Source organism: Diorhabda sublineata, chromosome 1 (genome assembly GCF_026230105.1).
Source record: "Diorhabda sublineata isolate icDioSubl1.1 chromosome 1, icDioSubl1.1, whole genome shotgun sequence".
Lineage (NCBI taxonomy): Eukaryota > Metazoa > Arthropoda > Insecta > Coleoptera > Chrysomelidae > Diorhabda > Diorhabda sublineata.
Genome location: NC_079474.1, coordinates 31,400,713 through 31,522,608, shown reverse-complemented (window position 1 = coordinate 31,522,608; position 121,896 = coordinate 31,400,713). Strand labels below are relative to the sequence as shown.

The 121,896-nt window shown below is 31.6% G+C and overlaps 9 protein-coding genes across 12 annotated transcripts; 5 read left to right on the top strand and 4 right to left on the bottom strand.

The window, feature by feature from the left end:
- Positions 1 to 7,894: 7,894 nt before the first annotated feature.
- On the top strand, positions 7,895 to 10,863 carry LOC130440706 (uncharacterized). The gene is made up of 2 exons (XM_056774034.1): positions 7,895 to 8,014; positions 9,869 to 10,863. The coding sequence occupies exons 1-2, from the start codon at positions 7,895 to 7,897 to the stop codon at positions 10,718 to 10,720; spliced, it is 972 nt and encodes a 323-aa protein (XP_056630012.1). The 3' UTR covers positions 10,721 to 10,863.
- Positions 10,864 to 14,147: 3,284 nt separating this feature from the next.
- Positions 14,148 to 25,174, top strand: LOC130448495 (uncharacterized). Its single transcript, XM_056785919.1, has 4 exons — positions 14,148 to 14,960; positions 18,713 to 18,865; positions 21,395 to 21,578; positions 23,894 to 25,174. The coding sequence occupies exons 1-4, from the start codon at positions 14,424 to 14,426 to the stop codon at positions 24,220 to 24,222; spliced, it is 1,203 nt and encodes a 400-aa protein (XP_056641897.1). The 5' UTR covers positions 14,148 to 14,423; the 3' UTR covers positions 24,223 to 25,174.
- A 3,382-nt stretch (positions 25,175 to 28,556) lies between these two features.
- On the top strand, positions 28,557 to 38,358 carry LOC130446960 (uncharacterized). Of its 2 annotated transcripts, XM_056783535.1 has the most exons (6): positions 28,557 to 28,665; positions 30,204 to 30,507; positions 35,304 to 35,420; positions 35,944 to 36,040; positions 37,009 to 37,150; positions 37,211 to 38,358. In XM_056783535.1, exons 3-6 carry the CDS (start codon positions 35,316 to 35,318, stop codon positions 37,407 to 37,409), a joined length of 543 nt encoding a protein of 180 aa, XP_056639513.1. In that variant the 5' UTR covers positions 28,557 to 28,665; positions 30,204 to 30,507; positions 35,304 to 35,315; the 3' UTR covers positions 37,410 to 38,358. The 2 variants fall into 2 exon arrangements, with proteins under 2 accessions (XP_056639513.1, XP_056639505.1); XM_056783527.1 differs by having other exon boundaries at positions 28,557 to 30,507.
- Positions 38,359 to 43,248: 4,890 nt separating this feature from the next.
- LOC130444202 (acylphosphatase-2) lies at positions 43,249 to 45,499 on the top strand. The gene is made up of 3 exons (XM_056779261.1): positions 43,249 to 43,410; positions 43,818 to 43,944; positions 45,149 to 45,499. Exons 1-3 carry the CDS (start codon positions 43,311 to 43,313, stop codon positions 45,261 to 45,263), a joined length of 342 nt encoding a protein of 113 aa, XP_056635239.1. The 5' UTR covers positions 43,249 to 43,310; the 3' UTR covers positions 45,264 to 45,499.
- Positions 45,500 to 48,849: 3,350 nt separating this feature from the next.
- On the bottom strand, positions 48,850 to 60,389 carry LOC130447166 (exportin-1). Its single transcript, XM_056783861.1, has 6 exons — positions 60,291 to 60,389; positions 56,915 to 58,941; positions 56,675 to 56,851; positions 55,948 to 56,238; positions 53,956 to 54,564; positions 48,850 to 52,072 (listed from the first exon to the last, which is right to left on the bottom strand). Exons 2-6 carry the CDS (start codon positions 58,874 to 58,876, stop codon positions 51,926 to 51,928), a joined length of 3,186 nt encoding a protein of 1,061 aa, XP_056639839.1. The 5' UTR covers positions 58,877 to 58,941; positions 60,291 to 60,389; the 3' UTR covers positions 48,850 to 51,925.
- Positions 60,390 to 61,323: 934 nt separating this feature from the next.
- On the top strand, positions 61,324 to 71,164 carry LOC130441350 (transmembrane protein 17-like). Of its 3 annotated transcripts, none has more exons than XM_056774994.1 (4): positions 61,324 to 61,498; positions 70,532 to 70,635; positions 70,695 to 70,808; positions 70,890 to 71,163. In XM_056774994.1, exons 2-4 carry the CDS (start codon positions 70,564 to 70,566, stop codon positions 71,136 to 71,138), a joined length of 435 nt encoding a protein of 144 aa, XP_056630972.1. In that variant the 5' UTR covers positions 61,324 to 61,498; positions 70,532 to 70,563; the 3' UTR covers positions 71,139 to 71,163. The 3 variants fall into 3 exon arrangements, with proteins under 3 accessions (XP_056630972.1, XP_056630981.1, XP_056630963.1); XM_056775003.1 differs by lacking the exon at positions 61,324 to 61,498 and adding an exon at positions 67,579 to 67,723 and having other exon boundaries at positions 70,890 to 71,164; XM_056774985.1 differs by lacking the exon at positions 61,324 to 61,498 and adding an exon at positions 69,344 to 69,549 and having other exon boundaries at positions 70,890 to 71,161.
- Positions 61,689 to 67,259, bottom strand: LOC130441341 (uncharacterized). Its single transcript, XM_056774971.1, has 6 exons — positions 67,113 to 67,259; positions 66,731 to 66,925; positions 66,468 to 66,633; positions 64,807 to 64,936; positions 62,187 to 62,334; positions 61,689 to 62,136 (listed from the first exon to the last, which is right to left on the bottom strand). The coding sequence occupies exons 1-6, from the start codon at positions 67,136 to 67,138 to the stop codon at positions 61,902 to 61,904; spliced, it is 900 nt and encodes a 299-aa protein (XP_056630949.1). The 5' UTR covers positions 67,139 to 67,259; the 3' UTR covers positions 61,689 to 61,901.
- On the bottom strand, positions 71,149 to 72,389 carry LOC130441366 (centrosomal protein 20-like). Its single transcript, XM_056775015.1, has 3 exons — positions 72,143 to 72,389; positions 71,808 to 72,011; positions 71,149 to 71,322 (listed from the first exon to the last, which is right to left on the bottom strand). Exons 1-3 carry the CDS (start codon positions 72,174 to 72,176, stop codon positions 71,192 to 71,194), a joined length of 369 nt encoding a protein of 122 aa, XP_056630993.1. The 5' UTR covers positions 72,177 to 72,389; the 3' UTR covers positions 71,149 to 71,191.
- A 1,274-nt stretch (positions 72,390 to 73,663) lies between these two features.
- LOC130452414 (uncharacterized) lies at positions 73,664 to 81,377 on the bottom strand. The gene is made up of 6 exons (XM_056791688.1): positions 81,259 to 81,377; positions 77,396 to 77,681; positions 76,921 to 77,199; positions 76,579 to 76,864; positions 75,148 to 75,486; positions 73,664 to 74,892 (listed from the first exon to the last, which is right to left on the bottom strand). Exons 2-6 carry the CDS (start codon positions 77,676 to 77,678, stop codon positions 74,622 to 74,624), a joined length of 1,458 nt encoding a protein of 485 aa, XP_056647666.1. The 5' UTR covers positions 77,679 to 77,681; positions 81,259 to 81,377; the 3' UTR covers positions 73,664 to 74,621.
- Between the last annotated feature and the right edge of the window lie 40,519 nt (positions 81,378 to 121,896).

Genomic DNA, 121,896 nt, shown 5'->3' with positions numbered 1-121,896 from the left:
AATAAAATTTTTTTATGAAAAAATTAAAATTTATTGAGCTTTTTAGAAGCAAATAACTCGATAGCCGATTGACTTACACGAATCAAAGAAGAGTAACTTTTTTTTGTAGAATTTAACGCTTTTTAATATTTTTTTATTATTTTATTTGTAAGTTTAGCCCAAAAAAAGTTTACTTTGATTTAATTAACACAAACAAGTATAACTACCGCCCTCTATTAGCAATGTTAAATTAGAGTGCAAATTATGATTCCTCATGCCAAAAAACATAAAATTGTCAATTTCCAAAGAGAAATTGTGAAAACATAAAAAATTATTGCGAAAATTTAAATTTAAATTTAAATTTTGAACACCCCGTATCCCGGAAACTAGCATTATTTGCATAAGGCATGTTGAGTAGAATCATCATATTTTGAGGTCTAGAATCTACAGTTCAGAGATTCAGACATTCTTAATGAATCAACCTGTATATAAAATTAATTGCTACTTTAATATTTCCCTGAAACCTTACGATTTGTGAAAATCTTTTCGTAAGCTTTGGTCCGTACACCGTACAACCGAATGTCCTTGAAAATTAAGTTGATGAGTCGATTGTCGGATGTGATAAAGACTAGTAGGGAGCTCAATGCCTACCAGATTATTACCGCTGTTTTGGAGAATAATGGTGAAGAAACTGTAACGAGGAATCGGATGGTGATAGAGCAGAATCAATCTCAACAACTATGACATTTTGTGAATCGAAAAGAAAAATCTATAGCTGACTTTTTTTCTAAATAATGTAAAATATAAGATTTTTCTAATATAATCTAAGTATGTAATGAGTATATTCTGATAATTCGCGTTTCGACCGCACCCCCAGCCCCAAAAGGGGCGGATTAGGGAGGTTCTACTGTAGTGACACTAATTTTAATCTCAAGCCAATACATATTTTTATTATTACTAAAAACCTTTTTTAGCTTTTTTTTAACTATAATTTTTGACATTTTAATTTCATCACTCGCAAGCTATAGTTCCAAATGTTGATTTTTATGGTTCCAAAAACAAAATTATGATTTTCTCTATGCATAACAACCTTTGTTGTCTCACAATAAAGTAAAAATCCATCTCATTAACCGATACACTGATTTTCTAACAATTAATTTGAGAAACTAGTAAAACTGTAGAAAATCTCATTTCAAGAACTTTGATCGCCTTACGGTAGGCAGTAATTGCTTGTATTTGTTTTGTAATCATTGTTAAACAAATTTGAAGTGTCAATAACGCGAGATACTAAAACTGGAATTATTCCATAGTTTCGTTAAGAGATCATCGATTGTTGGAATAACAAAAAATAGTTATTGTTAGATTCTGTTCAAAATTTAACAGTTTGTGTGAGTGATCTTCAATTATGGAACGAAAATTATATATCAGGTTACATATTTTATTATTTTAGCATGTATTTATCATATATCCACTTATTTTTATTGTTCTTAAGCCATATTTAGAATTTATTTATATATTTTTCAACTTTGAACCCTATATAATGATTTTGAGAATCAGATGTACATGCTGGTACGAAGTAAATGTTGATTTTAATACGATTGAATTTATAATGAATTATAGTTTTAAAAAACTGACCCGTTCACCAGACCAATGGCCGATAGGTCGCAGCTCTAGCCGATAGTTTACTTAAATAAAGAAAGCTCTAAAAAGCTGTATCATTCATCCATACAATTTCTTTTTCCTTTTTCCTTCCATTGTTTTAGTCGATACCACATTACTCTACTGAAATCTACCATAAACTCATTTTTGAAACCTTCACTTCCAATGTAAAAATGTCCCCACAACTCGTAAAAATAAACAAGTCTCTCTCTATGAATGATATTGATTAATAAAACACATGGGGATGAAGATATAGTAAAAGATCTATCAGATTTCTATGAATTTATCCAACCTCATCGAATGAACAAAGGCGATGTTTAGGAAATTCGAAGATATACGAGGATTGGCAAAGAAAGAAAACACAAAAATTTTGAAAAATTTTTCAACGCAATCTTTTTTTAGCTCTATACACGGTTTCATACCCTTTTTATAATAAGAATCGTCATCTCTTCAAAATAGCGATTAACTGCCGACATAATCTCTTCATTGTTGGAAAATTTTTGTCTCCCGAGCCATTTTTTCAAGACTGGAAACAGATCCGAAAGAGGCTAAATCTGGAGAATAGGGTGCATGAGGTAGAAGTTCAAACTTTGAATAATGGATATGTGAGGTGGTGCATTGTCTTGATAAAACCAAACTTTCTTTTCAGCCAAATGCGTTTTAGATTAATTTCTTCGCTCAAACGTTGCAATAATATATAGTTTTTTCTTTTTCAAAATAGTCACTGAAAATTATGCCATGCGCATCCCAAAAAACCGACGTTATGGCCTTGTCTGCAGATGTAACGGTCTTTGAAGCCGGTTCTCCCTTTTCAGTCCATTTTTTGACTGTTGTTTTGCTTCGTGAAGTGATGGGCCTATGGTTATGAAACGGCGCAAAAAATGGTTTTATTTCTGTGACACATTGGCAAAAATTTGATGAAAACATCTCCACGACGCTGTTTTTGTTTCATTGTGAGCAAACGTGGCGCCCATCTTGCCGACACAGCTTTCTCATGTCCGAATTTTCAGTTAATATACGATTTACCGCACTTTTTGAAATGTCTACTATGTCTGATAGTCAGTCGACGATCATCCAGTACCTCTTTATGGATTATTTTCAACATTTCTGGAGCCGTCACTTCATTTGGTCGATCACTGCGATTCTGATCTTCGCAGGTTGTAAGGCCTCATTTAAACTCACTAACCTATGTTTTACTGTTGATAACGAAGGAGTACTTACCCAGAGTAGAATCTAGTCCAGCTAAGGCATTTCAATTAGAAGTATTGTATTCCATGTTACATTAATAAACATAAATAATTAAAGCATAAGTTTTTTATAAATAGCTAAAAATTGTAAATAAAATTTTCGGATTCGAGTTCTTTTCCTTTTTTTTTTCGCATTTTCTGTATATTTTTCACTCCATCAGAAAGTAGAAAATTCAAAGAACAAAGAGCCCACCGACTATAAAAAAAATCAATATTTTGACGTTAGAATTTTCGATTGAAAATTATGGTGCTAGTCAATATAAGATTCAATAATAAATATTTTAAATCAAATCGAAAAAATTACAGTGTATTTGGGGGAGGGAAAGGTAAATTTCCATCTTAAAAAAATCAATCCAAAAACCGGGTTCTTTGTATTTTGCACATAATCTTTGAGGTCGGTGAAACAAAGGGTAAATACAAAAGTTGTAGAATTTTTTATTACCTGCAACTTTCGCATTCAACTTCTTTTCAGAGGCCTTTCAGTTTCAGCGCAAATAGAGATAAATCGTTTTTTTTTTACCCTAAAAAACTCTGCCCCTTCTACTTTCCAACCTTAGATCGAATAAAATTATTTTTCCTTCCATTTTTGTTCTATTCTCTTCCTTTCCCAATGAGTTTCATCCTACTACTATTTTTTCTGTTCCAAAAATTATTGTATATCTTGTACAATCGAATTGGAAATGAAAGCAATAATTACTTAGAATAATAATATTAGTAACAATTGACTTTGATATCTGGCTGGATCCAATTCGTCGCTCCGTCCGTTTTGTCAGACCCTGTGTAAAAGATATTCCTTTCCCATCCGGTTTCAATTTATTTTTGATACATATTTCACAACGAATGTATTAGGAACATCTTTTCATGAACAACATGGAAATTTACACCGACCGATTAGATAGTGAATAACATTGATTGATTAGATACATTTTTTACTTATTCTTAGAAAAAAACAATCGAAAAAAGTAATTTTGTTTTAAGTTTAAACTAGTTTTAAACAAGCAAAACCACAAACTTTCTGAAAATCAATTGGTTTAGTTTAAAATTAACGAATTGCTTTAGATATTATCCCCTCTTGTGTTTGAATCATTCTAGAAGACATATTGAACAAAGATTCACGCCAAAAATTCTATTTGTGTATTATCTTATCTTTTTCAATTACAGGTAGCGAAAAAACAATGAAACTAACATGAAAATGGCAGCTGGTCGTGATGTAGAAGCAGCAGAACCTCAAGACCCTCTTCTTGAATATTCAGTATCTTCGAGTCACGACGAAAATTTCAAATGGAAAATCTTGAAATACGTAGATATCTTTTTATCGAGTACTGTATTATGTTTTTTCATCGTCGCTTGTTGGACGGGCACGTGGACTCTTTTGGATATATACGGCGAATATTTTCCCATGTACGAAAGTTTCGCTTTATCGATATTTATACATTTCGTTTTCGCGATGAGTCAGAAGTTTTTCCACAATTTACTTGTTGAGAGACCATCGAAAAGTATTGCTACCAAGTGCGTTAATTGGTTGCTTCATAAAATATATTTTTTGATTTTTTACGTCGCCGGAATTATGAATTGGAGATCTGGATCTTTCATATTCGAACAAGCATTCGGAATCACGCCAGAAAGCACGATGTACGACTTTGGAGTTACGCTCTCTTTAATCGCTACTTTATTTTGTTGTACCATTTTAATGTGGCTCGGTGGAATGTGCAACGTTACATCAGCGCCGATGCAAGTTACCGTCGACTGTAAATCCGAGACGTTTCTTTTCAATTATAAATTCTTCAGGGTAAGTACATCATACTGTTTCTGATTCTACCAATTATAATTTTGTTGTTGTTTGTTCTTAATTTTAATTTTGAAGTACTCAAAAATCTCAAATCCTTTTCATACTTTAAACATATACTTAAAATGAGTTAATTTTTGGTTTCTGATATTTTATTTTGCGGTGTGTTTTTACATTTGACAATTCAATGTGTATCATAACACATCAATCAAAAAGTCGTGTGGCTAACTAAGAAAAATACATTTTTTTGACAAAAAAAAAGAGCAATACAATATTTCGAACATCTCGATGCCGTGCTTGTAGGATTTGTTTTTTACCTCATAATAGGCTTCAGTTTTAGCAATTGGTTCATCATTAGAGCTGAATTTCTTACCAGCGACCATTTTTTGAAATCAGCGAATAGCCAGTAGTCGTTGGGGGCCAAATCTGGACTATACGGTAGATGAAGAAGCAATTCGAAGTGCAATTTTGAATCATTTCATTGTCTTTGTGAAGCAGTGGTTTTTCTTCGACATATGAGGCCGTTTTGAGCAGCAAACATCAAGAAACAGTGATACATTAACACAAGAAATGGTTTTAAAAATAACAACTTCACCTAAATGACTGTCACTTTTTTCTGACTAATCAAAACGTCATGAAATTTATCCATGGTTTTGAAAGTTGGTACTTCATAAACGTCATATGGATTTGACAATGGCAGCGCCATCTGTGTGTCAGTCACACGACTTATTGAGTGATGTTATATGTTTGGGATTAATTTTGTTCAGATACCTTTGTTTTCGATGAAATCTATTTAGTTTTGACTACGATAGCATATAATGAAGCTTTTCCATGTTTTACTGCCAAAAAAGTCCTTGTTTCAGTTAATTCCAATATTTTCGGCTCAGTTTCTAGTAAACAACAATGAAAAAATTCCTGGTCAACATAATTTGATCGAGTAGAGGTGAATATTAGTATGATTAGTGAAAATTATTGTATATTTGTGCAAATCTAATAATACAGAATCAGAAATAAGTTTGTTAATTAATTGTTTATAGCTGTGTTGAGACTTGTTACAATTGTAGGTTTATAATTATGACATTCACAACGTTTTGTTCCTCAAAAAACGTCCTGAAGTTGAATTAATTTATTTCAAACTTAATAGTATTTTTTTAGCTTTATAGTTGAAAATGATCCCATTATTTCGTATTAAAATAACTGCATCTTGAATTTAATATCATGTCTCGTGATTCAAAGTCAACCATGATATCATTTCATATGAAAATCAAGCGGATTCAATTCGAGACTACGTGGTAGTCATGGTACAGTGATATTCGCTACAATTTCCAATTCAACCGTGACAGAATGTTTAAATCAGATAATAACTCATAGGAAGTAAAAAATCCGTTTTGCATAATTTTAGTTTTAATTGTAGAAGTTTATACCTAATTCCATGTAATTATTTTCTTATCGTGTAGCTACAATTTACTAATTATTAACCCTGTATAAATCTAAATAGAATGTAGAAAGAGATAATAGTTTGTTTTCACAACTCGTCATCAAATCGAAACTATGTTACGAGAAACCATATTTTCAAATCAACTTTCATAATATTCCCATAGTTGTTTGTTACAAATTTTCAGCGTTATAGATAAAAAGTTCTTTGTCGCAGTCTCATCCGTTACAGATTAATCGAAGGCACTGTTTATATCGATAAATACGTCATTATTGAAGAATATTATGGATTTATCATAAAAATAAATATTAATAATGAAATAAAAATATTTTATAATTAACTTGGAATGATGAAGTGTGTTGTGTTTGATATCAATACTGTCAGAGAAATACTAATAAATAAAAAAACTGAATAATATTGGACGTTTACAGTTTTATTTCGTATAGTATACAGGATGTTTCAAAAAAAGATCACATAAAAAACAACAGGCGTATTCAAGTTAAACAAAATTTATACGAATATATTTCGGAAGCTGATGCATCCCATGAATTTGTTTCTATATCTGACTCTCATACGTTACTTAAGCAAGAAAAATCTAGAATAAAATTCGATTAGAATTAGAATTATGTATAATTTTTCTCTCGATTTTATCTTGAATATAGATGGCGTTACGAAGATTTCTACTTAGCAAATCCCAATTATTTTAAAGTTTTTCAACCTGTCCTACAGACGGATTTACTTTTTTTTGGTTAGGTTAGGTATACTATTATTGCACAACCCTTTAATTTCGTAAATACTTACTAAAAATACGAATGTTTCATACAAAAATTTGAAAAAATCAAACATTTTCAACAATCTGACGCTTTCGAAATTTATTAACATAACTATTAAAAAAAAGTAACATTTGCAATATAACTGCATACAAAAAATATAGGACGCTACATCCAAATCGTTCGTTTCTATACAAAAATACGACGATTATTTAGGCATTGGACGATCCGTTTTTTGTTCGGATGCAGGAGAAATTTTTTGAAGAATTCACGATTAACAAAATGTCGTTTTCAAACACGAATAAAAGTTTTATATATTAAATAGTAAACTCACGTTTGAGGAACTGGAACAAAATTATTCAACCCGTTGAGCATCCCCGTAAAAAAGTCATTGCCGCTACTGCAGCATCTTCAAATTTCAGGCCTACAACTCCGTACTCCTTGCGCCCATAGGCCCGGGCCTATTGGGAAATCCGACTCTGACGTTGCGTTGGTTCAAAAAATTGTTGAAGATTTTTTGGGAAATGAAGCAAATGAAAATTAGGTAAAGTAAGAGTGATGAATAGGAAGGAAAGCGTTTTTATTGAAATTTGAGAAGTTTTAAAGAACATTTGGGGATAAAATAAGGATAATACTGTTGGTCTATAATAAGAGAAACTGATCCAAAAAACTTTTTTATTTTTCTTTGTAATTCCCACGTATCAAAACCGTGTAAACTAGTGAGATTAATCATATTATTATTATCATATTCTAATACTGCGTTATAAAACTTATTTACATTTTTTTCTAGAGAATATTTTAAATGTATTTTACGAGAATTTTGAGTTTATTTCTGTATTTATGAAAGCGTAAAAAATGAAAACACACGACATCATTTAAAACATCTCCGACAATTATCAATTATTAATAATACCACCGTACCATTTTACGGTACAAAAATTTTCAAGAACAGAAGCGCATTTTCACTTGCTATAATGTTTGTGACAAAACTCCACATTAAAATATAATAATAACAACAATGAAACGTAATCAAAGATCATCTGATTTGGGATTGTATAAAGACATAACAGTCAACCAGAAGAAGTGCCTTTTGATCGTTTGTGCTTGTGTTATTGTTGGATCTGCTCTAATTTTAACGGTATGTATTTGTCTCAAAATATTTGATATTCGAGCAGATTTACATCAATTTTTTCTCTTATCTTTGATAACACTTCAATCCTTATGTGATTGGAATCTAATGAAATAATTTTGGAAAAATATATTGTGTCATTTTTAACTTCATAGTTCCTAATATGTTATTTTGAATTATTTCTCAATATATTTTAATGTTTCTTCAATAAATTCACGTGAATTCATCTGAAATAAAGTTACAATTTGACTTAACTTTAATCATTATCAACAAACCATTATTATTCTTTACACTTCAGTCCTGTGGTTTCATCAAGCGTTTCCTGGGAATGGTGCAAAGATGAAGACAAACATCCATACATTATTAATCGGTCATTCGAAAATCTGTTAACTTTTTTCTTTGTTTTCATGCAAATACGATTTTACTAAAATTGCTTTCAAACTTCTCGTGACTTGTTTCAAATCACTAAGGTATGAGAAATACTAATCAAAATGCAGTGTAAGTGTAATAATTCGTTGACGGTATTTTTGGGCACTTATATAGTAAAATACGTCTTAAAATACCAACAAAATAGACGGAACAATCATATGAAGAAGAAAAAGTTATAATTAATACAAATATCTTCAAATTGCCAAATCTAATCGTGGATATGAAATCGGGCATTTCAATGGGACAATCTTTGGAAGCAATTGTCACAAGATACAGCTTCAATGACAAATCAAATATAGATATACCAGATTCAATCAACTTACTCTGTGGCCGATTCAACGACATTGAAAGGCACAAGAGCAGCAGTAGTGGCAATAAAACAAGGGATAGCTTTCTGTGTGAAGGAAATGAAAAAACAATAAAAGATACATCGTTCTTTTATCTTTGCAAATAGTCTGTCAGCGCTGTAGGTAATCGATTCTGTAGAGGTTAAAGTCCGCATTTAATTTAGGTCAGTACAGCCCACATTCATATATTTTGGCTTTTTTTATTGGCAAGTCAAGCTTAATTTTGACATAATCTTCTTATAACGTCAATAAATTCATTAATATTATTATTCATATTACATCAAAGACGACTCCGACTCATGATTCTCACTCAATGGATGAAAATATAGCTTCAATTGATTTGTTTGTTTGTCAACCTGCTTAAAAATATGAATATTTGCAAAGTAAGTGAGCCAAAAGTAGATCCCAATGTGTATCAATTGACAAGGTCTTTCATGGTTGTCTTATATAGCCGGACATTAGTCTCAATAGAATACGGCCTTAATTTCAAGCTATTATGAGACTATGTATACGTTCTAAGCATACTGGGTATCAAGAGAAGAGAATGGTAAGCTCAAAACAATAATTGCGACATCTGAAAAATTAGTAAAGTATTAATCGGTTACTATCGAATCAGTTCATATCAGATCAATCGCCAAAATTGAAGGCAGTACCAGTGAACTTGTATCAGAAGCAGATCGAAACTTATTTTGACCTGAAAAACAAGGAATTATGAGCTTAATAGACGTCTCAAATAGATACCTTCGACAGAAGGAGTCCATGTGCAGATTCTGCATAGCACATCAACGTTATTTTCATACTTTAACAAGCTTGCTATATTTAGGAAAGTTAATGTCTACTAAAGGTGATAAATCTGGAAAGGACCTTTCTAAAATTCTACCTTATAACTGGACACAGTTATAATATAAATAAACTTAGTAAGCTGTATATTAATGAGTGACTACTACAACTAGATCATACCCAAATTTTTCTTTCGGTGGCTTATACTTCTTTACATCCTTTCAATGTTTCGTGAAGAAATCTGCTCGAATATCAAAGATAAAAGCAAATTCACCCATTTCTGGATAACTATTTTCTTATATTGTAGGTTGCATATATACTATTATTTTTGAGTGAACCATTCGATGTTTCAACAACAGATGCACAAACTGTTATCGTAGAATCGATAAAAGAACCTGGAAGACCGTTTGAAGTGAACGTAGTAGGAGCACCACCTCAAGAGTTCACCACGGTTACACCAACTTCCCCTCCTACCACGAAGAAAAGTAGACAAATATCCCCCCGAATAAATTATTATAAACAGCATCAATATCCGAGAAATATCAAAGAAATAATATCTTACTTACCGAACAAACCTACGAAACCCGAGAATGGAATCAGCTATTTAATTGGTGAAGAAGAATCGAAGTCTGCCAGTACAAATTTCGTTTCCTATGCTTCACCTGGTCAACTTTATTCTTTCAAACCACGTGATATCAGCGAAGTTAATCTGTTAGCTAATGACCATGTTAGATTTTCGCCACCTGCTTGGAAGGACTTTCAAAAATTTAACAAACTTCCCATACCGATACATCAATATTACATAAATAATTCTGATAGGGAAACAGTTACGAGAGTACCTAAGTTGATGAAAAATGGCTACCAATCACAATTCATCAACTATCCTAATTTAAATCCTGCATTTGATCGGTATGTTCCAAATGTTGACAATCAAGCAAGACCAGAATCTGGAGATATTGTAGCTACAGTGCGGAAACCTTTATTGGTCAACATAAACATTGCTCCAATGACAGATAATGATAGGTATTCAAAGAATCCATATGAGCCTTATACAGACGAATCCATGAATTTACAGTTAAAAGTTTACCCAGATATGGCTTTATTCCCGGAATACCGCAAAGGGAATCCCCAAAAGCAGAATTTTGTCCCTTACAAATAATTGTTGAATAAAGTATTTAAATAATCATTAGTTTTAATTTATCTGCTTGCTTAAGTGAAGTGCTATTCTCAACTTGAAGATGTTAGAGCTAACCAATTTTCTTATTATGTTGATTTCTGGAAGAAACACGCATTCCAACAAACTAGTACCGATTTATTGAACCAGTTTCCCAACATGGACCATTCGAGAATCGATTCCTGATCATTCCGATACTTGAACATGTACTGTTTGGTTTGACTTGCGTATTAGATAGTTCGTTAACTCTCCTCTGAATTTTAGCTCATTTCTCGTCTTGTACGCGGAGATTTATTATGTCGCCAACTTCGTTTAACATTTTAATACATTGAGTAATGAAGAAAAAAGAGGATAAAAGGTCATAAATCAACTGGATCTTATTTGAAAAATTGGACGACATTGAATTCGTGGATGATATGGCGACATAATAGTCCAATACCAGTAGGACTAATATAAATAGCAAAAAAACAAAGTAAAACCTATATAAAAAGTGCCATCTATGTAGAAAGAATAGATTGAGTCGAGTAAGTTTGTACAAAGTACAAAAGGATTTACTAAAAATGACATCTAAAGAAGAATAGGCCCGGAGCAAAACCCTTCTAAGTCACTGTATATGATATGGTCTTCAACAAATATCTCAAGAACAACAAAACTATTTCAGTTCAATATATAATCAGTTTTGTTATTTGGACCAAACCTTGGATATATAATAATTCCGGAGAATTCAATAGTTCATTAACTAATGCCCACTAGTTAAATGCAAAAATTTTTAGCCAAACAGGATAAGTAATAAACGTCTTTGGATCAAAACTGAAGGAGAGAAAATAGACGTAACAATTATGAAGTGAAAATGGAAAGGGATAGGTCATACACTACGGAGAGTTGCGAAGAACATAACCAGGCAAGCATTAAATTATAATAAAATAGGCAAAAGGAAAAGGGACAGGGTCATATAGAAGAATTTAACATGGAAATGGGCTCCGGATATAGAGAATAACAGATGGAGATGGAGGAACCTCGTCAACAAAATTAGACTTTCCCACAAAATGATAATATCAACCTCAACTGCTGAAATACCTATAATCGAATAGTCGGTTTTTTTGTTTTACAATTTGGAAAGCACGGAGGTCCCATGTTCATAAAAATGATATTAATTACTATGAGATTCAGAAATTTGCAGAAGATTTACATTTTGAAAACTTACCAACGATCACGTTGTTCTGATCCGTGTCCATGTATGAAGATTAGGGATCCCACAGGTTTAAAATTCCTCCTACCTTTGTACGATAACAAAACCATGTAATATTAAAGCCTGAGCAACAAAGCGATCTAAACACTTTTGTGACGATTCAGGAGCCTTACAAAAAAACATGAAATGAGGAAGTTAAGATAGCGGTAGAAAAAAGCTTTGAATAGTATAAGACGGAAAGTAATGTATTGAAAATAATGGAGAACAATTTGGAGAAGTGATACTACATCGTAGCTTACTTCTTACACCCTCAAGGTTAAAAAAAAGTATAACATTAGTTTACAACATTTCACTTTTCGTCAACATTTTTTCAACAGCTCGAGTTACTTTGTTTTCAAAGCACAAAAAGATCCAGCAAATAATATGTACGAGGATATATTGAAAAATTCTTAGGCTACTATAGAACCAAACAAAATTTCAATGTCAAAATATTTTATTACTCAACATATTCTCCTCTTAATTGAATATATTTATTACAACGAACTTCGTAACGTCTCTAGACCTTTCAAAAAAAATGTTTCTTCTTGCTCTGCAAACCAGACCTCCTTTTATTACTTCCTCGCTGGAAGAAAATTTACAACCTTTTCAGCTTTTTTCAGTTGAGGAGAGAGATGATAGTCGGACGGGGCCAAATGTGGTGAATAAGGGGGGTGTTCTAGTAATCCAAAACCTAAATCACGAATTTTTTCCATGGCAATATGAGATTTGTGTGATAGGGCATTGTCCTGCAAAAACACCTTTGGAGAGTTTTCCGCGCATTTTCTCTTTTACGTTTTTCTCGGAGTGGTCAGTAATGTCGAATATTAATCTCTAGTTATTGTTCTACCCTTATCCACTTATTAGGTCTTGGAGAATCAGAGTGTCGCCATTCCATCGTTTGTTGCTTTGTTTCTGAATTGTAGGAATGTACCCAAGTCTCATCCATAGTAACAATTCGGTTTAAGAAGTCTACATCGTTTTCAAATCGAGCACAGATCGAACGCGATGCTTCTACCCTCGTATTCTTTTGGTCAACATTCCAACATTCGGGGATCCACTTTGCAGCAATTTTTCTCATGTCCAAATTGACGTGAACTATATGATGAACGCGTTCGTATGAAATAATCAGTGCTTCAAATATCCGTTTTAGCCCAATTCGACGTTTTGATAAAATCATGTCATGAACTGCATCGATATTTACGGGGACTGATACAAAAACTGGCCTTCCCGATCGGTCATCATCTTAAATGGAAAATTTACCTCTTTTGAAGCTTGCAGTCCAATTTTTCAAGGTCGCATACGAAGGATATTGATCACCAAGGGTATTAAGCATATCTTCGTACATATGCTTACCTCTTAATCCTTTTAAATACAGATACTTGATGATGGCTCGATACTCCAATTTTTCGATTTTCACAATTTCGGTGGACATTTTTTTTCTTTCAATTTATTGCGTAACTCTGGTTCACTTTTTTGACGTCAAACTATACACTTACACTTCTAATAAATTATTGTTCGTTGCTATGGTTACGCAATACTTTGTTTATGCGTGGAACTGGTCTAGGCTAACTAGATATCAATACATCCTCGTAATCAAAGATTGTAGAAAAGTTGTATAAGGGCTGGTGAAACTTACCTATTTTGAGTATTTTGGGTGAAATGAGAAGTCTTGGTGTCCCAATTGTATTTGTCTAAGGTATGGAGAAGTGGTAGAAGTGTTTTTAAATTTGGAACACCTACTATTTGGTTAGAATCACGAAATGTTATTTTTGTAGTGTGAGTTTTATATGTCTTTGAGACAATAGAGCTGAAGAGCAAGAGCATTGAGTGAGAAGAAACAGAGAAGGGCTTTAAAAAAAAGCTTTTTATAGCCCATTTTTTAGTGAAGTTCTTAATTATGTTAATTATGTTCCAAACTCATTTTATCATTACAGAAGTTTTTTTTTTAAATTGAATCAAATAATAAATGATTGTTTATTTAATGATTATTCGCTATAATATCCGTAATTTTGTGGTTCTATGGAGCGATTCCGAAAACAATTTATCTGGCAAAATTGCGCCTAAGCTAAAACTTTAAAATGAGGACGAATTCAACTAGCAATCCAAGAAAATTAAACAATTTGGTCATAAGCGATTTCCTCTGTGGTTGTTATTAACCATTTAATGCATTGTTAACTGTAATTGCTAGTAGTTTATCTGTATATAATACACATCAATGACCATTCATGAATTTTACATTAAATTTTAACAAAACGAATCGTCAAATACAAAAAATACTTCCTAGTAATACAGAAGAGCCCATTTAATGTTGACATCACGTGTTACTCCCCCACTAACGTTCTAACTTAGGGCGACCTTAGAACGAATATTGTTGATAAGTTAGTGTAAAAAAATCGCCAAATCGAAATGTCCTCGTTAGAAGACGTTTAGTATACAAATGTGATTTGTCGGTTCGGTAAAATGAGGGGTAGTACCGCGGGGTTACCCGGTACAGTCATTAACGGGTACAACACTTCGTACTACAACATATTAACTATTTTGGATTTGTCGTTCTCTTTATTCGTTATATGCCCTTGCGTGGTTGGCTACTGGAGGGGTGTGTGGTTATTAATGGACATTTACTTAGTCGATTTCTCCCCCTCACAAAGTGGACTAATTTCTGTTATAATAGGACTGATAGGACACGGTGTTTTTACTTGTTTTCAAAAATTTTTCGAAGAAAAACTACATCCGGATAAAAACAGGGTGTTATATTACGTACTGTCCAGATTGTATACTCTATGTTTTGGATTTACTTGTGTTAACGGCTGGAGGGGTCCGTGGGAGCTTCTGGATATTCCCTATAAAACGGATGTAATGTCGATATGTGCTACTACCGGTGTGGGAATTGTGGCCCTTTTATCGATGAGGGGGTTGAGAAACGTTATTGCTCCACCATTCGTTATTGTTTGTGATGATGTTCAAGGATATTTTGAAGTTGCCACTATGTTTAGAACGGTGAGTGTTGAAACTCCGATACCAATTTATAATATCCTATAAGAACTTTCATCTCAATGATTGATAATAATAATAATATCAATTGTTTTTTTTATATAATAATCTTGATGATTTTACCATCTACTTTTTTTGGTTTCTGTTCAGAAGGAATTTTCTAATCAGAATTTTACTAATATTGATTAACCTGAAATTTCGTTTCTTCTCGTATTTGATGACAAAATTAGCATTTTCAATTAAACTGATTTGATTTTAGAATTTTCTTAACGATTTTTTGGAAAATATAGAGGTTGCCACATGAATAATATTCAATTTATTTATTAAATGAGAATCATACAACAAAAAAGTCTCAATATTCGAAGTATAGACCAGCGTGTTTTTACCCAAAACTTTTTGAGATCTCGTAAAACCATTCTATGGGAATAAATGTAAAAAACTGTCGCATTGAATTTCCAACATCAATATCGCCATAAAAACTTTTTGAAACGTAGAAAAATTGATGACAAACATGAAATTTGACGCTCAAACTTCACACAAATATCAAAAAAGTTTCCCGAATTTGGGGAAAAAAATGTTACCCATTCGATATACTGGTGCAGTTCGAAAACTGTGATCAAGATTATTTTACCATTTTTATGGGATTTTCTCCATATTTTTATTGAAATGATTCAAGTCTCCTCAAGCCTCGTATTCTGAAAATATGTACTGTACACATTTTTTTTTTTGAAATTATCCCAAATGAAAGAATTTTTGGTTTTATAGTCCTTTATGCATAATCCTCTATTTCACAATTAATTTATAAATCTAACGGCATTTTCTATGAAAATATTTGAATCTTGTGATAAAGTTAGCTATTAAATATTTTCCCAATAAGTTGCTCAATATGTTCATAACATATTATCAATCGGAAATAATATTGTGGAACATTACGACACGCTGAATGTTGATAAATAGAGTGAGTTTTATGGATGGAACGCCTCAATTATCCCAAAAACGACTTGTACGATTTTTAGAAATTTCCGTGACACGGCCGGTATTATGGTGATATCTACACTGTTGTCAGATCTTTCCTTTTTCCGGAAAAATAATAAAGTGAGTTATAGCTACATTTACAGTATCTCCACCAAAGTTATGATAAATATTGTACATTTAGATGGCTACGATTTAATAAACTCGTTTAATTTGAATATTCTTTAATAATTGATATGCTAATACAAATCTCGTAACAAGGTTTAGTGTCAGTATGTTAGTAAAAAGTTTAACGAAACTGGTGGAGTAAAATATTTATCCAAATCATGGCGCAGAAAACCTACAACAACTGAAGACAAATCTTCGAATATTTGTGTCATGTTAGAAGTAGATCCACATTCGTGAAGTAGAAAAATTACGAATTTTTAGAAAAAGTACAGTGAAGACAATTGCAGCAGATGCTCAAAATGTTGCTCAAAATGTCTTAAAACTTTGCAATCACTTTGCAACATCCCTGACTGCTCAATTATTCTTATCTCTGAGGTAATCCTAACTTTTAAACTACGTCTACCAATCCATCTTCACGGAAACCAATTATTTAGTTATTGTCTCACCATACACGCATAGTGAGGTGGGGCACCATCTTGTTGTAGCCAAATATTGTAATTATCTGAAAATTTCTAATAATGGAGTTTTTTTAATGTAATTGAAAATACTTGGATTTTGAATTATCCAAGCCAACTCAGATATAATACTATTTTCCAATAAATCTAAATACGCCGAACCATTTATGTTACCCATACATTCAGGGCTATTGGGTGTGGGATTCTCGCATCCAATGAGGATTGTTACGTGACCAGTATCTACAATTATGCCTATTTACGTTTCCAACATTGCTTAAAAAATTTTGATTGGTTTGATTTTAACATTTTTCCCTTAGGTCTGCAAACTCTTCATGTCTATCAAAATCATTATCCGACAACTCTTGAACCAACGTTACTTTGTATGGATAGAATTTATTATCACGTAAAATTTTCATTAAGGTTGTGAAATATCAAGTTCCCTGGATATTTGTCTAGTACTCAAGTGTGGATCTTCTCCTAACAGGGCACAAACATCTAAAGATTTGTTTTCAGTTGATGCAATTTTTCTCCTCCCTGATTTGGATAAATATTTTACTGAACCGGTTTCGTTAAACTGTTTTACTAATTTACTGACAGTAGATTTCGGTTAGGATATAAATTATTAAAGATATTACACGTTTCTTCTCGATTCTTTTTCAGATAAACGACCCATTGTGACTTTCAATAAACTTCAACAATAATAATTTATTGAAACGTAAAATTTGTAGTATTTTATTAGCTATTATTCCGAAATTATGGCATTTAGATATAGAGAATATTATATGAAAAATAATAAGTATTTTTAAGGATTTCGAAAAGCGAAAATTATACTAGGTGATCCATTAGAAATAACAAAGCTCATCATTTTTCTAGAAAAGGGAAAGATCGAAAAACAATATAAATACCACCATAATTCCGGACGTATCACAAAAATTTATAAAAATAGTACAAGCCGTTTCCGAGTTGAATTGAGGCATTCCATACATAAAATTCACTCTATATATAAAAATACATCATTAAGTAAAAAAATGTTGTTTCCACTATTGAATCTAACTGAAATTAACGAGATTTTATTCCTGATGAATAACAGCGGATGATGTTAATAAACATGTCAATTAAGTTAATAATAACCACGTGCTAATGAAAATAATGTCATCGGGATTTGTAAGGGCGAACAAACGCATTGAATTTGATTTAATTTTTCAATAATGTAATAACAAAAATTGTATTAAGCTTTTGGCGATTATATATACATATATGACGATATATATTTTGAGATACAAGTAAACAGTTTTGGAAAATGATTTTATTTATGTTTGAAATAATCACTTCCATCAGTACACTTTTGTAACCGAAGCTTCCACAACTTGGTAAGCTTGGTACTTGGTTCATCCATCTAGTGATGGATTTACCAGCAAGCTGAGTAGGCTCAAGCGGGCGACAAATTTTCTATTTCGATTGACATACTGTGAACTAAAAATATTATATATATAATAGTTACGTTCCGTGAACCGAATGAAAAAGAAAAGGATTTAGTTTGTTGCTTTGGGTTATTTGCTTTTTATTTCTCCTTTATATTAGGAGAACATTGTTTTGTTTGCTTGATCCATATAGTGTTTCTAGACATTCATGACCAAGTTCGTCTTTATTATACATGAATTGATCGCTGCTATGGCTGCTCGACTATCGAACTGCATGGCTATAATTTCGTCTCAAAATTGTATCGGACTAGACTAGAACTTTCTCCTGGTATTTGATTTTAATCTAAATATACACCTATTGCAGTTTTTAAAGTGTGGAGATGATTATGTTGCAAAATAAAATTTTTTTTTCGCTTCGAAATCAATTTTCGGTTGAAAAATTAATCTTTTGTCAAAACTCGAAGATATGGGAAGAGGCCGAATAATAAAACTGGAATGGTATTTGTTACAGTTCTATTAAAACGTTGTCAATTGTAAAAAAATATAAAATCAAGAAGATACTATCAATAAAACAACATTATAAACAATCTTTTCATCGAACTTGTTCACATAGAATTTATTACAATCAAAGGTCGTTCATATTCCTACAAATATTATAATTGTTGTCAGTAGTTTTAATGACAAATAATAGATTACATGAATTTTTATAAAAAGTTATATTTACGAACAATATTTGTTTCAGATGGGAGAGAGAACCTCATTGTATATATTAGACTGTCTATTTTCCATTGTGATAGTGGGAACTTTAGTTGTATTTGTATGGAGAGGAGTTTGGTTACTGGTAGACGTATTTCTTTTTCCAGATGATTACCTATTTTCAAACTGGAGCAGTTTGGTAAGAACATTGTTTATTTTAGAACTAACTTACACAAGAAATATGTAACTGCTATTAACAAGCTAAAACTAAAGAGAGAGATATATCTTCAGACCTGTTATAAAACAAAGTTTTTGTAAATTACTATGTCATAATAGAGTACTGAAAAACTTATTTTGTTTCATCATTTATTTGTTCGTAGATCAACTTTTAAAATAGTTTTAGTACCTAGATGTTTTATTCTCACCTTGAGATCCATTAAGCTGCAGATACATACGAGGATAGTCCCATAAGTACATGACCTGACACCTATAGATGGAGGTAGTTGTTCGAAAAAGCCACTGTATTAGAAAGTACACAATCTATACAGCATATATTTCAAGTTTGAAGACGTCACGTTGCTTAGTATTCGTTTGACAGTCATCAATAGTGAACTTTTAAGTGAATTTGTAAACATGGAAAAATTGGTCATCGTTATGTGGTATAATAATTTTATTTGAAAGGCATTAGTCCAACCAATATAGAAGATTAATTAGATTCTAAGCTGGGTGAGACTGCTCCTTCATTATTTACAGTAAAATATTGAGTAGCAGAGTTTAATCGAGTCCATACGACTGAAAGTGCGAGAGATAGTAGACATTTCAAAAAGTGCGGTACATCGCATATTAATTGAAAATGTGGACATAAGACAAAAACAACGTCGTGAAGATGTTAGGATCGGGTGTTTGGTAATCTGTCACAGAAATAAAGCCGTTCCATAACCAAGGAGAAAACGTGGCTAAAGACCGTTCCATCCGCAGGCCAGGTCATGGTGTCGGTTTTTTGGGATGCGCGTGGTATAATTTTCATTGACTATATTAAAAAAGGGAAAACTATCGACGGCGAGTATCAACGCTATTGCAACGATTGAGCTAAGAAATCGAGCAAAAACCGCTACATTTTGCTAAGAAGAAAGTGTTGTTTCATCAAGACAATGCATCAGTTCGCACATCCGTTTACAAGTGATAAAATTATTGCATTAAAGTGCGAATTTCTTCCTCATGCATCATATTCGTTAGATTTAGCCCCGGATTATTTTCTCATGCATGAAAAAATGACTAGGTGGTCGAAGATTTTCCAGCAATGAAGAGGTGATGTCAGCAGTTTATGGCTATTTTGAGGAGCTTGACGTTTCTTATTTTAAAAAAGGGTATCGAACTTATTGAACATCGCTGGGAAAATTGTATGGAGCTAAAAGGAGATTACGTTAACAAATAAAGGAATTTTTTCCCAAAATTTTTATGTTCTCTCTGTTGGGCCAGGTAATTCTAGGTCCATCCTCTTATCTTGTCTTCTATACTTCTGTTCTTGAATTCTAGCATACTTTGTTTGTTGTCTTCTTAGTTCATAGTTAAGAACCATTGCTCGTCGTGTTCCACTTATAACTACCAAAGGTTGATATCCTTTGAAAGGCTAATCAAGCACCTTGGCTTGAACCTTTTATTGTCAAGGCTTATCCGTGTGTTTGAACCTCGCATGTTTTTTGAGTACTTATCAAGGACGTGGTCTGCAATTTCTTTAACTTTCATGCACCAGTGTGATTCCGCGATGTATGGAATTGCCGTCTTAGATGACAGTGTCCGGTTACCAGTAGAATTTCGCGCCTGTTCAAGTTGAACAATTGGTAAGACAGAAAAAAGATCCATAAGTGTGTCATATGTTGTCTCATGGGTTCTGTACCTAAAGGTTGTTGTTTTCAACCCAATCTGGAGAGGGAAATTTTGCCATGTTTGTTGTCGCTGCAACAAAAATATTGAGCGTATCTTTCTTTTTTGTTTACTAGTATTTATAAAAATTTCACAAGGACGAGTTAGTTATTCCGTAAATGGTAGAGTAAAATTCGGGATTCATTTGAGATTTGTTCATTTTGTCGAACGTTTCTTCAATTGTGTTAATCATCTCAAAAATACATATAAACAATATAAGTCCCTGTTCTGCCTACGTTAAAATGTTATGAATTGTATCAACTGAACTGAAAAAATGGAGGGTAATTTGTGTTATTAACATAATAAAAATGTAAACAACGCCTATGTTTTTCTAATTTTCTGATTATGAACTCGTTTCACTAATAATATGATTATAATAAATTTGAAAATTACTTTTTTTAAGTTATATACAGGACAATTTCGTCAATTTGAAATTTAGGTAATAGACACTGTAAATAGTCTTAATTATTTTACTTTACAAGTCTTTCGGCCAAGTTTTATTGAAAGCATAAACGAGGCTTATTTGAAAAGTTTTAGATCTACAAAGAAATAAGACATAGAGAATATTTACAAGTGATGACTTTTCTTAGCAATTGAATTATATTCATCATTCAATATTCAATTATCATACCAATATATACGTCAAAATGAAATCATAATGCGTATTTTGGAGCAAACAAACTAAGTACATCCACCCTATTCGTCTGATTCAGCCATGTGCGATTCTATATCCTTACGAAAATCTTCAACTGCTTCTTCTATAACTACATTTTCTAATTTTTCACTAATAGAAAAATTATTGCAGGTGCTGGGATACTTTTCAGTTGGGATAGCATTTTTATTACAACCAGCTATGAAATATTTATGTGAAAGATTAACTGGTGTTTCAAGATTACTAGTGGCAGATATATTCATTTTATTCGCTTTATTCGGTACTGTTAATGTTTGGCGAGGAATTTGGAACCTTCTTAATATATATTTTTTACCAGGTAAGTACCTTGAATAATTCCTTTTATTTTTATTTTGTTGTAACTGATTTTGAAACGGACTACATCGATCCTAGATGATACCGCATTTATATAATGTTGTCAGCCTTTGAAAGTAGTATGAAGATTGGGGAATTGTAAATCAAATGTTCGCAACATATTTTGCTTTAAATCTAATTATAATGAAGCAAAAATTGATAAAACGATTTGCATAAACCATTTAAATAATAAGCTGTATATTTTTACAAATTGCGCTGGCACTACTGCTCAGAATTTGGTATGGTCTAGACATGAATATCATCATCACGGCAAATTCACTTGTTGGGGTTAGGTTGACGTTGGGAAATTCACAACAGCTTGGACAACAACTTCTAATCCACTACAAGTCCCAAATTTCTCCACCTTTGGAGTATAGCTTGCACATTTGGAGCTCAGCTCGTAAACATGTCCTGAAGATTCTCGACTCAATACAGAAGAGACCAATTCGACTTATAGGCGATCCAGAGCTGACCAAAAACTTGTACAGCTTAAAGCATAGAAGAGATGTCGCTTATCTGACTTTAGTTCACTGATACTACCACAGCAGATGCTTTCCGAGCTATCTAACATAATCCCACCTAGAGCAGTATTTACAAGACCTATTCGACAGAGGCAAAGAGCGTGAATTTATCAGAACTCCTTTCTTTGCAAAAGTGCAGGCACCATACAAACGGCTCGAGTGTAATAGGATTTGCCCTCTTGTGCTTGCTTTTTACATGGAAAAAATATTATCAACTCTCAAGACATGGATAAGAGATGAATGTCGATTCCATCTTATCAATTTTTACTTGTCTTTTCTCTTCAATACTCATATCTTCAATTGATTGGACAGCTTCAATTTCTGATAATTATCACATCTATTCGAGTACATAGATTTTTATCAAACATCAACATGATGTCATCCATTGTATTAGCTTCTGTTTTATTTTTAATACCATGAAGTGTCAAACTATTTAAATACCTATGACTGATTGATCCACTTACCGAGATAAACAGGTCAATAAAACTTCAAAATAATCGTATTTAATCATAATCTTATTCAATAATTTTAGTAATTTATTTTTACCTTTGTTTTTTTTACCACAGCTGGAAAAAGTTCATCTACCCTTGTAGTTAGTTTTTCTTATTTCACATTGCGATCTCATATTTATTGTAAATCATTTTTCAAATTAAATCAATTCAAATTGTCGTTTCGATTTATAATAATAAATAACCGCAGTTCATTTAATATAACACTTAAGGTTAGAAATTATAATTATTAAGAAAAAAATGTTGTAAATTAGAAAATGTAGCTATCCGATATAAAAATTTATCAGTAGCGTACAAGATGTTTCGAATATAGTCTTACCTATTAGGAATGCCACTATTCATTCAATCATCACACGTCATCCTAGCGTCCAATTGAACATATTCGTTATACTTTTCTGATAGACAATCAGATCTCGACTCCCCATTCGATATTACTCGTGCAGAACCCTCGTACAATATATAATAATTTCTCAACCACCCATTTTTACAAAAATACAACGATATTATCGAACATGTAATATTTTGTTTGTAAACGGTTCTTTTTCTGTTTATATTTTCAAATGATCTCCAAAACAAAATAATCTAGTGACCTTGAGTTTGGCATCAAAACGTATCAAAAAATCAACATAATAATGGCCAGTTATCGTTTTTGCTTTCTTGATAGTAAGTTTCTTGGATTCCATTTTATTTTTGTTTCTTGTGTATAATGACTTATAGTATATCCAAACATCCAAGCGAGATTTTCATCAGCATTAAGCGATAGCGACAGCCATATTGAAGGTAACTTTTCATATGTAACCTACCATACAAAATATAACGTACCCGGTACTGTCATGCCGACGCACTAAAATTTGAAATGCTTTCTCGTCATCACGATCAGGTCTCCTCCAAATGATTTTTTGTGTGAGTGCTTAGTGACTGCGATTGAACATGGTAGCACCACTTTCTAGGAAATCACGTCTCAGTTGATCATCTGAATATTGAGGTTAATTCATGGTCATACGACCACTTTTAAAAGCAGTGAATCTGTTCACGAAACGAAGCACTTTCTAAATAATGTTTATGTGACTATTTTCGGTTTATTTATTTATTTTTTACTGTGGACATCTTTTTTTCTCCGTATTTACCCAATAACGAAAAGTTTAATCATTGTATGAGTATTAAAACTAATGTATTTGACAGTGTTAGTTTTATATGAAATTTAATCGATTCATACATTTACAAACAACTAATAAGACTTTTTATTCCAGATAATTTAGAGCTGAGTGGTTGGATAACCCATTGGGTTAGTCTGATCGTACTGTTTCTCTGTCGTTGTTCCAATTCCTTATTGGTTCGTGGAGTTTACATAGATGCCGAAGAACCTGGCGGTGAATGCGCAGTTTTTCCATGTTACTATTTAAGAATCATTTTCATGAAAAAGAAACTGAAGAAAATGAACCTAAACGCGTATAATTTAAATGACACTATAAAAGTTAATCAAAAAGAAGTAGATATGCAACACAACAATCACGTAGTGAATATTAACACTATTAGTAGTAGTATTCAGGATAGCAAAGATTCGAAACCGACGATTTGAACGTCAAAAGGAGTATAACCAAAAATATTGTGAAATGTAACGATTAGTTATAAGTATTATAGCTATAATTTGATTTTAATAACTAGGACTATTGTAAATAGATAGAATATTATTTAATAGTGGATAAATAATTTATTTCTACATATTTAAAGCATAGATTCGTCTACATATTGTGATAGTATTGCAAATCTTTTTACTCGTTAGAAATATACTGTAATAGGTTTAAACCGTTTCGTTCTAACGCAGATTATCATTATACAAATTTTCGTATACATTCAAATAAATAATTTATATACAGGGTGTTTCTGAATTCGTGCGACAAAATTCAGGTGATTGCTCGTATGAAATCGAGATGAGTCTTTCCTATAACCTTTCCTCAGCCCACCCCTTTCTGATTTATCACCCTAAAATTGAGTTTTTATTTTCCATGATTTGGCTAGAGGTGGTAAGAACATTATAAATGATGGTGTTTGTTTTTTTCTCCGCAGCTATTAGTTTTAAAACAAATTAAGAATAAAAGATATTTTAAAAAAAAAAACAAGAATTTTAAGTTATAATTTTATTTCATAAAACTTGAAAAAGTCTTGGTGTGAAATAAATTAAGGGTTGGGTAATTTTATACTTTCGCGACCCCCATCGTTTTTTGGCACTAGGAAATCGAAAAATCATCCGATTTTTTTTAAAATGTTCGTTATAAAAACTTTTACTGGTTTCAGGGTTTTAAATGTTCATGAAAATGCACTAATTCACGTATAATTGTTGATAACTTTTTTCCAAATAACAAAATGAAGTTCTTATATTTTTTTATAATATTATATATTTGTGTTATATTATATTATATTTTATTAAAAATAATAACAATTTCTCTTAATATTGACCTTTTCTCACATATAATCGTTTGGACCTTTTTTATTAATTAATCATTTAAGTTATAAGAACAAAACATTCTTAAAACCACTTATTGTGATCAAGTGTACAATATTAAAAGTTAACTTTGAAAAATTGAAAATTTTCACCATTAAAAAAATGGTATTTTACTAAGGTTCACTGTTAGAGATAAAAAAGTGAATAAGCAAACATTTTTCGATTTTTTTTCCAAAAATGTTCGTTTTTTTGATTAACAAAAAAAATATATGAACTGCGTTTGATGCTTTGTAAAAAAGTTATGAACGATTATATGCGAAGTGCGTTTATGATCACATTTAAAGTCATATGAAATCTCCAGGTGAGATATTTCCCATATTTTTTTCATAAATCCACCGTAAAAACGAAAATTTAAAAAAATCATCGGAATCGGATGACTTTTCGATTTTCTAGAACCAAAAAACGAGGGGACTGCAGGTTGGTATATCGTTTAATTTTTCTATTTTGTATAATCGGGGGGCAAAATATGTTTTACCGTTTATAATTCACAGTGTTGTAGGACTACGAAATAATCAGATACTTTATAATAGACTTGTTCGGCAGCTAGTCGCTGTAAAGGTTCAATGTCCTTTTTAAGGCCTCTTCTATACGCTTTTCTAATTTTTGCAGCTATTATCAGGCTGAAATTAAACTGATGCTGCCCAGATTTTTGAGTCATAGCAGCCAAAAGAATAGAAGGAGCTTATCATGAGCTTCATTTTTTATTTGGTTTATTTTATCGACGGAAATATTTAGTAAATGTCTTATCACTTTGAAGGGGGCTAGGGGGCAAATTAAGCTTTATTGATAAAAATTCAAATTATTTGGTACTGAAGGCATTGTATCAATAGATTCGCAATGTGACGTATTTTGAAAGCTTAGAAACCAATAACACTTAGTAAGATACAGAAACACGTCGATGAATCATCAGAATGAACTGAACACTGAGTACATATATTGGATTGAAGTTTTGTGTGAAATTTGCCAACTTTATATCCAATTATGCTATTAGATCCCTCTAGCTCTAAACTTTAATTAGAAAATTTAATTACCCTTGGGTCATCCGCGTCGAACGTCTATAAAATAAGTGGTTTGTGAATCCGTTTTGTCTTGTACGTTCGATAAATTAATCGCGAGCCAAAAACCTACTAAAAGCAGTAAAAAAACGGGAATCTGTTAAAAATATGCAAATCAACTTTACATTCAAGCTTTGTCGAAAACCCTTCACCCTAATCACGTTTTATCTAAATTCCCAGTGATGGATTTACAGATTGGCTATTACGCTATTCAAATTACATTACATTACATCTCTACAAAAAAATATCAACATTATTATTTGAAAACCAAGAGTTCATGTAAAATCTTTGATTATTTTCACAGCAGAGATTTCTAGAAAGACATTATTTTAAACAAAGTTGAATCATGTACTACTTTAGTAAGGTTAGATACTTTTTTTATTACAGTTTAAAGTGCCTCGACAGCGCTGGTACATAAAAAAATCATATGATACATAAGTTAAATAAGGACTGTTAAAAAATCTATTACAATAAGTAAATTATTTATATTTTCTCATACAGATTGGTGGCTTTAAGAAACTGTATAATTTTCTTCATCAAATAGCATTGAGTAAGTTTTGTGTGGTTGATGTGGAGTTTTCTCATTCACACAGCATCTCTCCTATTCAAAAAGTTTAGGGGCAGGATTCTTGAATGATGTTTTTGAAATTAGTCTTTAGATCGTTGGCAAGCTGAACTGGGATTTCAGGAGAATTCTCCAGTGAATCCAGTGTGCGATGGAAGGCAGATGAAAGAGACTGTTATATCAATAATAATCAGGGTTTGGTAGATGTCGTGAATGTTTTGGACTATTGGATGGTCGGTGGATATGGTTGTAATTGACTGTATGGATGAAAGAGGGTCAGTACATATGGCGATATATTTATTGGGAGAAGAAATATATTTGAAGGCTTGAAGGATACTATATAGTTCACCAGTGTAAACACTACACGCCGAGGGAAACCGGAAAGAGCTTATGAATTCGTGGTTTGTAGTAACTGCGCAACTGAGACCGGATTCAGCTTTGGAGGTATCCGTATAGAGAATTAGGTCGAAGGATTTTTTATGCAGAATTTCTAAGAATGATTTCTCTACAAGGACGCCAGGGGATTCATGTTTATTGTAAATGGTAAGTGAGGTATCTACTATGGAAATATATTTGGTCCAATGGGGAGAAGAAGGCAAAGATAGTGGAAAGGTCTAAGAGAAGCTGGTATTTTGGAGTAGAGGAGCGAGGAATTGAGGGTTAGAATTTACAATTTTTCGTGAGTTAGAAGGTACGGAAGAAATTGTCGTCTTGAAGACAGTGGTGGCTTATTAGCTTTAACATTGAGATTAGCGGCGGGGCTTGAGCAAAAAGCACCAAGGCAGAGGCGAATAGATACTTTTTAAAACTATTCAACACCAATATAATATAATGCTTATACAACGAGAAACGTTAATACATATTTTTCATTACAATCACAGTTTAACAACAAAATCATTGGTTATAGTGTACGAAATCTTGTCCATTAGCTCTGACATTTCTTGGCTTTAAATTGATAGTAAATAGGTCTTCACTCTTTTCCAGTAAGAAAACATCTCTTACCTAAGCAGTTTTACGCTAGTAAAAGTGAAAGGTAGGTTTGAAAGTGTACTCTTTCCTCAACTAATTCTGTTTCTAGATCATTAGGGTAAAATTTATTGTTTCTGTTAGAATCGATGGTAATAACTCACTCATTTTGTTATAGGCCTCTTGCCGCTTTACTAACGCGGATATGAGATAACTAGAAACATGTTAACTCTGAAGAAATCCCTCGTAGCCATTCGAATATCGCTTGTTTCATCGAATCTTCTTATTCGATCTATTTTTCCATTTCTCTAGTATATTCTTTCTACACGCTGAATTCCATTGCCATGAAAAACTGTGCGTCTCATCAAAACTCATCTTCTTAGTTGTAATTTTTCCGCCCTAGACTACAGCCTGTTAAGCCTGCTGGTAAATCCACCACTGCACATTCTTATCAATGTTAGATTATGTTATTTAGGACATTGTACAAATTCTAGTTAAGGTATTTTGTATATATTCTTAGTAAATTATTCCTTTCACTATTTTATCTGTATATATACATATATAATGTAATAAATGAACAATATTACGATCCTAGTGTATTATTTTAAAGGAAAGTTCGTGATTCTATGCCATTCGGCGTATATTTGTAGTATAAACTTGATTGACAGTCCTGATAAAATGCATTTGACATTGAAAGAATATAATAATTTTTCCCTGGAGAACGGAACAGAACAGATGAAAAAAAATTAGATTCTCTTCATAATTACATCCTGTTAATTACGAAACGAAATGAATTAAAGCGAGGAAGTAGTAATAATTTAAATAGTAGCAGATTTGTTCATTACGTCGTTAATATTTTGCATCTGAAATAAAAAGGGGAAATGATAATATTAATAAAAATCGAAATAATAGTTTAAATTCACCAACATGTAGGTAAGTATATTTATGTATTATATAAACATTTCCTTTAGTTTAAACTATTTATATGTTATAGCACAAACAGGTCAATAGCTTTAGTTTCCTTTGTATTGTTAGCTCAATCTATTATACTAAATTTCGCTATTTCATCCTGTCTTGTGTCTATTCTTCCCATCTTTCGAAACCAAACTTCTTTATATCTATTTCTACCTTTTTCTTTATTGATCTTCCTTTTTTCTTTTTACATTTTCCTCCGTTATCAATATCTTTTTCGGTATTCTGTAATTATTCATTCAGGAGACTTGTCCCAGCAATCCAACTCATTACAACCTTAATACCTGGTAGGTAATTGTTGGTTTCTGTATTTGTTCTTCTCCAGATCCCTTCAACAGATTATAGCCCTCCAAAAATTAACGATTTCCTCCCCCAAACTTTCGGCTTTTCGATCATTTACATAGTTCGCAGCAGTTTTTATGACTACTAGTGTCTTGCTACCCGTTCCAATACTTTTTCCCACCACTTTAATTGTAAGATGGGTTTTAGTATATTAAAATATGCAACATTTATATATTGGGTATATGGGTATCTTATTTTTATTTTTTTTTTTTTTAATTGAATCACAAGGTTTGGTTTCACTCAAACTATAAAAACATCGAGCGCTACTATCATATTTTAAAACTGCTGCAATAAGCAAAAGACGCTGCAACGACGTGTCTTGGAATTATATTTCTATGTTTTATAGTTTCTGAGATACGGTAAGCAACTGAGCAGTTTGGTATTAAGAAATTTATTGTCTATATAGTAATAATAAAAAAATGGCGACAAAATACAGAAAACAATCTTGAAGGTGGCTAAGTATTAATACGAGGATGGTCCCAGAAGTACTTGGCCTGATCTAAATATGGTGGTAACTACTTGAAAAATACTAGAAAGAACACAATCTTTGACAACATCAACTGCACGTTTGATTTAATCCTCGAAAAGGTCTCTAGGTGAATGGACTCAACTGAGTTTCAAAAATCAAGTGGAGCTCGTGATCGTAAAGGTCTCTGGAGTGATGGACATTGTTTCTTGGATTATGCCGAATTTAAGAAGTTCAAAACAGAGAAGGAGAGCTCAGTTGTCTGTCTTCTTATAGTATTTTCAAGAAATTGTATTCACACAAGCTGCAGGATATGATTTACATAATTGTGGTGAAAAAAATATATTTTTAACGTTCATAGTTTTCGAGAAAACGGGTTTTTTGCATTTTTCTCGAAACATGCTTTTGTGGCTTAATTGCTTTCGTTTTTATAATCTAAATAAATCACCTACAACAATGTTATTACTTTCAAAACACCCTGTATAACTAATTAAGTCTCTGTCACGCGATATTAAATTCATTTCATTTGAATTTCAAAAAATTCTTATTATATATAATATTGTTTTACAAGTGCAAATATCAAGCATATTTTCTTGAATGTTTTTAATAAATTCTTAGAATTGTTATTTTGACGTAACCGTATCATTCAACTAATTTCGAGTGAATTAATATATGAAAGATTTAATTTTAGATTCATTATAGTGGAATATTTGGTTTTGTAAATACAAAAACGTGTTTTCGTTGATAAATATATACAAGTTGAAAATTTCCTAGTTTCCTAAATTGAGGTGGAAAAACCCTGTATACTTCGCATCAATAGATTAGATGCAACAGTGGGAACGTGTTTTGGTTATTTTAGAAAAGTACCTCGCAAACAAGCGAGCTCGACACTACCACTAAACACAAATCAGGGAGTTCAAAATTTTTAGTCTCACTTTAGATTCTGTAGGGGCGGTCATCTTTAGTAAATTGTGTATAATTCTCAAGATATTAAGGTACGTACGTAATATGTAGAATATATAATTTATTTAAGTAAGTTATAATATGTAATAATCAATTTATTATGCATAACTTTGAATTAATTGAATCTAACAATGATACACTAATAAGTCTTAATGTATTAAAAAAATTGATTGTTGTTATTGTGGTCACATTTGGTGGACATTGTCAGACTTCGAAAGTGTATTGATATTGAGAAAATATAAAATAATTATATGATCTGAGGCATATTTATTTTCTAATCGAGAGGTTTTTGTGGCTCATTTGTAAAGCCTGTGAATCATCAAGAGATCTTTCGAAGTTAATGTGATGTTAATTTAATTAGACAGTGGTACTGTCTTTGGAATAGTTTTCTTGTTCAATTTTCAATATGGAAATCTAATCTTATATAAAACATAACATTATATACTCATAAACAAAGACAAAGGTCAAAATATAAAAGATCTTGCCATTGCATCATGGCTGCTACTGCAACTAACCGAAGCAAAGCATTTTATCTTCCACTACCATTTTCCACAAGGTGCTTCATCTACTCTCGTCCTTAATAAAGGAAAACAAATGAATGCCAGTAAAAATCTCAATTCATTAAGATTTACAAACGAGAATGAAAAGGTTGATTTTAAAAAATTGTGTTTACAGTTACTTTAATATTGGGTTGTTTTTTTCCCTACAATTCAACAACAATAAACAAAGAAACATAACTGATTGTTTGGTTTTGTGATTGTGCGGTTTACTTGGATCGTACAGTTACATGGACTACTACTCCTATTCTTCCCAACAAAAGTGGCAAAACATCTATTAGGACTAACGTCAAGCAATGGGGATTTTCGATTCGCTTTTTTAAATGAATACAAATCATTCTTTTATAATAATTAAAATTCTTCTCAATTCTTGTAGAAGAAACATTAAAAGCAGGCACGGATATAGAATCGTGCATATTTCTTCCAACGGTAGTCCGTTTAGATGTTTTGCCACTTTCTCGGCCAAAGTAGCAGTATATTTCTTCCAATATCAATTGCAGATTATAAAAACTCTTACCGACAATTTTGTTCGATCTACCATAGGCGTAGATAACTCATTTTATAAATTTATTATTTTTATAAATACATACTTTTAAAATTATGTATATCTTACGCAACAAAGTATTCGGGGTCTTCTTCATTATACCACCACCACCAAAATAATAATAATAATAATAATAACGACGAAATACAGTGTTTTAGAAGAAAAACAATTAAAATTAAGGCGCAAAAGGCGAAAAAAAATTATATTTTCCAAAAATTCTACATATATAATCCCAAAAAAAATCACGTTAAAATCATAAAATTTATTTTTGAAAAATATATGTAATTAAAAGTATATAATATTTCTCACAATTTTGTATCGAAATCAGCAATATGTTTAAGAATCTGTTCAAAAGAGTCGACATTTTTATATCTGGAAAAATACAAAAAAACTTAATATCTTTCCATCCCTATACTTCCATAATAATTTTTATTTACCTAGACCTCCACATGAACTCACACTCAGCCTCTCCCAACCTAACCTAACCTAACCATTTTTTTATGTAAAATAGTCTTCCACCCCCATCCAGACACTTTTATTATTCATACTTCGCAATTTCCGTGGTGGTGGTATAACCAACAACCTAACCAGTATTCGTTAAAAGGCAATCGAATCAATATACATTGAACGGCATTATAATCCGTTATTTAGACAGATGCACTTAATTGTAGTCCTACTTGGAACTTAGAAAAAACCATTATTATACCTCGTTAACTTGCTTCAACTGAATATTAAATCATAAAACGTAAATAGACGTGTAAAATGTACCTGCCTGTAAAGGAGTTTGGTTTAGACAGTGTACCAGACATGGACTGACCTCTTTTTGTACCGTATTCGTATTTATCTAAAAACGAAATTTTAGAGCAAAATCTTTGAGGGGAAAATAAATTCTTTACAAATAAAACATAAGAAAAAAAACATGGTGATACAACATACTCATCTTCTTCTTTGATAACATGTTCAACACAGTTTTTCCAAAGCTGTTAGAACTGTCTTTGCGAGTTCCACAACCTCTTTACTTAGTTCTGGAGATTGATTACATTTTCGTAATTCTGATTTTACGTTTGCCTATATTAATTCTATAGCAGTTCAATAGCGAGGAAAATTTGGTACAAGCATAGCCCAATTGCATCGAAATTTCGTGAAAATATACAAGCTAAAAACCTGTAAAAGTGAGGTATTTTCTTGAACTAGTATTTAACAATGCATTAATCACTATCAGTTTGATATTTTTTTTTTGTTTTGGTCCTCACAAAATGGTATCGAAATCATAACTTAATAATTTATAATATAAACAAAATTTCAATGTACAATATTCTATAATCAATATTTATTCATTTTTATTTTACATTTTACTTCAATTTAATTTAGTGTGTGACAGTTAGAAACTATTAGTATTTTTTTAATGCTGTTTAATATAGAACATTCAAATTTATCACTTTTTCGTTCATATAGTGATGAATTGAAAATACAGTGGATTTCCATTGCTCCTCTATCAATGCGACTGACAAATGGTAACGAAGTTCGATATCTGTGGTCGCACGGAGCTCCTAAGGTACCGCCAAAAATTGTGTGTTAACAACGACTTTACGTAAAGTTTTCAAATACTCTCGTTCCTCTTGCGCTATCAATTAGTTTCCGAATTCAAATCCTGAACTAAAAAATTTATTTAAATGCGATCGAGTACTTTTTGAGTTTATCCATTTCAAACCAACATACAATTAAACAAATAAAATTCTTGTATTTTTGTAATTAGTTTCATATGAAAAAGTTTTTTTGTTGAATCATTTCTGGCTATCGTGGTACATATAATTGAATCTTTTCGAAAATATATCATTTCAAAACAACATTTATCGGCATGAAATTGCCAAGGTCGTCTAAATATCGATTGCTTAAGAGCGAATAACAAAATAATAAATTTGACATTTGATAATTCAAGTTTCTCTGAAAATTTAGAAAATACGCCAGAGGCAACACATTAATTATCATATTGAGAGTAACGTTAAACAGTTTTCATATAAATAAATAAATTAGAAACGTCAAAAAATAAATTGGTTACTGAACATTGTGCATTCGCGAATTATATTTATGGAAAGTTTTCACAAAGAAGATAGTATAAACTTTGTACCGTGTATGCTGACAAGAAAAAGTTTTTGCAGAGGATTCATATCGCGAAGAACCAATTCAACAACTGAAAAAATAAAAAGAATACTCATGTTTGTGATAAATATTTTATTAATCAAAATGATCCAACAGTAAAGATGACACAGATCTGATACCAGCAACTAAAATAACTATTGATTATGATATAGACGTAAATCTATTGATATATGAAAATGTGATATATACGAGGATGGTACCTGACCTGATCTAGAGATGTAGTAGTTGCTTGAAAATACCACCGTATTAACCGTATTAGAAAGTACACAATCTATACAGCATATGGGAAAAGGAGATTACATTGAAAAATATATAAAAATATATTTTTTCCAAAATTTTCGTGTTTTCTTTGTTGGACCAGGTACTTCTAGGACCCTCCTCGTATAAGTATCTTTTTTCTTTATTTTAAAAATATGAAATATATTAGTCAATTAATCAAATTCTCAAATAAAAAACGAGAATTGACAAAAATATGCTTAAAAATTTGTGACAACTACGAACCTTTCTATGGGTATACGAGGATGGGCCCAGAAGTACCGAGAAGAAAAAAGTAGATATATTTATATTTCAACGTAATCTCCTTTCAGTTACAAACACTTCAATGTTCAATAATTTCGATACCCTTTTTAGAATAAGAATCGTCAAGCTCCTCAAAATTGCCACTAACTGCCGACATTGTTGGAAAATGTCTGCCAAGTCTGGGAACAGAAAATTATCCGAAGTGGCTAAATTCGGCGAATAGGGTGAATGAGGTAGCAAGTCAAACTTTAATTAATCAATGTTGCGACCGTTTTCCCTTGATTTCTTTACTCAAACGTTCCAATAAGTTCGGATAATACTCGCCGTTGATAGTTTTTCCTTTTTCTAGATAGTCAAAGAAAATTATCCCACTTGCATACCAAAAAACCGACGCCATGACCATGCCTGCAGATGGAACGGTCTTCACTTTATTTGGAGCCGGTTATCCCTTTTCAGACCATTATTTTGATTGTTCTCTCCACTCGAAGGAAATATCTTCACGACGCTGTTTTACTTCCATTTTGTGCAAACTCGGCATCCATCTTGGGCACAGCTTCTCATGTTCAAGATTTCAGTTAATATGCGATATATCGCATTTTTTGAACTACCTACTATCTCTGCTAGCTCGCGCACTTTCAGTCGAAGATCATCCAATACCGCTTTGTGGATTTTCTTGAATATTTCTGGATTCGTCACTTCATTTGGTCGATCACTGCGATTCTGGTCTTCGCAGGACGTACGGCCTCGTAAAAAGTCTGCTTTAATATTTGTTGAACGAATGCCTTTTAATTAAAGTACATAACGATTACCAATGTTTTCCATGTTGACAAATTCACTGAAGACGTTCACTATTGACGGCTGCCAAACAAATACTAAACAACGTATAGATTGTGTACTTTCCAATACAATGGTTTTTTCAAATAACTATTTAGGTCGGGCCAGATACTTCTGGGACCTTCCTTGTATTTTCATCATCAGAAACAGTCTTCTGTTGCATTTTTTAAAGAATGTTACTTTAGAGAAACCAATAAACACTTATATTTTTTAGGTGTCACAAAACATGTTGTTTCAATACATCTTCTTATCCACATTCGTGCTTGGTATACTTGGACAAATAGTATTCCCAGAATTGCCCAGACAAACTATAGACAGTGATCAAACTGAGGTATAATTTCAAACTCTTCTAAAGGCCGACACACACATGACCGCATCGCTTCCGTATTGATCGCTAAAACTCATTTATCCACACCTAAACTGTCTTATATTTTTCAATTGAATTTAGTACCCTTTTCGATGCTTACTAAGCTTCTTGCTTAATTCTTCTACCCACATTTTAATATCAACATACCAACAGCTATCATTAAATTATGTACATCGCAGCTAGTTAACCAGCCGGACAAGTTGCGTTCCTGATGTGATGTGACTTCGGCAGTAATATAATGCGGTGGTTTGTGTCTCGACCTTTAGTAGCAGTGATGGTATTTAAACTAAAAATTTTGTTCAACCAATGAGTTCATATATTTTGGTGCATTGAAACGTAAATAATTCCCATTAGCTAAACTTCAATAGATACTTGACAAATGATTTCATCAATACTAAAAAAATGTATGAATTCAAACAACAAACTTTTATTCTAAGGACACATTGTAATGGAAAAACAATGTACATATAATTTTGTTTATGTTAAGGATAGAGTCCCCTTGTATGCTCCAAATCGATGTCCAGAAAATCAGCTTTATTATCCTGGGAATCAAGCCCATGACTGGATATGCGATTGTGGACCTAGTAAGTTACGTTTTAGTCACAAATATAGTTTAGTGTCGTCTTTAAAGGTTAATTAATATTTTTATCATAATCCATCTCAAAATTGATTCGCTACAACCTTTTAAATTATTGATAAAATTGCAATATCGCTATAAAAAATTCACTAGATAGTTTGATTTGAAATAATATTTTCAAGAGGTTTGCATGAGTGTTTTTCAAAATTTTCCCTGTCAAAAATTTGATAAAACCTACTAGAAACTAAATTAAATAGTATTCTTCGGCCAAATGGAAAGAATAAATTTTTGTATATTCAGGCACAAGTTATCAAAGTATTTATTTAAACCCATCGTCTGTCAACACTAAATACTAAATATTAATGAATCCGAATCCAATTGGAGTCCGCTTAAAGATTTGTAAATATTTCTTTAGAAATAGATGATTAAATTTAAATTTGGCTACTTTCTCATAGATAAAACTATGATTGGAATCTGAAATTTAAAGTAATCTATGTAAAAACAACTGTCATATTCTTCAATTACGGCTATAATAATTTTGAAATTATAGTGCTGTTCGTAAAAATGTTTACCAATAGATTTGAGATTATAATTTATATTTTATTGCAATAAACAAATTCTACTTCATCAAACTGCTTTTATTATTCCTTTCAACTGTTTATTTTTATTTTAACCTCACTTTTTAAGAAATGTTTTGTCCACCAGTTTATAAAAGCAAGAAATGTAAATATATTCAGTATTATAGATAAAATTTACTTAAAATAATTCTCATATTTTATATAATGAAAAGTGATTATGGAATCTCATAATTCTCAAAATCGTTTCCCATATTCTGTATTAAATTCAGAGAAGTTCCATAGAAATAAAAGACTTTTCAATACATTAATATGAAATTAGTTACTTATTTAATAGGTTGCGATAGCATGTTATTTGTCGAAGAGAAGTATGTACTCAAGTTTATAATATTCATTTTAGCTTACATTTACTATCCACCAAAAGATTTTTGTTACCCAGCGTATCGTCAAGGGCCATGCAATAATGGTGAACACCTAATTATACCCAAAAGAGAAATAATACCTAGGTGTGTCCCGAACCCTTGTAAGGAGGGCTTTGCCAGGTGATTATTTATAAATAAAAATATGCATTATTTAGTTGTTTGTACTTATTTCAATTACAGATATGGAGGAAAATGCTATGAAATGGGTCAACCAAACGGACCCTGTCGACCAATCCAAGAAGGGGGAGGAATATTTGATGTTAATGCAACAACTCTGGTGGTGGAATGCTTAAAAGGCACAGATCGACTTTCTTTATTCGACTTACCCAAGATATGTGGTCCTGGGAGCAAGAGAGATAAAGAAGGAAGATGTAAATAAGCTTATACTACTTGTGCTACAAGTATTATTACACAGAACGATTTTAAGTATTGAGGATATTTTTAAAAATGAGTGAAATTATATTTTAGTAAAACTAATTTTAATGAACATTTGCTTAAATTGCAAATAATGAAATTTGTTAGTATGAGGATAGTCTCAGAAGTACCCGGCCCAACAGAGAAAACACAAAAATTGTGGAAAAAAATTTATTGTCGACCAATGTTTACAAATTCACTGAAAACGTTTATTTATTGATGGCTGCCAAACAAATACTAAAAAATGTGGCGACTTCAAATTTGAAACATATGCTGTAGGTATACATTGTGTTCTTTCTAATACAGTTCATAGTTAATTGTGGGAGGTCAAAGGGTCGTTGGGCACATAGACCTTCAGATATGCCCTTCGTATCTCACTTGCCAATGTCCTTTGAGAAGCCGATCAGGCGCTTTAACTTGAACTCTTGAATGACGTGGTCTGGTTAAAAGTTCGCCCACTAGTCGGAGGTCCATCTTTATGTGACTTCGCTCTTCTCATGTTAGGTGTCTCTATCCATCTCTGCCGAACACGCTTTGCGAGTACACCGTCGAGAGATGCGACAGCAACGCTCTTAGTCACACCAGGGATGTATTCTGGTCCCTTCGATAAATTCGCCGATCCCAGTTTGGCGAGTGAGTCCGTCTCGTCATTGTCTCTGTTGCTCAAGTGTCAGGGCTTTCTAATACAATGGTAATTTTCAAGCAACTACCACCATCTCTAGGTGAGACCAGATTCTTCTGGGACCATCCTCGTATAATACCAATTAAAAATTACCAAAATATTTCAAAATTATTAGATTGACTTTTGATGATAAATTATAAAAAAAGCATTCCTTTCGTTTAATATTAATGACTAATTGTAAATAAATTATATTTATTGCCATTAAATAGAATTAATAAAACATTTCTTTTCTTTTAGAGTTTTTTTTTGAGATATATTATTTTCCAGTTTTAGTATTTATACAATTGAATCATCAGCAAATATTGTTATATTGAAATTGCAGTGATGTGTCTAAACTTTCAGCCTGCTGTTTTTCAATTAATTTTCAAAGCTAAATGTCTATTAACATATCCTAAAACAAGAATTGGAGTTGGACTAACTATATTTCGCCAGCTATCATAAATTTGACAGATTTGTTATAGAATAAGGGCCGGTATACACGGCAACTATAGATCTATAGAACTGCACAGTTCATTTGCGCAGTGTTATCGATCGTATGTACAAAAATCGACGCAGATCTTTTGATTGGTGCAAGCCATCGGAACAAGGTTCAAAATATATTCGATAAATCGTTGTCTATCGCGTTTACACAGCTTTATCGTAGTGTGGTACTGGCCAGTAGTCGGGCCAATCATTCAGTTCGTTCGTAAAGCTTGGTGTAGGCCAGCGGTTCTTAACCTATGGGTCGCGAAGCATATTTCTTGGGACGCGCTGAGTCGAACCAAAAAAATAAATACATCAAATAATAAGTAATACCAACACCTCCTAGAAGAGTTATTCCCTAATACAATGTTTCGGTTTTACCGCTCTTCGCGAATGGTCTTCCGGATGTGACGTCCAATCTTCTAGGAGGTGTTGGTAATACGCACGCCATTGCTTTGCGTGCGCGCAGACTCAGTAAGCTCTCTGTCAAAAACTCGTTTCTGCGTATTGTGTTGTGAATAACAGTGAAACGTGAATACAAGCATTTTAGAAACAAATTTTGTCTTATTATTAATAGTGGAGTGATCAAGCTGCAGTGCGTATTGTAAAATTGTAATCGCCCTAATAATGGCAAACGTGAATACAAGGAAGCATTTTTAAAATTAGGTTTTACTTGCATTTATGATCGAGGAGTGAACAAACGTGTTGTGCAGTGAAATATTAAGTAATGAATCGATGAAACCGAACAAACTTAAAAGACATTTTGATGCAAAACATAAAAATTTTTCCTTTGAGGGAAAAAAAATCGTACTTTTTTCGAAAGAAAAGAAGCCCATTTAAAAAGACAGCGTTTGGATGCACCAAGTAGTAATGGTTTTATAAATTCTGCCAAACAAGCTACACTTGCTTCTTTTCATGTGGCTTGGCATATTGCAAGACAATAGAAACCCCATAATATTGCTGAAAAACTTATAAAACCTGCTGCCATTGACATGGCACGTATCATGTGCGGAGATGAAAGTTCAAAGAAATTACAAAAGATACCATTATGAAATGATACAATTCGTTTACGAATTAATGATATGTCATTTGATATTAAGAATCAACTTATTTCTGCTATAAAAATTGCTGGTTTATTTAGTATTCAACTGGATGAAACGACAGATGTAAGTAAAGATGCTCAACTCATGGTTTACGTGCGGTATCCAGGTTTAACAGATATACAGGAGGACATTTTATTTTGCAAACCAATGTCAACAACAACTAGAGGTGAAGATATTTTTCTTACGGTCGATTCGTTTTTTAAGGAAGAAGGATTAAATTGGAATCAGTGTTTCAGTATTTGCACAGCGGTGCAGCTGCCATGATAGCATCTCAAAAGGGATTTTCGACAAGAGCAAAACAAATGAATCCACAAATTATATCGATTCATTGTTTGTTATATAGACAAAATCTTGCTTCAAAAAAATTATCACCCGAATTATGTATCGTTTTGGATGAAATTGTTGCGGTAGTCAATCTTATCAAATCAAGAGCTCTTAACTGTAGAGTTTTCCGCAAACTGTGTTTAGAATTTGGTGCAGAATAGGAACATTTATTATATTATTCTGAAGTTAGATGGCTGTCCCGGGGCAAAGTTGTTCAAAGAGTATTATCATTGCGGACAGAAGTCGATTTTTTTTAGAGAAAAGAAACACCCATTAGGATCTAAATTCTCAGAGTTGAAGTGGATTACTCAAGTTGCTTATTTGTCGGATATTTATATTTGAAATAAATAATCTAAATACGTCTATGCGATGACGTAATCATACTATTTTTGAATTAACTGAAAAAATTACATGTTTTAAAAATAAACTCAAATTATGGAGAAATAAGGTTGAAGTAAAGAAACTTGCTTCATTCCCGACTCTTAATTTACTTGTTGAAGACAATAATATTGATTAATCACAGATTTTGAAATACAGAAAATTATTATTAATCATTTAGAAAAACTAATAGCAGACTTTGATCGATATTTCCCTGCAGACGATGTTTTCAAATATAATTGGGTTCGAATGCCATTTAATTTTGATGTAAGTAATTTGTACGAGGAGTTTGTTAATATCAATCAATTTCAAGAACAATTAATAGAAATACAAAGTGACCAAGCACTTCGATACAATTTCTATAAAAACACTAAATCTTTATGTGCTTTCTGGTTAAAATTAAAAACAGAAAAGCCAATAATTGTTAAAGAAACCCTAAAAGTATTATTGCCCTTTTCAACAACATATATGTGTGAGGCTGGTTTTTCGGCTCTGTGTGTAATCAAAAACAATTACCGGAACAAGTTAAATCCTGATATAAGGTGCTCCTTGACAAGCATTCAACCGAGGTTTGAAGATCTTTCAAAATGTATTCAAGCACAAGGTTCTCATTAAAACTGTATGACTTGCATTTAAAATTTAAAAGACAACATCTGTATTGATATTTCTATTTTTTTAGGAATAACTAAATGTCAATTATTTTCAAAAAGTTATAAATAGATTTTAATTTGGTCAATAAAAATTATTAATTAATAATTAATTAAATTTTCTTTGAATCGAAAAGTACTTTTGTTTATCTTTATTATTAAGAAAATAAATAAAAAATTTGTAAGTTAAAAAAAATAATCATCGTAGGATTGAATATTTTTTAAAAATACGATCTAAAATAAAGCATTTTTTTTGGGTGGCGACATAAACATATTTCTCAAATTTGGGTCGTGGCTTAAAAAGGTTAAGAGCCACTGGTGTAGGCGGACGATTCCGTGCACGTTAAAACGTGTCGCCAGAAGATTATAGCGGAATCCGTAAGTTATTGGAAGATTTTATCCAGTGCTATAAAAGTGAAGTTTGCTTGAGGAAAAAGACAAATAAATATTATCACAACCGCAACAAGAAAAATGCTGCGTACGATAATTATTAAGTACAAACCTATTGATCCTAATGCCAATAGGGAGACTTTAGGAAAATTTCAACTCGTTTAATAAATTTATGTATGACTTTCTTTTAAGAATCCAATCCTTACACCACACAAAACGTGATTTTCTTTTCTTTTTGCCAGGCTAGTGCAAGCGCTACACCGTCTTCCATCACGAATGACTTGTTTTTCTTTAGAGTTTAGAGAATTCACGATCGACGCAGATATCGTAGATAAACTGCGCAAATGAACTGTGCGGTTTGTTTGCGCAGTTTTATCGTTGCCGAGTATACCGGCCATAAGGCATTAATTTGTAATTTCAAAGAAAATAATTAAAACGAGTTTATTTAAATTTAAAATTTAGGTTCTGAAAATATAGTTAAATTGATTGTAACAGTCACTAGGATCATAGACTATGGATCAATTAAAATTATAAATTATGTGTTAAATGAACATTTAGAATATGGACAGCTACTCAAAAATACTTTTATTCAAAAACTGAAAATTTGTGAATGTGTAAATATGGTTTACATGATACATGAGATAGTTACGAATAGGGAATTTAAAGAAACATTTAAATAGGAGAAGAATAAGTTGAACATTAAGCTCTTTTGTTTTTTCTGTCTTTTGGGCAGTTTGGTCCATGAATGGTGTTGTTTGTTGCTTATTGAAAAGAGAAACAGAGAATTTACAAATCCTACATGTGGAATTGAATATAAACTAAAGGTGAATTTTATTTATTCGTACCGATAAAAGGAGCAATACACATGTGTCGATAAGTACCTAAAAATTTTGAATTATCTTCGTACCGCAGCTTAAACGGGTCACAACCACACTTCTGAACTTTCGTCTGATAGTTCTCACGGTCATAATGATCAATATCTCACTATATACCCCCAAAAAAGCCATACTTCAATAAACAATGCTCCGGTATGTCATCTATCCTAGAAACGCATCAGCAACATGGCCGACGCCTTGTTGTCATGACTGCTCAATAGATGGTGTTCGTATCGCGTCACTCTGACAGGGCCTCGTGCTCTAGGTTGGTAATTCCCTCAATTTAATTGATCTGATGCTCGATTTCCTGTGGTTGTTGGATCTTACTTCATATTCAGAGCCTCTAAAAATGTTCTTTGAGCTCATAAGAATATTTTATTCTTCAGATATAACTATTCCATATGTTTTATGTTTATTGCTCCATTATTTTCCTTTTTCAAGTGTTTTCAGAACCAAAACATATTTTGATTCTCTGGATAGCCTTCTTCCAATTCCAATCAACATCTCTCTTTTGTTCATTGTCTTTTATTATTCCTTATATCTTTCTTATCCTCCTGTTGTTTTATTTCTTGGATAGACTTGTCCATTTTTTTAACTTTTCGACTCCAACACTTATTGTTGAACTACTTTTTTTATTTGTTGTTATGCTTACTGCTTCACATGTATACAGAATTCTATACCATATGCATATTTTTCCTCAAATCAATGACCTACTCTTTTGTACAAAAATATGCTTGATATTATTTTTATTTCATTGGAATGTATGTATCATTTAGACATTTTGTCTAAGAAAAAATTCATTATATTTCGGTCTATCCGATCCTGGCAATCAATATTTTAGATCCCTCTGATGGAGCAATAAGCAAAAATTAATTGGTTGCATAACATCCAACAATTGTTTTCAGTGGTTAAAAATAGTACATACCAATGATTGTTCCTTAAATATATTTCAGTATCAGCATTAGACACCTACAGTTTGAATTGATTGAAAATTTCTCTCTTCCAATGTCGGTTGGTATACAAAACAGGGCTTATTTAGAACAAAATATGAATTTCGTTGATCCTTTAGTATCGGTTGAGTTCGAGGTTTTTGGAAAAGTACAAGGTAAGTTCTTCAGATCAATTCGGTAGTTTATCTAAAATAACGTTATAAAAAATAGATAATATGAAACTTTTACAGTGTTAGAATAATACCTAGTCCCTAATAACTTCTAACGCAGGGCAACTTAAATTTTTATCAAATCTGCTGGTGGTGTATTCTTGTAAAATTTAGGAATAAGAAACTAAGGTACTATTCAAATATCTTCCAGGGAAATATTTGACATTATTGAAATATATTGATGGTACTTCTTATTTATATTAAATTGAAAATAGTCCTCTCTAGATCGATTCACTTTCCATTACCTAATATATTTATCTGTGTAAGTAACTTTACATTGTTTAATAATCAATTTTTTACTAGTAGTACTTTCTTTAAGAGAATTAAATGGAATTATCATCAATTCATTGTAGGTGTATCTTTACCGAAATATTGCAAAGATATGTGTGAACAATTAGGGGTCAGTGGTTGGGTGAAAAATACTAAAAAAGGAACAGTTCAAGGAAAGCTTCAAGGAGTTAAATCGAGCATTGATCAAATGTAAGTGAATTTTATTTTTTACCAGCTATTAGATATATCCTATTCCACCAGATTTAAATACATAAGATTTTTTTGACTACAGAATAAATTCTATAAATAATCTTAGTTTATTGAAACGAATGAAAAAGTTCATTAACTTGAAACTTGTTTGGCATGTTTAAACAAACTTGAATAACAAAAATAATTCCTCAAACTGCACAAAATTAATATCATTATATGTATTTTGAATATAAATGAAATTAGGTTATATCCAATTTTTTAGTTTGTATAATGTGCTTTATTTTGGAGGGTTTTGAAATGCATGGAACTGAGATTATTTTCAAAATATCATAATTATTAATATATTATTTAAAAGCTTTACCATAAACCTCAACATAACCTCCAATTAGAATTAGACATTCCATTATATTTATTTGATCTAATGACCGATTCATAAACTTGGATTTCTATTTGCCGTTGACGTTTGCTGTTACAAAATTAGAAACATTTAAATACATAAGACCATTCATAGTTGCCGTTTGACGTCGCTGTATGCCATTGGTGACTTTCAACATAACGAATCTTAGCTTTTCCCGTCGACCCTTCGTAGCAATAGAAAATAACCAATCACATCCGTTTGTGTTTATCATGTTTGTCCCAATAAAAAAACATCTTTGTTATTTTTCATAATATCGTCCATAAACGGATTACGAACAAAAACAAAAATATCACAACAAAAAGCAGTCCACACACCAAAAAGAATAATAAAAGTTTTAGGTTAACGATCAGCAACGAATACGGTGTAGAATTTGCTACGAACGTCAACCGGCAAACGTCATCCGCGAACGGCAACGGAAAGTCAAGTTTATGAATCGGCCTTAATTCATAATTGATAACATTGGGCACTTCCAAATAAGTATAAAAAAACAATGATAAAAATTTATTTCATTATATTTATTTTATAGTAACACACAATTCTTTATCAGTTGTGTTCACAACAACAAATATACTTTCATTAATAAAAAAACAACGATAATATTTACGTTATATATAAACAGAACTTTGCAACTCGTTTTTGGGCTGAAAGCCAAATCGAATCTTATTTATTTCTAATACGTTTATAGCTGAAAGTTTCTTTACACTTCAAGCGATGAATAATATATACGGGAAGATACAAAAGTAGTTCCTTATATTTATCAATCTTTCCTATATTTTTATTTTATAGGATACACTGGTTAACAAATGCAGGTTCGCCTGGTAGTCAAATAGAAAGGTGTGAACTTAGCAATTGGCAAAATCTTGCAAGACCAGACTACAAAGGATTTCAAATTAGGTTTTAAGATTTTTTTTATAGAAAAGGTTAATTACTTGATGAGCTTCTATATTTCACCTATGAGCTAGATAGTAGAGCTTGAAAAAAAAATAGTAGATCTAAACTATTTTCTAAGTAGGTTCATTCTGGAAGTTCATTTTAATTATTTTTTATATAAGTTTCATAAGAATCTACTCTAAGCTATACTAAAAAGTTTGTTATGTATGTGCTAGATTTTTATCAATAAATAATTTTTTGTTGCAATCGTAGTTTTCTTTATCTACTCAAAATAATCAAAGAAATACAAATTTGTGACTCTATTTTTTTTGAACATCGACGATATAGAAATCTAATAAAGGTAGACAAAAAATAATGTTTTTATTGAATATAAATAACGCAAAGTCGTATATATGAAAAGTGATGGATGAAATTTGTTTTTTCAAATTTATTTTTTAAAAATGGCAGTGCTGAGGAAAAATCTATTAGAACAATGTTAAAGGCATTATTTGAAATCATCCAATGATCATTGAAGATATTTTAGAAGCTTTTTAATATTCGTAAATAAATTGTGAAGAAAAGAAAAAAAATACTACTGCTATCCAGTACAAAACAAGTTTATTTTAAACTTTGAAAAATATAAATGACATAACTAATCAATGTCTAGTATACAGTATGAGCAAGAAAGTAACATAAGGTTTTTTATCATCAATTATATGGAAAAATGTTTATAAAAAGTATTGGTTGTAATGGATAGTCATTTAAGGAACACCTCCAGTTTTGGCCAAAATTGACATATTAAATTGTTGGTGAAGACTAAAATTCAACATTTCAACTTCAAGTTTCAATGAAAGATGTGGGCCAAGTTAAAATGAAAAATTTTATTGGTGGAATTAATGAACAAACTTTTGACTTGAAAAAAGAACCAAGAAATCAGTATTAACGTCCACAAATGTGACGTTTCAATATCATGAAAATCTATGACCCCAAGAAAGTTGAAGTTTATATACTTGCTGACAATTTTATTCAAAAATTTATGACTGGCTAATAATCCATATGGATGACTTCAAACTGTTCTAAGAAACAATATTTGTAGATTTTGTTTATATAATTTGAAAAATGAAATACTAATTTTTAATAATAATTTGAATGATATTACTTCTCATTTCATATCTGCTAACATATAGTTTAGTTAGTTAATTAAGAAACAACAAATATATATGATACTTGAATTTTAAATAACTTTTTCCCAGGAATAGTAATAAAAAAAGGTTTCTATACGTTACCAACTTTTTCAGTGTATGTTGATGGATCTAAAGCTATTGCCAATAAAAAATAATCGAATATATTTAATTCACGAATGCCAACTTGCACCGTGATCTCTATCCACCGTTTAAAACGGTTCAAGTTTAAGTTATGTCACCGATTTGGGGAAATTTTTTTAAAAATTAAATGGATTGGTACAAATACCTTCATATCATACATTTTAAGGTTAAACAAGCAGTTTTTCGAATTTTTCTTTTATATTTCAAGAGTTTCTTGTGAAATTCACCTAATACAATGAATACAAAACGAGTAAGATCATCAAATTTTTCTTCTGATGGAAAAATACATCTAATTAATATTAACGCAAAATTTATAACCATTATTTTTTCATTGTCTCGTCATTGTATATGGTAAAAAAAGCCGTGAGCAGCAGAGCTCCATCACGAAAGTCGAATTTTTCGTCGAATGTAGAATTTAACTAATACACAAACAAATCTTTCCATAAAATGATTTTTTGGAAATAATATCAATTCTCAATCTTATTTCTTTATATGGAAAATTTGCTATTCCTCAATAACTTTTCATTTCACAAGTTAACTCTCTCTCTCTCGAATGAAAATTCATAATTTCAATAGACCCGGTGGTCTCGAACCCTCTTGTTCAATTCCAATTGACAACAAAGAAAAAATTGTCATAATGACAAGAAATTTCGAAAATGGGAAGTAAAAAAAATCACCCTAGCAACGATCATACTCGTATTATTCATTAAATAGGAGGCGGTCCAGTTCAACAATTACAACGATCAAAATGATTTCGGACGTGTTGTGCTAGAAGAAATGAAGAAGAAAACGTTAAACTTGAAAAAGACAATTCTTCAACATCACTCCTACTTGCATGCGAAGCTCGAACCCTCTAGTTAAACTTTTTCTGGCCAAAAAATAAGAAAATATAACAAAAATGACCATAAAATGGAGAGGGGTGGAGATGGAAAGTTTCGACCTAATAACTCTAATAACATCAATCCGCCGCCAAAAAAGCCATGTATGCTACTTTGGTTCGAGCAATTGCTTGAGAGATGAAAATAGCTTAAACAGATATATATATATATATATATATATATATATATATATATATATATATATATATATATATATATATAAACTACAGACATTCGAAAAACCATCATAATCGTGTTCAGGAGGTCTCAAAACATGGGAAAAATGATGTGCCCCCCATTTTTCTTCTAGTCATGCCTATCGTAATAGTCTAATTTTTCTTTGAAAAATTCGACTAAAAAGTGCAAAATAAAATTCCAGGATAATTGTATTGAACAAGGCAATGGCAGTTTCTGGACAAGAAGTAAAAATCATGAGATATAGAGAATTTTTTTAACCTTGATGATGAGAATTAATAGAATAAAACCGGAGTAATGTTATAAATTTAAATAAAAAAAGTTGTAGTGGAGATCTGTAGAATTCAATAAAATTATCTAGTTACTTTCTTGGAATAAGTGACTTTTTTGTGTGCTAAATCTATGTACAGATCAACCACTAGTAAGTTTTTCTGACAATCATTCAAAAACAAACTGATTTTAAATGTCCATCCTAGTAGTACCAGTAAATTTCTTAATATCTCATTGTAAAAATATGAGAAATTCGGATCAAAGAACAATATACCTCAAAAATAATGGGATATCTATAAAATCCTATTATTCGCAAGTCAATTTGAACTCTACCAAGGATCGTAGGATATTACAGTGAAAATATATTAAAATATAATAAGGAAGTTAATCTATGGCTACTAGAAGAAAATGTGAAATCCATACGAGACTATCCTCAATTTGCTCCAAAATTTTTATAACTGTTGGCTTTTAAACTCTGAACCTTATAAAAAAAAAAGAAAAATTATCTGTATTTCTAAAATGGTCCGCTCTACTATGTACTCCTGGGAAATCCCATATCTACATCTCCAAAAAACCAAAATCATCTTCTTATATGTCGTCTGCAGCTTTTACTGCTGTCGCTTTTGATATTTTTTTAACACAGTAAACCAAAAAAATGTCTTGATATTTGTAGATAGTAATATTTTGTAATACCAATAGTGATAATTATTGTTTTTCTACACAAAATTACCTGAATTATAGGTTAGAAACTGTTTAACTAAAAATTAAATCAGTTAAGCTCCCAATTTTGGGGGTTTAATATGATAGTTTAAAGACGTTTATATTCTGTAATATTGCTCTTCAAATCCTCATATAATAAGTAAAATTTTTGCATTGATTTGTGAAACGAGTTATTAGCTTCTATTTTGAGGGCAGCATTGGAAAGTTTAGGAATAAAATGAAAGATAAATTTCTATAAATATTTATTTTATTAGAAAACAATCGCTTTCAACGATATAATAAACATAACTGTTTCTAATGATTTCACCTAAAATCAATTAATACATACCATTAACAGTCAATCTTGCACACAAACAAAAAAATGCATTCCATTGTTTTTTCTTCAATTTTATCTCAATTACAAAACATGTGTTTTGTGCTTATTTAGCAAAATTATTTAAAATGTGTGAAATTAGCTATTTATTAAAATATTTTTGTACATTTCATTTTCTGCCGGTCCAACTAACTAATTTTCCGAAGTCCCCTAATTATACATTCAAATTGGAAATGAAGGGGGTTCAAAAATGAGGATTAAAATAATTCATATTTTTGAGCAGTAATGTTTGAACTTCAGCGACATGTTAGAATAAATACAGATGGGAGTTTATGAAATATGTACCATTGAAAGATTTAATGGAATCCAGATATATATTGGTAGGCCTCATCATTCAATTACAATAGACGTTGAAAAATAAAGATGAGAAAATCCATTCTTGGGGACTAAGCAAAAAGCTTAAATTAGTTGATTTGTAGCATGTAGAAGAAAAAATTGTACAATAGAAATCGATTATGTAATTAGGTATTATATTAAACAAATATCCTGGTGGAGACGAGGATCTTATTTACCTAATGAGTCAATCTTGAAGATCCAAATCCATTGCTAGTTATAAACAAATAGAAATTCAGGATTTTGGAAAAAAAGGAATTTAATTATGTATTAGAAATTATTTCGTTAATAAACAGTTACATTAATAATTTTTTTCATTACTTAGAGAACTTACAATAATAAATTTTGAAACATTTTAGATATAAAGAAGGTAACGTAAAATGTGAGAAAAGTATTTTTGTTGAAAAATCATGATGATTTGAGTCAATAAAAACAAATTTGAAAATATTTTGTAGTTAATTAGTTAATAAACAAGTGGTGGAAAAATTTCTACTAATTAATCATAAAGAGTTGACCCAATTTTAAAAAATTGTATGTCAATTTATAATTTTTTATTAGCTGAAAAAATTTTCAAACCAAGTTTTGGAATTTTTCAAAGTTTAATGATCCGATCTTATAAAGTGGGCATATTCAAAATTCACAACAAAGTATAACAGGTTATTTAAACAATTTTATTAAATAACAATCTCTTAACATATTTAAATATTCATTTTAAAACTTATTTCCAGCAAAAATCGAAGTTCGCTTGCATTTTTAATAGTTACCTTTTTTTATTATTTTATGAAACATACTTGCTTTAGATGCAAAAATTCAGTCATGGAGACCTATTTTCAACGTTAAATCAAAATTATTAATAGCTGGGTAGAAAATCAGGTTGGATTTCTTTATTAAACATGTTTTTCTAAGAATATTTTTCTCAAATTTCTTGTTGATAGGTTTTTAAAGATTTGCCAACACTAAGTACAATGTGGAAATTTTTTAAATGTTGAATACATTTTCCTACGCGTCGTTTTGGATCAAATGAACTACTGTACCAATTTTTACAATCTTTATCTCGATGTTTTACAATTTACAGCTAAAATACCATTCTCCTCGGTTCCCCAAAAATAAAGTAATATTCCATCAATTTTTTTCTGGTTTGTATTATCAAAAATTGCATTTAAATTTATACACACAATTAAAGGTATAACTATTTATTTAGATCCCTCTTCGCTAAATGTTATAGTAAATCTTACTTTCAATATTTCAAAAATTTGTAGATACTATTTTTCTTTTCCATGAGATTTTGTGAAATATAGTCAGAACTAAAAAATTTTTGTGGTATTAGAATCGTTTGACCATTTGCAAAAACATTTTGTATATGGTTCATTCCAATTTATTAGTTTTAACTATCTTCCATATCGTTTCAATCGTTGATGTGCACAGATTATATCACACAAAACATGCCTGGAAACTTGCCGCACTCATATGGATTTGTGAGAGAATTCTAAATAAATTTCTATTTACCAACACAATCTCTTAAAAGGTGTTGAATATTGTGAATAATAGTTTATGGTGACCACAATTCATCCCTCAAAAATTGAAAATATTCTATTTCTAAATTTTTTCTCGAGTCAGTAATAAAGTTTTCACAGTATGTTTTATAGCGAATAAAATTCATAGAGAGAGAAACTAAATCAAGTTTTTATTTAATTATTATTTCTATAACAAATTAGTGTTTTAATCATATATATATATATATATATATATATATATATATATATATATATATATATATATATATATATATATATATACAAAATGTCATTATCAAACATTTTAAGTACAAGATGACCAATCAATTTTTTTGGTAGTTATTTACAACTTACACATTTTGTTTTAAATTTATGAAGACAAAATCTGGTTGATTTTTACGCCATATCGACAAATTCTATCTATGTTCCAAATATAAAATTAAGGAAATCACACAAGTTGAAAAAACTTCTCTTTAATATGTCGATTTTTTTCTTATAAGGGACTTCGAAGAAAAATATAATAAATTACTTAAACCCCACAAAACTAGAGAAAAATTTAAAAATTACCCTCCTAAATCCACACGCAATCTATTTAAGTCAAAAACAAATTAGTTGTAAAAAAATATATAAAAATGTTTTTTTTTAAAAAGCGTCTTAATATTAAGAAAATGGACCGCACAAAACACATTTACACTGGTATATGCTCAAAACCAGAAATATGATGATACAAATAGAAAAATATCGATCTAAGTATCCCACTGAAATGTATCAATCATTCAAAGTTTATTACAAATTTTCTTAATTTAGAAAAAAAAATACTATGCAAATATAGATGATGGCTTCTCAATTACCAAGGAAAGTTTTCCTAGGACGAATAAGTCGCCATTTCCAAAAATATTTCATTTTTATTCAAAGTTTTCACAATTTTGGAGTGTTTACATAAGAAATATTCGATTCCGCTATTTTTCTATTCAAATCTAGAAATAATTTTGTACATAAACTTCGTAATTAGTGATTTTTCCAATGGGACACAATGTAAGTTTTTTTTTAATTACACAGTTTACTATTTAATAGCGAGATAGTTGTTAATCTTGCATCTCTTCGGGAACTTCGTGTGGATTGAGAATACCTGGTACTGACAGTTCGATACGTCGTTTTTCAGCTTGAGCCAATTCTAATGCCTTCTCCCTTTCATCCAAATACAAATCTGAATCATCTTCACCGGTGTATTCCTGAAAATCAAATGTTGATCCATTACTTGGCACAAAAAAGATATTTCAATTTTAAAAATAGCTAATCATATATGGAAAGCATTTTTGAATGATTTGCTCTAGATCTGTCCTCTCTCCTGTGTTTTGTAGCATGCTTGGTTAGGTACTAGTTGTTTTTATTGTGTACTATAAGTAGAGTATCAGATGTATGGAGTGGACAAAAAAAAATAATAACAGAGGTGATTGAATTGTACAGAGAAAGATTTTGTCTATGGAAAATAGAGGATAAAACGTAATTCAACAATATTGAAGTTCTCATATGCAAGTATTTCATTAAATCCTCTCTTTCATCCTTGTGAAATGAAATTCTTAAAGCAAAGACGTGTCCATATGGATTTCTTTCTAATACCAATTTTGTTCTGTTTTTTGTATTTCCACCATGCGTAAACCTAGTAGTTCTACTCTTTTTTCTCTCATCCATTTTCAAGACTTTCACACTACTGTCGTTACTATCTTTCCTTTCGTCATTAACTAACAGATTTGTCATCCGACACATTAGACTTGGCAGTCCGAAGTACAACTAGATGGTTTTTTAGAGGGCAATGACAGTTTTGGTTCATGACAGATCAGATTTGTAAAATGGAATGACAGATCTGTACAGAAGGACAGATCATTTGAAAATCCCCTCTGTATATGCCTAGCTATATTGCAAGCAAATCATTATTATATAGAGGTAGAAATATAACTTTACGAAAAAATTTCAACAATTATTGTAAAAGATACAGATTTAATAAACCAAATCTTAGATTCAATTAGAGGACCTATTATAATAGCACTAGCAGCTTTAAATCTTATTTCTCATTTTATTTTGATTCAACATCGTTCCATATTTCAATGAGTCCAAAAGATGTCATGTAAACTGTCAAGAGTATTATTAAAAAAACGACTTTCAATTGTATCCCAAAATTACTTTATTGGATTAATGCAGGGCTGTTAGCTAACTAAAACATTTTGGTATTTGCCTTATGTGGTTAAGAAATGTTCTAAAAAAGAAGTGAAAGATACTTGTGGTTCTAACACGTGAGCATTAAGATAACCATGATGGTGGGTCCTATATCATTAATCATATATATATATATATATATATATATATATATATATATATATATATATATATATATATATATATATATATATATATATATATATATATATATATATATATATATATATATATATATATATATATATATATATATATATATATATATATATATATATATATATATATATATATATGATTATATCCATAACAAATAGGCATAATCTGGAATCATTATCATTACATTCGTCCACCAGTCGTCTTTTCAGTTCAAATGATCTCTTGTTATTTTAGTTAATATACTGGGGTTTAATGGTGATCTAGCTACAGGCAAATTGGATCTCAAATAGAGAATAAATACGTATATAGAAGTGAAGTTATCAAATTTAAATTTTGGCCAAGTTTCTAATAAATTTTGTATTGACAGGAAGTGAAAGCTCAATGATGAATGTAAAGTGAAACCGAATAGGAGACAGCAACAAACTGGTTTGAAACTCGAATAAAATATTTTGATAATAGATGCTAGAGATCTTTTTCTACCAAATTTTTGCTTAACAAGTATTTATAATTTTTCTTTAATCTATGCCACCTCTTTTTAGACTCCCTTTAACTTCTGTATGCTCCATTATTGAACTGTATTGTTATACAAGAATAATCCTCATATTTCTCCAGTTGATTTTTTTTAATATATTCAAACAACCAAAAATTGTGTATCCTTAAAAAAGATTGGAGTGGCCCAGTCATACAGAAAAATATAAATGAATGAACTTTCAAATATATATAAAAATAGGTATTGACTTACTCTAATTTGGACCAAGAAGTCTCTCAGATGTTCCTTGAAGTGAGGTATGTTTTGATCTAAATTGAACATCCCTTGTACTGTAATCTTAATCTGGTTGTCAGTAAGATGTGGAAAGGCAGATTTCAACAAAGTGGCCGTGAACTCTTGTATGTACAAAACATTATCGGGATTAGGACCTAACTGACAATTCACCCCTCCCATTTCTACCAAAGAAAATATGTATGCTAAAATAGTAGCATGCATGGACAATCCTGAAGAATGAGATGTATCAGTAACCACTGAAAATATGTGTTGTAAAATGTCAGTCAAATAAGTTTGATAGAAACTGGGCGCTGCAGCTTCGTGTTGTTCAATATTTTGTAATAGTTTCAACAAAATTTGTAAACCGATATCGGCAACGTTCCTCATTGTGTGTTTAAATGCCCATATGATGCTGTCTAATACTAATTTGAATTGTGTAGGTGGGATATTAAGGAAGGCGGCGAAACAGTGATTATTTACTGCTTGAAGAAGTAAAAAGAAGTTCGTGCGGTGTTCTGGGTATTCTTCGAAATCTTTGTTGATCATCTCCAGTGTGCATTCAAATATCGCATCAAATATTTTCGGAACCTGCAAACAAAATAAGAATATTTGCAAAATTAAAGGAAGATTTCTTATTCCTATTCATCCTATAAACATTCTAAACTAAAACTACTGATTTTTGTACCATTTTAAGTATTTAAAGCCTGGTTCACTATAATATGAACAAGGTAGAGATTTAAAATCTGTATGTCTAAAGAGGAATCCTTCTGAACATACTTTTACTTTTTAGAACACATTACTGCAGTATTTATGAATGATATGTTTATATATCAACATTAATGAATAACAAATTATAATCATAAATATGACATTAAAACTTTCAGTTCGTCTGTAATGTAAGAGTAATGCAAAATAAAAACCAACTTGACATAAATTTGTAGAGAATATAGATTTATCAATTAATATTATTCATATATATGGGTACTACATGCAGGTCTTCTAGGCCAATAGCTTTAAAATGATTCCTTTCCGCTCTCTCCTATTTTTTGCTCCATTTTCCAGTCCTGATTTCGTTTCGCTTATAGGTCTTCCATAATATTTACCTTGGTTTTCCTTGTATTTCCATAATTTTTTTTTGTTGCTCTAAAATCTGGCATTCTCTGTTTGTGACCCAGCCACTCCCTCCTTTTTAACCCCCTAGTATCCTCCTGAGTATTTTCCTTTTCCATATCTAAATTCTCTTCTTCTCTTTGTCATCCATGCTTCTAGATTTCCTCCCTCGTCACCATCTTGATAACCGCCCCAATATATACATAACTTTGAACTTGTTCTAAACTCATTTTCTGCATTCAGTTGTATTTGATTTATCTTTGTTGACTCGTAGATTCACTGTCTGTCATTTCTATGAAGGCTCTGCAAATTTCCTTTAGCTTCTTTTACGATTTTGAAATGATTACTACATAGTCTGTGTATGTAAGTAGTTATGATGTCCTTGTTTTTAAAATCCCTGTTCTATTCAAACCGATTTTACATAATATCCATTCCAATATTATATTGAACACTGTAATGGATCTCCCTGTTTTAATTGTTTTGTTTTTGTATGTCATTTTGGTAAGAATTGTTACCATTGTTGGAATGTTAAGATTGTTCATCTAGCTGTACAAATAATTTCTATTGACAGTACCACAAGCTTTTTGTAAATCCATGAAAACTAAGTAAATTTTCAGTTCACATCCATACTCCATTCTTTGCGAGCCTCACTGTGAGGCAAACACAATATTATTCATAGAAATAAAAAATTTAAAATTCACTTATATAAAAATAAACGGACATTGAATTTATGTACATATTGAATGGTAACTATTTACATTCGGACTCTGTGATATATATTAATAGTTAATGAACAAGAATGATATTTCTATATGTATACATTTAACTAAAACTGATAATACAAAAGAAAAATTCGTTTACCTCTAATGTAATATCGCTTTTAAGCTTATTAACTATAATAGCGATAGCACTCAGCACTTCTGGTTCTCTTGCTATAGGAACCGGGGTTCTTTGATAATCAAATAAAACTGCGTCTAAAAATGGAGGAATGAAACTTTCGAGCACCATTGTATTGTCGTCCGATACAGATATCCAATCAGATATTAATTTCAATGTTTCTTTTTTGACAGCCCTCATAGATTTTATTAAAGGCTGTTTCATCACGGTTTCACCATTAAGTTGAATAGCTGCCGTTATGTTTTCAGACATAACCTGAAATGATAAATCACCAATAACATTATCAAATTAGAAACAGAAAAACTTTGCTAACTATTTATTATTGTACAGCTATTTCGAGACTGACATTGAAATGATCCATTGTGCAATGAGGAGAATTGTTCTTTAAGTGACGATTTATATCTTTATTGTATGAGTATTGTATACCGTAAAATTTATATGAGGGCAGACAGCAGTGTAGATCTTTCCAGATTTGCAACTATAATACAAGATTGAGTTATCTATATAGAAAAACTCAAGATCACTGAAGGGTTACTGGATAATATAACTTAACAGGTAAGATAAATTAAAAACGTATATTTAGAAAAAATTGCAAAAGGGGTTAGGAATTTTAACCATCAAATTATGAATAAGATGAAGATTAATTTCAACAAAATTTGTAAAATAAGACATTTTTACAATAAAATATTACCTTATACACATTCAACATATCCAAATATATACGTCCTAATTGCATCACATAAGCATGATTTAAGGTCTTACAAGCTCGAACATTGGTCTTCAATATACTTGCTAACTGTTTGACAATTTCTATTTCTTTTAAAATGTCAACGTTCTTACTAGCCTGACTAATGATATCATCCCAAACCTGAAAGTATGAAATAATATCAAGTTTCCACCTGTGATGCCTAATAAAAATTAATTAAATTACCTGATTAGGTAACAACATATACTTTTCGATCAGAGCCTCTTGTGATGGTGTATCATTTTGAGCAGATATCATGTAACCAACAGCTTCATAAAATGTGTGAACTTGTTGTTGTTGAAGATCGCAAATGATAGTCGAAATGGACGCCAGTATATCCTCAATGAATGGACAAGTTTCTGATATTTGTGTTGTCACAAAGTGCCTCTTACATTTCATAGCAATTTTAATAAAAGTATCACAAGCCATATCCTGCACTCCATCGTGAGTTTCATGCATAAATTCAAATAATTTATTTACAACAGTTTTCAAAAATTTCCAATGAGCTCTTAGAAATCTCGGATACTGTCCAACAACGTACATAATATTGGAAGCAATAATAGCTTTGTTGTCCTTTCCACGTTTTTGTTCACAAAGTCCTAACAAATCTTTAATAACAGTTACAAGAAATCGTTTTTCATCTTCTTCGTGCATTGCACCGGATATACTACCAATAGCCCAACAAAGAGTGTTCAAATTCTTCCAGGACCATTCACTACCATTTACTTGATTCTGTAATTTATTAGTCATAATACGCTCTGTATCTGGACAGTCTAAATGTGTGAGATACACTAGGGTCTCCCTCATATTTTTATATAAATTAATTGAATCGGTATCTTTCATAAATTCTCTTACAACCTCACCATTATCATTTTCCACTACAAGCACCTCCTCTGGTTTAGCCATTCGAGAAATCATAATATATCTAACTTTATTTAGAATTTCCTTATAAAAATCTTGAGAAAAATTGTTGTAGCCTTCACTTTTTTCTAAGCAAAGTCCTACGCTGCGGTGGGATGTTTCTCGATATAGCTGAGATGTTAAACTGTTCCAATATTCGAGGCAAATCTTGAAGATTTCCACTTCTTCTACTTCAGAAACGAGTACAAGATACTTTAAAGCCTTTTCCATCGTATTATAGGAGCTCTGGGCAATAGTAGCACGATCTTTTAAAAATGTACAAAGGAACAAAGCCAAGTTTTGAATGAAATTTTGCTCTTGATCTTGTCCACAAGCATATGCTGTTTTAATATCAGTTTGAATTGGTAGCATCATTTCAATCTGTGCCATGGTTTCGGTAAATAATAAAATAAACATGTTATCATAATTTGTAACCTTAACACCAGCGATCTCTGTGAGACAATTTAAAGTAACATTCCGAAACATCGGTACAGGTAGAAATTTGAAAATTAATGTATTAATAAGGTTAGTCTCAAATATATAACCGAGAGGAATCCAGTTCAAGAATCTGAGCAGTGTTTCTAATGTTGCATTGATTAATGGTGGATTCTGGGAGTTTTCAAGAACAAATTGACATAAATGAAATATTGCAGAGAATTCTGAACACATATTATCTTTTAAATGCTTTGCTTGAGTTTGTGTGATTTGGCCAGCAGAAAAATCAAATAACTCTTCACTCAGTAATTTTAAAATAATCATATTGTTTTGACACAAACTTTCATTTGTTTTACTTGCACCCACAATGTCCGTTATAAAAGTTTCCCAATTTTTAGGCCATTCTCTCTTTAATACCTGTACCAGTATCATGTTTAATTTATTAAGATAAGTTTTGTTGGCTTCCAAAACCTCAGGATCTGAACTAGTTTTGATAATCAATGAAACAATGTATTTTTTGATACCTTCACATTGATTCCGAGGCAACACTTTCCAACGAGTTTTTATTACTTGTTCCAAAATTTGTAGAGCATAATATTTTGTTTCTTGATTGGTAGAATATTCTAGAATCGTATCCACCCTTGTCCAAGCATCAGGATGTTCTTTCAGTGTTGTTAAAACTTCTTGTGCCATTCTTTGAGTTTCTCCATTTCCAGCATACATACTAACGACCACACTATCTAGGAGATTTATATCCAGCTTTTGGTTGAAATCCAGCAATGCTGCTGCTGTTTGATGTCCTAGTGCTGCCATTTCACTTATATTTAACTTTCACCCCTTTTGTTCACAAAAAATCAATCATTCCATCAATTGCGCCGCTAAAACAAATTTTACCATTATTATTTATACATTCATCAACCATTTTCAAAATGATCAATATAAAAGCAATGAAATGGTTGTTTGAATAAGTTTTAACCAATATTAGTATCACAAACTTCTAAATTTAACTGTTACAAATTATTTTTAAATCATAAATATCCAATTACAGATATAATTTGATTTGAGAAAATTTCAATTTCAACATCATATAAAAATTGACATCTAAAGACAGTGGAAAATATGCTCATCAACTAGGATTATAATGGATGCAAATATAAAAAATAATGCCATAGTACAAATTAGTATTAAATTTTGCTATATGAAATTGAAAACACTATATGACAATGAACAAATTAAACTAGAAAATCTAGTTGTATAAGGTTAAATTAGACTGGAAGCAGGAGAAATCCAATATCAATTGCAGGAATAGATGCTATTCCATTAGATATTGAAACCTAGATATAAAGAACAGAATAGAAATAAGTTGTCTAAATAACAAAAAAAAAATAATAGTGGCATAGCTCAGAAAGTATCTAGACCCATATTAATATTTCTAAATTTTTGACACTCCATGGATAAAATGCATCATCTGTAAATTATTTCAAAAAAACAGCTTAGAACCTTTAGTATTACATTTTAAAGCTTGTGTATCATATAGTTTTATTTATACTTGGGTTCTGAGCTTCTTGATTTATTTCTTATTCTGTTATATGGTTGATTTTATTCATTTTTGTCCTTTTATTTACTTTATATTTTATGAACTTTACAGCTTAAACATACAACTAATATTATCTTATACAGAGAAGCAATTTTACATATAAGTCTGAATGAATAGTTGTGACTTTCAAAGGTGAACAATCTCTCAGTATTTAAGAAGAAATTATCCACAATTTATACTAATTCAATATGAAATTGGATGGTTTCAAATACATTTGAGAAAACATAACATTCCACTAACTGATAAAATCCATACAATTCTAAATGGTTTCTGCTAAGTAGAGTCGAATGCTTACATACATGAAGAATATATCTGAACATAAAAAAAGCCCATGTTGATTCATACTAAAGGTACTAAGTTGCCTCAATCACACTGCACACAAAACAAAACAGTTTAAAAGTAAGGTAACTGGGTATCAAATAACGTGCTTTATTAAGATAATAACGTTCGCATTGCCTAGGATTGAAGCTATGCATCCATTTCACTCAAACTTTTATGTAAAAAAATATTTGGATATGCTTAACCCCACAATTCCAAAATTTATTTTTAAATATATATATATATAACAGTGAACTAGTTAAAAATAATAAGAATTTACTGAATAAAAGATAAATATAAAGTTTTTCTTACTGTATATCCCTAATAAAGCGGATAAAACACCAAATTCAACAGCTCTCTCACAAAATTCTCACTACAAAAAGCGCAAAACCAAATACGACATTACAAAATGATGGCCGGCAAAGTAGAAACCTCACTTCCCACCAATATCGGCGATCTTTGTTTACTGTCAAAACTGTCACACTTATAAAATTATATTTATAAAATAAATAATCAGAATTCTTCTAAAGGCATATAGAAATTCAAATAAGAAAAAAAATTGAAGGGATGAAATGGGGTAAAATATATCTTTTGAATAGTAGTAATTAATATTTAGGAATTTAAAATTTGTTTCGCCTACTGACATCTCCAGGCGAATTCTGTAAGCTGTTAATAAAAAGGTACACACATAAACTTCTATGGAATGGCTCAGTAATATTTCACATGCATATTTTTAGCATAGATATCAGTATGGGGTTTGGATCTTACAAAAAATAAATATGAATCTAGTCGGTTATTCTGTTACCGATTATGGGGTAGAATCACTTCCTAATATTGATATTTTATTTTAACATCCATAAGTTATTTACATCATGATAGTTATAATTGAATACAACGAAAAATCTTTCTTGTACACTGGTGGTTATAGTGCCATGTAATTTAACGTTCAATATAACTTCAGGAATAGATTTCTCGTAAGATAATTATTAATATGCAAATACTTTTATATTTAATAAATTTAACCTGAAATGCCAAGCACAGATTTTAGGCGGGAGAAACTTATAAATTGTAGGTGTATGATTTCGTTGATATACTACGAACATAGATAAACTTAAAATAATATTTTCTTATTAATATGTTGTATTTTTTTTGGCACAGAATTGTGTGGAAAAAGCAGCAGCCCTTAAATTCTGAAGTCTGGATTTTTCTATTGTCATTACTAAAGCTATAAGTATTTCTATATGTTATTAACAATTTTTTTAATTATTATGTAAATGGTTACTAAAACGACGCAGATTGTGACAAATCGATAGATCATTTGTATTTTATCTATGAGCATGTCATATTGAAACCATAGATAATCGTGAATTAATATTAAATATTATGGCGAATCGCACTCCAATTATCAATTCTCCTAGGAATTCAACAGAGGATTTCATAACAACATGACCAGTGGCTAAAATAAATCGTCTTTTCGTCAGTAAAAGATTTTAAATTATTAGAAAATGAGTCTACTAAAGGTAATTTTTTCATGATTTTACACTTTAACATCTTACACAGTAAATAGTATTTCATGTTCATGTAATAAGTTTTTATGCATTAAACGCAATTGAAACTAGTTCAATATAAAACCATTTTCTAATTTGGGATTGTCCATCGTCTTCCAATTGTATGATACAAAAAGATTTATCAAAGAAAAAAATGGCAGAGGAAGTTTTAAAATATTTATTCTAGTTTAGTTAAGCTGTTGACATAAATATGAAAAACATAAGGAACTACATGATAAAGTTAAACATTCAATGCAATGATTCCCTGTTTCTTATCTTTTTATACCTACCATTCACAAATTTAATGTACCCCATAAGTTTTAGTAAAGTTTTCAGTTGGTTTTTTTTTTTCAAAAAACTTATGTTCACAGTAAATTCAAGTCCGATGATTCGAAGTTGTTGATTGAATAATTAAAGTGACTAGCCTCTTTCTATTTTCATTTTCAAAATTAATTTCACAGGATGGAGTATCTTCACTCAAATTTTCTTTCGTAATGTTCTCTATGGCTTCACAGAAATCAATATTGGAACATGCACTGATATTAAAATCTGACAGTTTATCTGTGTTGAGAATTATCAGTATTGCTTGCTCGAATGTATCCAAGATGTACCTAAAAAGTTGAAAGTAATAGAAAATAATATCAATATTATATACACTTACTTGTTGGTGTCTCCAATCAGTTTCATACCAAATAGTTTAATGTATTGTAAATTACTGTATGCGTATCTTATTTTAGATTTAAGCAGTACTATAATAATAATTGGTATAACATCTTTGTTATCCATTATAGGTAATTCAATTTCCTTATCTAAAAGTAAAAAAAATCAAACGAAATGATTAAAAGCTAATATGATTAATGTGCAACTGAATTCATTGAAATCTATAAAAAATAAGTTCATCTAGGAATAAGAGGAAGAGAAGGTTTAAAAAATTAGTATGAAAGGCAACTTCTGGTGCTGTTGTAATACTTGCTTCTAATGATTTGAGTTTCAAATTTGACACGAATGATTTTTTGGTGTAAAACTACAGTATCCAGTACAAAATTTGATGATACATTTTATCTAGTTTAGAAAGTAAATTTTTTCAGACTTCCAGAATTATAATGTAATTTATTAGTTAATAAAAACAAGGATGTACATAAATCATGGTTCATAACCATATATTTTTAATATTACAGTTTTTTTTAATTCCAATTTGTCAACTTTTAGTTTTATACCTAACAGAATATTTTGTAAAATCAAGTTACAGGGAAAGAGGAATAATAATCAAAAGAACAACATACACTACCAGTTAAAAGTTTTTGTCCACCCTATGAGTTATGTGATACACAACTAATAAAAACAATCAGATTAATTTTGATATTTATATTTTAGAGAATATATTTTCTATTTGTTTTTATTAGATTGGTGAACAATTTTGGTATTCTCTACAACAATTTTGATAAATAATCATTGTCTATTTGGTTCCATTCATTTTTCAGGATATTCCAAAGATTTAAAGGGGAAATAAGACACTGCTTTCTGACTTCCCTATCCAATTGGACCCCAGGGCTGGATTGAGAAATTTGGCGCTCCTAGGCCCAATAATTTCTTCCGCCCCTTAGTCTGGTTAAAGTTACTTTATTGAAAACCTCTATGAAAATATTGTATTAGTCTTCTATGTTAATAGCTTGAACACTACTCCAAGATGCAATTTTATTACAATTTGTGGATTTCACTTGATTCTGGGTTTAAAAGAAATGCAATCTCAAAACACTTTTATCAATTTTATGTATTAAATCAAACTCAATTGTGTGATAACTTTCCAGGAGTGCTGGACGTTCTTTAACATTAATATAGACAATTTTTGCACTGTAGACGAAACATGAATCCACTACAACATATCATAGACCAAATAGCAGTTGATAATATTTGAGTTACTTGGGATGAATCAGTGCCAAAGCATTAAAATAATGGCGAACTGTCTTTTTGATTCTGGTGGTATACTCCACAATGTGAAAATTAAAAATTATTTATTTTATTAATAGATTTTCTGATATTTGAATAAATATCAAAATGATATTTGACACCCGCATATCTACATTATTCTTATTTAAAGAAGAAAAGAATTTAAGAAACTATAAAGATTTAGTAATTTTTAAAAGCTTTATAATCATATGATTAATCTCAGTAAAGAACATCATTCGATGAAGACTATAATCTATCTTTCTAAAAATTAACATCTTGAGACTATCTTTACTATTTTCATCTCAAAAATTTTGCCGCCCCTCAAATCAAGCCGCCCTAGGCCCGGGCCACGCGTGCCTAGGCGTAAATACATCACTGTTGGTCCCACAACAACTCAATCGGGTTGAGGTCGTGCGACTGTGATGGCCAATCAGTACTTTCAGAAGATTCTTTTCCAATTCTTCTAAATACTCTTTCTTTTGAGGAATGCTTGGAATCGTTGTCGTGCTTCAATATTTTTGTATAGCCTTTTTTCTTCAAAACTATTTCTATTTTTACTAGGTCTCCAGTCGCCGTTTTTCTAAAACATCCCCAAATCATCACCGAGCCTCTGCCGTGTTTAACAGTCGGGATTACACATGGATCTAACATCCGTTCCTACTTTGACCTGCGCCCTAACACTCTTCTATTAGACCCAAAAATCTCAAACTTTTACTCATCACTCCATAAAACTCTCTCTCACTCTTCCCTCTATCTCCTTTTCATTGTAGAAGTACTCAAAGGCATATCCCTTGATTCATTCTCTGGACCAGCGAGTCGTCGATCACGTTTACTGATCAATACAATATATATATATATATATATATATATATATATATATATATATATATATATATATATATATATATATATATATATCTTCAGTGGTTGTGGTTTTTCGAGGCCTGAACGTTTTCTATCGCCAAAGCTCCTGGTGGATGCATATCACGTTGGTCTTACCTATTTTCAAACTTGCAAAGTCCGAATTTTCGAGAACGAAAACAATCCGTTTATGAACTTCACATAAAGATGTCTTGGTCCAACAAGTATAAATTACAGTACATTCTTGCTTCTGAAAGGACTTATTTATGGTTTGTGTTACCTTCGCTTCACAATATGAAAGAGAAATTTCTGGAGTAGTCAAAAACTTTTATCTAGTAGTGTTTCTAGCTATTATTGGTGGATAGGTGGATGATTTTGTACATTATGTATGAATAATTTGTCAATAGCAAGGATTATTCAATTTTAATTTTGTCAATTTGTATTATGAGTATTATACAGAGTTATATACATACTTGAATACTTAGAAATAACGTTAACCATGGCGGATTTGAATTCAGCAAATATTATGTCATATGTGGCACATAAACAGTTGAGTTTTTCTAATGGACTGCTATAGGAATCCCATATAGACAATTCCACAATCTAAAATTAATGATCAAGTTTATTTTTGAAACAGTTATGTATGATAAAATTGTATCTAACCTAAACTAACCGTATCTATACGAGGTCTGACTATTATATAAAGAAACTGGTTACAAAAAAGGGTTTTATTATAAAAATTATTCTACATTCGAATATTCCCTTTCAATATACTCCTCTCCACTCGCTACACACCTTTCCATACTTTTTTCCATCGAAGCAGTGCTGGAAGTCTTCTTTGGTGAGTGCCTTTAAGAGCTTTGCCGTTTTTTGCTTTCCCGCTTCCATCGACTAAAATCGGGTCCCTTTCAAAAGCAGATTTTATCTTCGGAAACAAAACAAAGTCGCACGATGCCAAATCTGGTGAGTACGGCTGGTGTTCGAGCACCGGGCCGTTTTTTACGAACTCGTTCTCGCAGTGTACAAAACTGACAAATAGTAAATCTGGTTAACAGTCTGACCCTCTGGAACCCATTCAGTCATCACGATACCGTTAATGTCGAAAACAAAACGATCAACGTTGCCTTGAATTTTGATTTGCTCTTTAGGCTCACACTAAAGCGCTTATTGAATCTCTATGGAGACGAGGTGACGTCTTAAGCTGAGCGTAATACGTCACACGCGACGCGAAAAATGGGTCACTAGGAAAACACGGCTTTAGGTACTGATACATGTATTATATGTAGTGAATTATTATCGGACGCTGATGTTGTAAAAATTGGCGTGGTCTACAAAAATTAAAAAAATCTAACAAATTAAGTATTGAGGATTTTAAACGACGTCAAGAAAAACCGGGTACATCAATATCTCCGCGAAAGAAAAGAATCAGCGCTTTTGATTTAAAAAAATTAATTTTGTAAAGAAGAAGCCAGTGAAGTGATTGAGAGAAAAAGCCCAAATATTCTAATAAGAAAAATATTTATCGAGTATATTATCAAATACAAACCTGATAGGAAGAGAAGATGATCCAGAACAATGGAAGTTGAAAAATAATATACTACAGCCAATAACCACCAGCACTCGATGATCAACTTACATCTTTTGTAATTGTATGCGAAAGGTTGTGGCGGCACATGTGGATGCCAAAAATTGGATTGAGTTTGTGGACATTGCCGTGGCCAGTCATGCTTAAACGCAGGGTCAACAAATGATGAAGATGTAGATCTAGAAATTAGTCCACTCGAAGTTCTGTCATTAACTATTACCGATAGAGAAACTGAAGATGTAGACGATGAATAACAAAAAATATATAACGCGCCTTGCATTCTACTTCGTAGGTGGTGAGGAAATGAGTACATCGTCATGATATAATCGCACTACTTTAAAGAAATTTTTTGTAGATAATTGTACGAGGAACATTTTTTATAATAACCTCTATTGACCTCCGAGTAGTAGATCGCGAGATATTTGCAAAAAACTGATTTTGTGACCTTTTGACCTTAGTAACTCGAAGGAAACAGTTAAATAAATTATTTGGTTTGTTTTGAAATGCAATGGACGAATTGTAGGTAATAGGAAAAAATCGATAACTTACTGCTGCAGTGTAAGGTACAGAACAATAGGCAGTTACATCTATTTGCATGGGTATTTTGTTAGTTTTACAAAAAATCAAGCATCTGTCGTATATTTTTTTATCTTCATCAGTATATTTTGCACGAATAACGGGCATAAATGTGTCGAAAATTATATGATGTACCACGCTGAAAATCATTTTTCAATTTTACAAATTCAATGCTTTTAATGAATTATGGGTATCAGAAACTAGCTCAACTAAGCCTAGCATTATTAATACTGTACCAGTATAGATATTGAGCGATTACTTCATCAGTTTTTTTGAAAAATTTACGTTGTATTGTATCTACAAGTTCATCCACATCTTTGGTTATCTTTATTAGGTCATATCGACATTTGAAATTCCATTGGTATACAAAATCTTCAATGTAATTAATGATTCTTTTATTCTCAGTTTGCGATTCTAAATATTGTTTGGCACTAAAAAGTAATAGAAAAATTTTGAGATATAATAATTAATTATTATTTAGCTGGAATTGACACTATGATTCCAATAAATATTTCAAGTACGCAAACAATTTGCGTAAATAAATGCTAACAAAATTATAACCAAACAAAATTATAGTTTACCTACAGAATAACATTTCAAATTAAAAAGAAAACTTACAATAAATTTACTCCAACAGTTTCCATTGTAATAAAATTGATAATTTGCGTGATAAATATAAATTTAATGTATATTATCAGATATATAGATAATATTGATAACGTAAAACAATCAAAATCGAACAATACATTTATTTCGCGGTATGCGATGATGTGTGATGAAACTCGCAACGTAGCGTTCGATATGGCAACAGTGGAAGCATTAGATTTGAGGAGGGGGGGCAGACAAGAGACGTTTAGTGCAGGGCCTGTGCACTGGAATAAGAGAAGTTCAGGACGATTTTTAACGCCATCTATGTTACCGGCTCACATCTAAAAGCTTACTTTTTGGTGTTTTATTTTTGAATGTTTGTCAATCTGGATTCTGAAACTAAGTTGCAATCATGCATCGAGAAACAACCAAGATTATTGAATGAACAACGTCCATCTTGCAAACGTGTATAAAATCTTTGCAAAGGTGTTTGATATTGTTTGTTTATTAGCTATTTGCATTTTTGTGCATTTGAAAGTTATTATTTGTTGCGAATTGTGCTGTCGTGTTTACTTAGTCAATATGAGTAAACGAGTAAAGGCCTGCTGTGTACCAGGATGCACGAATAAGCAAGCGATAAGGTGAGATTAATATTTACTATTTATCGAGTATATAATATTAGGTTTAGTGTGAGTTTGAGCTTGATCAACTTATGTGTACTAATTGTTTTTGTATTTGAAAATGCGCTCTAAAAAGTGACATTCATTTTGAGCAATGATGAACTATAACTTATGCAAAACTTATGCCTACGGAGAGAACGTTTTGTAAAGACCCCAGATATTTTGGTGATTTAAGACGAGAACTAATTCGTTTAGATCGGGAACAGATTAATTTGTGTCACACAATTTTTTCCAATGAATTATGGATGGGAAAGTCCTTTGGTTAATAAAATTTTTTTTTAACCTCCTTACTCATCTCACGTGAGTCCTCCGGACTTTTTCTCTTCACTATAATGAAAACTTTTGTGAAGGAAGGCATTAGGTTTTACCAATTCACATGTAGTGAGACAAATGCTGACGTCCATTATATTCAGCGGCTCCCACGTTCTTGGCAACTTGTAATTACAGATCCAATTTTGCCATTTCAACTTTATGCGCGCTGTGTTGTCATTCTTTTATACCGTAAGGCCGTATTGCCCTGTATACTAATGTAATAAATTGGTGTTACGATCTTTCAGTACTATTCATTGTCCACAAATGTACTTAACACCTTGTATATGTTACATTTCACAATTACTTTATTCCAACCCTCATATAAACAATTTGTACATACCCGTAATGGTGTATATTTTGTCCATAGAGTTCATTGAAAATAGTATAGAAATTCCCATATCACTAAACCCCCATGTGCAAAATTTGGTTAGAATCGGAGAGTTTTTTTTTCTATTCTCATACATTGAAATGTTGATTTTTTTTTTCCAAAAGCTCAAATTCAAAGCTTTATAACTCGCCTCGTATAATCACGAAAAAGCAGGTATATTTTTTACACGATAGTATCTATGTTCCTCTTTCGATTTTTTCTATATTACAACGCTCCCATTTCAAAACTGTAGATAATATGAATTCTTATGTGGTTATTTTTGAGAAAAAAATTTGTTTCAACTTTTACCATACGAGTATATATGGAATTGAAGAAATGTAATGAGACTGTTGAATAAGTTAGAGGTTTTGTTAATTGATTAATGCCATAAAGTTATTGATATCTCTCATAATTTTGGATACATTCAATTTTATATACAGGGATGACAATAACTTTTTAAAAATGTTTCGGTTTTGTGCCAAAATATTGAAAATATGGGTATATAGTGAAAGTATATAAAACATAATCAGATATGTATATTTCGCCAGAGTTTCCAAAAAACATATCAGTTTTTGAATCGGATATGTTATTTTTCCGAAAATCCAATTTTAGTGGATTTTCCCCCGGTCATAACTTTTTTTTTCTGAAAACTAACATGTTCAAAATTTGGTCAGTTTAAAGCCGTGGAAACGATGAAGTGGCAAAAGGTTAATAGATAATATTAATGACAACCAGATTATGGAAGACAGAATTATTTAAAAATATTGTGACATGTCAGAGGCCAACAATGTTTTAAGAGATTTCTCATTTATTGTATTCACAAGAATCACATTATAATTTATCTCGTACTTACTTTAACAACTCCATATAAACAAATTAAGTAAACAATAATAATGTGACAACTTAATTACTGAATTGTATAATAAGATACTTATTTTCGTTTCTTACGCAATATATGTAGTTTAAGCGTTGCTATAGTATCCGTTTACATGGTAACCTAGTAAAACCTATGCAAACAATAAATTGAAAATATATTGAGTGTGCAATTTCGGAAAAAAAATGGTTTTAGATAAAGCTACAACATATATGACAAATATGATTTTTCCTGGTATGTATTTTAAATATTAAACATTCAAATGGTGAGTTATTTGCATATAGTCATAGTCATTTCTTTTGAAAATAATCTGATTTATTTCAAATCGAAATTGTGTTAGCTGCTTTTTATTTACATTCAAGTGTACTGAGACACTCTGTCAGTGTCTTAGGTCGGGCGCAAGTTGAGACGTAGTGAACAAATGTAGGTCAATACAGCGCAAGAGAAGGCATCGCGAGAAAACTTAAAGAAGGGTTTCAGCAAATAATGACTTTATTAAAAAGTAATAAAATTCGAATCAAACGCGTATCAAAAGTGACCACATCGAATAAAAAGTAGTTTTAAAATTAAAAACAACTCTATATAAAGGGTGTCCCAAAAATAACGTAGGATTTAAATTTGCCGCCATTTATGCAGTAAAGTGTTGATAACCCTAAAAAACAAACCGACACCTGACACTTTGGGGTTAGTAAGAATGAAGCTTTACGCGATAGAATGACGTGCTTTATTATTGAACAATATTTAAAAAATAATGAAAACTTGGTGGCCGCAGTTGGAAAATTTCATACAAAATATGGTCGGAATTGTGTTTTAACTTTATCAATTGTAAAGAGATTAATTAACAAGGTACGAGAGACAGGATCCGTTGGTGATGCCAAATATACTGGTTCTCAAAAAATAAATCGTGCAAATGTCAATATCGATGCAGCGAGTAAGAGTGTCGTTGACAATCCAGGAACCGTAGTTCGGTGTCGTGGATAAGAAGTGCAAATTTGAAGATGCTCTCTACGGCGCATACTCACTAAAGTTCTGCGTTAGTTGTGGAATTTAGATAGATAGAAGACGTTTTAGAATAGATACTGAAATTTTATTGAATTGTTCGAATAAAGTGGGAGGTCTACAAAAACTTTATAGTTAAAATAGAAGTAACTACTGAGCCACAACACGTGAACAAAAAGTCGAAAATTTTTCACGATATTTTTTGTATTATTTTCAGGTAAAAGAGTTCTTTCCAATTTACCCTTACAGATGGGTCTATACTTCAACGTCGTTCTTATACCAGTTTGGATAATCTTTATTTTTTTATTTATAAACAAAAATGTGAGTACAACTTTTTGTTATACTTAAAAATAAAATTTAAGCTTAAACACTGTTTTTAGTACTGGCATTATGATGAGCTATACAGATACTTATCATTAACCGTTGTATGCATAGTAGTATGTGTAGAAATGTTGAGGCTTTATCTAGGATATGAAGGAAATCTAAAGGATAAGGTGAATTATTTTCATGGGAAAATAAAACTAACAATATATTTGTAACATAGTTATAATTTTATAATAATATTTCTGTTTAAGATACCGGAATTAGCTGGATTTTGGATGCTCTCAGTATTGCTCCAGTTTCCTCTTCAAGGATTCCTTTTATTTAATCCCTATTTCCAAATGTGTGTAACAGAGATTGTAGTACAAAGTATTATGTTCATCTTACTATGCATACAGCTTGTCTCAGGTTACTGTGCGTTAAAATATACTCTTACCGAACAATCTAAAATGGTCCAGTCAAGGAAATCAGAAGAAAAATGTAGATGTCAAAAAGAAAAATAAAACCCATTAATAAATACGGAGTTTTTTATTTATGAGTGTATAAATATTGAATATTAGTAAAAATTCTGGAATGCTGAGACTATGTAGTACAATAACGGTATTTTCGCAGTCTTAGAATCATCCATGACACCAAACTTAGTTGTTAGAACATCTCTTCCCAATCTTTCGTTTTTTTGACCAGATTCTAGAAAATTTGGAATAATTTGAGGGTAATACTTTCATACTTCCTTCACCCAGTATTCCAAATAAAATGTTTTAGAAAAATATTTGATATTATTTCACCCAAACCTTAATCATATTATTATAAATATAGTGGTGATTCGAGGTCTGATTCTTTTTTTGGCAAGACTTTTGGTAACGGAACTAAATGGGGATTAGTATATAGATAGATAGATTAGTATATATATAGGAAAATATGCAACCGTTAATATAATTAGACAAAAAAAGACAATAACTAATAAGTAAATAATGTATTTCAACAGCACAACTAATAATGAATAGAATGTTAACATTTAAGAATTTCCATATTTGTTAAGTTAAATTAAAGAAAAAAATGCTTATTAATCTTCATGATTAAATTGTAATAACACAAAAATACTAGATTGAACTAGTAAGAAACAGCAATGAGATAAGGAAGAAAGAAGTGAAAATTTATTTTTAAAACAGTACCTGCAGATAAAATTTTTTCCGTATAAAGGTATCCATTCCATGCTAAATATTCTCTGATTAATTCATTGATCAACTTAGTTTCATCTGGTACTTTAGGAGGATCGGGACTTTCAAAATCTCTATTTATAATTGCCATAACACTAGCTCTTATTTCACCATTCAGCCTTCCAAGGGTACCATCTTTTTCTAACGATTCTTTAATAGCTTATAAAACAGATAGAATTGTGAAGGGTGACAATAATAATAATAAGTATTCATTCTAAATAATTCCAATTACATTTAAGTAAATTGTATAAGCTTAAAGAAAAATTGTCATGTTTGTTTAAAATTCTTACCATCTAATAAATCATTTTCTGTTGCATCTCCCATATTTCACTCGAGTAAAATTGACAAATAATAAACAGTATTTTTATGCCATTTTGTCTGCATTACCCCCTTGTTTGTATTTTAGTTTCGTTGCTAGGATACGTCGCTATGTTTTATAATAAATCGCATATTACACTTCGGGTAAAAATGCTAACGAAGAAAACTGTTTTTTTTTAAATGCTGGTCGTCATTGTTTGGGCGATTCCAAATTAAAATAAAAATGAAACTTAAACTCCATAAGAAAATAACACAGAAGCGAATACATTCTTCGAAAAACATCAAGTAAATGGGTTTTGACATCGTGACAGTAGTTTACAACAAAATATACTCTGGTTAGATTTTACTTAACGCGAAAAATGCCCTAACATTAGTTATAGATACAGTAGATAAGCGTTTTACGCGCACATTATGACGGCTTAAAGTGTATTAACAGTTCCGAATAAATATTCCGCAAGGTATAATTCTACATTAATTCCTGTTAATTTAAGGTTGAATTTTTAACAAAAATGACGGGACTGTAACGTGCTAGTTTCGCGATTGGATTGCCGTTATTCTGGTTATAAATTGTTGATATTTTCCAACTGTAAAATTTGCGTACTCAATCACAATCGTGTTAACACCTTTCTCCTCAAACACCAGATAAATATTTGGGTTTCTGTTTCAAAATTGTGCTTTAAACACAAACTGTAGAATTGAGGTTATGTAGGCATCTATTTCAAATATGTAATACTCCTATATGGACAGTTGGTATGGGAAAAAACGTCCCCACATTGCAATATTCATTTTCTCTCTCGCTCGAGACACTTTATCTATTCTGCGCATGCTTGAGAATGCGCAGAGACGAGCTGGAACATCGAGGGATAGATAAATCGTTGCCATTCTGTCTTCCTTAGTTGTAACAGCTTCCATTAATAGAAACTGTTCATGTAGAAGTATGACATATATGATTTATTTCAATTCTGAAATTGTTAGTAACAGTTCCGTGTTCGTGGATCACATCGATTCAGTTAATCAGTGATTAAATTCACAATAAATCAATATCTAGAATGGGTTCGTAAACAAGCATGCTCTTTACATTGATCCTAAATTGGTTATAATCGTACAACGTAGCCTGAGAGAACCACCTCAAATCTCTGCAATGAAAACGAAAAATATTTTTTTATTTCGAATATAATTATTTAGGTATCAAATATAAAACCCCAGATACTTTAGTTGATTTTATTATTTCACATAGGATATTATGTATTGTATATTCTTTACGACTTCGCAATTAAGCACATTTTACTACAATGAAGGCATAGAAATTTTTTTTCAAAGTGTGTCGAGGTAAAAATTCTGAAAATGTTACATGCCAGTAGAATGACGCCCCTCAGTGTTTAAGTCACACAATCGTATGTTAAGTTGTCCTCAGCAATCAAGATTATTAAATTCTTTTAAGGTTATATTGTTACTATAACGTTGTACCTGTTTGGAACTGAAATAAAACTTCATTGAACTTTCAAAAAACTTTTAATTGCTAATATAATGAACATTTTATAAGAGTGATTACATTGAGTCCCTAGAATAAATATGAATTTGATATTTATTAAAATTGCATAGGCATCAAATAACATTTTAAATTCAAGTTTAAATTACACTAAGTTATCTCTACAGAATAGACCAAAAAGCTAAACAATTATGGATGGAAAATAGATTCGTAGTAAGTAAGAATTCTTTCTCTCTAAAAAATATTGGCCACTATTAAAAAATTAATTCTATGTTGTAAATAAATTCCAATTTACAAAAATATACGTTTTAGAAACCTCTAATTTTACGAATTGGCACTTTTAGTTTAAAATTTTTATTAATTATAGTAGTGATCATTCTACATTATCATAATACAGGTTATCTCGTAATTTATTTGAAACACTGAAATATCAAAACAAATTTCAAAAAAAGAAAATTTTAAGTTGAATAATTTCATCAATGCGGTCATTAGACTACAATATGATTATAAATTAAAGGATGAAGTACAAAAGGGCTTATAATTATTATTATAACAGATTAAAATTTGTTTGCAAATGTATTGTGGGTTGTCTAAAATCGATTGAAATTTGAGAGAAAAAACAAGCAAAATAAGACAAAGAATGAACTAAATTTGAAGTAATTAATATAATTCTCATTACTAGAACCCCGAAAAAAGCTAATAGATTTGGAAAATAAAGGTATTTATGAAATAACGTGTAATGATTAAAATAAAAATTACATTGGGCATATGAAAATATTTGGCTCATAAGAAAGAAGGGCTTGCACACAAATTTTGGTAGATACTTTCATCTGGACGTTAACTGCTCTGTTTTTTCATTTATTATAATAATATTTATTCTTCTTTTGAAAATGATGTTAATAATTTTTTCTTAAACTCTGGATAACTGCTAAAAATACTTTCTATCTAATACTCTTTTTAATTTAAACAGTAACTTGTTCTTTTAAAATGCATCCTATGGTATCTTCAACGAAAATTAAATAGTTTTGATTATCAGTTAAGGAAGTAATATCCTGTGGAACTTGGAAAGAAAATTTTAGAATTCTTCCATCGAAAACCCAACTTCGCAACACTAGTTCTTTACTCAAACTTCTTACCTCAACAACTCTGATACCTGCTGTCGATTTAATCAATTTGTTTATTGGGTCGAATGATAGTAGTGACGATTGTTTTGTAATGCTTGTGTTAAACCACCTAAAAAAAAATAAAACTCCAGAGTTTGAAAACATGTTTCGAAGGTAACAGTTTTTTGTTACAAAAGATGAATAACTAAACTTTCATAAAAAAGTAAATGCGTGGCTTAACTCTAAAATCAGGCAATAGTAACAAGTAAAGGGGACGAAATTAACGAATCAAAGAAATATAATGTTATTAAAAAGGAATGGAAAACATGTGGAAATATCAATGGAAGGGTGGTATATTTGAATAAAAGTATGAAAATATCCTCACCTGTGATAGCAAAGTATCACAGCACAGCTTTTGGTCAAAATAGTATCATCAATATCTTCAAACTTCTTTATGATAGTAAATTCTTTTTTTTTGTTTTCTTTACGTAATCTTTCGAATAAACTATCAGGTTCGAACTCTTCCTTGAACTCGATTTTATCTTGAAAGGGTCTCTGTGCCTCAATGTGTTCATTAGAAACGTTTATATTTGTAAAAACTTTATAAATGTTATCGAAACCTCTTCCCATGATTCCTTCTTCTGTATGACCCAAGTCAAATGTGTGGAAAAGTTCATGCAGAACAGACCCCAAAGTAGTTGAAAAACAAGCTCCCAAAGTTCCCCTGGAAATAAAATATTTTCAAATAAAGATATATTTGCCTCTTGTTGTTGGTCATATTTGATAGTTTGAGTGAACTTGAAAAATATATTGTCATGGGGTTTGAATAGACTGCAAAGCTCTAAAAATTGCTCGAGCCTCTATCTTGCATTAATATTTGTCAAAATTAAATGCTTATCTAGAACAATTTCTTCCACTAATTTAAAGAGTCGCCACAATAAAAGGTGTCTGCATACGTGGGTCACAATTCACCGTAAACAGCGTCCATTTTGTTTTTGTTAATTTTTCTTTTAGTCACTGACGCGGGCATAAACACAAACTGTATATTTTTGAGGGATAAAAATTTAGAAATATGGCGAATGTGGTAAACATTCACCAAAATTTGAATTTTCACTCAAAACTAATAAAATAACGCAGGTTTCTCAAAACCTAGTTAGAGTTCCGGTCCCATCCGGAAGAGGAGTGTCTCCTAGATTGACAAGCCTATTGGACAACTCGATAGCGAAGAGGGTATGAATGTTCTCATTAAAAAGGATAATTTTGTTGGGGTATTGGGTTATATTTCTGATTAGAAGGTCGGTGTCGACGGCAAAGTCTTCAATGAAATTTGGATTGTCAGTTGGAGTAAAGAAAGTTTGATATTTTTAAAGACGGCGGCGTTGTCTTTTGGATGAAATATTCTAACCTTTTTTTTATTTGGTCTGTAAGTCTCTAAAATTGTTGCCAAAACGCACAACTTTTTCTGGTCCACAGTGGCTGTGGTGGACTCCCACTTTCTCCGCTTTCCAGTATGACCCGGACATTTAGACTTTATGCATTCGAGATATGGCTCTACAGCAGATTTCTGAAGAACCATTTACGTGTTCACCGTGTCGAGACGGATGATGAGATAAATCTAAGTTGATGAAGCTGCAGTTATAAAAAGGCATTGATGTAGATGGTGATAACTTTGAACATAGATAAAATAATTTTCCACGAAAAGATTTTATTGGTTTTCAGAATATATAATAATCGTTTCAAAATAAAAAAAAACATATATACTGTCAGATCAAAGAGCAGATTGTTAGTTTATAATTTAGTATTTATAAAAAACTACCTGTAGCAACTGTCATCTAAAAATTGAGTTCTGTCCACCAAATCACTAGCTTCAAATCTAGGTATAATTTCTTCGAAAGTTTCCGGCCAAGTATAAAGACAAGCTGTTCCAAACAATGCTAATCCACCTCCACCTAATGCAACGTAACCTTGAGTTATATCCAAAAGGTTCTCATGAGATTTGGTTATCCCTTCTTTGTATTTATTACCACAATATTTGGTACACGATAAGAAAGCTAAAAACTTTTTATTTTCACATCCTAAACTAGATTTCATGATTTCACGTCCTAAAAACTTTTCACATTTTAGAAAAAAATAGTTAAAATGCTGTAGCAAATTTCACCTATGTTTTGCCACAATTCAGTTTGACTCATACTTCTTGCATTCGAACAACTCAGTTGACTTCTGAAAACTTGACAGTCTCCAGTTAATAAGAACGTTTTTCTACCCAATCCATGTTCGTACAATTTTTCTGCAGTAACACACTGTAATAATTTTGAGCAAACAGTGATTCGTTTACAAGCACTTTCTATGGTATTATTTTCCCATGGTGGGGCTTGAAAACAACCATCATGGTCTTCACATATCACATACAATGGTATCACAGCAGTCTCTGATATAACTGGAAAGCAAAATGGATCAAAATAAGTACGATATTTTTTTTAAATTAAATAGATTAAAGTAAATAAATGATTGGCTATATACGACCCTCATCCTGCCTTCAAAAATAAGTAAAATATAAACCTTCACCCCCTCTAGTGCTTTTATAATGTTTGAATTGTTTAATTATAAAAGTAGTAGTTAGTAAAAGTGCTAACTGGGAAAATATTCCAAAATGAGTGAAATAAATTCGCAGCAATACTTGACGATAATTTTATTTTTTCCATTTTGTAATTCCACCAAGAATTTAAATTTATCGTTAATAAGACAGGTAGAAAAGACATCGTGGTTACTATTTAAACATAAATAAATGTTAAATTTTTCCTGATTTTGACACGACGAACTAGTAGCATGCTGTACACTGCCAGTTATTTTGATTATAGGATAAGTGACAGCATCTAAATTGCTGAAATTACTGATCTTAATATTGTGGTGATTCATAATCTGGAAAAGAAAGTATTTATATAAGTATAAACCATTGCAGTTTTACATTTTTGAAAATTGTAACATGTTTCTATTGGTTACTGCGGTTGTGACGTAGAAAGTAAGTAAATACTGAAAGTGGTCGCCGCGTGTCGCCTTTCAAACGCCATTCTGTTGTTGTGAGTGGAGGTAATTAGTTGTTTAGTGCGATTTACGTTTTTGTAAGGGTTTCAAAGAATATTCTAATTGAAATGATGACCGAAATAGGATTTATCGAAGCAAGATCGGATAATCTACCTAAGGTAGATGCATTCATGGTTGCTACGTTCTTTGGTAATAATCAATTATTTACTTCGGCTGAAAGACGTGGAATAAAAGCAGATACGTAGGTACTGCAAATTAGACTTTCTTATAGTAACGTCATTATCACATTTGTTTGCTTGAACTTCAATAAAATGTAGTCATAAAGGTGATAGCTTTGAAGGCTTTTTTAATGCCAACGGACGCGGTGTTTCACGAAATGCCCTTTTCCGGTCTTTCTGGCAATCGAATGTGATTGGAACAGCAGTTTTTTTAAAATTTTTGTGCATTTTGTTAGTTTCCACATCATATAATTTTCTAAATCTGTTTACAGAAAAAAATTACAATAAGTTAACATTTTTTAAATACCGATAGATAAAACTTACATTGAAATGGTCTTCACAAACATATACTGGGCTCCCAGGTTTGAAGCTCGCATAATCTCTTCTTATAGATTTAAATCATTGTTTTTGACGCTTTTTCACTCGAGGAACTCGCACGAAAACTTTATTTGGTGTTTTTATACTAGTGTAGATACGTCATCTTGTATTTTACAAAATTGAATACTCACAGCCGTGCGAGTGTTTTTTAAAATAATCCCGAAAACTCTGTTCAAACGGTATTTACTTCTAACCTTACTTAAGTCTGTTCACTTACTTTCTACGTCACACAACGTCACACTAAGTCATGTGAGAACAAACGCGTTTTGGCGCGTCATTTAGGTATTTAAATTTATTTATTTTTTTATGAACTAATATACCGTTGAAAAAAAATAGTGTGTGATTAAAAACGATATACTAAACGTAGTTAAGGTGTAAAAAAGTGTGCAAGGACCCTATTGTCGAAAGTCGAGTGCCGTTTCACATTAAACGCGTATCATTTCGTACACGGACCTACGTGGAGTCCGTAAGTCGTCATACCGGCTGCGCCTCACGATAAACAATTAGCAAAGTAGATAAACAGTTTCGTGAGCCTTGTATTACAAGAAAATCCACAAAATCCTGTTTAACGTTAGCCCCAAATCATCCTGAAAAAGTTGATGTTTGGAAAGCAATTATTGAAAATCATATCGTAGGTTCCTTTTTTATTGAATGGAGATGAATATTTAGAACTACTCCAACATAAAGTCGTACCAACTTTGAAAAACGTATATCCTGATCCAGCAAACCCACAAGTTCCTGCGATTACAATATGGTTTCAGTAAAGTAAAGCACCGTACCTTTATCAAATCAACGTTCTACAGTATCTGAACCATTTCTTCTCCAAATCGATGGATAGGGAGTTGCAGATCGATAGAATGGCCAGTAAGATCTCCTGATCTGCCGCCATTAGACATATGTGGGTGGTCAAATAATTAAAAAAACTTCATTTCGTTTTCCTGTAGCTTAGAATATAAGGTGAATTCTTTCGCAAACCCATGATCTTTGTCTTCTACGCTTTATGAATCAAGCTATAGCTACAGGATTTTTCGGAAACTATATTGCGGGTTCTAATCCAGAACGAGATTTAGATCACAGTTTCCGAACGTCGCATTTTATTTTGCGTTGAAAATTGAAAAAATTATAACAACCTGTTTTTTATTACTTTTATGTTCGTTAATTTTCTATGATTTTTATTCAGTTGTATTATAAATGTTGTTATCTATCAATTACGATGCTCATGAGAATAGGCTAGTTGACAAAATTTAGAAATTGGTTTAAAACTAACTATAGCTTAGCATCTATTTCACCCCAAAAATATATTATTTTAAGAAAAATAGATTTTTTACATTAGTATTTTGAGTTTTTGGAAATAAATTTGAAATTGACCGCGAAAAAGGCCAAGGCTGTCATGACGTCTTGAATGACGTCACACCTCGCGAAACAGCTGTGTTTGTTAATGACAGTCAATTGTGTTTTTTGATAAATAATGAATTCCTCGTATTATAAATACTGTATAGTGCCCCAATGTGAAAGTACAACGATAAAAACGCCAGACAAATTATTCAAATACGTTCCAAACAATAAAGAAATATGAAGAAAGTGGTTAAAAATGGCAAAGAGACAATATACTCTTACTTTATCAACTAATTCCACAAATTATTTCTGTGAAGATCATTTTGATGTAAGTATCAAACAAAACTTGAAGTATCTATTAATAAATGTATAGTAAAAGGAATGAATTTTGCAAAATCTAGCATAATATACCACACATAACATACAAAATGCTATGACTTAATTAAGTTAAAGTTATTGAAAGTTTGTATTCACCAACCTTAAAATCGGTTAAGTATTTTCATTCCACGGTGGGTAAATGCGACTCTCTGACTGGTAACTGCTAATTAAATAAGACTTTATTTATTCTTCACATAATACTTACATATAAGTTAACACTACGAACTAAAAAAGTGGGTGTTCATTGCAAAAAATTTGCTTTGTTGAATCCTGATGCCATGGCAAATTATACCTGTCTTTCAAGATTAAACTAAAAACGAACTTTATTAATTCAACAATAATTGATGAAAACTCGAAATAACCTGGTTACTTTATATAGCTACAACATAGCGTTTCGCGAGGTGTGACGTCACTCTTTTCTGATTGGTGTTTAATGTCACGTGATTAAACGCCTTGTCGATTTTATTTTCCAAAACTATTATTAATCTTTTATTATTTTTGTAGAAAAGTTGTTTTTTTATTTACTAATTATCATGGTTAATCATTAGAAACTCAAAGCCATCCGATTTATTCTTACTGGAAACAATCCTATTAATAATATAGAGCCATTCAAGTTAAAAAAGATCAAAGACAAATGAATCAACCCGTCAGCTGATCGCATTTAACCAGCTGTCCAATAGGTTAGAAAGGATCATATCATATCAGTGACAACAATGAACGTGATCCGAGTTAGTTTTAAAACATTCAGATCATGAATCATGATCTGGTTCACCCGAACATAGTTTCCGAAAAGTCGAGATATGATAAATAAAATGAAAATATAGTACAGACGATACATCCTGTGATACTCCATGTGAAACGGCACTAACATTATTTTAATTTTCATTTAAAACTCCATCTGTCAAAAATAATTCCTATTTTCGTAGTTGTGAGAATATATTGAAACATTTTCTTTTTTGAAGTATATTTTAGTTTTGCTAGTGACTGCTAGATGTCACTGCTTATACTGAATCTATTGATTCGTTAAAATGAACAGCATACCGTCGATTTTAGTACTGAATAACTCATCTTAATATAAATTAACAATCTGGTATGTTGTAAATTTAACTAGTAACGTAAATATACAATTAAAAAATATAACTTACCAGTTTTGAGGATTATATGATATGATAATAACATTTATTGCCAGCATGCCTGTAAAGTGTGGTATAAACTGAGCATTCTCGTATTCATAATAGATCGATTGCCTCGCTTCCATTATTCCGGATGTGCCAAGCGAGCGCAGTGGTACAGTCTACAGGATGATTTAGTTTGATGGATTGTTACATATTTCTTTGCATTTGAAAATTTAAAGTTTTTTTGATTTACAATGAAAAGTGAGTATAAGGCTGTCTAAATACGCGTTTTCGGATCGACTACATCGATAAAAAAACGGTGAAAATATATTTTTTTCATATAGCCATTCAAAACTAATATTTTATTCCTAAATTATGGTCTATTTTATGGATCAGCGGGTAAGTGAGGAAGTATTCATATTCCACAGCCATCCTTATAAAAGGTTATCTACCTGATCAACCACTATCAGTTAGCCGTCAAGCGTCAACGATACACATTTTCATAAACAACAAACAACGTTAATTCTACCAAAAAATGGACACAACAAGTGATAAAGTTACTCAAGAGGTTATCCTATTGCGACAAGGTCAGAGTCAGCGAGAAGTGACCAGTGTGCTGAACAAATTCCAGTCTGCTGTTTCCAGAGTTTATCGTCGTTACCAAAAGACTGGTATCTTCCATCAAAGACGCGGTTCCGGTTAAAAAAGGTGCAACATCGATTCATTGTCAGCACATCGGTGAGAAATCGAACCCTTGTTGGTGGTCCAACAAGAGCTGAAAGAAATGCGAGAGGCTTTAAGTGGCTGGACAGTCAGAAGAAGACTTAAGGCAGCTAATCTTAAGTCAAAAGGCCAGCTACTGGCTTCAATTTTAACCCCAGTCTACCGAGCAGCTCTTCTACGATTTACCGGAGAACACGTTAATTGAATTGACGAACAATGAGGCTCTCTTCTTTTATCAGACGAAAGCAAAGTGTGCCTGCATGGTAGCGTCAGAAGAGAACGGAGAAGACCTGGAGAAAAATTCACGTAATGGTTTTGAAGAAGTTTCTTGGATGGTTTGGTTGGGCTTTTCAAAGGAATTACAACCGACTTTTCATTGAAACTTTTAACCGATATATAGAAGAAATTTCAGGGGGTCACGTCGTTTCCTACGACAGTTTCATTGGCGAAAACTTTATCATAATGCAGGACAATGCCTGTCCACATACTCTGGAGATCTGGAGAGAGATTCGCGTAGTGGTTTTGAAGGAGTTTCTTGGATGGTTTGTTTGGGCTTTTCAAAGGAATTACAACCGACTTTTCTTTGAAACTTTTAACCGATATATAGAAGAAATTTTAGGGGGTTACGTCGTTCCCTACGAGAGTTTCATCGGCGAAAACTTCATCATAATGCAGGACAATGCCCGTCCACATACTTTCTGCTCCGTAATTGAGTGTATTTACGGGATATCGAACTTGCCGCTATGGCTTAACTGGACGTAGCCCGTACTTAAATGAATGAACGAACTTAAGAGAAAAGCTCGAGCTAGAAATCATGCACCATTCACGAAATTAGACTTCAAAATTGCGTTTACTGAATAGTGGGATGGCATCGAAAAAGATCGAGAAAAGACCTACGAAGAAGCGATTGGAGGCTGTTATTAGGGCTAGAGGAAAGAAGTCGAAAGATTGATAGGTTAATATTAAATAAATTATTATTCCGACGAATTTAAGCTTGTATTTTCTTCACTATTAATTATAACCCTTTATAAGTGCTTAGGATTTCTTTCGTTTAATAACAACATAGACCGCTCATTATAAAGCTATGACTAATGGCTTCAAGATGCTGGAGTAGAGTTTTTACTAGAGATTTTTGACCGGTAGCATGCGATTTGAGTCTCACGTTTTTATATATTTTTTAACGTTAATTAAAATCGCTTATGAAAATCTTATTTGTTATTGCTACTGAAGTAATAATTAAATCTATATTAACATATCTTTTCTTTTCCAGCACATGTTCCGATTGAGTTTAAACATTCTTCAAGTTAACCTTCAAACTAGACGAGCACTTGTTCGATTTTTAAAAATTTTACTCGTCCTTGTCCTGAATTCTAAAAAGATTTTGTATGTTAATCATATTTAAATATAAATAATCACATATATTTGCTCGATTACATTAAAAATTTTATATTCTATAGCCTACGATTGCTAGAGACTTGGCCCTTCCTGAAAGCGGGACTATGTGTTCCAATAGTTCCTTGTCCAATCCAGTAAGGATGAAATGGAGTTTCAAAGAGACCGAAGAAAAGCACTTTACTACAGTGCCGACAGACGTGATCTGAAGAAAGCCGAGGACACAGAACCATTACCACAGAATGATAAGATCGAAGATTGAGGCTTTTGTTTCTCTTAAAGACCAGTTTAGAAGCCCCTAGGCAATCATAAATCACTGGATTGAAGAATAATTGTAATGGATATTACGGTTTTTACTCATCGTTCTTATTGGGTAAATCAGTGAGACGAGAGGAATTAGTGCATGTTTATGTCATTCCATACCTCGACCATTTACCACTAAGATAGACCGATTTGTCTCTAAGTGAACACAGGCTAGCCGACTGACGTTTCAACGATTTCCAACCGATATATATCCGACGCCGACACGGAAGTTGGATCTTTTCACATTCACTTTCTTCTGTCAGCTGTTGAGTAATCGATACCAGACCTTCATTCGTTACATGACCAATGGTGGTTGTACTTTTCCAATAGAGGTATCGTTTAACCAACCCCGACATTTGTAGATAACGTGTATATGCTCTTGAATAATCTTCGACCCTGATGTAGTGTCTCGGCGTCGGTTGAGTGGAAAACTGGCATTAGCAGCGCCGTCCGAAGAACCGAACCTAGGTTAATCAATTTAGTTTTTTAAGAGTCGTATAATGAATATAAAAAGCTAATAATTAAATAAACAATACGTTTTCATATATCACCCACTAATTGATATGGGTGTTTATTTGTTTTATTAGAAAGTTTTTCTATTTCAGCAAAAATACTAAGTATAAATCGTAGTAAAGCAAATTTATAGACTTTCCCGCTTGTTGCTCTTGACTAATACTCATGTTAGTTTAGTCACTTCTCCAAAAAATTACATGAAAGTTGTTTTTGATAATTTTTTTATAGGGGGTGAAAATGATTGGATATTCGACATTTTTGGTTCTAAAAATGAGATTTAAATATGATATAATATAGATAGGCAAAAATTCAATCAAGTATAATATTTCAAAGGTAACAGGAAGACTGGTACCAGTTTCCATTTATTCTGCTGTTTGAAACGAATGATTTTACGCTTCGAAAACACAAATTACAACCTTCATAAGATTAAAAATAACACTTGAATAAACGATTACAGAACAATAGAAATTTTATAGTTATGTCACTTCAATTAATATGTACATTATCATCTACTATATCACAGTTGTCTTACATCACAGTAAACATTCTATTTTTATATATTATATACATATATATAAAAAAAAAACAATAGCGATAATGAAATTTCCACAATTACATTAAGTGCGTAGTTTAAAATAATCATTTCAAAATATATTTATATGTTTTTGTTGCTAAATTGTCTTGATTTTAGGTCTCTTCTGATTGATACTTAGTTTTTAAAACAGGTAAAAAATGACATTAAGAATTTGCATAATTATATTAAATGATCTATTCATTGATATAGCAGATTCCATTTGCTCTAGGAAATTTCTAGAAATAGGCAGATTAAGACATTGGAATCAACCAAAAAGTAGGAAATCAATTAAACAAGTTTTCTTCGCTCAAACATTGCAATAAAATATATATCCACCGTAAATGAAAATTATACCACACGTATTTCAAAAAACCGACTCCATGAGTTTACCTGCAGATGGAATGGTCTTTGCCTTCTTTGGAACCGGTTCTCCATTTTCAGTCTATTATTTTGATTGTTCTTTTGATTCGGGTATGAAGTGTTGGACCCAAGTTTTATCCCATGTTTTACCAAACACTCGATGGAAACATCTTCACGACGCTGTTTTTCTTCTATTGTGAGCAAACGCGAAGTCCATCTTGCGCACAGCTTTCTCATGTCCAAATTTCAGTTAATAAGCCATGTACCACACGTTTTGAAATGCCTACTATGTCTACTAGCTCGCGCACTTTTAATCGACGATCCGCTTTGTTGATTTTCTTCAACATATCTGGAGTCATCACTTCATTTGGTCAACAACTGCGACGCTGGTTTTCGCAGGTTGTACGTCCTCTTTTATGCTCTGCTACCCAATATTTTACTGTTTATAACAGTCTCACCCAAAGTAGAACTTAGTTCAGCTTTTATATTGGTTGGGCTTGGGCCTTTCAAATATAAATATTGTATCATATAACGATGACCAATTTTTTCCATGTTTACAAATTTATTCATTAACTAGGACGTTTCTGAGAAGTAGAAGAGGACGCACTAGACTTGTTGATGCTACGGAGGCATCCAGGATGTAGAAGAATTGGAAGGCCCATATCAAAGTGGCTAAAAGAAGTTGAAGAGGAACTAAATAGAATGGGAACCAAGCGATCGAAAGAGAATACCAAGAACAGAACTGCATGGACAGTAATCAGCGATAGAGTAGAATAAAGATGTAATGGAGATTGATATGTACTAAGATTATTTAAATAATATTTTTATTCATAAACTGATCGTCTTGAATAATACATTTTGTTTCTAAACCAGGAGGTTTTGGTAGAGATTTTCTGTCGTTAATACTTGGACAGATTTATAATCCATAAAATGACCTTATTCACTGATTTGCAAAAATTTGGTTCAAGTATTTTGATTTGGTAATTTGATCTTCTGGATCTAGATATAAGTTTGTCAAAGCTCACACGACAGCAATTGATCAATTCTAAATATTTATTTCCATTCAAGTTGCTATCATCGAAAAAGGGACTAAACATTAACAGGATATTGCGGATGCTATTCTCTCATCCAGTGAGGACTCTGATTAGACCAATGGCGTTAATTTTTTTGATCAACCATGACCATGAAATGTAAATATACTCTCATTAGAAACCAAACATCTTCTTATTGAACGAAATTGCCATGATTTCTTCACAAAAATACGTTTTCCTATCGAAATCGAGTTCTATCAGCTTCTCATCTTTTCGTGTGATGTCATTTTATAGGGATGCATTTTACATTCCTTCAATAATCGGTGTGTAGGTAATGCTGCTACTTTTCGACCAGAATTACGCGGGTTTTTTGAAATTTAATCGTAATATTACTTACTATATTGGCAGGTACTTTTTACTTTTTAACTGGTTTAAATGATCATACTCGCGAAACTGTTTTTTTATTCTACTAATTGCTGCTGGCAGACAACAAACTGTTTAGCCTTGAGCTTCAAATGAAAATAAACAGAACTTTGTTGAATTTTTTTAATTCATAGTAGTAAAAAGGAAGGCTGGAATAGGTTTTGCTTACTTTTTCAATATCAGCAGTTAAATAGGAAATAAGTATTGATTGGAATGTGAAATAAAATTCGTGAAATAAAATAATCAGTTAAAGATAAATAGAGGACATTGTATGTGAATCGAATCTTCAGAAGAATTCATAAAACAAACTAATATATGGAAGGGTGAATTTAAAATAACAAAGTTAGTATTGGACCCTGTCACATGACATACTCTGTCTATTTTGTTTTTTGAAAAAAATGCGTATTTAAAAATACAAATCGATGCCCGAGCATTCTTCCCAACACGTTCTCATTAATTTATAAATCTACTTGGTTATCCCATATTTATTTTGGGGAGAACCACCCACTATTATCACTTTCATTTAGGTTATTTTCTTTGCATACCAAACGCATTTCTTTTGAGCTCCTAATATTTAACTGGTATGATATCTAATCGATATTTCCCATACAACGATTATTTTGGGCTAAGGTGATTTTTTTAACAATACTAATATTAAGGAAACAAATAACGATTTCATATAAAAAAAAACTTTTCGTTTTCGTAGTTATTATTCATGAAAGTATACATAAGATAAAGCAATCCTATTTGAACAATAATTTTCAATTGTCATAACCGAATAAACTGTTCATTAATTACGCATAATATTGCACTATTCTTATCATAAAACTAAGTTTCAATTGACCCGTAAAAATAACCCAATGAATCCATAATTTTGTAATCGGATGTAACAACATCTGCGACTATTATTTTTTGATAAACTGGGAATAACCAGAAATAACAATAATATCCTTTAGATACAATGACGATTTGAAATAATAGAGAAAATTCAAAACATACGACTGAAATTACATGTTTTTATCTGAAAGTGTCACGTCATCTTTGGATAACTGAGAAAATATTGACAAATCATGGTAGTTCTCTTACTTTCGTCAATGACAAACGAGGATGGCCCCAAAAGTACCTGGCTTGACACAGAGATGGCGGTAGTTGCTTGAAAAGTACCTCCCTATTAGAAAGTACACTATGCTAACTTATTGCAACGTTTGAACGAAGAAATCAAGCTAAAACGGCCGCATTTGGCTAAGAAGAATAAAGTGTTGTTTCATCAATGCACCAGCTAACACATCCGTTATTGAAAGGGCCAAAATGAATTGATTAAAGTTTGAATTGCTACCTCATGCACCCTATTCGCCAGATTTAGCCCCCTCGTATCATTTTGAAGAGGATGTCGGCAGTTAATCCTCGTATAGTAAATTTTACAACGAGCGTATAGATCATGCCAAACAGCTGCACTAAAAGTGATCATAAATCTTCCACCTTTTCATATAGTACAGTAAAATGTGGCCAAGGGATTATAAAGGAAAAGCCGCCCTTAAAAAATGATGCTACTTGAGATAAAATACCGAAAAAGTTTAGCTCTGAGAAAAAAATTACCTCAATACTAGGGTGTAGAAGCAAATAAACAGAAATGTCATCAAATGGTATACGAATGGCTACAAAACAGCAGACAGAGCTGGAATAGGAATGAATGGGCCTAGAACCAAACAAATGTGGCCAGTTCAATCTAGAAAGTAATTATCGCAAACAGGAGATCATAATACTGTCCGATAGCTAAGCAGCCATTAGAGCTTTAAGCACCAATGTCATAAAATCCAAACTATTTTGGGTTGGACAAGAAAATTAATTTTGACAGATTTAATAAAGTGGGGATAAACAAAGTCTTCAGAGGAAGGACCTGACCTCTTTTGTGGTGTCAACTACAGAGCAAGAGAGGAAGCATTGGAAAAGAAAATAGATAGCGGTAAGATTAGTTACTGAGGTTGAGGAATCTATAACTAAATAATATCTGTTTGGATTATAGATTGGGTAACGGTGTATTTATGAAAAAAAACTAAATACTTCATCAATTTCTATTAGAGTGTCGGAGGTATGTCTTTACAATGTTAAGGATCGGAGAGGACTCAACTACCTACTTAATAATCTTCCTCATTTTGGATTTGGTATGACCTGTAGCTCAAAAATATATTTTTTGATAGGTTAAAATGCGTTTAACAGATGTTTTAAATTAGGAAACTTAACTTGCAAAACTATATCGAAATAAATATTATAAAAGTACAATATCTTGAAAAAGAAGGAATTTTGCATTCAATATTCCCACAATATCTACTGAATGTATCAACCTAGGTAAGTACAACCTACAAAAACTAATAAGAGTCCTGTCGGGACACCTCAACGGACACGTAGACTAGAATCTGCTAACCAGAGGATGAAACCTCTATCAACATTCTCTCGAAGTCAATTTCTTAGAGGAGTAGGATTAATAGATCAGCTGTAAACATTTGGATCCTCACAATAGATTTCTTATGTTACGAGTATACACTTATAAGGGGTTTTCCAATAAGAACTTGACAACTTTTTTTCAAAATAAAATGAACCATTTGAGATATTTCAAAAACTTTACTATCGGATTGAAGTACATTCAAAACATTTATGAATGGAACTCAACTTCGCTCATATGGCCACCGCGGGGACGTTTGCAGGGTTTGATTCGTTGGACCCAATTTTCTTTGACTCGGCCACACATTTCGGTCGAAACGACTGCTACAAAATCTAAAGGCGAGAACGAGGCGGCCAATCGACTGGTCCATTTTCTTGAAATAACACGCTCATCAAACTTCTTCAGTAAATCGATTATAACGTATTCTGTGTGGTTTATGGCGCCGTCCTGTTGAAACCACATGCTGTCCAAGTCTATATATTCCAATTTGGGTCAAAAATAATCGATAATCATGGCGCGATAACGATCACCATTCACAGTAACGTGGCGACCACTTTCGTCGACGAAAAAATATGGCCCTAAGACGCTGCCGGCATTCAAACCGCACCAAACAGTTATCTTTTGTGGATGAAGTGGTTTTTCATTAAGCACATGTGGATTTTCACCCGCCCAATACCGCATATTTTGTTTATTGACAAACCCAATGAGCCATAAATGAGCTTCGACACTGAAAATGATTTTGTGATGAAATTGAGAAATTTCAGAGAACAATCGGAGAACGTTCGTCGTTTCGAATGGTCCATCGGCTTCAATTCTTGAGTGAATCTGATCTTGTATGGGTGTAAAGTAAGATCCTTACGCAAAATCGCCATAAAGTGGTCTTGTCGATGCCCAACTCTTGAGAACGCCGTGGAATTGACTGATTTATATCATTTGTTACGGACGTTTCAACGGCAGCGATATTTTCGACACTTTGACCAACCCGTAGTCTAACTGGCACGGCAACATCAAACAACGAATATGTAGACTCAAATTTTTTACTAAACTTGTTACTGACTGTCTACTAGGTCGAGAATTATGACCGAAAATCGGAGTTAACGCTCTTTCAGTAGCGGCCACCGACTCAGAATTTCTGTAGAAAATTTAAAAGATTTTCAGACGTTGTTCCTTCGTGTACTTCACCATGATGAAAATGTTATGTCTACTGAATAAACTGACAATGACAGTTCGATGTTTAATGAAAAGGTGCGTTCACAAACTAAATTGAAAATTGTCAAGTCCCTATTGGAAAAGCCTGGTGGCTGTTATTTCCAAGGATGAAAATTACGTCGCAAGTTGAAAAATGATTGGAAACATTCTAATGTTTTTATTTCTAATCAGTCTATTTTAATCATTAATTAAACATTTTCATTATAATAAAAACAGCTGAACAAAATATTATATATACATAACAAATAGATGCATGCCTACAGTTTAAATTTACTTTCTGATAAAATTAATCTTAATATTAATGCAGTTAGTTACATTTACTATTTATGATGTTAACTCTCGATCAAAATTGAATTGCATTTAAAGTATAAGTATTTGATGATGTTTGTCGAATATTCCATACGTTTTAGGATTCTTCTCCACCAACTGGAGTATTTTATTTGTCGTAATCATTTTGTTTGTCATAGATTGATGAAGAGTTAGTATATGTTTGATTATAGAGTTCCGTTGAATCTACGGGTAATATATTGACAGATGTCGCTTTTAAAATTTTGCAACCTCCGACAGTTTGTTTACTTTTTTGTCACAAATAATATTTTTAATTAAATCAAATTCGCATTTTGTGGGTTCGATGTATACCTTCTACTCTTGTTGATCAAGTTAGATTCTAATAAAATGTGTATCTACTGAGAGAAGTGAGAATCTTGTGGAACAGTTGTCATAATTCAATCGCGACGTACTATAATCTATTTCAGAAAGGTATAGAGTAATAAAATGGGGAATTCCGTCCAGTTCGGCTCAATTTCGGTGTCGCCCATAGGTGTAGAATTAGGAAAAGTATGTTTTCTGGCCTGAAGTATCAATATCGAAATATTGTGTGGGGATTACTTAGGTAGTAGATTATACAGTTACGTTTTGCGTTTAACAGGTACCGTTTAACCTTCTATTAGTGCCTCTGCCTAATTCCAGCACGCCTTTGGCACACTATTTTCAGTGTTTGTGAATGGATAACAATAGGCTAAATCCATATATTGACCCCAACTCGGGTGGTACTACCTGCACTTGATAAAAAAGAAGAATTTTACTATACTTCTACTATACTGTAATTTTACTATACCTCTCTGAACTAAACTGATAGATTGATAAAAAAATGTGTACCTCAATACACGAAAAAAACACTCGGATTCTTCGTGATTTTTAATCAGTTTTCGAAATAACCTTTCCTAAGTATTACACAACACGTCCAAATATCGTAGTTTTTTTATTATCTTATTTGTGTTTACGTATTTTTAAGAATCTCAATTTAATACGGCAAAATTTGGATTTTTTGAAGGTCGACGTAGTAAATATTTGCGTATACGTTAAATAATTATTACATTTTTCGAATATTGTTGTCAAAATTAGAATAAACGAGATAAAATAAGCGAAATTTAATGTTAGATTTGATGTTAATTTAATTTTGAAATAGAGATAACTTGCGAAAGATTATTTATTATAGACATTTGTGGTGTAGCTAGGCGTGAACTAAGTGGTTCCTCGCCCACGGCCACACGCTTATAGTCATAAACACCTAAAAAGATCAGTAAAATACTAGTTAATAGGTTTATCTTTGAACTTAGGATTCCTCAATATCTGTTCAAGTCAGTCATAATACATATCAATATTTTCTATTACAAATTTTTTTAAATTTGTTACTCATTATACGGATAGTTTATAAGTTATTCATAATGGTGGGTGTTACTTTCTTTGACATAGTTAATCTCCGACACTTCATTGCAGCGACAATTTATCTCAACCCCCTATCGACTTGGGGTTGTGGGAGGTATTAAAGAAAAGTGTACTGAACACAAAAAAATTATTCCAGCCGTCGATCCTCCTAAAAAAATAGAGAGGGTCAAAGAATAGAAATTTGATATCTTCGCAATTACGTGTGTTAACGCATTATAAATTTTATTTGAAAATATGTAAACAAAGAATACTATTAAATAATTAGAAAAATGTGAAAAATATATGAAATTAATTCAGTGGAATTATGAACATCAATTATAATTATTAATTGACGTAACCATAAGTAATTATTATTTTATCATAAAAAAATACATATAAAAAACTGAAAATTCAATAACTATTTTTTTATGGTAAATTAGGGTGAAAAAGGATCAAAGGGTGTGGCGGGGGAGGTGTTAAGAGAGTCTAACCTAACCTAACCTCTCCTAACCCCTTTAACCTAACCTAACCTAACCTAACTTAAAAACAATGACCGATAACTAATTCCTTCCATATATTGTAAATACCTCCCTCTAGCACCCCTACAACCCCAAGTCGATAGATGACTTTTAGATTATTACCATTCATGGCATGCAAATGTAACTTAACCTAACTTAAAAATGCGGCAAAATCTCTCAAGTTCGTGAAAAACTCATTATTGATGAATGAAATATTTCAGATGCCGTGAAAATCTCGATTTGCAGTGGTTTTTTACTAGCAGTTAATAAAATTGGCCCTGAAATTAATATCTGTTACGATAGAATAAACCTTTGTAACCGAAGCTTACATAACTTAAAAGTTCTGAGCCAATAATCTACAAAAAATTGGTGAATTATTTCATCTATTTGATCCTCCGACAGTGAAAAATCTGTGTCAACAACCATCGGAGACGATTCATTCACCAGAAACTGGCTAACAAGTTCGGTCTCCTCGATAAGCATACATCGTACTACATGTATTAGCCGCAGAAGGTACTCGCAAATTTCACTCACAAAATTCTCAATGAACACCAGAAGAAACTGGAGAGGTGAGCGGATCCAGCCACAGAAACAATTTAATCGCTCTGATTTTACAATAACAATAGCCATTTTACTAAGAGTTCTACAAGGTTTTAGGATAATTTTTTGTTCCCACCAATTTTTTCAATATAATAATTCTGTTTTGTTTGGTTCAAAAATTTTAGTAGTTATGTTTAATTTTATATTTAATATGAAGGTCTTTTTGAGTTAATTGATTCTAATAACCCCTTGTTATGTTTCCCAATAATCACACAACAGTTTTAATCACAACTCCATTGTTTTCTGCACTACTCTGTACTATATCGTTCTTTGTAACCCATCGAACTAATTCTATATACCCATGAACTGGCCTGCACTGGTTCAGTCCAGTACAGTTCCATAGGAGCTACCAAGAACAAACCTATTACTCCAAAAGATAAAAATTAAGTTATTTACATTTCGTCATATCGTATTCTTACGATATATTAGAAAAATTATAATTCTTAAAAGTTTATGCTGTGTAATCTGATTTATTTGAAATTCATCTGAAAGTAAAATTATTTATTTCAAGTTACAGATAACTCAACCACTAGATAAATATTTAAATATAAATATTTTACATATGAATATCAAAAATTCATTTAGAGATGAACGCACTTAATCATTTTCATTGAAAAAAATCATCGGAATCAAATGAATATTTATGGTTTACCATATTCTTATGAAATTTGAATATTGAATAAGAGAGCAATACCCCTGTAATATTAATTTACCTTTGAAACATTTTAATCAATAATTCGTAAAAATCTTATGTTAATTGTGAAATTTTCATAAATTATGGTTATTTTAATATTAAAAAGTGGATGATGAACTCATGCAATATTGATATTCTACGTTTTTTCCTACATTTTGGCATTGAACAACTAAGTTCATTGACTAGTGATATTTTAATAATTACTAAATTTATTGAGACAAATATTCTATGAAGGTAAACTAGGATTTGTAACCAATTTTCATGTTACACTCTTCGAGTTAGGGATTTATCCCTTATAAACAGCATATTAAAGGAGCTGTGTCTAAAAAGTGACAAAATGAAGTTCCAGAGACATGTCAAGAAATACCACCTGGCAGGAAGACTTGTGGAATGAGGATGAGCCTCAGTCTACGAGGTGGTTACTACGTCGCATCGGCACTTTTAAACACAATTGAGCAGGACTGGACAGTGGGTCCTGCTGCAAAAGAACGCGCTTGCTTACTTTGCTTTTATTGTCTCAACGTGACGTAACTCTTCTTGATATTTACTGTGTTTGTCGTCTGCGGATTTCTGTTTACCAACATTAATAAGGTCTTAGAAGAGGCACGGTTTACGGACGTGTCGGTCATTCATGGGTGTATGACATCCGTTCTGCGACTGATCCCGAAGGAATCTTCGTCACTTTTTACAAGCTTAATAAATGTTGTCAATGGTGTGTTGTGTACAATGACGGTTACTGCGGATTTATTTATATTTTCCGTATTGAGGAGGTCCTAAAAGGACGCGTGATTGTGCGATTGATTTCGAAAGAAGTTGTGAGAGTTTCAGAAGCTTAATAAACGTGGTCAAAAATATGTTTATAAACGTTATCCCTTTAATTTATTTTATCTTTCCTCACACCATTCATCGTACTTCACATGTTCTTTTTAATGGACGATTATCGTTTTAGTGAACGTCACGTTAAATCACTAATCCTCGAAGTTGCACCAATCTGTCAGTCCGAAAGTGATTGAGAAAAAGGAAACGGAACTTGTGATATGTAAAGTATGGAGATACTGGAACTTTTGTAAAGAAATACTAAGAGATTTAACAGTAATCCTGAAGACTGATACAGTGAAAGCTACTGCACAATCATCAAAGATAAGACTTCGCATTCGTATTAATGACTTATTTGATTGAAAGTAAGGAATGTAAATCAAAAGCAAAAATTTTCGTCGAAAGATGGTCATCAAATTGCTAAATCTACAATCTTATGACCAACAATTAAAATGGAATCAATTACAAAAACAAAATATAAATCATGTACCAGCGATGGTGTCGAACAGCGAAAACAGCGTACAGCTGGCATTTAACGAAGATTTTGTACAACTAGCCATGTTGATGTTTAACGAGGGACACCACCAAGAACTACACTGTTGACCAGAAATATTTGACTTGGTATGCAATATTGGGGTATTCGCAGCGATTATTCTTCCGTCAGTACCACAATATTAATTCTTTTTTGATACTTCTATATTGAGTATTTAGTTTCATCCCATATCAAAATGAGTTCATGATATTTTTTATTGCCAAAGAAGTTATTAATGTCGTCAATCAGAATGGCTTGTGATAAATTTTGGAATATATAGATTAGGAAATATTTTGGACATTATCATATCACAATATGAAACTCAATAATGTGAAATGTGAATGATTTTGAGGTACAGTGACAAACCTAATTTCTGCATCATCTGTGGTGTACAGCATCGAAAAGATTAAATATAAAAATTGATAGATTATTAGATATCCTATCCAATGTTCTTTCTTACACAGGGTCTGGCAAAATGGACATCGAAGTTATGTGTTGATTATAAGTTTTATGAAAAATTTTTTGCTAATTTTGTATAGTATCTAACAGTGTTTGCAGTTTTATTGATTATGTCACATTTTTTGAGATCGGATAATATTTTTTTTAATTGATATGATATAGCTGAATTTACTGATATTAGGTTCAGAGAATCTCTGACTTAAACAACATCAAATCCAACGTTAAGGTGAAATATTTAATTAATACAAAATAATTGAACATTCAACATTTATGTACAATAAAATGATGAAAAATGAATACAAATTGTACAGATATAAATTCAACAATACATCGGAACATGATAATAATGTTTTAGAGGACTAACTAATTTTCAAACAGGGCGGGGAATCCCCATCTAATGATAGGCGTGTAACAGGTTTTCCAGAGCTTTATTGTGAGGAAATCTGAAATCAAAAATAGATATTATTGACACCGGATGTATTTGGAAATGTAAAAAAAAACTTTCAGAGGTAGGTTGGATCATTCTAATAATAGTTATGATAGATATGCAGAAAATAAATTATATATCTTCAGAGTTATATTTCTGTGTTTCTATAAAAGTGAACCTTGTAATGTGGATAATAAAAATGATTAATGCAAATTCATGGAATCGGTATGAATATTCTTTGAAGCCAATCAACTTGCTACTATTCAAATTTCCAAATAAATTCCAAATAGATTTGCACAAGTGTTGCCCTCATTTTTTTGTTTGTTTTTTTTTCGTCAATATTTATTAGATATTAAATACGACTGCGGTCCTTGAATGCCTACTAAAGAGTTGATACCACTTTAACCTTGACTGTCAAGCAATTCTAAAATCCGAAATTTACAATTGTGACACAATTTTTATTCCACGCAAGGTAACCCACTTTTTGGCACGCAATTTTCTGTACACATGTCTACGAAAATTGCTCAATACCATTTGTAACTTGTCCATAGGCGCCCATTTGGAAATTGGTGTATTTGATAAAAAGATAAATGATAAGTACCACAGTAATAGTATATCATTCCATGAGCGAGTCATGGCCATTACTCGTGAATAGAATACTATACTTAATTTACGATTATCAGGGAATAAACACACCATAATATGTAGTACGGTCCATGAGTCCTTGGCCTCATGTAGGACAAAGTGAGGAGAGAAAGGCCAAATAAAGTAAAGGTCACGGAATACATAAAAAAAGTGATGGCTGCAATATTTTGGGATTGCGAGGGTATTCTTTCGATTGACTTTAAGCAATCAAATACAAACGTGAACGCGGCATATTACTTTGACTTATTAAGTAAAAAATTATTGAAAAAAGTCGCGGCAAAATCACCCGAAATTTGCGCTTGCTTCATATCAATGCTTTAGTCCGCACTGCTTCGCTATTCAAGGCAACTATACACGAATGCAGCTTACTAAAGTCCATTTATCTAAAAAAAAGTTGTAAAGCAAAACATATTCACGCATAGAGCACGTGATCACGGTTTATCAACAAAAAATATATCTTTGGAACGTCTTCGTAGAAACCTTGTATTTTGGAAGTAACTCCAACTATTTAAATACAAATAAAAACATCTCTATCTGAGATTTTGATGATTATTAATAAATTTTCGTTACAATGGAACTTAGTAACTAGAACTTAAAATTTGATGAATTAGCAGACACGTTTTATATTACTTAAGAAATCTATAAAACATAAGAAAATGAAGATGCAGAAAAAGAAGAAACAAAAACAAAATAAAATATGTCAGAAATCGAAACAATACCAATAGAAATTAATAAAATGGGCGATACAATAATTGATACAAATATAAAACTCAGTAAAAAGTGCGATTGGATATGATTTCAAATTTTTACAGGTTTTTACAAAACCTGGGAAGTTTTACAAATCTCGATGCGTAAGTATCAAAAGAGTGAACACGGTATAAAGTCAAGGGATAACTTGAAATTGTGGGAAGTTTAAAGACCGTAGGTGCTATTAGAGTGGAAGAATAACGATAACAAAAATAATCAAATACTCAATCAAGAAGATTTAACCTTACTCTAGAAATATTTATCAAAAATATTGAGATAAGTAGACATTGAACTTTCTAATAAGCAAAATTTCCACTGGTGTAACCAGTTAAAATAGTTCAATATTTAAATTAGATAAGAATTGTTATTAGTTGCAGATAGGGTGGGAAATAAATTTTGATATAATTGTAAATAGGTTGAAGGATATTTCGGTTTTTTGAACTTGGTTCAAGGGAGTTGAAACACTATCGTTTTTATCAAAGAAATTTACGACGTAAATAAAAAAAATCATTTCCAAGTGCAAATTTATTATTATCAATTATATATCTTCTTACTATCGCTCTAAAGGATTCAACATTAGAATTATGTCATACTCTTAAATTTTCCTTCTTCCGGATTTTACTTTCACGAATCGTAATTTTTTCCTTCGTTTTTATCTTATCCTCTCAAATCTTTATCTGTTGTTGTTTGGCCCATGTTGGGTATTCATCTCCTGGTCTTCCTCTTCGTTTCTTCTCTTGAACTAACTTTTTTTTCGTCATCCATAATCTAGCATTCTTTGGAATCAACCATTATAGCTGGTTGGTATACGAGGAGTTGATACGATCAGTTAGAAATTTGAAGTCTTGTACCGCTTTGGAGAGATTGCGTTCGACATGCCTGCCGTGAGACATTGAGCTTAAAATTGATTAATAATTATTGAATTGAATAAATTCACGAAATGTGACTTTTTCAATGTCTATTATAATTCTAAATGTGGACCGGATTTTAAGTCTTACATCAAGGTCAAAGGTTTTCTTCGATTGCTCGTTCCAAGAATAGTGTGGTGAATAGGACAACGGCTTCTTTGCTCACCATGGCAATCATTATTGATTCACGACTTTTTGGCATCGAAAAGTCTTGTTCAAAAATGCTATACTCACCATATATACCGCCATTCGAGTTATAAATGTTTAAGAGAATGAATAATGTGGAGAAAAGAGTTTTGACATCATTCCTGAATTGAGAGTAGATGAAAGCCATACCAAGAGAAACATTATTGAACTGCTTCAAGTAATAGACTTGTAGACCGCGCTGAGATCTACAAATTTGTTTTTAAATTTTTTATATTTGAACAGAAAGAGACATCGTTTGATATTTTGTGATTCCACCGCTTCACAAAAATCAATGAACAAAAACAAGTTGGTAAATCTTTCACTATTCTCATCAACGAAAATCGTAATCCGCCAAAAGGTTTTCCGGACATATCAGCGAGTATAAACCTGGCTGGGATTTTTACCAAAACCAAACTCGCCCCACCTGGGCTTTTGTAACTAATATCATGCAAATGAGAAAGAAACTTTGGGATTGCTCGTGAGTGCAGGAAAGCAGAAATCAGTTGCTGGGTTATTTGTGCATTCTGCATTAGAGCAGACAAACCTGCTGCAACGTCGCCACAGTCGACATTCTACTCTGCTACGACCACGATGACGATGGCGATATTTCGAGTCACAACTTCAGTTAAATCAGTTCAATAGTCTATTTACTGCTCAAAAATTATTTTTTCAATAAATTTTATGTGTTTGATTTATAGTTATAAACTAGTTTTTCAATTTATTCCGTATTGTAATAATTCCCCAAACAGCTGATTGCGAATCCTAATCCAGAACGAGATTTAGATCACATTTTCCCACATAACGTTCAATTTTTTGGTAGAAATTTTGAATTTAAAACATGATCTCCAAGAACTTTTGATTCTTATTACCTTTTTATGCGTTGCATCGATTTTTTTCTCCATTAACGTATCTTCTCGGATTACCTAATTTTTGTCTTATGTTGATGTGACTGTGAAGGACCATAAATGTTCCCTGTCTACCAGACTTAGTTTTTATTCTATACCATAAGATTTATTACTTAAAGCAAGATGTACACTGACCACTCCTGATGGGAACAAACCTCATAGTTGAGTGATTCCAAGTGTCCCTTGGACACTTGAAGTTCCGTCAACGTATCAAATTACTTACTTTTATTTTATATTGATGTGACTCTAAACGATATAAATATCCATTTATAATTGATTTAATAGCTTTTGTATACGATAAGATTCACATAGTTGTGAATTCAGCTATTTAATAGTAGACGGGGGAATAACTAATTTTCAAAGTTCAAAACACCATAGACAAATAAAGCAACCCATTAGCTGATAGCGTTTACCATAGTAGAAAGGATCCTATCATATGACCCGATTAAGTCGATCAGTTTTCGAACAACAACGAACGCGATCCGGGTTAATTTCCAAACATTCAGATCATGATCATACTTTCCGAAAACTTTCTGAGTAAGTCCCGAAGCATACCTCAATTTATTAAGAATCTCTCAGTATAATTAAGTTTTTTGTCAATTGTACAAAATATTTTTGGAAGTTAAAATTTTTCAAATACAATAAAAATAAAGTATGTGAAAGATACCAAGTAGTAGTTGGTGGTTCAGATTTTTCTTGAGTGGTAACCGTTCCAACAATTTATCATCTCAGAAGCTGTTAAAATCAAAGACAAAGTTGACGAAACTTCTAAAAGGTGAAATTTTTTGGAACCATTGCAGAACACCTAAATGTTCTTACCACGAGCAGCCATTTTTTTCATTTCCAATCAATTTTTTCTAATAACTGTAATGCTGTAGAAAGTAAATTACTGATTTATTTCGCATGAACTTGATGATCGATTTAATTGCGTTATTTTATAAATGTTTGAGGCGAGTTTTTTTTATTACATGTAACGGGATCAATGGGTCAGGGGTAGTGTGTGAAGACTGCTCAATGTCAAGCGTGTAAACCTTACACCTCGTGCGTGATTGTCGTCTGAATGTCTACCTACGTAATATATAAACTTTCAATGAATAAAAATCATTTCAGAGATATTGCTACATCTCGAAAAGTGAATTTGAGAGATCTCAATAGATTTAAAAATTAATCTCAATTAATTTCTAGTGATGATCAAAAAAAACAAATATAATAAAACCTAAATATAAAGTATCCACGCGGAAAATAAAATAAATCAAGATTTTACCTTTGAAAATGTACATTGTCAAAATTTTATATATAATATACATTGTCAAAACAAAAAAATTCAATCATGCGAATAAACTAGATAATTAAATTAAATATACGGCAATCCTAAAATATGTAAACATTTGTATTTAAAATGAATCAATCAAAAACAGGAAAAGATTTATAGATTTGATTTCAGTTGACAAATGATTTTACTTTTTTTTCCATTGTACAGTATTGAGCCTTTAACTAACTGAACGTGAGGTAGGTAGATGAAGATTGAGCTTTGGGTTCCTAAGTAGATAGCTGTGACCTTTATGTGACTTTTCTAAAATAGAAGCGTGCTTATGGATTAGGCAAACCGATTCAAATATGAATTAAGAAGAAATTGTCAATATTTTGAATATTTTAAAGAAGAAGAAGAAACTGCAAGAAAGATGGATTTTATTATAATACTAATAATAAAACTTTGAATGATTTATTTATGATGAAAATAATCAGTAAGAGCTTGGAAAAACTTGATGAATTTCTTCATCTATCTCATCCTCGAGAAACTTCGACCACGTAAATGTTTATTTAGGTTAAAGGATAACCAAAAATCACACATAACCCAATCAGGCCATTAGGGTGCATTGTATAATTAGTACAATTAGTGTTACTTTCACGTGAAAGATCAACTCTCTGCTGTGCATTGTGATTACACATTAAACGACACATACTGATGTAGCAAATAACAACTGTTCCGAGAGCTCAATATAGAAGCTCAATGGGGAAAAAGGAGATACTCTCAGTCTCGAAATTTTCTCAATGAAAGAAGCAATTTCCCATTTCGATTTCAACATTTTCAAATTTCAGGGCGCAAAATAATAACTAAGGGGCCACAAAAAAAACTTCTTTCAAAGGGGTTGAAACGCATCTTACATAAGAAACTTCGAAACCGATGAACATCTGGAAAACTGTTGAGACTTCCAGGTGTGTCCGTTGGGGATAATATGAAAAAATATTTAATCTGGAACTAACTAAATTTTGTATTTGTTAATTTTACGATGGATGGTGATCAAAATGGAACATTAGTAATAGACACTGAGACGGATATTTCATTTGTTAAACTGGTGTTCCGGTCTAACTACAGGAAAATAGTATTAAAACTAATTGAGAACATGAGTCAATGTTCTGTTTTCCATAATCATATCTTCACATTTTCCATGTACATACATTTGTTTCTAAAGAGATATTTCTGCAAACTAGAAAAGAAATTAACATCTGGAAATGATAAGAGACTGTTTTTGGATGAGGGCGTTATGAATATCGACTTTTCAGAACTTTTCTTCTTGGTATCCAAGGTGCCATTCACTGATGGTTTCTCAATATAAACACTAGTGACATTACATGATAAATCTGAAATAATCGACAGGTCCAACTCACAAGACCTTGAGGACTAATTTCAAGTGAATGATTACGCCCCCCGCGTAGCGCCATATTCAAGCTCTATATCTTCGTTTTAAAGAAATATGGTCTAATGAAGTATTTTAAGGATATTGTGAAGTCTGTTGGCATCAGTCAAACCGAAAAGAATTTGGGTACTTACGTATAAACGCTCCCGCAGCTACAGATTAAACAGGTGTCAAATACCGTCAACTTACACTTAAAATTTTTGTAACAAATCATAAATTAAAACGCTTTATTCTGAATCAAAGCAGTTAATTCGATTTCAGTGGATAATAGGTCAATATACACACACCTCCAAAAGTCTTGGCCCCCCTTGTTTATTTCAATTTCAGCATTTTTTGTTTACAAATACCTTCTTATCTTGTGGACCTACACCAAGAAGGTTTCTCAAATCATGAGATTGCTAGGCGTTTAAATATGCCGCGAACTTCGATAAGGCGGGTAGTGGCTCTTTTTCAAGAAACTGGTGGCGTTGCATGAAGGCCGGTGTCTGGTTGATCTAGAGTGACTTCAGAGAGAGAAGATCAGTATATGGCTTTCACTCGAAGAAACCGAAGAATATCGGTAACAGCCCTTCGAAGTCATTTTTTGCATACCTACCGAAGAGTAATTTCGAGAAGTACCATAAGAAGGAGGTTACATTCTTTAAATCTCAGGGCAAGAAGATCTTTAAGGTTACATAGACTTCTACCTCGACATAGAGCTGAACGTCGCCGGGAAAGAATTTGGAGAGGCCCAGGTAGACGAGAGCGACTAATTTTCGCGAGAGGCATTGTCCCTTATCAAGGTGGATCAGTTATGTTTTGGGGGGGTATAATGTATGGTCGCCGCACTCCACTTATTCTTATTGAGCGAACAATGACCGGTGCCATAAACGCTCAAAACATTATCCAAGCAATCGTGCAACCTTTGCGCAACGAATATAGAGCAAATTTCATTTTTCAAGATAATAATGCCAGACCACATCGAGTACCAAGGGTACAGAATATGCTACAAGAGGGAAATATCCAAAGATTAAACTGGCCAGCAAACTCGCCAGACATGAATCCCATCGAACATGTAGTGGAACAATATGCCCAATAATGTTATTGACGAGCTAATTCGTGGCATGCCAAGACGCGTTGGAGAATTAATTACAAGAAGAGGTGGAAAAACAAGTTATTAAGTTATGTTATTTTCAGTATTCACATTTTTTTCTTAAAAAAAGATTTTGTTTTTTTTTTTGGATTTATTTTACAAAATTCTGCTTATTTTTATACGAATACAAGTTTTTAATAAGATAAACAAGTTTTTGCTAACAAAAAATCCTCAAATTAAAATAAACTTGTGAAAAATTACCAATGGGGGCCAAGACTTTTGGAGATGTGTATAGATATATAGTGATTGTTTTGCGATAATCAATTTTTAACTCAGAAATCAAAAATATTAAGTAGAAAAATGAGATTTCTAAGGAACATAAAGATACGATAAAATAAGGAATAACATCATAAGTATAAATTTGAATTTAAAAATATATTCAAAACACAAAAAAAACAATTGAGATTGTATAGCCATATCATAAGAATGAGAGAAGAACGATAAAGACGGAAGATATATGAAATACAAACAAATAAAAAATAGAAAAGCCTAAGAGGAGCTGCACAGAAATAAGGTTGGCTGGGAAAAAACGAGGAATAAGGTGATAAAAATGATGGAAAAGAATGGAGGCAGCTTTGGAACAGGAACGACTTAACTCCAACAACAGCTGGAAGGCAGAAAGGCATTGTGATTAAGTAACTTGAATCAAAATCGTTACTTTAAATCCTACACCAGCTGGATCTTATACGGATTAAGACAACGAATTGTTTAAGCCTCAATCTATTCATGATGAGTTACTGAATCTTGAATATTAAGCGTGAATTACCTTCCTACTCTTGATGGGAAAGTTAAACAATACAAAGTGTCCCTTATTTTACCCCCAATTAACATATCGTCTTGAGTTACCTAATTTTTGTCATATAATAATGTGACTGTAAAGAATAATAAATTTATCTTCCAAACCTCTAGTTACTATTGTATTCGTTAAGATTTATTGTACACTGAGTTCTCCTAATGGGACTCAACGTCATATTAAAGTGATTCCAAATGACCCTTAGACACTTGAAGTTCCTTGACGTATAAAATTACTAACTTTAATTTTGTATTGATGTGACTCTAACGATCTGAAATATAATTAATTATAGTTTTTGTATACAAGAAGATTTAGTATTTAAGAGAGCATGTAGACGGATAGGGTTTCTTAATATTTTTGACATCCAACGAGTACAGTAGTCAGATTATTGAAGCCACTTTATTTTTTTTATTAATAAATAACTTTCTACAAAGTTGTGAATTGAATTATTTAACACGTAGTATCATAGTTCGTTTGATAGTTAACAATTCCGCAAGACCTACTCGCTTTATCTTTCCATTCCCTTCATTTATATAGTACTCGATCTAAATATATTTCAAAGATTTCAGACTATATATTTGCCTTTTGTTTCACACAAACTTCTGTTTTAATTTTTCGTGTTATCTATCAACAATTTCATTAAATATTGTCATTGAATATTGCCATAGAAAGCTCAAGATTTCGAATTAAAACAAACAAATATTTCGGGTTCTAGAAAAAACTGAGAGGATTATGTATCTACGAAATTCTAGAATAGAAAGCAGGCAGGTTATCTAAATAACGTCTTTGATGATCCTATTAGTAAAGAAACGAGTCTAGACATACTTGGTTGAAATTGAATCTCGTATTAGAACCATTGCCCTCTCGGAGGTTGTTCACCCTAGAAAAAGGTGATAGATTTTGAAAGTCCGTTAAGGTCCCGTCAAGGGCTCCAGCATCTGCAAACTTACCAGGGCTGGATTCAGTTGTCAAAATAAAAATGTATCTTCTCCCGAATACTCATTCGACAAACAAAATATTTTGAACAATTCAAATTTAAGTTTTAAGACTATGCATTTACAATCAGGTAATATTATTCGACAACTCTTTGCTTAAGCATGGTTTACACTATATAGCAGAGCTATATAGCAAGACTAGATGCAGCACAGCTATATAGTTCTGCTACAAGTTCAAAACGTGATACTGGAGATCTGCTATATAGTCCGGCTATACAAAAAATTTAAGCCTATTTTCTCTGTTAAGAATATTCCAGGAGCTGCGACGAAAGCAAGATCTACATATAGCCTCCGCTCACATAAATTTGATTTTATTTGATTAGAGGGCTCTCATTGGTCAATGCCACAGCTACAAACAAGTCACACTGATTTTTTTAACGAATCTGTCAATGTCAAATATTCAAGACTTTAATTTACTGACAGACATGCGAGTGTGTGTTTTCTTAGAACATAACCTTTTTCGCGTGTACCTTGTTGGACAACTTTAATAAAATTAAAGTAATTAGGTATAAGTATAACAGTTTAGTATACAAAAGATGAGAGTGATAACGAATTACCTTCTCCTCCTACAACGCCAAGAAAGAAAGCCAAACTATTGAAGGTAAAACAAAAATATTAGCACGAAAGGGGATGCCAATATGACGAATTTAATGCTGAATGTAAAAAATGTGCTTCAACATTTACTATTTTTTACGCAGATGTTGGGCAGGTTTGGTAGTTTTGTATGCGTCTTGCTGGTTTGATTTCCTTTTGCATCATTTCTGATATGCATAAATTCTTATATATTTAGGTAACTATTTTTCATAAAATATATGCTTTTCAGTGTTTATTAGTTAAACAGCACTAGACCAGTAAAAAGCACAAGAACAAACGGAAATTGGAAAATCTAGCATTCTAAATTAATAAGTTGTGCGAGATGCTCTAAAAATATGTTTTTAAAGCAATAAATAGATCAAATACTGTTCATCTTCCTAAAATACTGTTCAATATAGATCTGATTAATCTTTCTTGTATAAAAAGTTGGCAACCCTAACTAGTAGTAATCATTTTATTCCCACAAATTTTCCAAAAAATACCACATAAAAGCATTTTCGCTTGCCAATTGCCGGCACGAGTACGATTTCCGTGTGGCGCCTGGATTTGACTATGCCATTTTGTAAATCGACCCAAAAGTCGAAAATGAAGAATAAAATTTTTCGGTATCTCGCTTCGTTTTCGAAATATCGATACTTGAAGTTGGAAAAATTTATTGTTATTTAATATTTGTATATGTTATAGACCGTTTATGAAAAATAGACCATATATGAAAGGACTAGTCCGTATAGAAAAGGCCTGAGGATATTAATCTATATATAAAAAGGTTGTCTTTTAATGAATTGTCTAGTCCGTTTGAAAAAGGTCTAGTCTATACGTACCTACGCCAGAAATCTAAGATATTTAAACACAATTTTTTTCATTTATTTATTATAGAAATGAGTCCTAACCTAGCATAACCTAAATAAATAACTTTTGAAAGCATTCAGAACGTACTTTCTGATCAAAATAGGATATTTTTACATTAAATTACGAATTTTGAACTAACGTTTGATTATAACTACAAGTATCGATATCTCGAAAACGAAGCACGATATCAAAAAATTTCATTCCTCATTTTCGATTTATTTTGGCCTAATTAAGCCAAATCGAGGCACTACGGAAATCGTACACTTCCCCAATTGCCAATGTTGAATTTATTCTGACTCGTTTCATTTACCCAAAAAAGTCCGCATTTTAAAATCAAAACTAAGACATTATATGCTTACTAGAGACTTGCTTGATAATGCAATTGCTTCTTCTGAAGTATTCGTAATTTTTAGAAGCGATCGTGAAGATTCTGGTCCTATCCATAAAGAAGGAGGAGCAGTCTTAACTGGAGTTAAACATAACTTTGACAGTGTAGTGCATAGTATCGCTACTCAATTTTTCAAACTTAATATTTCTTTATATTTTCCATCGGGTATTGTGAATCATTCAACTCATTTTGTATCTATGTTGATATTGATATCTACGATAGACTATCCAACTTTTTTTAATAAGTTGGACAGTTCATCAATATTAACATGGTGACAACATTTTGTTGTTATTTTTAACTTCAGCTAAGAAACACCTCTTATTTATTTACGTATAGAACCAGAATCTTCACGATCGTGTCTAAAAATTTCAAAAAAGCTGTAATTCAATAATAAAGTTCGTCCTGTTTGTATTCCGTTTCATAATAAACAAAAAACTGAAATGAAAATTGGTCTTGAGAATTATTATATATTTAGCAATTTCATTTTACACTGAACTCAATGTATAAATAAATCAAATGAACAAGCCGGGAAGAAGCGCTAATATTCTCCAGTATATTTACACCAAAAGAAGGAAAGAACAAGTTTCATGTTTTATTTTTGTATACATTTAATATTTGTTGTTGGTGATTTAAAACTGTAAATTTTATATGCAGTATTTGACTTAATCTTTTCGGAATCATCAACGTATGTGTTAGCCACATTAATTGTTCGTTTTTGAGCATCTATTAATAAGAAACCTGAAATAAACTATGTAATTAAGTAGATGATAAAAACTATTAAATTATTGTTGGATCTACTACCTTCGTCGCCAGATTTTCTTATCAGCAGCTTAAATTATGAAATTATTAAGTTGTGTTGACCTTTAAGTTTTTGCTGATTGACGTTTAAGGAACACACGTGATTTTAAATAATTTTCTATATTGATTCCAAGCTAAGTGTGCTTTATATTTAGTGCTAAAATATGCCTAGTAGCGTATATTACATCAATGTTCTAAAAACTGGAATTATATTAAACACAAGAGAAATTGAATTCCTAACAAGGCTGAACAACTTGTATGGTCAGATCGAGGAAATATAGCATCTACAAATATTAACGACATTTTCTTTTCAAAAATTACTCGCGCCATCTTTCGATCATTAAATTAGTCACCAAGGCAATGAGGTCTAGATCTTGCAATAGCAGATAAAAAGTTTTTTGATGAGGGTAGTTCTAGGAATGATTTCCAAGAATAGCAAAAAGAGTATAAATAAAATATATACTGTGAAAAGTTGTTTAATAGACATATTTCACATTAAAGTGGATAGAAAAACGTTTTAAACCAGTTATTCGTAAATGAACTTGGTGCTTTTAAACGGGTAAAATTTCTACAAAAAAACAAGTTTAAAGCAACATACAAATTGTATGATAAGATCATGTAACCTATGAAAAGATAGCATCTACCAATATTACCGAGATCTGTTTGCTAACATTTTCTCTCTTCATAAATTACACGCGCAATCTCTTGATCATTGAATTGATCACCAGAGAAATGAGCCCCGGGTTGCCCTTTTAGTTATGACAATACCAGATACGAAGTTCGTTGGTAAGGGCAGTTCTTGGAAATTAGACAAACTCGATTATTTCGAATAGTAAAAAGAGTATAAATAAAAATCAACTGTGTCTTGTTTCTTTTAAATCCAACACTGTTGTCTGGTAAAGTATCTTCAAACTTTCCACCACCACAGACTCATCTTTACCTAACTCTGACCTGCCTGTGTGTCGACGACCTTTATGGTTGTCTAGTTTTTAGATAAACTTCTACCATAGGACAAAATATCTCTGTTGCTAGGCGAAAAAAAAGACACCCTAATATGTCTACACACATTTTTCATTTTGATTAAAATCAGAATAGACTTCAACCATTTTTGGTTTTTAAAAACTGGTATTATTTAAATACATATGAATATAATGAAAATAATTCATAAAATGATAAAATAGAAGTGCAGGATTTAATTTAACAAACTTATTATTACGAATTAGAGCACTCAAATTACTGTTTAAAACTTTTATGAGTTTTTTGTTGTTGTTATGCGGCAAAATAAATTATGTATGACATTGTTTTCTCATTCAATACATTTATTAGAGTAGATATTAAGCATTTTGATATTTACGAGCCAGCAAGGCCGTAACGAGGGTGAGAATTGATCCCCCCGAAATAAAAAAGATATAGAATATTTCTTTTAGTAAGTACTCACCAATGAGACTGTTGTTTTATTTAGGAATGCGGTTTTCATACACGACTAAACTATGCAAAGTGCTTATCGATTTAATCATAAACATGATTGAAGATGTTCTCAGGATTTTGAATTGAATGGACCGAGGAAAAACAAATTCCGCGAATAAAGTCAGGCTAAGAAAATAGTACAAAGATCCTGTAACTTAATTTAAAATTGCTTTAATGATTTATATACTTATGTATGTTTTTTTCATTAGCTTTTGTAAAGATTCCAAAACCATAAAACCATTTCATCATCTCTTAATTATAATATCAAAGAAAACTACTTTGAGTTTTATTAAGGAATTATAGTGAGAGGACTTATTTCAAAAACTCCCGAGGCTTGTAAAGACTGTACAGCTTGGCAATAATGTCAATCTATCGTAGAACTGATCTAAACTTCGAAAACTGATTTGTTCTATGTAAAGAAATCTGGCTATGAGAGTCAATAGAATGTTTTTCAATCTCGAAACTACATCTATTTGACCAGGATAGCATGTTATTGAACCTCCTTCTTATTCAAATTTACCCTAACCTCAATTATATATTTAATATCAAATATTCTGAATGTTTCATTTTTCTTGTGTTAAAATATAAAGTTTAAACCGTAAAGGGTGTTTTTTTACCTACTTTGTAACAGGTAATACGTATCGAGGTCGCTGACGCTCCATCCCTACACAGAAATCAAGTTTTCTTAGGGTATTGTTAGTGTCTTTTTTACCTAGAAAGCAGAGGTATTTTTTGAACCTTATTTTTTGTGAAGGCTATTTTGAGAACTAGAAACTAATATTTTAGGTCGTTGACACAAATTCAGGTCAGAGCTAGATAAAAATGGGTGTCCGGCATAGAAAAACCTTCAAGGGGTATAAATCCATCATACCAGCGTTGGATTTTATAAAATTCCCAATTCGATTAAAATAAAAAAAAAATACTGAAAATTGTTTGTAAAACAATTCGTTATATAATATGTGTCCCATGACGAGTTAAAACTATCTGTATATGGCAAAAGACTTTAAGTAAAATCATGAAAAATTCTACGTTTGAGTTTTCGGATACGATCTTTTTAACTAAAATATTAAAAGTTGTTATTTTAAATGGATCAAAAGTAAATTTATATAATCTTCTAATTGAGAACGAGCAATTTTAACGATTTCCGAAAGTATCAACAATTGACTAATGACAGTTAAATAAGTGTCATTTATTACAAAGCCTACTAAAAGTATACATAAAAAATTAAAACTTGTTCAAAATACAATAATAATTTGAAACCTCAAATATCTCGGAAACGACTAAAAGTTGGTATATGATTAGTCAATACCATTTGATTTGATTTTTTCACTGACCTTGACAAGATAAAGAAAAATAGTTTTTCATTTCTTAGTGCTTGTATCAACGGGTCAAAATAAAATTTAGACCACACCAGTACATATCTCTAAAAATTTACGAAAACATTTAATATATAGACAACGGTAAGGTTAAGGTATAGGAAATTATACATGAATTTGCTTTATTTTTAACCACCGAATGCATTAAAATAAAGAAAAACCGGGTAGTTCTATTTAAAAAAATAAAGAAATTTGATATTTATGAAGTTAGAGTTTGAACACTTTTTATACACACCCTGTATAGAATGAAAAAATTTTCAGCTTAGATTCAAATACGTCTGACCTTACTAAAAGCAACCAAATAGAAACCGTTTTCATATCTTTAAGGGCATTCTAGTAAAAAATAATTTATAAGGGTCTGCAACGGTTTATTTTTAGCGTTATTGACATCGATTTTACAGCGGAGTGTCTCTTTAGCGTCCTAGCTACTCTTATTTATGTTCCACAATCCATCCCTTTCTCTGTTAAACGCAGCATTATGTGCTCACCAATCTCTGATTGATATTTGATGTTCTTTACTTGGTTAGAAATTTTCAATGTTGGATGGGATTGATTTTAGATGGCCCTGATATAGGATTGGTTTCCTCTGTAAGTTTTTTGAAGTAAACCAAATGTTTTATACCGCAGGTTTGCTCACATTTTTGTTGGGACAACTTTTAATTAAATTCGAGTTGAGAACTGTCTCTACATGGTGCTCAGCAGATTAAGGATCGGATCCATTTTCATTAGGTTAGGTTTACTTTAACTTAGATTAAAATTACTTTAGCTTATCTTGCTGGCTGATGACTTCTCTATAGGTTTCTATAATCAATTATCGTTCCGTGTAATTCATAAATCTAATAAAAAAAGGCAAAAATATGTCAAAGAATCCTATTATTGTTAAAACCGGAAGTACTAATTTCTGACATCTGGATAAATGGATTCTTCGATCTTGAAACGCCAAATTAGCGTGTTTGATTCTAAATCAGGTTGCTTAGGTATTTGTTCCCAACTCAGATGAATGTGGCGAATAAGATAATACAATAGTGGACGAATGGGCAAGTGCATTATCAAAATCTTTTTTCGAACACTTTTTTTTATAAATTCGGCATGAAAATGTGTTGGGAAATAACGATGGCCAGTTATGGTTTTCCTCTTTTCGAAAAATCAAAAAAGATTACACCTTTGGAGTATTGACCGATATAGACAGTTTTTGCTTTCTTGTATTATTTTTTATGGAATATAATAGCATACCAAGTTTCATATACTGTGACATATCGACGGAAAAATTGACTATATTAAAATAATTACAATATTTTTTATTATTCTTTAATTTGTTGAAATAATCGAATGGATTAAGTATAGAGGGCTAGACAAATCCTGTCCTGGTGAGTTTGCAGATGCTGAGGCCCTTAACGGAACCTTTACAGACTTTCAAAATCTATTAGTTTTTTGTAGGGTGAATAACCTTACAGAGGCCGTTGGTTCTAGAAGAAGTCTAGTTTTAACTATTTATTTCTAGATATTTCTCTAGTCGTCTCATAGGAACAAATATTTTACTGGTAACTTTTTCAAATACTTGATTTCTAGTCATTTATGTTATGGACTAGATTCTACTTCTTTAAATTATTTTATTTGCTATTAAATAATAAATAAAACTTGATGATTGGAGTTTTTTTTTTCGTGGACTCGAGCTGAAGAGATTTTATTACATTTGTTATATATCAGAACGATTTTGGGATTGATGTAAATACATGAATAATCAAAGAGCTGATTATTACAGCTGAATAGAAATTGATAATGATTATTGATTAAAAAATATTTACCTAGACATTTCAAAATAATGAATAAATATTTAGAAAGATCGAAGTTTAAGGAAATTATCTATTGATGTAAATAACATATTTAGTGTGATTTTTAAAGAAGTACATTGTAAATGTAATAGTTGGAGTAGTGCATTAGTATGATGTTTGGAAATAATTTTCTCATTATCTTCTTGAACCAGAATAATGAAAGATATTTTATTGTTCAATCGTTGTTTAATCAAATATTATTCTCAATTACGTTTGAAATGTAGTTTCACTTGAATATTAGCTAAAATCACACATTACACAGGACTAATGTTTGAATTTGTTTCACAGACAAGATCGAGTTGTTCTCGGAATTGATAAAATTATATTTGATTTTCGCAATCCTTGCACATAACAGTATTTTACTTGGATTGCTATTTTTCAAAAAAAGTACAATCGGCGATATAGAAACAAATATATTTTCCATAAAAATAAAACAAATTTAACAGTTCAAATTATCGAAATTAAATAAATTAACTCAAAAAGAAAACAAATTTATTTATTTCCGTACATGTCAAATACATGCATATAAATTTTTATGTTTTATTTTTTTACTAACAATTGAATTGATATTTCAAATATGAATGTCATAAGCATGTGAATGCTTCTATTATAAAGGAAGAACGCCGACTGATACACGATCAGTTAACAAAATATAAATGATTAGTACCATGACACAAAAAAGTTCTTTACTTTCTGAATATGCCTCGTTTTTTCAAAGTATTTTACATTTAAATAATCTAGTTAATGCTCTTACTAGAACCAATTTGATACAACAATGTTTTCCCCTAGTCTTTGGCTTCTTCTTTTCTCAAGTTTTTTCTTTTCCAAAATTATAAAGACTAGCAGTTTCACTTGTCTATCCACAGTGTCCACACTTATTTTCAGCACTTTTTGTAAATTGATGGCAGCCCAAAGTTTATTGGAGTCAACTATAGAACAAGAATAAAGGATAGGACTCATGAATAATGGTTTGATTTTTGGAATTTAATTTTACTGACACAGTCCTAAAAGTTGTACACCATATTTACAGATGCGTTGCAACATTTGTTTGTAGAAAAGCAGTTTGTTGTGTGTGGACAATTTGGAGTTTCTTCTTAGAAGTTAGTAGATTTTTTTATATTTTATCATAAGATTATTTTCAACGTGGACTTTCCAGCGAAGTACAGCATCTAATGACATTCCTATATACTTTGTTTTATTGATATAAGGAATTTATATATTAGCTTCTTTTCCAACGTTCAAATGCCAATATAGCAATATCGTCTACAAACGTTCCAATATTGTATTCACGATTTGGTATATCGCTGGTAAACAGTAAGTAGGGACATGGTACACTACCGTAGGTGTGGAAATATATTTTATGTACAATGTGTGGGACACCCTACCCACTAGAGCCCCACATCCAGCTCTTTAAACCTTTGGGACCGCGTAAACATTACTTCAAAATCTCAGGTATGAGTCTACATTGAAAGTCAGCTTTCTTTATTTCAAGAATATCTATTATCATCGTGACACTTTGAGCGTTGTTAATTGTTACTACCATATGTTGTTTTCGTGTCAAAAGTAGTCTAGTTTTTTTCAGATTCCAGCAGGTCGGTTCAAGATTTTCAGCAGTAAAGATGGTGTTCAATTCTCTACGGCATATTTCTCTTTGTGTGTCCCACCGATGGTAGTAAAAGAGGGTGTGCTCAACGTTGTCGTTGATGCTGCAAAAAAAAATACTTGACTCTTGATAACGTGGCAACGATACAGGTAAATTCTGAAGCATCCATGTTGACAGAGTCACTTTGTTAGATAGAAATTCATTTCGCCGTGTTTCCTGTTGATTTACTCAGGTGAATTTGAATGAGTGTACTCGTCCAATTGTTTATGTTTTCCCATATAAGCATGAAGGTGTTTCAATGTGAAGTTTTGTTGCTTTGGAATACGTTTCATGTCACTCTGTGACAAGCAAAACTATGGGCGGGCAGTTGGCAAGTACTCCTACTGCGTCAATGGAGATAGCGCGGTATGGACTGCAGACTTCAATTGCTACCTTTATGCATGTATATTGCAGTTTTGTGTTGGTTCTTCATACCCCATGTTTTCTTTCCTTCTGATTTGATTTGTATGTTTTTTTTTCGGTTTTACTCTAAAACCTTAGTTCGATTGGAAAAAATTTCCGTAGTTTTCAATACGTAGTCTAGTTTAGGTCTCATAGTTGAGTAATCCTCTCGAAAACAAAATTGATTGAAAGGGTTGGTTGACGTTCTTTTTGTTTATTATATGTTTTAGTGTATTAAGAAGTAATTTTTTGAATAATTTCGAAAGCAAGCGACAAAGATATATGCGAAAGTTTTTTCTTAGCATAGGTATTTTCATAACCTCAGTTTGAATGATATATTAAAAAGATTACTCAATTTGATTATAGATTTTTGTGGAAGTTGTTTCAGGATTTCCTTGGTGATAAGATTGAATTCAAAATTTCCGTGAAAACTTCTGTCAGAAAAGAATCTTCTTTTACTGGGTCATCCCAGTCTTGAGTCCCTTCACCTTTGTAATAAATGCTATTTGACTAACTTTCTTTTACATCGTTGTACCTATATGTTCACAATATACTTTGTCATCTTGAACATTCCTATAAATTCCTATAAATAAGGTCCTCGCGCCAATATTCGGCCATACTAATTGTAAGTTATTAAAAATTATTGTCAGGCAGACTATTCGTAGTAAATTTCAAATTAAAATCCTTCAACTATTTCCTAGTAATTTCTTGAATATTTGCTAACAATTTGTGTCTAGATGCGTAGTAGTATCATTCAATCACGTCACTCAAGATCACCGACTACGGTTGAATGGGATTGTTTACAAAAATATTATGAAGGATAATACAATTAACGACCTTCCGGTCAATTATTTCTTCCTAAAAGACTTATAATATATGCCGTGAATAAAAATAACGATAAAATAATTAATCCCATAAATTTTTGGTAGTGTTTTTATTTATACTTGAGTCATTCTTGTTTTACTTTTTATAAATATGCCATAAGGTTCTTAAAATAAATGAATAATTCTGCTGCTACCGGTTTCTAACGATAGGTGTTTAAAGAAGTGTATAACAATTGAACAGTTTATTCTCTAAATAAAAAAATGTCCTTAAAAAGAAGTTGTGTTTATCCACAATGTAAGATCCGTTTCTAAATCTATCAACGGCAGTGCTGCGTTCCCAGTTTCAAGCATGCGCGGCAGTTATTTTAACTCACAGTATTATACACAGGCCTTGGAGCGAGGGTAGTGGGGTGGGTTCGTTTTACGGGCGCTAAATTATCTCACTTTATAGCCGCCAAATTGCGTTAACTTAAAAATAATAGTTGATATTATTTCTATAATGAATGTTTAACTTTTTGCTCCTGATGCGGTTTGTGGCTTAGAATTTCAGTTGTATAAAAATAAATAATAATAGTTTTAAAAATGGATGTACATAGAGGAGATATTCAAGAGCTGTAATTGACCGATAACAAAGATTTTATAGAGCTACTACTACGAAAAACCTCGAATAATACATACTCATGTTATTGTAGGTTTTGATAATCCCACCGCAAGCCGAGTAATCGAGTATTAACTTGTATAGCAAGACTTTGTCCTGAAATTATCAATATCCTGAATCCTTTCCTATTCTCTCTTTTCTAGAAATTAATGGAGTCCGCGCTTACGCGCGGCGTTTGTCTTTCCTGTCATGTGGTCTCGCGAATGTAAACAAAACAGACCAGACTTTGCATTTGCTTGCGTTGTATTTGGTTGCATTGCGTTGTATTTCAAAGTGTTTCGAAGATACGAAAAACGAAATTGGATATTTAAGTTTGTTAAATGTGAAAATGTTATTTTGTTAAGAAAACTTCTTCTTCTTCCTGCTGTGTATAGGCATTATTGCCTGTTTTTCTTCACATCATTGCCTCTACTCAGTCACCTGGGAGGTTGTCACTTCATCTTTTCCAAGGTCTTCCAAGGCTTCTTTGTCCTGCTGGTGATTTGTCCCTTGATATTTTCACAATTCGTTCTTCCGTCATGTGGTCAATGTTGCTCATTCCATTTTATATTTCTATCCAGTACCCAGTCATTGATGTTATCTATCCCGCATGTTGGTCTTATGTTTTCACTTCTTTCTCTATCAATTAGTGTTTTTCCCGCTATTCTTCGAACTATTTTCATTTCTGTAGCCTCCAATATCCGTTTCGTTTTAGAGGTCTCAGGTCGGGTCTCTGCTGCATAGGATAATGTAGGTCTGATTGCGGTCTTGTATATGCGGGCTTTTGCTTCAGTTCGAATGTATTTATTTCGCCAGATTGTGTCATTTAGGTATGTTGCCGCTCTTGAGGCTCTTGTAGCTTGGTTTCTTACTTCTGTCTCCACATCCCCGTGTCCAGATATTTCGATTCCCAGATATTTAAATTTCATTTCCTGGTATATTTTTCTGTTATCCACCACAAGCTTACATCTGATCGGTGTCTTGGAAGTAACCATTGATTTTGTCTTTGCCGCTGATATTATCAAGTTGAATTTTTTTGCTGTTTTGTTAAATTGGTACAGTAGCGTTTACAGATCGTCCTCGTTCTCCACCAACAGTACCGCATCGTCTGCATAGCACAGGATTTTGACCTCTTTATTTCCCATTTTGTAGCCTCTTAGTTTGCGTACTTGTTTTATGATTTCATCCATCACTATGTTAAATAGGAGCGGACTGAGAGAGTCCCCTTGCCTAATGCCCCTATTTGCAGGTATCTGTTCAGTTAGGTCATCATTTATTTTTGCTTGGATCGTATTTTTTGAGTATATATTTTCGATTATTTTAATGACATTATATGTCAATTGACAATGTCAATGTCAAGAAAACTTGTATAATTTAAATATAGTTAATAACATTGTTCGATCATTTTAACAGACCACTGTTTCGCGCGCTCCTCTTATTGCATCCGACATTAATTTCTTAGCTCGAGGTAAACCAATCGCGTGAACGACGGATTCTGCCCAGACTTTCCTATACAAAGACGAGACTATTTCTATCAAAAATTATTAAAAAAACTATTTTAAAACAGAAGAGACCTAAAATCAAGAACATTTAGAAGCATTGATATATTCTGACCAAACAGAAGAAAGCTAACCTCAACCCACCAAATCAATTACTTAATATAACGAAAATTCACTTGTTTCCTTTTGATTTGTTATATTGTGGTTGCACTGTAATATATTATTCGGTTTTACTTATTTCTTAGTAAAAGTCTTTTTAATGTGTGTTAGTATTAAAATAAATTATCGTAGACTGTCATGTATATTTATGAATAATTATTTATTATTATTATTTATAATTGAATTATTCTTGATATGCAAAATTAAAATGAAATTGTATACGTGTTACGTACCACGAATGGATTGACCTTGAACTTGATATTGTCTTTTTCATATCTCACATTAAGTGCACACTTTTAGAACTGGAGAGGTCAGGAATTTTATGGCCGTTCTGCTTAACAGTGTCATTAATAGTCGTAAATTACGAAATAAGATACAATAACAAAAAAAAAATTAGATAAATTGTTATTTCCTATAACCAATATAAAGAAAGTTGAGAATGTACAATGGTTCCTTGAAGACGGAACAGGTTAAGGAGGAAAAGCGACTGAAAAATGAAATTTCACATGTAGGTTCAATTAGTTGCGAGATGATTTCCTATCTAAGGTCGAAACTTTCCATCTCCATCCCTCTCCATTTTATGGTCATTTTTGTTATATTTTCTTATTTTTTGGTCAGAAAAAGTTTAACTAGAAGGTTCAAACTTCGCATGCAAGTAGGAGTGATGTTGAAGAATTGTCTTTTTCAAGTTCAACGTTTTCTTCTTCATTTCTTCTAGCACAACACGCCCGAAATCATTTTGATCGTTGTAATTGTTGAACTGAACCGCCTCCTATTTAATGAATAATACGAGAATGATCGTTGCTAGGGTGATTTTTTTCACTTCCCATTTTCGAAATTTCTTGTCATTATGACAATTTTTTCTTTGTTGTCAATTGGAATTGAACAAGAGGGTTCGAGACCACCGGGTCTATTGAAATTATGAATTTTCATTCGAGAAAGAGAGTTAACTTGTGAAATGAAAAGTTATTGAGGAATAGCAAATTTTCCATATAAAGAAATAAGATTGAGAATTGATATCATTTCCAAGAAATTCATTTTATGGAAAGATTTGTTTGTGTATTAGTTAAATTCTTCATTCGACGAAAAATTCGACTTTCGTGATGGAGCTCTGCTGCTCACGGCTTTTTTTTATATCTCATCATTACTTTTAGGTTATCTACTCTCTCCACCCACTCACACAATATTCCTGCTAACCTTAAAAAAATTTCCAAAATAAACAGATGTATTGAAATACAAAATTCCTTAAACTGAACAGAGCAGATAAGATCTACTTCAGGTGGAGTTTTACACTTTCTGTAGCTTCAATCCACATATTTTTGAAGTCGTGTTTTACGAATGTTACGACATATTTTATGAGGTAGGTAGTTTGTATAATTTCTTTGACGCTAATTTTCGTAAAAAATCGGTCGTCGTACTTGCTTCTCACCCGAACAATGTTTCAGATATGAATAACTATAATCACCTGGATTTTATATATTGTAAACATATGTCAGATATATTTCCCTCAGTTGAGAAAGTTAATTAGATAATACAAATACAATTATTATTATAAAAATTCTTCTAAGCATCATTGGGACACAGACCAAACTTTTACGTTTCGTTTTGGAATGTCGCAAAGCTAATGACTTTACGCACTCTGTATTACAGAATGTTTCCCACGCCCCTTCATCCCTAATACGATAATTTTTAGATGATCCTTTACATAATTTCGATTTAATTGCCCACACTGTGAATTATTTTATAGATTATTTTCAAATCTAACAAACTATTAACTTAAGATTGAAATGTTAATAAATAAATGAATTGAACATAGGAAGCTCGCGATAAATTCCAAAATCTCACGATATCAATAATTACAAAATTTGGTACTGCAGGAATAATACGGTTTTTTCATGTTGCGGTAAAAATTTTTCTCCAATGTCGATGGACTAAGTTTAGTTACCACAATACTCTATTTCAAGCTCTATAAGATGCGATTTTAATGTCTCAGATTTTTTGAAAACGAAAAAATGTAACTGAACTTCGTAACTTCGAATGAATTGCAACATACGAATAATTGAGGAATTTCTTAATAACTTACACATGAGGTTACATGAGAAGAAACTATATTTGTTATTGTACTATTACCAAATACATTGAAACTAAATAAAAATTTTAAAATCCTTGAAATCAGAAACATATTTTCCATAATACTTAATTTTATTGATTTGATTGATTTTATTGACTAATTATTTAATTGACAACAATTTTGAAAATTTATGACTGCATAGAGTTTTAGAAACTAGAAAAAAATTAGGATTTTTTATTTTGTCACCTGTAAAGAATTCATTTTCAATTTTGTTATTAGTATTTAGAAAGATCGTAAATTTCAGGCTTCTTTGATTTAAAATGAAAATCACATCTACCAGTATTTTATAGTATATGAGGTCTCGCTATTAAATAATGAGATTGCGGGCCTAGAGGGCTCCCTAGACGGTTGGATAAAAAACGAGCAGTGCGATATCTAAGATATCTTGTCTATGCACGTCCCAAAACACGTTTCCGTCAGTATTATAATATTTGTGCAGTAGCGGTTTGAAACGAACATGTTTTTTTCTCGTGCCGAAAACCATATGTGACGAAAAACAGGAGCAACCTATCATTCTCAAATTTCTCGTTAAATTGAAAAAAACTACGTGCTATGAATTGTTGCAAGAGGCCTATGGGGACAATTCTCTATCTCGTGCTCGTGTTTTTGAGTAGTATAAGCGCTTTAGTGAGGGTCGAGAGAGCACTGCAGATGACCAGCGCCCAGGTCGCACTATGACTGTTTCAACTCCGGAAACAGTGGCGAAAATCAACCAAATTGTGCGTGCCGATCGTCGAATGAGAATCCGGATGATTGCTGTCAGAAAAATTTTAAACGAGGAATTACTCGTGGCAAAAAATCTGACTCCTGACGAAAAGCTATTGCGTCAACGGGTCTGCTCAGGTTTCCTTGAAAGGTTAGAAATGTTAGAAAAAGGTCTGATTTGAAATGGAGCCGGTTTGAGTCAATGGAAGCGGTAAAGAAAAAACGACAGGACTCGTAAAGGCCCTAACCAAAGAAGACTTCCATCACTGCTTCGATCAATGGAAAAAACGAATGAAAAGGTGTGTGACGAGGGGAGGGGAGCATTTTTATAATAAATCCCTTTTTCATAACTAGTCTCGTTATTTAATAGCTAGACCTCGTATACTTAAACATATGTATTAAACAGTCACAAAATTTCTAATTTCTAATTCTTATTTTGTGATAAAAAAATTGATGATAATCATTGAGAAAATTCTGTCCTAACTCTCAGGAGAGAAGTTCTTTGCAGACAGATGTTATTGAAGAGATAACAATAAAATAAGCGAAAATAGAAATTGAATCAATTAATGAAATTTTGTATGAGGCTGTTGAACTCAATTAATGCATTATCAAAATTACAATATTAGCTTAAAGTGCAATAATTGCATTATTATACATATATATTTAAAATGAAGTTCAAAAGATCAATTAGCTATCAATAAACTCTTACCAAATATACCTATAAATTTGGCTAAATTTTGATACATAATGCTGAAATTAACGTAAAATAAGTTCAGTGACTTAAATTTATGCATAATCTTATCGCTATGTGATCCTTCACATTGCATTTTTGATATTCATAGTTCAAAAGTTCATTTTATCACAAATATTTTTCAACTAAATCAGCTTTTTGTTTAAGGTCGGTTAAGTGAAGTCAAAATAATGGCTCTTTGGCAACAAATTTCGATATGATCTCCTTAATTTTCTAATAACAGAGAAATAAAATGCACCCGGAATTTACTATATCCACAATGTACCAAGCTGTACGTGGGTTATTCGCTTTGACATTTCCACTATCCTTATTCTAGTTCATTTAGAGTGTCTAGATATTCAATTATCAGATTTGTCCTACGTCCAATTTACCTTCCGCCTATTCTTTTTGTCACCTCTATTTCTAGAAATTATCTATTTTTGGTAAATCATCTACTAGAAGTTCTAATTATTGCCATTCTCTTAAATTTGTCTTTTATAAATCCGTCTTTGAGCATCCTGATCATAGACATTTTGCCATGTCTTCTTCCTACGATAATACGCAATGGAGTTGCTGCTTTTGAACTGTAGATTCACGCTACTTTTTATATCTCATTCAAATGCAATCTCGTCGACTGGTGCTTGAGTTTATTGTACCAATAGGTTATTATTGGCCTCACATTATGATGTATATCAACTGTAGTATGATTTTTCTTTAAATACAACTTGACATTAGAAGTGTCCCATCCTGAAAAAGTATTTTATTAATTTTGATCTTCTTAATAATGTGAAGATATTTGAAAGAAATATAATTGATTTCTAATATGGTACACCGTTCCAAGCAGTATCAACATCATGGATTAACTGAACGCTACAAATATCTTCTCTCAATTATATCCCATATA

Coding starts and splice junctions, on each gene's coding strand:
- LOC130441366 (XM_056775015.1), bottom strand. CDS start 72,176: ATGGGAGATGCAACAGAAAATGATTTATTAGATG. Junction 72,012..72,142: donor AGAAAATGATTTATTAGATG/GTAAGAATTTTA, acceptor CTGTTTTATAAG/CTATTAAAGAATCGTTAGAA. Junction 71,323..71,807: donor GGAAAAAATTTTATCTGCAG/GTACTGTTTTAA, acceptor CAAATTTTCTAG/AATCTGGTCAAAAAAACGAA.
- LOC130441350 (XM_056774985.1), top strand. CDS start 69,501: ATGGTTTTAGATAAAGCTACAACATATATGACAAATATGATTTTTCCT. Junction 69,550..70,531: donor GACAAATATGATTTTTCCTG/GTATGTATTTTA, acceptor TATTATTTTCAG/GTAAAAGAGTTCTTTCCAAT. Junction 70,809..70,889: donor AAGGAAATCTAAAGGATAAG/GTGAATTATTTT, acceptor TTTCTGTTTAAG/ATACCGGAATTAGCTGGATT.
- LOC130446960 (XM_056783535.1), top strand. CDS start 35,316: ATGTTGTTTCAATACATCTTCTTATCCACATTCGTGCTTGGTATACTT. Junction 35,421..35,943: donor TAGACAGTGATCAAACTGAG/GTATAATTTCAA, acceptor GTTTATGTTAAG/GATAGAGTCCCCTTGTATGC. Junction 37,151..37,210: donor TGTAAGGAGGGCTTTGCCAG/GTGATTATTTAT, acceptor TTTCAATTACAG/ATATGGAGGAAAATGCTATG.
- LOC130441341 (XM_056774971.1), bottom strand. CDS start 67,138: ATGGAAACTGTTGGAGTAAATTTATT. Junction 66,634..66,730: donor ATCGCTCAATATCTATACTG/GTACAGTATTAA, acceptor AATGATTTTCAG/CGTGGTACATCATATAATTT. Junction 64,937..66,467: donor CTGTACCTTACACTGCAGCA/GTAAGTTATCGA, acceptor CATTAATTTTAG/ATTGTGGAATTGTCTATATG.
- LOC130444202 (XM_056779261.1), top strand. CDS start 43,311: ATGTCGGTTGGTATACAAAACAGGGCTTATTTAGAACAAAATATGAAT. Junction 43,411..43,817: donor GGTTTTTGGAAAAGTACAAG/GTAAGTTCTTCA, acceptor AATTCATTGTAG/GTGTATCTTTACCGAAATAT. Junction 43,945..45,148: donor AAATCGAGCATTGATCAAAT/GTAAGTGAATTT, acceptor TTTATTTTATAG/GATACACTGGTTAACAAATG.
- LOC130440706 (XM_056774034.1), top strand. CDS start 7,895: ATGAAACGTAATCAAAGATCATCTGATTTGGGATTGTATAAAGACATA. Junction 8,015..9,868: donor GATCTGCTCTAATTTTAACG/GTATGTATTTGT, acceptor CTTATATTGTAG/GTTGCATATATACTATTATT.
- LOC130447166 (XM_056783861.1), bottom strand. CDS start 58,876: ATGGCAGCACTAGGACATCAAACAGCAGCAGCATTGCTGGATTTCAAC. Junction 56,852..56,914: donor ATATGTTGTTACCTAATCAG/GTAATTTAATTA, acceptor TCATACTTTCAG/GTTTGGGATGATATCATTAG. Junction 54,565..55,947: donor AAAGCGATATTACATTAGAG/GTAAACGAATTT, acceptor TTTTGTTTGCAG/GTTCCGAAAATATTTGATGC.
- LOC130448495 (XM_056785919.1), top strand. CDS start 14,424: ATGAGGGGTAGTACCGCGGGGTTACCCGGTACAGTCATTAACGGGTAC. Junction 18,866..21,394: donor TTTCAAACTGGAGCAGTTTG/GTAAGAACATTG, acceptor AAATTATTGCAG/GTGCTGGGATACTTTTCAGT. Junction 21,579..23,893: donor TAATATATATTTTTTACCAG/GTAAGTACCTTG, acceptor TTTTTATTCCAG/ATAATTTAGAGCTGAGTGGT.
- LOC130452414 (XM_056791688.1), bottom strand. CDS start 77,678: ATGAATCACCACAATATTAAGATCAGTAATTTCAGCAATTTAGATGCT. Junction 76,865..76,920: donor TGAATTGTGGCAAAACATAG/GTGAAATTTGCT, acceptor AAAAGTTTTTAG/GACGTGAAATCATGAAATCT. Junction 74,893..75,147: donor GTGATACTTTGCTATCACAG/GTGAGGATATTT, acceptor ATTTTTTTTTAG/GTGGTTTAACACAAGCATTA.